The sequence below is a fragment of the Diadema setosum genome, chromosome 8, assembly GCF_964275005.1.
Source record: "Diadema setosum chromosome 8, eeDiaSeto1, whole genome shotgun sequence".
NCBI lineage: Eukaryota > Metazoa > Echinodermata > Echinoidea > Diadematoida > Diadematidae > Diadema > Diadema setosum.
The window spans coordinates 1,904,689-2,031,903 of NC_092692.1; the positions used below are offsets into that span (position 1 = coordinate 1,904,689).

Consider the following 127,215-nt stretch of genomic DNA (forward strand, 5'->3'; position numbering starts at 1 on the left):
ATAAGATATACATAAGAATAAAAATATACATTCAAATAAGGGAGAAAGAGGAATGAATAAAAAAACCCCAAATAAACAAACAAAAATCTTCACCCAATCCAATGCTTGAAGCAACTGGCTGTGTGCAGGCGACACATCCTTTGGTACTAAGAACCGGTGAGCGTCTAGACCCAAAGATCATATATTGGCTGGCCTCGCTGCTTGCTGTGGCCATCCTGCTTCTGATCTGCTGCCGTTGACAGGATACAAGTCTACCTCAAGCTGGGCTCCAAACCTTTATCATTGATCTATAGTTTCTGAAGGATCACAGGAAAGGATGAGGAAGACATTGGTATCACAGAACAAACCGAGATATTATATGTTCAATGAGCAACACTCACCAGTACTGTATAAGTGGATATTTTCGTGTGACTAATTTTTCGTGCTCGGCCGGTTAAGAAGAGTTAGGCGTGTTTTTAATTCTGCGCAATCAAGACATTAAAGGGAAGATAAACCCCAAGAACAATGTGGATTGAGTGAAAGCAGCAACAATAGTAGAACACATCAGTGAAAGTTTGAAGAAAATCGGACAATCGATGCAAAAGTTATGAATTTTTAAAGTTTTGGTGTTGGAACCGATGGATGAGGAGACTACTAGAGGTTATGACGTACGAGTGGACTACAATATCAAGAAAATATAAAGAAAATACTACAAAAATCCATTTTTCATGAAAATTACAAATTCCATCAACTTGATATTGACATATGTTAAGGGTAGCAATTATTCCCCCTGCTTTCTGAAAGCGGTTGGTCCACTGCTCTTTCATAATTCTAGAAAAGTGAATTTTTGTTGAATATCCTTTATATTTTCTTTGTATTGTTGTCCACTCATACGTCATATCCTCTAGTAGTCTCCTCATCCAGCGGTTCCAACACCAAAACTTTAAAAATTCATAACTTTTGCATCGATTGTCCGATTTTTCTCAAACTTTTACTGATGTGTTCTACTAATGTTGCTGCTTTCACTCAATCCACATTGCTCTTTGGGTTTACCTTCCCTTTAACTACTTGAACCTTATGGAGAGCAACTATTCACATGCTTTTATTTTCGAGCTAGCGTGAAATGTGCGAAAATTTCAACACCGTGACAATTTCCGCTTTTACAGTATTTACAATCCAACTGATGAAGGTATCTGACTCCGAGCCCCAATTACTAGCAGAACTACTGTTGGAAAATCTACAATTACAAGTCATATTTATATAGCAACATTCTAGGTCAAAATTCCATTAGAATCTGTTACTTAGAAACCACATTTAGAAGCCTATTCATGATTTGACTATCTGGTATGATTTTTAATGGTCCTGTCCATCATCAATCTGATAAACCATCAAACACAATTAGGCAATCACTGGGGGGACTGTAAAATTTGGCTGTTTTTCATGGGTCTCATGGTCAAATATGGAGAAGTGTTGTACCATTAGTTGAATAGAAACTACCATCACAGAGAATTCCTAATAATTCAATAGATTTTGACTGATGGCATCTAATGGTGAAGCAGCTGAACCATGAAACCACCATGGATTGGTAAGTCTTTACTATACTTGTCTGAAGTAGTTTATATCAGCTAGTAGACCCCCCCCCTTTTTTTTTTGTGAAGCCACTAGTGTGTGTGTGTGTGTGTGTGTGATTGGGGGGGGGGGGGGCTGCAGTCCTCCCCCTTTTCTGTGGTCTCCATCATGTCAACAATCGCTGTAATACAAACTTTCACCTAAATCTAATTATATAAATTTTGATTTGTACATTTTTTTTGTTGTACTCTGCTACACATCCCTTTGTTGGTCATTTAAATGGCAATCCTGGGCTTTAAGGAGGCTAAATCATTTTTGGCTTCTAACTTCAGCACAGTCACAATATGTACAGACTATTAGACTAAGGAAAGTAGCCCTCCAAAACCCAGGATTGCTGTACGTTTTAATGAACTCTTGCAAATATCAAACGGTCCATTAGCCTAATGGTTTCTACTGGTTCTCCAATGGTTTAGTGCTTCTCTTTCCAATACGTTGAGTCCATCCCACTACTCCTGTCTAAAAGTCTAAGATGATTTTCAAATGATCCATAAATCAGAGACTCCAACCCCAAGCCCCTCCTGATTTGGAGATTCTCCCGCCTGAACCCCCTAGCAAACTGGGAGACTCCAAATTGATGTGCTCGAAGTTCCCTGTGGCCAGCGTTCGTGATCGATGCTCAGCTCTCATGCTATCTAAGGCTTATTTTTCAACATACAATGACACTAAGTAAGAAATCATTTAAAGCAGGAGACACAGAGCCATCAGGGCAGGAGGAATTAAGTCTCAAGCGGGAGAATGGGAGATTTTGCAAAAATGGGCTTTCGGCGGGAGATCTCCAGTCGAAAGTGGGAGAGTTGGAGTCTCTGATAAATTTTGATCCCGTCTCTCACACACATTTGAGAGCCACAGTCAAAAACCTCAAAGTAAATTTATTATTAGGCCTACTATTAATAGGATCTATAGACAGGTATAACTGGTAGGCCTAAATTTTAAAAAGATATCTGAACGATGCTGCTTTATACATATGTAACGTTAAATAAACTAACGTTAGTAATACAGACACAGTCACAGACCCTAACAAAAGGGTGTTCAATTGCCAATAATGGGTAATCAAATTCACGTACCCAGTTTGCTTTTGACAATGTTTTTGATGGGTTCGTGTTTGTCGACATTCGGGTTTGAATATAGTTAGCCTATTACAATGTTGGGCGCCCAATGTTGTACCGGCCCCTCACAGCTCACAGGACTTCTTCCTCCAGTCATATAGATCTGAGTTTATAAAGCCAGTCTGGTACCATGGTACGGTCCGCCTTTCCTCTTGAACAGTCTTGCTTCTACTAGTAAATTTACATGTAGAGTCTACTTACGATTCAATGCATGCAGGGGCTGAAAATTCGACGATAAGTTCACGTTACTTGCTGCAACTTTTGTGTACCGGTACCTGAAGAAGCGGATTCCGCAAAAACTTAGAGCAGCTCTATCTCCTGCTACATGTTGATGTGGCGGCGGTACAGCTGGTAAGAGGATCGGCGATACGTTCTGCCGCCAGCCAGGGATAGTGGGTACGGTAGGCTCGATTAGCAGCTATCCAGCGCCTGTGCAGGGACAGCGCAACGCATTGTCAAGCTGGACCCGCCTCCTCAGACTGCATAAAAACTCGCGACCACCTGATCATGATTATGTAATCTCTCATCACGTGATTATTACGATCTTTAGCCTGCATGTTGGGAGGAGTGGACTTCCCTGAGCAACCTTTGGGAAAACTGCGTAGTTATCAGTTCTACTAACTTGATCTACAGATAACAAATGAAAATATGAAATAAACCGGAAGAAGAAGATGGATGACTTGTTTGCTTTGTTTTGTTTCGTTTTGTTACGGTTTTGTTTTGTTTTGTTTTCTGGGGGGAGCGGATTGTGGTACCAGCCTCCCCCTTTTTATTATATAAAATTCCGCGGCTAAATGCTATGAAAGAGATGGTCTATTTTGATTGAGACGGGGTTTCGGGTTAATTTTTGTGAGATATGTATTCATATGAAAAACCTCTTCAGATATTGAGATTTTTTTTTTTTTATGGAATATTAGAGAGCATACAATTATATTCTCAAGAGAGGAATTTAAAGCTTATTTGATGAAAATTGGTTTTGAAACGGCTATTAATATCCAAAAACAAAGTATATAGTCCTAATAAAAGATACATTTTCTTTGGACCACTTTGTTTTACATTATTCAGTGTATATCACAACCATTTCAAACCGATTTTCCGTCAAAAAAGGGGAATTTTATTGTACATACAACTTTTTCACTGTCACCTAATCTTCTTACACTGTCACCTACTGACGCACACCCATCCCAGTTTAGCTTTATGGACACGCTGCTATCGGGATTCAAGGTTCAAGGTTCAATTCTTTTTCAGAATTACCTGTCATAAAGACGCAAAAAGTTAAGATTTTAATTATCCACATCTCATACCACAGGGGCCTATAGGTCCTATAGTATACCACCATACAAAAAGTAGGGCCTATACTCGGAAATCTTTATACTATAGTTACCAATGAAATCAAGGGGATATCTCGATATTCTAATAGGGTCTGATGTGCAATGCAAAAAGAAAAAAAAAAAAAGAATGGCCAGAGTTGACTTTGGGGTAGACACCCCGGAACGTAGACTGACTATATACAGTCGACTTATGGACCACAAGGACAGGTGGAAACTTCAAAGATGCACTGACTTGTCTACAGAGCACTTAATGGGGAAAGCTCCTGAATACCTGACCCTCTTGTTTATGAAAGCAAGTGATAGGCCTATACTCATAATTATGATACTAGATCTGCTGTTTCGGAGGGACTGTTGACAGTCTAGAGCCAATGAAACAAAGACTGGAAACAAGCCTTCTTACACATCGAAGCTATAACAGCTTGCCAAAAAAACATCAGGTATATAATAAATGCATGCTGAATTCAGCACAATTCTGGAGAGCGCCTATTTTTGTTCAATAATGATTAGTTAGTATGAATTATTTTTTTTTTTCTCAGAGGAGGGAGGTATAGAGTCATATATCAGTTATCAGAAATAGTGAAATTACTTATACCCTACACGTCTTGCATGCAGTCATGTATAATTAGATATGTAGTGTTTCATTCTGCATAAAGTTATGTGTAATGATTGTTTTTGTTGATAGTTTTGATGTTTATGAATACACATGTGTGCATTGTTCATATGCAAGGCCTCCATTAACAGTGTTCAACTTACTGATGGAACCACTCGGTGAAAACAAGACTAGTAAATGAATAAATAAATTGAAAATAGAACGAAATCTATCAAACGATTCTCCCTGAATATCCTGGAAATAACATTTTACTTGATGATTAACTTTGAATATATAAAAAGACCTACTGCTCTGATGGCACTAATTTGCACTGAATTACTTTCTCATATATCGGTTTTAGCTATCTATCTCATTATGATTTATCTATTCATACAGTTATATCTATCACCTTTATGACCGGTGACCTATACCTATACCTATATACCTATCTATATAAATCTCTCTCTCTATCTATCTAACTAACTGTCTGTCTATCTATCTATATCTGTCTCTTTCTCTCTCTCTCCCTCTCTCTCTCTCTCTGTTTATATATATATATATATATATATCATTCTATCTGTCTATCATTCTATCTATCTTTCTCTCTATCTATATCTGTCTATATCCATCTGTGAATCTATCTTCCTCCCTCTAACCCATATCTATCTATCTATCTATCTATCTATCTATTTATCTATCAATCTATCTATCTTTCTATCTATCCATCTCTCTCTCTCTCTCTCTCTCTATATATATATATATCTATCTACTGTGTATCTATCTATCTATCTATCTATCTATCTATCTATCTATCTATCTACCTATCTATCTATATCTATCATAACAAAGATGACCTCTTTTCTTTTCTTCCTGCCGTATTTCTTTCTTTCTGTCTGTCTGTCTGTCTGTCTGTCTGTTTAGTCACTATAACCACACTAGGCCAGGCTTATCCTACGTTGCTATGATATTCGACTGCTATAAGTATTCCAACCAGCACCAAGAAACACCTTAGGTTCAACCGAGATTCAACTTCCAAACTGCATTCTAATGAAAACAAGCGCACCAAATTACCTCTATCTATACCCTTGAAGTATCACAATAAAAGGAGATACAAATGTCTGTGATATGGGCGGTATTTCCTATTCCTCCTCTTCAAACCGATTTCCTCTGAGTTTCCTCTAAATAAAGGAGAAAGAAAAAGACCCCCTCCCCCACCCGGGCAAAATGCGCGCGCGCACACAACAAAAAGAAAAAATACCTGTATATACATGCTCGTTTACATCATACAAAATCAAAATGACCAGGGAATCAACGGACCAAAGAGCCTTCGGTGCACAACTCGTGATCTCAAATATTTGATATCTTAGTTAATATCATTCAGCAGTTTCACATAACTAATCACATTTCTAATATTGTGCTGTACATGGGAAACACGAAACACACTGAAAAGTAACTACTCCTGTGGATACGCTAAACAGCTCAGTTTTCAAAAGCATTGCCTCTCACTCCTCTCTCAATTTTCCTCTTTACCTTCACCATACTTAATGCTTTGCGCATGCGCATTAAGGGAAATTCCAATGTAAAGGTCGAGTAGCAAAAAGGTTGTCTTGGTGAAGTGACGCTGGACCATCGAACTTTGTGAGGTTTACAGAATAATTTGAAATTCTTTACAGCCTGAGACTTCTTGATCACTTGAAATGGCTGGTCAAAACATCAAGGATGGAGAATATACTTCAGCAATATACACGATGGTGAGTAGAAAATGGAAACGAACGAGATAAAAGGGAAAGCAGCTCAGGTAGTCAAACAATGGTGTGTAGCAGAGCACTCAACACCGCAGACAGAGCCGCGGCCGGAGTGCTGCTGTACCTGCACTACGTAGCGCAGAAGCAGCGCTAGGCAGATCCACCCACTTCATGCACTTGCCCTGTTCAAACCCAACCGAAGGGCCTAGGCCTACTGGTATATTAAAGTTGAGGCAAAGTTGAAACTATTGGTTCACTTTAAATCGATATATGTGCCGATTTGATAAACGGACGTTACACTAACAAGCCAAGGCTTTGGTGATATTGTCGTGTGCCTTCTTGCTCTGCCCTGCCTGCCCCGCCCTGCCTGCCCCCTGCCCTGGCTGGCCTGGCACGCACGATTGCTTCTTTTTGAGCCCGACACTATTAAAGACAGACCACTTGTTGATTAAATACCTTGTATCTTAGAAAATATCCCTCAGTTTCACCTTAATTTCATTCCACGTGAGGCAGAAAGTACCACAGATTCATATCCTGGGCTCAGATTGTTGATTTACTGTTAGGCCCTAACTGTTACGCTTAGATGAATTTTTTCACATTGCCATTCTCAATAAAAATATTCCAATTTAATACACAGTGATGAGGTTCTGAAATGATACTTAACAGTTCTTCCAAAGCAAAGCGAACAAAATCAATTTTTGTTGTAATTAGAACTGAAACCCTTGCAAATAGATTTTGAACGTTGTAACTTGTAGCCAGCCTCCGTGTATTGTCTAACTTAAGTATGGGAATGAATTAGGGCCTATGTGAATTAGTGTGATTTGCGTGTGTTGTGACAGTTGAACTTACTGGCTGGTGACTAGTGATAAGTGACTGAATACCGGTGCCTGACCGAATACTGGTGCCCTTACCCTAACACTGAAGTTTTTTGTTTCTGACTTAAACACGTGCACAAGTTTCACATCGCGTGTGATAGAATATTGCGTGCTTCTTCTGCAGTTCTGGTTGACAAATCATGAAACAAATCGCTGAATTCTGCTTTAGAGAAGTTACCTAAAAAATTGGCATAAAATATCTATTCAAAAACCATTGTATTTTATGCTTATTTCATGGGATTTTATTGTGTTTGTGGAAGAAAATTTTTAGTCCGGTCCCACAACCTGTCCGGTCCAACAACGCTTGGTGGTACCGTATGCGCGTAATTATCGATTATCGGCAACAAACACAAGAATCCACAAGTGACATTTTTTACTGTGTAACGGCGCAAGCTCATCATTTTAATCGACCGCCCGTTTTCCCATTGAAAAGCACATAAATGCAGTGAATGGGCAGCTCTATGTGTTAACAATAATCATGTGTAGAAAGCCCATGATTGGTACAGCGTCATGATTGTATTGGATCTACAGCATAGAAAATGTATCCAGTAGTAGTTTTTTTGACACACTGAAGGCGTGAAGCTAATAAATAATTCATAGCCTTGTAGTTGTAGACCCCCTTATCATGTTTGAAAGATGCAGCCTGTTACCTCTTAAATTTCACAGTAAACAGGGCAGCAAATACCAGTAAAGCTTCACAAAAAGTTTTTGATCTTCATGACCTCTTGCCAAACTTCAAATTTGTAGATTTTAAGCTGGAAATTTGCAGGCGAGTTAAGATGCGGTCCTTATTTTGGACCGCTATTTACCAGTTGTCGCACACTGAATGATGAATAGAACTCTAGAGTCTAGTCATCTTTTGTGCAAGTGAAATTGGTCATGATGTTCAGTCAACAGCAGCCAGATTACAAATGGGGGGTAGTGAGCTTACACTACAGAGATATTTACATGATACTCTCACTGTCAGCCTTGCCTCGAAATAATGCTGCACCATGATTGGTACAGCTACATGATTCTTATGGGTGATATTTAATGTTGACGCACGCAAATGAATGAAGTTGTATTAAAGCACATTGTATACAAATCATGTGTGTGCACCAATCAAGGATCCGCTGTACCAAACATGGCACCAAACAAGGTAACATAAAAACCATTTTTTGGGGGCAAAATTTCTTTTATAATCTTTATATCTTAAAATATGCATGTAGAATGTCATTATATTGACACACAATGTTCCAAAAGATACACTCAAGACTTCATCTATCTTGGAACTAGAGCACAAAAGCTGTCCAAACTTGGGCATGTTACTCTACTACCAATGAGGATTTTCTTCAATTTTTCTTCCTCCTGTTTCCTGAGGTTATTTACCTGTATCCCCCTAATTTCTCTTGATTTGTATTCTTGTTTGAATGTTCCAGCATATTGAGCCATGTCCCACACGTACTTTTGATTTTATATGCAAAAAAGCCATTGCTCGAGTGAGCTATTTTGTAAACAGACAAACCAATGCCGATGATCACTTAACCTCCTTCCTTGGCGGAGGTATGATAATGATAATACGAATAGAGAGAATCTTACAAAGAGTGGAGACTTTGGAGCATCGAAAACTTTCATTGATATGTATGGTAAAATATTTCTTGATGTCAAGTTCCCACATGTGGGTTAAATCCCCTAGGCGCAGTTATCAAATTTATGTTGTAGAATTGATGTAATTTTTATGCTTTTTTTCTTCAGATAAAGGAAGGGAAGTACATAGACGCTATTCACATCCTGTCTCAAGAACTACAAAATCATCCTCGGGTAAGTCTCAGCCATCATTTCAGGTGAAATAGTTGTGAACCACTTCTGTTTAGAGCCAAGTGCATTGTGCTACATTTTCATCCGGTTCCACGTTTTGTGCCCTTTTATAGTGCCTGATCCAAACCAGATCTAGGCTCTGGTAGTGACTTAATGTATTCACAGAGCGGATGTCCAAACCTGAAAGCATGAAAGGGTGACTTTGAAATCAGTATTGTTTTTGCAATGTATTCCTGTCTTTACTTTGTTCCTGTCTGACCTTGTCACTAGATCTTCATGGAGTATGCTTGTCATATTTTTTATATCCAGCAAACTTGTCATTGTTATTATTTCCAGTTTGGAATTTTTATCATTTGTATCATTCCTTCAGATATTTTCTTTTACACTATTTTCTTCATGCAAAATATTCCTTCATGAAGATGTTTCATCTATATTAGTACGAATGAATTCCGACATAGTAGTTTGATAGAGCAATCATTTGCGAACTCACAAAAGAAGGAAAAATAAAAACCCAGCATCAATATGATTATTGTCATTTGTCCCATAGTCCCGTGCTGCTCTCTCTCTTCTGGGATACTGCTATTTCCATGTGCAAGACTTTGCCAATGCAGCTGACTGCTATGAACAGCTAGTGCAGTTTCACCCAGAGGTGGATAACTACCGACTCTACTATGCCCAGGCTCTTTACCATGCCTGTGTCTACCCCGAAGCCATGAAAGCTACCTTTCAAGTCGAGAATCAGGAGTACCAGCCAAAGGTAAATACTGTCGGTGTCATATGAAATTGAAGTAGAATTGTTCCAGGATGAAGATTTGCTGATTTTTGATTTTCTTCTGGGTGACTTAAAAGCAGCTAATCAGGTGAAATCTGAACTAAAGTCAAAGAGCTGCAAAGTTTACTACTGTTTGAATTCATAGCATTACATCTATTTGCATCAGAAAGTAATTCAATCCTTCCATAACAGCACGCAATTCCACTGTACTGATTAAAAAAAAAAATGAATGTTGCGCGTGAACATTCTCTTCATATGTCATGCAAGACAGCAAATCACAGCAACTACTGGCTTTCATTTCTTGTGAGACAGAGACTGGACAGCAGTGTCTCCCTTAGGGGTAGCCAAGTGTTTATGACCGTGTCAGTTTGAGAGAAATGCATTTAAAATTGTTACTCATGAATCAATGATTTATCATTTTGTAGGTTTTAAATGGAGATAGCTCAAGTTAAAATTTATATAGAGGGAGTACCATATGGTTTTACAACTTTCACTCTGGGAAATGGACCTAATACAAATCTAATTTTAGGTTTAATTCATAAAGTAATGAAGATGGACATTATTGTGGTTCATACTTCTTCAAGCCACTGGGTTTTTCATGGTTTCCTCGATATTTGACTATTGTACAAAATGTTGGCTGTATTGCAGTTACGAAATCAATAAATCGAATTGAATTGAATTGATATTTTCCCAATTACCTAGACTTATATATGGATCTTGAAGTGAAAGGAATGTACGTAAATGCTTATCAAGGGAGATAGTGACGTGAAGTTTAGGAATTGTCATCATCCTTCCAGCATTGCATGCAGGGTGGTTGTGATTATTTATCATAAATTTTATACTAGTGCCACTGGTCATTTGTGTGAAATGTTGACCGCATGCAATTAAGGGTCAGTGCCCTTTGTCTCTTGTCTCAGATCACAAAACTGCAAGCTGCAATCAAGTATGGAGAGGAAGATTTACCAGGAGCCAAGGTTTGTTCATACTGGGAAAATGGATGCATGCTTACCTGACACCTAAACTGTAGTACATAAGAAACATTGTTCATACATTGTACGTAGCAGTATATTCAAACTTGCAGGCTTACTCTTGTCGTATGCATCACTCACCAGTATCTCAAATATGGTTTGATTAAAGATTTGTGTTAATTTGTGTGTACAGCTGGCATATTTTAGCGTGAGATGCAAAAAGAAAAGTCAATTTACAAGGAATGTTTCCTAATTTTCTGAGTAATAGTTGCTTAAACTTGATGTCATCACATACCTGATGGTACTAAATGAAACAGATTTTATGTAACTAAGTTTTCTTTGCCTGTAGGGTTTCATGCTACACATGTACATTGTATGAGACAGTCTTGAAGTATTGGACCGTGCCATATTCATATTGTCAAAAGAATGAAATTAAGCAGTATTCTTCTGTGTGTATGTAAGAGAAGATGTAGTAAAGAGTTTGTGATTGTATGAGTCATTTTTGTTGATAAAGTATAGTATAGCTGTAGCAATATTTATGCAGCACAGTCACAATATTTCATATATATGTGTGCCATAGTTATGTTACTTTGCCCTTTAAACTGTAAAGCTGCACTTAGTTCATTTCATGTAATATGAACATGAGCTGATAAATATCTGGCATCAGTTTGATATGTAAGTTAAGCGCTGGTATCCAGTATATTTTGTGTTTTTCCCCCACCATAGAGTCTTGTTGAGCAGTGTCCAAGTGATGATCCTGACACTGACGTAAACCTTGGCTGTCTACTCTTCAAGGAAGGTCGCTATGAGCAGGCCTGTCAGAAGTTTAACACTGCCATGCAGATATTGGGCTATAGGGCTGGTAAGTGTCTCAGCCACATTGTCTACATGTCATAAAAATCCATAAATACATAGATTTGAGGATGGCATTCTTGCTTGAAGAGCACATATGCACACTCGCACATGAAGAAACTAAAAACTTTTATGATTACATAAGGTTCGGTAAGAAGCATTGCTCTTTCCTGTACATCATGAATCTCCATTCCCTCTGTATGGACCAACTCGTGTTTAAAGGGGATGGCTAGTAACTGATTAATGGGAATCAGTGGGAATGCTGGGGGATGATTGTTCCAATCCTTGTGTGATTCATTTAAGAGTACATTATATTTCTATTGTTGTGTGAAAATCGTTTGCTTCAGAATGGTCTCATATTCAAGTAATGTGCAGTTTAATGTTTCCAGGTTATCATGCGTGTACAGTAACGGGGCATTAAACTGCACATTACTTGAATATGAGACCGTTCTGAAGCAAATAATTTTCACACAACCAAAGATATATAATGTACTCTTAAATGAATCCAACAAGAATTGGAACTATCATCCCCCAGCATTCCCACTGATTCCCACTGATCAGTTACTAGCCATCCCCTTTAAAATGGATAGCTAAGGCTTGGATAAACTATTCGTTGTTTTACTGCAGAGGTGAGCTGTGTGTGCCTGCTATTGACATGCTGCCGACAACATAGGAAACTTAGAGTAGTGTTCCACCAATACTTAGAAGCATTAAATGTACATGTGTTACTCATGTAAGACACACAGGTGCAGCAGATCCCTAGTATTTATAGACTGTTGAGTAATTAACCACACTGTTTTCTGTTGAAAAATCACTATATGCTTCAATACTTGGGCAGCTTTGTCAGCTCTGTATAATTACAGGGGAAAATAGAGAAATGCCACACCCACATTATCCTGTGTAAAATGCTCACTCATGTCACTCAACTTTTCTGTCTCATTCAGACTTAGCCTACAACATTGCACTGTGCTATTACAGCATGAAGCAGTATGCTCCAGCTCTACGCCACATCGCTGAGATTATAGAGCGTGGTATCAGAGAACATCCAGGTTGGTCTTTGCTTCTGGTCTTATTTAATAAAACTATACATGACAGTCTATCAATCTGTGGAATTATTTGTAAACCTATATTGAATGAGTGACCTAATATAGTAATTAGGCCGATGTGCATGAAGAAACTATTATTATCATCATTTTCATTTGAAAAAGATTTGTGTGGTATGATTATAATCATTATTATTATGAAAATGTGATATGTCATGAATAATGCTGTGCAAACTTTAAAATGGTTCATTCTTCATGCAAAGGCTTTTACATACCTGTGTACAAACCTCATTACAGTAAATTACTGAAGATGATGCAGTCCCAATACAAACCCCCCCAAAAAAAACAACAACAACAACAAAAAACAAACAAAAAAACCTCTCTTGACGTGATGCTAAAGAATGCAAAGCATCTTTGTCACCCTTACTACTTAACTTCCGCGACAATTCATTTTCAAACTGTCATTAGAATTGTGTGTTCTTCTTTTCATTCTTGTCTTCATGTTTATTTTATGTACACTTTCTGTGACCTGTTTTGGATGCAGAGTTGAGTGTCGGCATGACAACGGAAGGCATCGATGTACGCAGTGTTGGAAACACACTGGTCCTCCATGAAACGGCCCTAATAGAGGCCTTCAACCTCAAGGCAGCCATCGAGTACCAACTGAAGAACTGTGAGTAGAATGAAATTACCTCCAAACCAAAACACATTATCAGCTCAGAATGTCATTTCCAAATTTACATCATTCTTACTGAATATTATTCCCATTTTACATCATTCTTACAGAATATTATTCCCATGTTACATAAATCTTACAGAATATTATTCCCAGTCAGAGTACAATTTGATGGAATAGCATGTGTTAACCTTAGAGTTTCGATAGTAAGCATTCGTTATTTGTAGAGACTGGCTTGGGGGAATAAGACACAAAAAACGAAAAACCCAAAGCATGTTTGAGTAATTCCAAAATCTTTGATGGTGGAAACATAAATTTCAGTCGTGTAAGTCACCTGATGTGTGATCAGATGCAGCATAATATTGTTTGCATCATTTTGGTCACTTCCGTTTTTATAACAACTCTGAGGTTCAACAATTATTTTAGACTCGTTTCTTCTTATGTTGTTTTGCTATTCAAACGCATTACATTTAAAAAAAACTATCATCCTTGACTGAGTAGACTTCAACAGCTGTACTTTTTCTTCTTTCTTTATCTTCATTTCTTCACCCTCTTACCAATCTCTTGCATTGCATTTTTACTGAGTGTATGCTTGCGTATGTCTATGTGTATATTGTAACATAATTCTGTATTTTTTAATTTACTACTTATGACAGAAATTTCGATATACTTAATAAATGCTTAATTGCATTTTTGTTATTGATTGTTTAATTGCTGCAAAGGGGCCCCATAACAAGCACTAGTTGCTTACAAGGGGTCCCGGCCTTTGAATGTTATGTCTTTTATAATGTGCAATTTTTTATGTTGTATCATACAGTTGCCGAATAAATTGAAATTGAAATTGAAATTGAGCAATATACAATTACTCTGAGATTCAACAATTATTTTAGACTCATTTCTTCTTATATTGTTTTGCTAATCTTATTCTCTGTTACCAAAGTAAGTGAAATGTATGTTTGAAAATGAAATACATTTTGAACTCAATTGAAATGAATTGAGTTGAATAGTCTTAGATGCATTAACCCATTACCTCTCCATGTGAATTGGTCTCTCACAGTGGATGCGGCGCAAGAAGCCCTGACAGACATGCCTCCAAGAGCAGAAGAGGTAAGATCAGTCACCTTCATCACGTCATGATATCATGCCGTGAAAATAATGTGACTTCACCTCACCAATAACACATTCTGTCAGTCACGGAAGTGGGGGAATGTTGGTTTAATCCTACATGTGCCAAGGCACTTCTTATTTGGCAAGATTTTCCGTTAGCATTTGATTATACATTGCAAGCTTTACCTTGATGCAAGGAAAACATTGCACTCAGTCCTAGCAGTGCCTCCGTCCAAAAGGAAGACAATGCTTGTACATTAATGATTTTGTTAATTAGCTAATCACTATTCATTGACAGTAGCTAATGACTATTCATTGACAGTTGATTTACAGAGTTTTGTACCATTTGGTGGCATGGGCAAATCCGGTGGATGTGCCAGTAGGCAGATTGCTTACAGTAAGAGAAGTTCTGGAATCTTTACTGAAAACATTACCAGCACTTTTTGAAAATATTGTTGTGTACCAAGAATAATTTCTCACAGTGTGAATTCATGTATCTAGAGATTCATTTTCAACTGCTGTGAATGAAAAAAATATGGCAATGACTTATTCTCCAGGAATTGGATCCTGTGTCACTCCACAACCAAGCCTTGATGAACATGGAGGCACAGCCCACCCAGGGTTTTGAGAAGCTCCAGTTCTTATTACAGCAGAATCCCTTCCCACCGGAGACCTTTGGTAATCTTCTCCTACTCTATGTCAAATATGAGGTGAGTGTGACATTGGATCAATCCCAGAGAGCAATTCATGTTTGCTGATAAGAAGACATATTTTTCCCGACTAAAGCCCGCCGCACACTATACGACTCACAACTATGCGACTGACAGACTTTGGATCCTAAATAATCACAATAGCCTCAGAATAAGCACGCTTGTTTATTTCAGATCCAAAGTCTGTCAGTCGTATAGTCGTGAGTTGTATAGTGTGTGGCAGGCATAATTCTTTTTAGTAAAACTGGTGTCACCCATAATAGTTTATCAAAAGACAAAGACAATGATTAAGGAATTTTGCTGCCCAAAATGGAGCTCTTCATGCCTGAAAAGGGTTGTGAAAATGAGATATTGCAACAGCCTCCATACCTTCAAGTCTGAACTGAAGACTTACTCTTTTCCAGAAACTTTGTGAATGATGTGTGACACATTGTGGGAACCGGGTGCCTTTGAATGTTTCTACAGATAAGTGGTGCTCTATAAATGCTGTTTCATCATCATCATCATCATTCATCATCATATTGAAAACAATTCTGTACTTTTTGTGGTTAATTGTAATACTGTTTTAAATCTCTATTTGTGATAACCTGATGTGCATATAAATACTGACTTCTGTGCAATATTTCTCTTCCTGTGTCCATGCTGTAGTACTACGATCTTGCAGCTGATGTGTTAGCAGAGAATGCTCACCTGACCTTCAAGTACCTCACCCAGTATCTTTACGACTTCCTGGATGCAGTCATCACCATGCAGACGTCGCGGGAGGAGGCATACCGCAAGCTTGACGAGATGGCCACACGCCACACAGAGCAGCTTCGCAAGCTGACCAAACAGGTCCAGGAGGCACGCAACGTGCGAGATGACGATACGGTGAAGAAGGCAGTCATAGAGTATGACGAGGCTCTAGAGAGGTAGGCATTCTTTGATATGTTTCTCCTGAGGGGTAGATGATTATTAGTACATGTACAGTCCAACCTCTGTTATCCGGAAAGGTCGGGTCCGGCATCCATCTGGATAAGCAATTTGGCCGTATATTGGAGAAGCAATGTGTGAAGTTGTCAACCCAGTGATAGCTAAGTAGGTCGTGTACACTGCAATGGGGTGGGGGGGGGGGGGTAATCTCTACTAGCCTGCTTTAAATTATTGTCCCTTTTTCTAGAAAATTTAGCCCTATTTTAACTGGGGGGGGGGGGGTCAAATTGACCCCCTTCGACATTTCGCGCCATGATTCCGCAACGCACAAAGATTTTGCCGCGTCGATTCATGACTTTTTTCATTGAAGTCTCCCGCATATTTTGAGACCAAATTTGCGACATCCGGGTACACCGTTCTGAAGTTACGCAATGTTTTGCATATGCATGTCAACTCAAAAACAGCTCAAATTCATGATTTTGTGTGCAAATCCAATGCAAATTGGGTTTTTTTTTTTGTTTAATTGATATAAATTAGGTTATTTCAACTTTTGAACATTGAAATTAATCAATTCTAATATAGATAAGCTTGAAAAAGTGCCCGCAACAAATTTTGGCAAAAAAACAATAGAAAACAAAAGGTCGAAAAAACAACAAAATACATGAGAAATTAACAAAACATTAAAAAACAAAAGAAACTGATTCTGATTGCGCTATTTTTTTACAAGAAAATTGTTTGATGTGTCTTGAGCAATCCTTCATTCTTTTTGATGGACTTATAGGTGAAAATATGATTTCGTGTGTAAATTTGCATAGTTGATTTATTAAAAAATATAGAATCAACATTTTTCTATTGTATGACCATGTAATCTTGTAGTTGACATCCGGCTCTATGTTCAGGCAAAATTTTGCGGCGATCACGCGATCGACGGCCGAAATCTGAAGGGGGGGTCAGATTGACACACCCCCCCCCCCCCCCAAAAAAAAAAAAAAAAAAACTTGGTCTCAAATAGCCCAGTTAAAATAGGGCTAAACATTTAATATGAAATATCATATTTTTACTCTACCTGATATCATAAATAAGTCCGGAGAGTTTTATATGAGTTTTAATTGAGCTTGAAATCACTTCTGTTTTTGTTTTTTGTTTTTTGTCTTCACTGCGTGAACACGTCCAGATGATAGAGAAGTCGGGAAAAGAGATGGCCATGTAATCAAGGTCGGACTGTAGGTCTTTTCACAGAATATATGTATAGCATTTGGTAGAGTGACTATGCAAAATGAGACAGACCAATTACGTAATGACCCTCATTGTTTTGTCTGATTAGGTGCAGTCACCAAAATCATGAGTTTGATATTCACCATGTATCAACCATGAAATGCAATCACAGGAATGTGTGTTGTATTCTATCACAGTCATTGGAAATGGGCTGAAGGCTGAGCGCCCCCTCGAGGCCACATTAGTGAAATGTTCAAATGTTGCCTTGATCCCGCCCACAGGTACATCCCAGTACTGATGCAGCAAGCCAAGATATATTGGGACATGGAGAATTTTAGCCAAGTGGAGAAGATCTTCCGCAAGTCGGTGGAGTTCTGCAACGAGCATGACACCTGGAAGCTCAACGTAGCCCACGTTCTCTTCATGCAGGAGAACAAATACAAGGAGGCCATCGGCTTCTACGAACCCATCGTCAAAAAGAACTATGACAATGTGAGTGCATTCTCTGCATCTTCGGTTTGCACTGATAAATTTTTACAGTGAAACCCCCTTGTAACGAGGACCGTGGGACTGGCGATATTACCTCGTTATAACCGGTACCTCGTTATAACCGTTATAAACAAAGAAAAACATAAGCACGACATCGGAATATACCCATCAATGAAAGAAACTTAAGAACATCCTTTGCATTGTTATTACACAATTATGGATCATTATTATTGAGATAATAACGGGAAATTATTTGTGAATTAGACGAAAAAGTAGGGGTTGAAATGAGATAATTCTTTATTGTAATTCTGGTTTGTTAATTTTTCGTAACACCAGCGCAAATACAGTTAAACTCGCCTAAGTCGACGTCGCATATGTCGAATAATCGCGTAAGTCGATGATTTCAAAAAGTCCCGATTTTTCCCCATTGACGTACGTGTATTAATTCACTCACAAGTCGAATTTTGTAAGTCGAATACTCGCCTAAGTCGATGAAATTCCAAGAACACTTTCACGGAAAAACCACTGAATTCACTGTGCCTAAGTCGAATAAGATTTTATTGTGTAATAAATCACTGTCATTTATTATTCATTATTTATTACTCATCATTATTTTGTTTGTCAGATGAGTTTGAGGTGACCAAAAAAATGATCTAAAATCAAAATTCAAAGCGATCGCATGGGATCGTTTAACTCTCTTCGTATTTGGAGGTCCGCTCGTACAGCCCTGTCAGCTGTCGCGCTACGTACGTACAGCGTTCGTAAAGTACACATGCGTTCATTTACATGTACAGTATTGAGTTTGCAGTGTACATGTAGCTTGGCATTTGCAGCGCTGTGCAGTGGAGTGGTATAATGGATGAAGCTGCTGAGTTTTCAAAGCAGAAAGTAGGGGGAAAGTTACGGGCACGGGTAAATCGGAATTGCACCTCTACACGCATTTCAAGCCACGGTATGGTAAACTGGAATCAATCACTGCTCAAATATCGTTCATATTCACTTCCCCGAGGTTTAACAAGGGTGTAAAGTAATCGGACCTGTGCCAATACTAATGCACTGTCCATGCAAAGTTAGCCGCAGCCCTGCTGGGCGACCCGTGCTGCGGCACACCGCTCCAGCTCTCGGCTCCAGAGTAGACAACATACATGTTACTGTACATTAAACATACATGTATATGTACCTGTGGTGAAACTGTAAGTCGATTTTTTTTCGACTTACGCACAAGTCGAAAATCGCCTAAGTCGATGTGTTTTGCTCAGTCCCGAGAAGATCGACTTATGCGAGTTTAACTGTAGAGTAAAATACAGGCGTTGTTTACCATAACTTGCGAGGTATTTTTACGCTGTTGGTGCCCAGCGGGAATGCGATGATTTCATGAATCATTTCAGCTATAATCTTGTACAATATATGATCGTTGCGCTCGAAGGGATTAAAAATGCGTTCTTTATTTTCTTCCGAAAATCTGTTCGCGTTTTGTACATCCATTCTTGAAAAATATGCGACAAGATTGAATGTAGAAGGTTACGTTGTGATCCTTTTTACGCAAATCTGTACCTCATAGACCATTCTGAAAGAAAGAAAAATCTTCATTGTAAAATGCAGTGTTAAAATTGTGATAATGAACAAACCCAGATCTATTCAAACTAATAAATACGTTTGTTTCTTTTTCTGACTTAGGTTAACATGCGTTATTCGGCTATTTTTTGCGCTACTGTCACCTGGCGAGATTGTGATAATTTCAGAGTAACATATATGCGTTGAGAGGTATTTTACGCTGTTGGAGCCCAGCGGGAATTCGATAATTTCATGAATCATTTCGGCTGTAATTTTATACAATGTCGTTGCGTCCGAGGGGATTAAAAATGCGTTCTTTATTTTCTTTCGAAAATCTCTTCGCGTTTTGTACATTCTTGAACTGTTAAATGCGTTTGTTTCTTTTTCCGAACACCGATTAAGTAGGTTAACATGCCTTATTCAACTATTTTTACGCTACTGTCACCCGGCGAGATCGCGATGATTTCATTAATTATTTCGGCTTTAATCATACACACTCATATTTAAATTATCATTTCTTAAATGATAATGAACAAATCCAGATCTATTCAAATTAATAAATGCGTTTTGTTTCTTTTTTTGAACACTGATTAAGGAGGTTAACATGCGTTATTCAATTATTTTTACGATTCTGCCACCCGACAGGATCGCGATGATTTCATTAATTGTTTCGGCTTTAATCATCCACACTCATATTTGCTAAGCAGCAAAAGAACTGGAAGTCGGAACTAAAAATGGAAAGGGTATAATAATGAGTTGCACACGCATTCCAATTGTCCATTTTTGGCCACAAGTGTCGCTACATGAAAAGTTTTTGAATGCGTTATCTTTTTTCTTTTTTTTCTCGTTGCGGTGTGGTCTGCCCTAATATCACGCACGCCTATCTCGCGGAAAAGAAAATCGAATGATTATGTTTAATGATTTAGTAGGAACATCGGAAGGCATTCCTGTGTCTTATCGCGTGATTTAGAAGAAAACATAGAAGGAACGGTTCTCTGCAAAACGGAAAAAGACGTGGATAGCGCGAATTCGGTTTTCAGTGTTTCGTTTGTGGCGTGTTTGAAAGCGGCAATTTAGTCAAGAAACAGAACCTCGTCATATCCGATCAAATTGCTTATGTTTTTTTTTTATCATGATGCACCGAAATTGTCCTCGTTATAACCGGAATCTCGTTATAACTGAACTCGTTATAAACGATTCGTTCTGCCATAGGTTTACACGCAAAGGAAAACGGGACCGACGCGATCACCTCGTTATAAGCGGTTCCTCGTTATAACCGAACTCGTTATAACCGGGTTTCACTGTACTTGTTACAACGAAAAACTGTAATCAGGTGATGACAGTGCATAGCCAGCAATATGGCGATATATTGAGTGCGTTTTGAAGTGTCATAAATGCATGTATTTACGAGTACTGTGCTCTAACTGACCAACATTTAAGATTTTCATCTGCATTCATCATTGACTTTGTAGAGATTTTGATCAGCAAACAAGACTTTGTGATAGGAGTTCCTTATGACAAACTAATGCTCACTGTGATATACACTGTACCAATTAATACTTCTCAAAACACACAAATAGTATTCCCATCTGTTTAATGTTGATGATACCCTGTTTGAAAAATAGTCTAAAAAGTAATTCTGGATGTGTTTTTTGATATTGTTGTTATTTTTTCTTTTAATGCTCAGATCCTGAATGTCAGTGCCATTGTCTTAGCCAATGTGTGTGTGTCCTACATCATGACAAGCCACAATGAGGAGGTAAGTGTGTATCACTCTATTCACCTCACTACTGTATTTTCCCTCCAGCAATCCTCAACTCACTGTGGATGCAAACATTGGACAGCGCCCTCTTTAGAAGTTTGTTAGACATTGAGTAGAGAATCAACTTTTGCCACCTAAACCATGGTGGGGTCCTACTCTCTGTCCAGTTCTCTCAAACAATATCAGTTATAGCTAGAGAAGCACTCTTAGAGCACAAACCTCCACCAATACAAGTAGCTCATTTCCACCCATGCACACATGCTGAAAATCGTCCAATTCCCATTATAGATGCCTTTTGTTAATTACATCATTAGCTTCCAGCTGTGCGGCACCTCACCCAAGCAAAGCACGTGCTTTAGCGTGTATTCAAACCTCAAATATACACAGCTGGAACTCCAAAGTTCATTGACCCTATCTTCCAGAAGAATGAAAATCCTTCCAAAATCCATACAATTTCCTGAATCACTACCAATCTTTAATCATATGTTCCTTGTGTCATTATGAACTTTTCCTGCAAATTTCATCCGATCTGTTTTTTTTTTAAAAGTTATTTTGCACACAGACAAACAAGCAAACAAACACTTGTGAAAACATAACCTCCTTCCTTGGTAGAGGTAATCGCTGGATTTCATGTTTATCATTCTGTGTTCTTTGATATCTGGAAAGACTTGACCATGTGACAGTGTCAAAATAAGTTGCCTCCACTTAACATTGCAAAGGAGTAAAGCTCATGTAAGTCAGGTTTGTGTATGCAGTTTAAATGTTGTGCATAGATCATGATGGAAATCATATGTATTTCCATTGTAAAAACAAATATGTAAAATAGAGAATTCAATACAACTTTGAATTGAACAGGTTTTATTAAAAATCATGTCTGGCAGCCAAAGGCTGAATTGCACATGTTTTACAATCATAATTATTAAAACAGACAGATACAATACACTTTTGGAGCCTGTTCAGAGTTTCCAGAAACCATCACCACCACCATACAAGAAGCAGGATACTTGTGCCCAACACGTGCACAGACACAGAGATTCAGAAACCCAGAAACCCAACTTTAACACTGCACAATTCTGTCCTTTCTTCTTAATTAATCTTCTTTAGAGAAAGTAAATGGTAATAAGAAGGTTTTTAGGAACAAAGCAACTGGAAAAGTCAACAACTGGGTGTAGAACAAGTATCATGGACATAGAGGGAGGAAAAATAATAAAATCACGGCATCTGCATTACAAGTATAGTACTGTCTCCTTTGACTAGTCTCTGTGGAAGATTTTTGTAAAATCATTTTCTATGCTGGTTTGTCAGATCAGAATGTACATGGGAGCTGTTGGTGACATGATAGTCAGAATGGGTATTAGGCAAAAGATTCGCTGTGGAGAATACTTTTGCCACAAAACATGTAGCTTAACCAGAGAATGCAATGAATAAATAGAACGTCCACAGGCTGAGGAGAGTGAAGCTCACCCAACCAGGATTCAACATTGATTGACTTATTTGCTCATTCCTTCATTCTGGCCCTCAGGCAGAGGAGTTGATGAGGAAGATTGAAAAAGAAGAGGAACAGATAGCATACGATGAGCCCGACAAGAAGATCTACCACCTGTGCATCGTCAACCTTGTGATTGGAACGTTGTACTGTGCAAAGGGCAACTATGAATTTGGCATCTCAAGAGTCATCAAGAGTTTGGAGCCGTACCAGAAAAAGGTAGATTCTGATGGCACATTTTTCTTGATTCACCCCATCTCATATATAGAGAGGTACTGCTGATGAGTTATCCATAATATTTTACACTCTGCTTCAGCTTCAAATCATTCATCTACTTTGGGATTCCTTGCTTTCCTAACTGGCCTTCAATAAAATGCTCTTTGTTACTATACCTGCTGCCTATGAGACATAATAGGCATTTGTATTGTAAATGGCAACATTTTTAGATTGATGATTCTTATGGTATTCTTTCAGTATTATCTCACATAAGCCTAATCATGATGATAAGCCAAGTTGTAACTATTAGGATTTTGTGAAAGTTTCATAGAAATACTCACAAAACAAAGTGCCTACAAACTCTTTTTTTTTTTTGGGGGGGGGGGGGGGGTTGGCAGTGATACGTTTCAAACTAGCAAACTAACCTGTGTGTTTGCTGCATGTTAAAGCAGCAGTGCCAATTCAAGCAATCAATTCACATATCGTCGCTGGGGTGACAAGACCTTGTATCTGCAATTTTGGTGAAAATATCTTTTTGGTATTAATCAAATAATGGGTTAAGTGATGTCCTGTCCAAATCCTAACTGTCTTACTCCAAAAATGAAACCACCACGGCATGTCAAAGGAAGGGCTGTCCCATTTGATATAGTGCTTTGGCCGCCATGTTTTTTTTGTCTCTCCTGAACATTTGACATTTTGTAGATACGAGGTCTTGTCGCCTCAGCGACGATATGTGTATTGCCATGTCAATTGTTGTTCAGGTATTTTTCTTTCCAAAATGACATATGTGTGGCGCTCCGACAAAATGAGTCATAAGTCGCACGGGGACTTTTTCCGTAATGAGCCGAAAATGAAGGGGAAGCACTACTCGGGTCGAAAATTTTTTATGACGGATTTTGATTCCTTGACGTTTTATCTATTTGTACAGAAAATTTCAGCGTGTAAAAATGAGGACAAGTGTCCCAAATCACAGTTTTTCTGAGACAATTTTTTTTCGAACGCTCGCCTTTGCGCTGCGTTTCGCACCTATCGTTCTTGCCCGATTGAGACTCCGCCTCCGTTGCTAGGGCGTATGCTAATGAAGCATTGCTCTTGACCCCATTGAAGACAAAACAAAGCATGGTGCGCGCGGCGGCGTCGGCGGCGGCGAGGGCTTAATTACGCAATAACAGTGAGCTGACCAAGGCTATCGATTGCATGACCAGCGAGTTGCGTTTGATACATGCACCACATTTCATGAAGTGGTGATTGATGTGACGCACAAATGGCGCTGAAAAAATTCCAACGAATGATCACGCAAAATTTATGATACTTTATCAATGAGCTAATACATGATCACATATCGAACTTGAAACCTCTCTCTATGTGTGTGTGTACTTTTACAACTTTTATTGGCCTCATTAATGAATTCATTCAAATAATTATATATAACTGTCGTTCCCTGGTATGTGACTTGCTGTTTAAAGTTCATCTTTGGAGATATAGCATGGCATAAGTTGTCAATTATTCTCGTCTTTATAAAGTCGACAATTCGCATGATAATTTAAGCCAGATGTATGGGGATAGAGCCTTCTCTTCTGTTGCACCACGTCTGTGGAACTCGCTACCAGTTCAGCTTCGGAATTGCAGCAGCCTCAATACATTCAAGTCTGCACTGAAGACTCATCTTTTCCGGCATCTTTGTGAATGATGTGTGACACTTTTTAGGAGCTGGGCGCCTTTGAATGTTTCTAACAGATAAATGGCGCCATACAAATGCTGTTTCATCATCATCAAATGTGTGTAATGCGTAATTTTATTTCCCCGGTTAATAAAACTTATTGCCCTATTTTCTTATGATGGTTTGGGCCGCAACGGCATGAAGAAAAATCGGACGACAAACATTATCAATGCCCAAATAGCTCGTGTTCCCTTTGGAGGATATTCTGACTCTTGTCATTTGTGTATTAGAAGTAGGACCTATGAGAAAGTGACAGAAAGCTATGTCGCTACTCAAAAGTGTTTTTCTTCATTTTTTTTTGAAATCAGAATGTGTGTAATGATAGTTGTTTGTCGTGTCTTACGTGTAGCTGACATGTGAGAGGTCAAGTCTGCAAAGAATTTGGCTAACAGCTTTGCGAAGTAGCAGCGCTAATTGCCTATTGAATTGTGTATTCTGAGGAATTCCGAATGAAAGAACTCGGACGACACTGTTCACGCCTTGTATCCGAGTAAACCCGGCATCAACGAAGCCTTGAACAATGAAAGGTAACTTCCTGCTATCACGGGGTGGATAATCACGCAACCAGTACAATTCTTTTTTTCGCTATTGATAGCAGAATTAGTGACGTAACGGAGCGAAAGTGTTGGAGGATCGGCATTATGTCTGCTAATTTGTAAAAGATTTTTTTTTTTCAGTTCCCTTTTGTGTTCAGAACCACAGCCAGGGACGCCAACTTACTTTATCTTCTACAAGCTATCGTTACTATCTTAAAACGTGAATTTTATGAAAGGTTGAAAGTGATCGCGGAATCAGTTCTTCTGCGTGACACAAGGCTTTTATAATAGCATGCCAAGCTTAAATCGTTTACCTGTATAGAAAGGCGGGAATACACACTTAGCGCAATCATCCGGATTTGAGAGTGATACACTCTACTATTTTTTTTTTTCATCTTTCCCCCGACAAAGACCATGGTAATTCAAAACAAACAAGCAAACAAACAAACAAACAGACAAACAAGCAGTTGCATTATATCAGAACGTACAGAATTATTGTGGTTCATGCATAGGTCATCTTTTGATGTATAGTAGTCATTTGTTGTCGTTTTTATAGCGTGTCCTAATAAATGCCTTTAGCGAAAACCCAACATAACTTTTATCAAGGAGGGAAAGGAACTTAAATTTAAATATAACATAGTTTATAGAAATCAGACATGTAAATAAGGCAGTCATATACATCCGCATGGCCGATTGTAATCTCTTACTTTGACTATTAAACATGATCGCCTGCATTTACGTGCTTTTTCTAATTTCTTGAACTTTGCCTGATTTTCTCTTTTTTCTTTAAAGAATGGCTCGCAACGTTTAAAAATCGTAACGCAGTCCGCTTTCCCACAATTAAATGTTCCATTTGATTCGTCACTTATTGTTGGTCGGGTGACGACAAATGTTGGAAACTCGAGCGATGATACATGGCATTTTGTTTTGTTGGTTTTCGTCTCATTGCTCAAACGAATTTTGACTACGATTACAGAGGTATCATCTACGAGACTTATCTGATGGTTTTTAATACAGAAATGATCATCAATCAGCAAGGATTAATCAACAAGTCATGAATTCACTTTACCCATCATGTCTAATCGAACTACGACATTGTTGAGGTAACCGCGCCTTTTTATTTTCATAGTTCAAACTCATTCTTGGCATCATCCAAACAAATAATTCTTTATATAATTTCTCAAAATGCTCAAGAGATGGCCATAGTCAAAACTTTCTGCAAGAATTGCACACGGCAATCTTTACTGGCCTAAACAAGTTTTCTAGAGCTATCAGTTCCCCCTATGACGATGATTTCGTTTGCGTTTCGAACTTGTACCGAACTACTTTCAAAACAGCTATTTCCTTTATGGGTCGATTAATGAACCAGTCTTTTTGAATTCATAACCAACATTCGTAATCGTAACCATACAGTACCATAATACTGTCAATAACAGTTGGAAAATGTAAATGCTATAATAGCATGAAATAAATGAGTAACGATTATCTTCATACATTCTAATTCCTAAGTGATGCCGCTGCGATAATGACACATGGTTTGACTACTGCTTAAAGCAAATAAAAGGAAAAAGGAATGGGATATACTTCTAATGATGATACCACCCCGTACAATGCATTCCACTGTATTTGGTAACATTTGGTTACGTTTCTGTGCGCTTTACGTACGGAAAATAAAAGGCAGATTGATTCCATTAACATGCTAACACACAACGCATTCAAAATGTTTTTTGAAATACACCGTGTACAATGTAATGTTTTAGTATACGTTTTGAAACTTTGAATTTGCGAGTCCTTTGTAAAGTTATAAGGGTTGTTACATTATCAAGCAAAAATTAAAGTATATAGGGATTCGGATTTGCTCAGAAGACTAAAAATGCTTTATATGGCGATCGCTCGCAACAGAGACAATCCGTTTCAGTAGATATACAATGTAGTTCTGTTTTCATAAAATGAAAGAGAAACGTAAAGAAGTCAACTTTTTAACTTCATTTAGCTTTCTCACCAATTGAACTTGATTTGATCTGCCACGCATGATATCGCTGTATGTTCTATTAATTCTATCAAATTATTTGATTGGCGTGCTTGTTTTTTATGCGGACTATTACAGGTAAGTATAGTCACTAATTCATTGAAGTTCATAATATTTGTACGATTATGGCGTGTTAGTTGTTTTGTATTTTCATTTTTATGATAATATCACGTGTGTATCTGATTCTGACCACGAAAATATGGCGACTATCTAAATGCGGAGTATGTACTGTAAAACTAATGTCTCCTGCCAGTATAGACAAACTAATTTCTAGTCTATCCCCGCTTGAAATGGAATCTAAAAAAAACAAAAAAAACAAAAAAACGAAGTTCGACTTTCAGCAGATTTCAACCGTTTTGTATAGCGCCTGATACAATAATGATTGTATCTCATGGAAGAAAACTAGTCTCCTTGCCTGAATTTTAGCTGCTTCCTTTTCAAGCTTGCGGGAAAGAAATAGCTGAACATCAATCGCAATCATAAGTAGAGGCACATCCTTAAAAATAAACACAGGAGTACTGAGACATACTACTAAATAAAAACGGGCCTTTTATCACTATTGACAACACATGACATTGAAATGTTTGTTTGTTTGTTTGGTTGGGTTTTTTTTTTTTTGGGGGGGGGGTAATACAATTGATTATTCTGAAGGTTCGTTAATCATACAATGAAATATGGTTCGCTATTAGCTTAGGTTCGTTAAAAAACAAAAACAACAACACACACACATTAAATGCGATTCCTTTTCCGGTGTTTCCTTTACCCGAAAGTAATCAAGCAATCATTTATTTTAGTAAGGTTTGTGAATACAAAACGAAATGAGGAAGGCCTAACTATCAATTTAGAATGTATGTCATTATAATTATCTATACTCAACTTCACAAATGCAGAAAGATTGTAACTGTAAATGTGATGTTAAAAAAAAAAGATAAGCTTAAGCTACAAGTTAACGAGTCTTTATATGCTATGGTATTACAAAAGTGACCGAGAATAAGAAGTATATTCATGATACAGTCATAATTATAAACCCAACGTGAAGCTGTCAGGCCTACATCAACCTTTGCTTCTGATACGTATAGTACGTGCAACATTGGCAAGCTTGATAAGCGATAATTCTGTGGACGCAACACCTATAAAGGATATGTACCTAATATGGCGGGAATTCAGAATGTTACGGCTGTATACAGCTGCAGCAGAACAGACGCGAAAGCAGTCTTTAATGTTCTGCAACATTACGACCATGTGCGTAATTTAAGGGTTTTTAGTACACGCAAAGAATACGATCTCAAAAGACGACTATCGTTAATTAACTTCATTTTGAACCCCCGCCTACAATGGGTTCTCAGGTTCTATCTAGGTATTGGTACTTGCTAAACGCATCCTCTTTAGTTTCCATTGACAACAACTACATGGGAGGAGAATGGAAGCAATCAATGCCCTCGCTAAAAGACGCTTCTCGTAAGACGCATTGCGTGCCCACCTATGCTACAATAGGTACTCAGGTTCGATTTAGGTATTGGCACTTGCTAAACGCATCCTCTATAGTTTCCATTGACAACAACATGGGAGGAGAATGGAAGCGATCAACGCTCTCGCTATAGACGCTTTTCGTAATACGCATTGCGTGCCTTATTTCTTTCTACTGTTTCCTATTGTTTGTGAGTTAAAAACTTGCGGCAAACTACACCGCAGCCGACACACAACGCGTACCGACTCATTCATGCGGCGGCAGCGGCACGGACACAAACGCACCGAAGTTTACATATCGGACGACCGTATTGGTCAGAATCGTTAATGATAGACCTGTCCTGCGGTTGGTTAATTATCTTACACACCCAAGCTATCGCCTTATACGGTAGTGCGTGCGATGGAGCGTAAACGCCGTCGCTAAGCAGGACTGTTGTTTTGTTCCGTCCCGCGAAAGAAACAGGTTGTGAGCTTGAACCTACGCTGAACTTTGAGAGCGATTTTCTCCGTTATTTAGAAAAAGGACTGACATCGTAAGCGTAGTTAATATTCGTTTTTATGATCTACAGGGATGTCGAAATGAGTTGTATTACATATCAGTGTAAAGCTTAGAGTCTGTAGAATTCACATATAGGCATAACTACGATTTCATTTTTTGCGACTTTTGACTCATTCCGACGGAGCGCCACACATATTGCAGCTGTAATATCTGAAAGTTTATTCCATTTGTATAACTATTAGTTTATTTGAACCACATTTGTATGCATTTTCTTTTTAAAATAGAATCAGATCTGAAGTTCACTTGTCTCCTTTGGAAGTGATTCCATCAGTTGACATTCCCTCAGTACGCTATTCAATATGAGGCATAAAAGAGTTACTGGTATGTCAACAAAATTTTGAATGCCCTGAGAGCAGCATTATATTTCAATTACCAAAGAGAGGGTAAAACCGTGATTAGTCAACATTTTTGCTTCAGTGCTATCTACACATAAATCCAGCACAACATAACTGATGCTGAAATTTAAAACTGGCAACTGCCTCTCACACCCAAATTATTGATCCAAGCAGTTTTAGCCAATCCTATCTATGAGTAAAACTGTGTCTTGAGGGCAGTGTTAAAGGAGAAGTCCACCTTCATATACTTAAGGGTTGAGAGAATGCAGCAATATTAGTAGAACACATCAGTGAAAGTTTGGGGAAATCCGACAATCTCTTCCAAAGTTATGAAATTTTAAAGTATCTGCAGAGTCACTGCAGGATGAGAAGACTACTACAGAGTATGATGTCACATGCGTACAATGATATAAGGAAAATAAAAGGAGAATTTCACATAACCTTTCTTTTTGAATTAAGTGCACATTTCCTTGACTTATTACTGATGCATGTTAAGGGTAATATTATTCCCCCTGCCTTCTGAAAGGGAGAAGCCAAGTATTCTTTTGTTATGCAAGAAAAATGGAAATATGTTGAATTTTCTGTATTCTGTCTTTATATTGTTGTACACATGTGACATCATTAGCTATAGTAGTCTTTTCATCCAACCGTGACTGAGCAGAAATTTCAAAAATTCAAAACTTTTGAATGGATTAATTATTATCCAATTTTCCTCAAACTCTCACTGATGTGTTCTACTAATATTGCTGCATTCACTCAACCCACATGTCTATGAAGGTGAACTTGTCCTTTAAGGTGAAGAGTTTAAAGCCAGTGCATGTGAAGGAGAGACTGCTTTTCCTCGCGCAGTAATTTCCACTCATGTCTCATCTATCACAGCTTGGGACGGACACATGGTTCTATGCCAAGCGCTGCTTCCTGAGCCTCCTGGAGAACATGGCCAAACACATGATCATGTTACGGGACACAGTAGTGGAGGAATGCATCCACTTCCTGGAGCATTGTGAAGGTGGGTGTGGGTGGGGTGCCCATTTCTACCCTTGTGTAGGAGTCGTTGTCTGGTTGGTTGGTTGGATAGATGATCTGTTCTTACGTCTCACCTTCTCTTCATTGTAGTAGTTACATTGTGGAGAGAACTAATTCTTACCAGTTCAAAAGATAGTTGGCAAACATGGCCTTGGGATATAGACTGATGCTAAGGACATGATTTATGTGTTTCTGAGTCTAATAGTTGCCACAGTAACCATATCTAAAGGGAAACTTGTGGAGTGGTCTGTTCCTACTGTTTTGCAAAATGTAAGAGAAATGATGTATGAAATGGCACTTAGATGTCTGTGTTTGATATGATTGTCATGGTTACCACATTACAGGACAATGACAAATCTTTTATGTTAGGATAATGTGATGATGGCAACCTTGATTGGTGGGGATATTAATCATCTTAAGGGATATTTGTTGTTGGTGTAGAACAAAAATGACCTCACCATAACGTTGGAAGAAGCAGTGGGTGGCAGTCAGTCTCCAAAGAGGCATAATTGAACCAGTCATGCCTTAACATCATTGAATGCCACACATAGCTCCATAACAATTGATATGAAATGTCTCTTTTATGAACAGAGGTATGAGAGTTCAGAGTTCATTCTGATTTTAGTGTTGTTGTTTTTTATTTTAAACTCTTCTCAGACTTGCTGGCAGTTCAAATGCATTATATGTTCAGAGTTTATTGCACTTGAGACCTTTTTTTTTATTTTTTTTTATAAGTTCCAGAGTTTTTCTTTCATACAGTAAGTTTTAGATTTGTTTTATATTTTTTTTTTGTGCAAGTACTCTCACACTACTGTATGAGTTATTCTATTACATACCACATTATCAGTATGTATTTTCCTGTATTTTGGTGTTTATATGTGTCCTCTACATGTGTTTGTATTCTCTTACTCTCTATCCTATCTATTTCTAGTGTATGGGAGAGACGTTAAGGCTATAGTTGAGCAGCCGTTGGAAGAGGAGCCTCTTCACGAGGGAAAGAACACGGTGACCTACGAGGCTCGTCTCATCAAACATCTCTTCCAGGAGGTCGTCTAGGTTCCTGGGTCATCGCACTCTGACTGCAGGACTCAGTGGCCCGAATTCACGAAGGTGACACAATCTTTGTCCATGGTTTAAACCATGGATGAAGACCGTAGTTTTGTATGGGGTGCCAAATGTCGCATGGCTTATTTCGTTATGAAATGTTAACATTCGATCAGTCATTACGTTACGTTGCTGAAATGACCCGACAAAATGACTTATTTCGTAACAAAATAGGCCGTGCGGCCTTGGCGCCCCATACAAAACTTCGGTCTTTGTTCGTGGTTTAAACCATGGACAAAGATTGTACCACCTTCATGAATTCGAGCCTTTTGGTGTAGTCGCCTGGGATACTTCTTGGATATCACCTTGCTCTCTCGCTAGTGGAATCTTTCTTTACTCTGCAGCGCTGGACCAGCTGACTAAACTGTGGAAAGTGCACTTGCTGCTGCCAGATTGAACATCAATGAAAGATTGATTTATAAGTGATTTCTTGCTCACTGGTGCAGTATAGGATTGCTTGTATGGAATATGTGTTTGTGACTCAAACTTTGCAGACTTAGTTTGTGGGAGTCCTTGCTATTATCACTAAGTTATGTGGAGAGGACTATCTGGGCTTGTCGGGTGCAATTTGCAAATTTAAAAACACACGCAAATATCGACTCTGATCCCGACATGAATGTGACGTGCACGCATACATTTCTTTATTAAGTACTGCACTCCACAATCTCGAATTTAACCACTCGCGAAATTGTTGGGGAGGCCCAACTTGCAAAAAAACAAAAAAACAAAAACAGACTCACTAAATATATGGCGTTTACAGTACTCTTTCGGTTCTGAGGGATATGCGGGGATGAGTGTCTTAGGGATGAGTGTCTTGATGATGAATCTATCTTACACCAATGTCAATAAACAGTCTAGTCTCCTTATTTCAGACCTGATTCTCCTCCCAGTGATCAGACATTGGTCAATCATCTCACAGACAGTATTATTCATATGCATGGCATAACACCTATAGGATTTGACCCTTCAATTTTACTGTCAGAATATTCTCAAAGATGCATTTATTATGGTGTACAGCAGCATGCAGTACACTCATTGCCCATAGAGATTAGTGGCGGATCCAGAGGGGGGCCCACGGGGTGCGCACCCCCTCTTTATTTTTTTTTTTTAAAACAAAAGAAAGAAAATTAAAAAATGGGGGGGGGGGGCATGTGCGTCCCCTTTAATTTTGTAACGTTGCCTCCCCTTCACAGAATTCCTGGATCCGCCCCTGGAGATTGCAGTAATGTGGCAAGCATGGGACTGTAGTACGACTCATTTCACTTATATTGACCGAGATGGGCTTGGCCAAGGGTGAGAATGAGTTTAGGGATGTGGCTTCTCATACACAAACATTCAATACGATTGGCATTGGTTCGTCAAATGTTGTGAAAGGATGAAGATGATGGTGTATTTTATTCTTGATATGAGAACCAAAACAAGTGGATGTCACAGCATGAGGTTGAATTTTTTGAATTTCACTTGAATGCAATGATGCAAGAAATATTTGCTGCCTCTTGAATGCACTGTAAGGATATGGCAAGACAAGGCAATGGTTAGACCAGATTTATGGCAATGATCAGACCAGATTCAAGGCAAAATCTAATGACGGTCTGGGATGAAAGAGGTTGATGAAACACTGATGTTTTACTTTGTACATCATACCTAAAGTATACATGAAGGGTTTGTTCGCAAAAACCGATAAGTCCATATTTGCCAAATGGAGATATTTGCGATTAAAGGTCAAGAAAAATAAAGAGAATAATATGAAAATTTTTGCTTCTTTTGACCATAACTTCAAAAATGTACCTTTATACGTAGTGACCAATACATCATTTAAAATGTATTATTTTGTACTTTATAACAGAGACCGTACTTCAAAATCTTCAAAAATGGACTTATCGGTTTTTGCAAACAAACTCTTCACATGTCTTTGACACCATTCTGCCAGAGTTTGTGTGTCTTCATTTGTGTAGGCAGCAGCCAATCAACTGAAAGTATCGTAGCTGTTTCTGTGGTAACTGCACATAATATTTTGTACATTATTGCAATAATTGCAGTTACTAATGCAACAATCTCAAAATAAAAATTCTCACGGTAGGTTGTTTCCTGACTGTTTCCAGAGAACCTGAAATCATCACAACTTGCAATAATTGGAAACCTTTTCATTAACCTGGCACCTGGGTCTTGGATAAACCTACCCAGTTCTGGTGTACCCTCATTCCTATTTGCAAATTTGATTAAATCTAGTGGTGATAGCAAATTCTCCAACCGTTTACCACTCTGACAGTGTGATGTGTATAAAAAGTAGGAAGGTACAATTTGTATTGTCTAAATGCAGATAATTTTTTCTTCTTTTATTTGACAAACTTCTTTATTTCTATGTACAGTATCAATAAACAGTGGAATATTTATTTTTAGTCCAAATAAGGCTGGAAAAAACTTTTGTTTGCTTTTTTTTTTTTTTGTGTGCATAGATGTAAAAGCAGTGCTGTTGCATTTTGTATGTTAGGAACATTGCTGCCGAATGGCCACACACAAGTGGGGTAGTATGTGAGTTATTTGTATGGATGCTGCAATGCACAGTAAACTTTGCCAAACCTGGATGCTGCAATGCACAGTAAACTTAGCCAAACCTCCATGATTTAAGTGCTTGTGTGTGTGTGTGTGTGTGTGTGTGTGTGTGAATGTGTGTGTGTGTGAATGTGTGTGTGTGTGTGTGTGTGTGTGTGTGTGAATGTGTGTGTGTGTGAATGTGTGTGTGTGTGTGTGTATGTGTGTGTGTATAAACTCTGCTTGCACATCATAACCAGGTAATGGTTTAAACTTGATATAAACAGTTCCATGACGTATGCTCCTGCGACAGTTGCTCCCATGAAATATCTGCACGCTAAACCAAACATAAATTCTATCCACAAACATAACCCGAACCCTAATATTAATCTTCACATCAAACTAAACCTAAAACCATAATATCACAACCACAGAACTCTAGTGTAGAGTTCTGTGATCACAACCCTAATGATAACCCTAAGTCCTCAGAGAAAATAAAACCAGAGCGATTGTCACAGGAGCAAATGTCCTGTCACCGATACAGATGTATCCACCTGGCCCTAGAAAGTTTGTGCAGTAAGTCAGGTAGGCCCTACTTTGTTAGCTAAGTCACACGGTAAGTGAACGAGGACAAAAGAGACACAGAAAGATTTGTTCCAGTGGGGCCAAAGGGGAAAATAAAAGTCATATGGGATAATTTTACAATATTTGATCTCTTTACAACAAAGCTTCCATTGTAATGACGTAATTCCGTGGGTAGTGCCTTTTGTAATAAATATATTGTCCGTATCCTACAGTAAACAATCAGAAATAAGTTAGAACAACAACAAAATTTGCGTGATTAGCAGGGCAGAGTCCTGCTTGCCTTATCAACATGTATGACTACAAACTTACTCACCTGGGCTAAAAAAAAAAAAAAAGGCATTGTTCCCATTAACCCTTTTTGTGCCAGGGATTTAATACATTTTATTTGTAACGCGCTTAATACAATGTTTCTAAGCGCAAGGGGAAAAAGGTGATAAAAAAGGAAAAGAAAAATGAAAGATAATGAACATGTCAAAAATACAAATTACACGTACGTAAAGAAGAATAATCTATGACATACATCAGTATGTGCTAGTAAATGGGCGGTTACATCCTTAGTGCATTGACTGGGGGCAGGGCAGGGTAATCAATTATGGGAAAAGATGAGTTTTGAGAAGTGATTTTAATGGTTCTGTTGATGGGGCTTTTTGTGTATAATGCGTCCTCCGTAGCGTGTCTTGGTGCGAGGTACAGGCAGAAGTTGAATGTGAACAGTAGCTTGGGAGCGAAGACGTCGAGATCCAGAAGACAATATTGATGAGGGTCGGAGGGAGATGAGGTTCGGTGGATTGAGTGGGGCTTGGATGTGGATAGCTTTGTAGACACGCAGGAGGATTTTGAAGACAACGTGTTCCTGTACTGGCAACCAACGAAGCGACTGGGTAATTGGGGTAAAGTGTTCAGATGCCTTGGTACTTGGACAGTGCATGGTATAGTGCTATGGGCTTTTCTGTGCCAATTGTACTCAAAGCACACAGAGGGTTAAATAGTATCGCGCCTCCCTCGCTCTGTTGATTCACCAAGCTTCGGGGATTTTGATACCTATTATATTATCAAATTGGTCTCACCACAACTTGGGTTTTGCGGATGAGACCAACCAACCAACAAAAAATTATTGTATATTTGAGGTATTTCCAGTGGCGGCTTTGTGACAAAAAATGTACAAAAACAAGTGTTTATGTGGGCGTTATATGTATCTTAATTTTGCCTCGATTGTTTGGGGCTGGTGTTCGATGGCATGCTGCTTCTGTTCGTGAAAGTTCACATCATAGTATCAGCCTCGGCCAACATGAAAATAACCTCCCGCAGCGCGCATGCGATGGGTTCGGTTGGGGAGACAGGTCGCTGGCTTCACATCAAAGAGCGTACGTACGCTCTTTGCTTCAAATGACCCCAAAACACTGAATGGTATCTGCGATGTGTAATTAACTATATAGAGGGAAGTTCAGCTTTGTAATAGCAGTTCAGATTTTGAACGACGTACATCAATGGCAAATGAGCAATTACTGTTCAGCTGTTGTCATGGTAATTTATTTTTCGTCAAGTATATTTTGCACCCATGTCGTTTAAGCTCTGTCGTTTCACAACTATGATAGATTAGAGCGAACTTCTTATAATCAAAATATTGACATTTTCATTCGGTCTTGCTTAATTACCAGTGAGAGATTCTACCTTTCATTCCTCTCGTTTTCATTCTGGCTTCAGTCATTTCAAAACTTGAAGTTATCCCCGTTTTTTACAGACTGGATCAAACCAAGAGGGATAAACAGATCAAAACTGAGAGAGAAAAGGTAGAAATAGATGCTGAAACAAAAGTATTGGGTTGAATTCATCTTTACAATAGACTGATATACACCCCTCCCCGAAAAAAAGAAAAGAAAATCAAGGACCAGTTGATTTGGTTTGTGGAGCACCCCGACCTGCCTTTGATGTTCAGTTGTCAAATTGAGCTTGAAAAAAGTGAAATAACCTAGAAACTGTGTCAATATTGCTGGACAATAGTCAACAATGCAGAAAAGGGCTTTTGAGGGGCACTACTATAATCTGGTGCATGGTCTGAACCAGACCGATGTAATTTCATACGCCAGTCGGTTCTGGAAATTCACGTGTCTGTGTCTGTGTGCGAGTATTTGTGTGTGTGTGTGTGTGTGTGTGTGTGTGTGTGTGTGTGTGTGTGTGTGTGTGTGCGTGTGTGCATGTGTGCGTGCATATATCCGCACACGCGGATGTGTACCATCGGTATGTATGTCTGTGTGTTTGTCTGTACAGGGGAATCTTTCTATTTTTTTTTTCCTGAAATGTTCCCAATTCCTCTGTCTGAAATTACACATCAGGCTTTCTATGAATCGTGTGCTAGAAATTCTCGAATTAATGAGTGGACAGTGAAGTCGACATTGAAGTTTGACTTTACCTCCGACCAAAAGTGACAGAAGGGCCTAAATTTACTCGTCGTATGTATGTAGTCTGGGGCGGATCCAGGCATTCCGCAAAGAGGGGGCGCCTTTACAAAATTAAGGGGGGGGGGGGGAGGGCGCACGCCCCCTCGAGTTTTTCTTTTTGTTTCTTTTGTTTTAACTAAAAAAAAATAAGGGGACGGTGCGCCCCCTCTCAATCCACCTCTGGCAGTGTCACGTTTGAAGGAATTTTGTGAAACTTTTCTCATAGTGTGATTCTCTTATACTCATCAGATTTCAAAGTTTAACTTTAATTCCAGCTCTTTCTCTCTCTCCCGCCTCCCCCCCCCTCTCTCTCAAACATATTTTTACTCCTAAAGACGTAAAAATTTCCCATGTCTAAATGACATCAAATAATTATAAATACATTCATCAGCGTCACGTGGGATTGGTTATACAATATTGTATATACGAATAGAAATAAATATTGTGATATTTTTGGTAGATCGTAATGAATTTAAAGACTGAGTAACTTTCATTTATCATGGCGTCGCCTGAAACCAAGTGGACTGGATTTCGTTCTGTGCTTTGACCTTGACACTGACCCTTGTTTCGTCACCTTGTGTTTCAGTCAGTTAATCTCTGAACAGGTAAATACTCATAAACACTGTATCATCACTACAGTATCTCTTTTGACGATCTGAAACGATTATTTGACCATGAAAAGAAAATCGCAAAGGCCTGATAGTTTGACACAAAAGAAATGCATTGCGTAGTAAGAATTATAGATGAAATAACTAAGCTCAACAACAACCACAACCTACACATCTGGCTCTGAATGGTCTGTGTTGGGGTGAATTTGTTGTCAATCACCGTATCTGACCGCAGAAGTGTATACAATTTATTGTATACTGTAATTTATGACTGTAACCTATTAGCAAACACGAGATGATCCTTCACAATAGAGTTCAATTCACTTCAACCACAGACGTACCACGCCGCTGTGAATAACTACTCTGTACCGTGTAGTCTGCTCCTAGTTCAAACAAATGATACGGAGCATCGCACACAAAATATGCTGGAATTGCGCAAATAGATTAAAAAAAAAAAACCCTTTCTAATATTCCTTTCTTCCTCTTCTTTCATGGTATCTCTCGCGTGTCTGTTTGATGCCTTTCGCTCGATATTATAATCATCAGTCACCTTGACCGAATTACAAGGTTACTACAACTTCCATTTTTAGGTCGACTATGTAAACTGGTCCACCATTAAACTGGATTTCCACCCTTCCGTGGGGATATGAACTTTACTCGCTTTGGCTGTGATTGACCAATGTTTTTCGCAGCATTGCTCCAAAAATTATTTCAAATTCCTCTTTCCCGTACGCACAAAATTAAGAAAGAGGAAGAAAAGGAAGAATTATTCAGAAACAAAAGTAGAGAAAGGATGATTATAATACATTGCACATAAAAACGAAAATTCAAGAAGAAAGCAGGAGAGAGAGAGAAAAAAAAAGAACTTCATGAAAAAGAGAAAGCAGAAAAACGTAAAAAAAAAAGAAAAAAAGAAAAGAGAAACATGGGAATCAGCAAACGAAACTATGCGATCGCCTACGGATATGCACCCATCCATGATGATAAACAGGCTTGATTACAAATGAACCTGTTTGTATATACAGTTGGAAGTGCAACCACAAAAGATTTGATAAAATTTGATTTGAAGAAAAAAATATAATTGTGCAGTTATTTCGTTTACTTGCAATAAACATGTGCTAAGTGTACTTTTGAATACTTCCTGTGTAACATAACTTTTCTTACATGATTATGGTATAGTTGATGCTATGAAATCGTAAACGTGTGAAGTTTGTGTGTTACAGAAAATGAAGTACCTCAAGTGAGCAAAAAAAGAAAAAGAAATGTAAATTCGTCACCGAAATGACCTTGAAAATAAAACAAATGGAATGCAATGGCATGATTACAATAATGTTAACCTTGTATTGTTTGTTGTTATAAGCACCGCTGACGAATCTAGGTCATAAACACGATTATCCTTCGAATCCAAAGTAAATATGGTTTGTTAATTTTTTCTTCCGCCGAAACAATCTTCGTCAATCAAGTTTGACGAATGACCTCCCCTATTAGAATGAGTGTATCACATGTGTCACACTGATTGTTTAAGGCATAATTCCTGCAAAAGTAATGCCTGGGAAATCCAAATCATCAGAGGCGAGTGCACAGATCACTCTCTGCAAGTTAAATAACAGTCATTATGAGATCATTTTTTTTTTTTTTTTTGTAAGCCAGGGAGGAGTCAAGTCGAACTGGTGACGCCACGATGATTTTTGTTGTTGTTGTTGTTGTTGTTGATCTTCTTGTGTGACATAATCGGAGAAACTTGTACTTGTGTAGAGTGTTTAGATACTTACACTATAAGTCACTTTTCACATAATGATAATAATAATGATGATGATGATGATGATGATAATAATAATAATAATAATAATAATAATAATAATAATAACAAAAATAAAATTAACATTGAATAATAATATTATCATTATTATTATTATTTTTATTATTATTATTATTATTATCATTATTATTATTATTATTATTACTACTACTACTACTACTACTACTACTACTACTACTACTACTACTACTACTACTACTACTACTGTGATGCACTTCTACAGATCAACAACATCATATAACAACCCAACACTCCAACGCACAACTTCTGCACTGCTGGTCACTAAGTTCCAGGATTTATAATGTACTTAAATAGCTTATTTTGATGTTCCAACATTAACTGGGTCCATTTCCCAAAAGATTCTGTTAATCACGATGGTCCCCTTCATTTTCAATCACTTTCTTTAAACTCTAATGGACAAGATCCCTCTGTATAGTGTGCCTTCAATATAACATTGCTTTATATATTTTTACTTTATACGTTTCCACGATGCTCTACACTATAACGTGCACTGATTTTGGTTTTAACAGCACTTTGTAATATTTGTTTTAAATTTCTTGATACTGTATTGATGATAATCATGGATATATGGAATGTAGAAATAAAACTGAAGTGAACTGGAATCGCTAGGAATGTAGGAACAGCAATGAGGGAAGTGTGTGGGGATAATTGATTGTTTTCCTTTTTATTAGAATATTTCATATATTTCATATTTTAGTCTCTCAGTTTTTATGCTCTTCAGCCAAAGTGAATGCTGTGTTCCTTGGCCTTAACTGTAAGTACTACATCAGTATTATATATTTTTATAACTCTGTTTATACTGTTCAAGTGAAGTAGTGTTCCAATCTTAGTCTCCGGTGGGTTCCCTTGCAAACAGCAGTTGGTTTGTTTTCTTGCTTCAAAAACGTCCCTCCTTGGCTCCTGGAATTCTGGAAGGCGCGAATGTTTTTGTTTAAGCAGGTTCTTAAAGCAGACATGATCCGTTGCAGTCATTGTTCATGGCTATGATTCAAGGATCACAGCAATTCTTGTCCAACTGTTATGACAAAGCCCCAGCGTGGCAGGCGATATATTTTGTCGTTATGGTGCACGATTTGCCTGTGAACGTGTATCGAGGGGTGGTTTGAAATACCCTTTCTGTCTGTCTGTCTGTCTGTCTCTCCCAATCTATATCTCTCCCCTCTCTCTCTTCCCTTCTCTCTCTACCCCCTTTTCTATTCTCACCAATGCATTCCTCCCATTCATGCGCTTGAATTGTCTTAGAATGCCGAAGAGGTAAGCCTACTAGTACTACAAAAAAAAAAATTCGACCTTCATCTACCTGTGTATATACTCGTATATACTCGTTTAGAATTCTAATAATAGAAAGATATGCTCTCATTGAATAATTGCAATGATGAAGGAACAATAAGTATGTATAGCTTCATAGTGCCTATGGGTGAAAGCTAGAACTTCTTTCTCAACTACCTGATGTATATTCTTCCACTTCAGTATCTCTCAATAGAGCGACAAGAAACATAACTGAACTCGACCATTATACCTCATACAATCATAATCACATTCTGTAGTTCGATCAGTCATAGGCTTGTATACGAATGCATTGACCTGTAAGATTAGAAGGAAAAAAAAATCTCAGCACATTGTAGCTATGTTTTTCAGTTTTTGATAAGAGTTTTCAGTAAGTTGATGGATGGGGTCTCAATTTTCACATAGCATATCACTTTGCTACTGATGTGACGAGAATAGAAAACTAAAAAGCTATAGTTACCTATACTTGCTGGATATGTTTGTACTGTTTTTATGAATGGTGGGGAAAACGGGGTTCTGTTTAGATTGGGTGATAAGGAGAAGGGTCATAAAGTCCAATTTAAAATCAAACCAATGTTTTCTATTAACACACGCATGAAGGAATCACAACAAAATATCAGGCTAGACTTGAATCAGGTTGAATGACTGTTGGACAGTAAGTCATCAATGCTTGAATGTTAGTAAACCATCTAATATGGCACCCTTTGGGATCTCAAACTAGCCGTCCATAATAGCAGCGATTTGAATCAGTTGTCGTACGGACATTATTAATATAAGACAAAATATGACCATTTTCCTCCCTAGTCTGTTTGCAAACATCAACTCTCTGTGTCTTGGAGGGCGTGAATATCATTGTGCCCAATGAATCATGATGTCATGCATGGCCAACATACATCTAATAATCTAATGTGAACAAAATTAACATATGAGGAAGAAAGGCGAGTTTCATTGTCTATTAAAGCTATATGGCAAAGTCATGAGGCTTGCTCGACAACACACGGATGCTATTGGTATTTGAGAGCGTAATGACTTATGTATTAGTTAGCTTGGATATTTTATTACTATATACAGGTCCTCAAATAAAATACAATGATTTGATATATCAGTAAGCCGGCTCATTTAATTAATTTGAAGAGAATATCATACGTCATCTAAAATTTCACTAAACCTGTCACTTCATGGATATGCAGTTACAATGTGTCGACGTTTAAGAGTACCAGGAGCAGGATTAGTGGTTTAGTATCAAAGGGATCGCATAGTTTCGGTTGAGACCTAATTTCAGGTTTCTAACATTTTTTGGTGGGATAATGAGAAACCTCTTATAAAATATGAAAGAGCATGTAATTCTATGAGGAATTCAACGTTTATTTGATGAAAATTGGTTTTAAAGTGGCTGAGATATCCAAAAAAGAGCGATTCTGATAAAGTGTGGGGCCCACACTTTATTACGATCGCTTTGTTTTACTTTGTTTTTGGATGTCTCAGTCATTCCAAACTCGATTTTCATCAAATAAACCTTGAATTCATCTTAAAATGGTATTTTCTGTACTATATCATAAATGTTTTCTTGGTATCTCTCAAAAAGTTAAAAGCCCAAATCTCATCTCCACCAATACTGTACCATCTCTTTAAAGGGGAATAGGTGTCTGATCAACAGACTCTAATGATATGTTTAAAAAGGAAGAAAAGGTATTTATGCATGGTGATGCCGTACAATCGACAATAGAAATGGAATGTACCTGCTCACTCTAATGAATGAAATAAAGTTTCATAGATGAATGGAATCATGGATATGTTGTCATGAACAACTAGAATATTTGACTGTTCAAATAATAAACAATCAGCAAACAAGTATCCCTACATAACTATATTATGATATGGATGAAGAACAAATTAATGATCTGATAAATAAACGCAAATGTGATTGAAAGGACTGAACCTATTGCCGAAAGCGAAACTTTTACTATACATACATTGGTTATTTTGCATGAGTTTGATAATCATCAATTTTTATTTTTTTTTTTGATTACAAAACCTGTTATAAGGTGTGCTTACCTCCACACCCCAGCCGTTGCCGCATCACAGCCCGCGCTCAGCGTGGGATACGCTAAGGTGCCGCTTTTCACTCGCATTTCAGCCAAACCCCCACCAATGCCATTCAGCATCAATGAACCAGTCGACTGTAAACAGAGACATTCTTTCACCCATATCGTTATAGTGATCGGCTGTTCTGTCTCCGCCAATACCATCCTGTGTGGAATAACACTATAGCGTGTGCACATCGTGGTTGGCAAAAATTCCTTCGAAACAAAGGAAAAATATTTGCTGAAAATGGGCTTTGACAGTGATAGTGAAGACGAATAGTATTCGTAACACAGTCCAACCTATAGATACATTCATAAGAGTGGTTAAATAATCCTCATGAATGATTATATTGAAGAACCCAAATTTTGTATTTTAGTTCAACTGTCATACTCTACAGGAAAACCGTCTAGCTGTATTATGATACGATATCATCACAAATTTTGTTTGTAGACCAGTGTGCTGTGTTAAGAGCTGTAAGTGAAGCCGACTTTGAGAGATGCATAACTGATACCACTTCTATACTGTATGAAGTCAAACAGAATCCAACATTTTGTCCATAAGAGCATGGCGGCAGAACACGATCTTGAAAATGTCTCTCCGTACTATGTGCTTTCTCGTATCCATTATGTTATATAGCGTATATTGGCTATATATGGTTATGAGCCATAAACTTGATTTACCGTCTTCATTAAAAGGCTTTAGTATTCAATGATTTTGTGACGAAACAGATCATCCAAGAAATCAATCCATTTCAGAATGCTAGTTTCAACGAAACGACTGAACATTTTACTATTAAGTGCAATGATTCAGTAAAACGCACTAGCTGCAGTTTAGGAAACACTCACTCAAACTCAGGGCAGATTGACTGGGTCTGTTACCATTTGCTGCGATAAAAACAACAATGACTGAAAGTAAGACTAGTTTAATCTTCCTTCATAATAAGCCGAGTGCTGCATAGAGTCTTGCTTCTGTAAAGTAGACCTATACTAAATTAAATTTCATAGTGTGATGCTCTCAAGCAAAGTACGAGTAAGGCACAGGACATCGACCTATTCGGTTTTAAAACACTATGCCATGTGTCGGCCGTCTACAACAGTCTGCTGGGGCTTCTAAAGTAAGAAGAAAACATGAACATGATTCATTGGGTAATGTGCGTTGCTATGCCAATGCAAAAATCAACTTTGATATGTATTATTGTTAGGCATATTGTTATACTGAGCCCCCCCCCCCAGGAATGGCTAATATCGATATTAAAAACGTCGCCCAAACCGAACCGGTCTTGAACAAAATGGGCTTGGTACTAGATTTGTTCATTCACCTGTTGGTTCTTGTGGCGTTGTAAACATCCATCAACCAATGGAAAGGGCTGTTCATTTTCGTCTTTAAAATGTGCCGCATCCATGGGAAATTTCGACATACATATTAAACGACATGATGTTTGCACAATGCGTGGGGGCAAGTCTGTTTACCTTTTGCAAGGAAGTATGAGTGAATGGTTTGAATGTGAAATGAAATGTGTGACATTGAAGGAGGGAAGGTATTTAATACCGTGCAATGTCGACTTATTGTGACGTATATGCCACTCCTCTGTAAGATATTAACCCATATCTTTTATTCCAACCTTCCCATGTCCCCCCCCCCCATATGCGCACAGAATAAGTACTGTGAGCTTAATAATTTTATAGTACATTACATACACAGACGTGGGCAAACGCTAGTGTTGTTTTTGTTGTTGTTTCTTACTTCTAAGTCTCTTTGCATATATCCTCGTTAAGCTGCGTGTTATATTGAGCATTGAGTGCATATTAACCTAGTTTTTTTGCACTGCACTGTCTATGTGTGTGATATGTTAATTTCCGTCTTCTTATGTATGTGCATTTGTATATTTTATTGTCTTTTATTTTCATATTTTTCTTAGTCTGACGTCTATTTCCTTTCTACCGAGGGACCTGTTTTTATATAAGCTTATTACCTTTTCAGTCAGTTTCTCTCTCTCTCTCTCTCTAAAAAAAAAAAGAAATAGTAAGAGATAGTTAATTGCTTGTGACACTTTATTTTCTGTTTTGGTCCCCCTCTCCCGAATTATGTTAATTGTATTATCTAAAGTCATCTATTAGGCTGTATTTGCTTACTTCAAAATGTGGTAATCTCTACTTCTGTCTTGATTTAAACAGTATTTTGTACATCATAACCAGTTATGTTCCAAACTTCAATGAGGTCATTCTGTGTCACGTTTATAAGTTATGATTGGAAATAAATGTAAATTCAATTCAGTGCAATTCATTTCAATTCATTAAAAGCGATTGAGTTCATACCGTATGTCCCCCAAAAATCACAACGGTACCTTCCGCAACGATAACTTTAAAAGTAGTGAATCAATCCAAATACAACCTCAGGGTACGAAACTATAACTCATTGCCCACATCTTACAGAAAACCCCATTCGATTTGCTTCGGTGGTCAGAGAGAAATGAGGATTTTTGTAGAGTGTCTTGAATCCCTTCCCTCCAAGTTCTGTCTATTGTGTTCACACATTAATGTGCAGTTCCAAGAGCATCCAAGTGCTAAACTTGGAAGAATCAGACTCATGACATGCTTTACATCAATCCACATTTCTTTGTGACCGCTTAACCAAATTGAATGGGATGTTCTGCAAAATAGAGCTAAGATGTTATATTATAAGACCCGGAAGTAGCATTTAGACGGTTTAATCATATTGGGTGTTATCAATGCAAAAATCCGATTGTATTTATTTTTTTGACAGACTGTACAGTGTTTTGCTCGTACGCTTGACGGAGTGCTATCTTTACCTATCTTAGCACAGACGTCTGCAAACTATAACAACTGTCGCAAGGGAAATGAAACCGAAACTTACATATAGATTGTTTGGGAATGCATCAATAGTAGTAGAACTCATCAAAGAAGTTTTGAGGAACTCTGATTTGAGAATCTTTTCAAAAGTTATGAATTCTTTACAGATTCGGTGCCGCCATGGCTGGCAGAGAAGGCTACAACACTTTGTGATGTCACGTACGGAAAACGATATACAGAAAATCATTACATATAAAATTTAACGTTTTTCACTTTTCCAGCCTAATAAAAGAGATTTACTTTTTTCATGAAGCAGGGGCAATAACTACCATAACATTGTGTCAGTAACAAGTAACATAATGTACTTTACATAAAAAAGATAATTTTGTGGAATTCTCTTTACTTACCTGTCGTTTTCTTAACGTGAAGTCGCAAAATTTTGTAGTCTTCTCATCCAGCGATGGCGACTCCGAAACCTTTAAAATTCATAACTTTTCAGCGATTTGTCTCATTTTCTTCACATTTTGAGTTTGCCGCATTCATTCGATCCACGTGTACTAGTAAACAAGGTCATGATTAATAATTTTATAGTAAATATCCGATGTGGAGTTCCCCATGGCTCAATGCTTTACCTCTACTATCTTTGATGATATAATAAATTCATGGTCGATTTTTAACGTGATTCGTGCGGATGACATAATACTGTTTTAGTCTTTGTATATAAATCTACATAATCTTACTCAGATATTAAATTCAGAATACAGAAAGAAAAATCATCCAGGTTAAAGTAATGAATTATATCTGAATAAAATACTGGTAAAGAATTTCATGAAGGCTATTCTTAATCTACACACTTCGATATCAGTCAGCAGCTTGAATATGCTATAAAGATTGTTGGCTGATTGCATTAGATGAAAATGACTGCACTAAACTTTAAAGAGTAATGATTAACAATCATTATTTAAGCTGGAATTGTCAGGCGCCAAATATTTCGCGAGGTTTTTACTTTCGCAAATTTCGCGAGTCGGGTGCTATTCGCGAATCTAAAAACGGGTGAAAATATCAACTCTCATCCCGACATGAATGTGACGTACATGCATACATTTCTCCATTTGGAACTGTACTCCACAATCGCGAGTGTAACCACTCGCGAAATTGTCGGGAAGTCCCAACGCGCGAAAATTAGACTCGCTAGATGATAATTGTGGCGTAAGTATACATTATGGGAAACTTTGCAGCTTATACTCACAAACGTATGGATACTTGTGGAGCATTAACGGCCATAATGGGTGTGGATTATGTGTTCGTGAGTGTGTATGGGTATAGGTTTGTGTGTGTTTGGATAAATCTTTCTCAAATGAACGAATCATTATGATCAAGCGGCATTATATCAAATGATTGAAATAGTGTGCGCTGTTATTTTGTGTGTATATAATTATATGCATTATTGTTGTTTCTTTGTTAATATAAATTATCTATAGCTTTCAATGAAATTCTGCTAAAAGGTACGCAAGAAGAGAAGGTTTATGGGTTTATCTTTGTGTGCGTGGTGTGTTCATGAGCTTGTATTCATGTGTGTGTGTGTGTGTGTGTGTGTGTCAGAGAGAGAGAGGTGTCATGGGATTGCAAACTTGGTTTCTTGCCTGTTTTCGTTTGTCTTTTTTTTTTGTTCTTATCAGGCCTTTAAGAGCATTATTGTGCAAAGAGATTATTAATCCCATCAGTAATAGCGTGTCGTTTTAGTGAAGTCGCTTCGGTGCAAGTCCCATTGATAATAACTCGATGCATTTACTGATAAAGTGTGACGTTTGGGCTTATAATGGCGGTGATTATTAGATTCTTTCCACTTTGACTCTTCATTATCATCAAGAGGTGTGTCCATTGATGTCTGAAGCATGAAGCTCTCGCCTATATTCACCCTGCTACTTTCAACAAATCTTGCCATATTTCCCTCTTTCTTCACCCAAATTTTGCTGATGACGGGTAGTTGTGCATTCTGACTGTGTAAATACCCCTATTGTAACTCTGCTTGCTGTACCCCATACGCAGAGATTCATCTGTAAAAGACGAAACAATGTTTTCGTCTAAATATGTCCGCCACCTACCACCTGTTATTAGGTCTGCTGCACAAAGAAATGGGCATTCGGCATTCCCACACACATTCCATGTGTCTGTAGTATGTGTGATAGCTGGTTTTGTCTGTATTTACCTCTATGGCCATTTCCCCACCCCTGCTCTAGTAGATCAACCCATCAAATACCGTGGAAATTTTTGCTGCATATATTCTTATATCATTATCATAGAATTAACACATTTTGTTTCACTACCTGGAGAGAAAACAGTGTTTCACAGTGTGTACACACAGTTGATTATGTGAAAATACTCGAATCCAACAGTGTATTTGGGATTTCACACTGGTATAGTTTTTCACAGCAGAGAGTTCACATTGTAATGTTCTGTTTCACACTGTGATCGATTATTCACAGTGTGCTGACATTGGTAAAACGCTCGAATTCTACCATGTGAAGAGATTTCACACTGTGTTCATAATGTGACCACAATGCGTTCACGCGGTGTTTCACGCTGTGTTTTACTCTGTGGGACACTGTGTTCTTTCAAGCAGGAATGAGAGGCAGTAAAACGATAAAATCTGCACAAAATTAGAAAGAATTTGCAAGAAGGATGCTGCTTTGAGAGAAAAATAGATAGGCACTTTAATCTTTTCAAATATGTATACCAAACCAAGAATCTACTGTAAGCAGATATTCAAAAAGCTTTTTTTTTTTTAAGGAAAAAAAAAACCCCAGCTTTATACTGCAATATTGTATTGATAAATTTTTGGTAATATTGTGTGATAATTCTTGTGGATGGCTGATTAGAGGGGAATAAAGTCTTTTTATTGCTTCCCTACCTTTCTTCTCTTTCTGGACCATATGGCATCTATGGTCCAGTGATTAACAAAGACAGGCAACGGCAGCAAGACAACACTTCACTGCGTAAGGCTTGAGAAAGTCCTCAGGAGCAGAACGAAAGCTTGCCCTCTACAATTCAAAGTTGGTTGAAGCTCAGTCATTTAATATATCATCATCCCCAGCCGATGAAAGTTTTTAGTATGATTACAATATTGATATAATTAGGATTCTAAATAATCGACAGCATATCATGAACAAAAGATGGAGAATACAAAATAAGAGAAAGGATGAAACTACACGGAGATTGTACTTCAAAGACCTGGGCTCCATTTCATAAAAAAAAAGTTGATATGATAGCAACTCTTGCTGGAATAGCAATTGTCATGGTAACGACAAGAATCCGGCTTCCTGATTTGCTGTTGCTGTGGGAAGTTGCCATTCCAGCAAGAGTTGCTATCCTTACATATTCTATGAAATGGGGCCCTGGTTTATTAACTCCGTTGTTGTTGTTATTTTAAAGATCGAAAGGAGAGAGAGAGAGAGAGAGAGAGAGAAATGGGGCCCTATACTATTAACTCCGCCTCAAATATATCTGGCCGCTCCTATTTCCTTGATGCTGTTCTCGTGTTGGTATTAGCCACACCCAAAAGCCACAATCAATCCCTTCATGACACATGAGGATTCTGTTCGTTCGCGCTCGGTTAAAACTTGTATTCATTATTTTGTTATTATGTAATCTTATTATTATTTTTGATATGCTAAAATGAAATTTGAGTTATATAAATGCTGATTTGTTTCTTTCGGTCCCTTGTAATGTAGACTGGAAAATAACGTATTGAGTGGCAGAAGACCTTAATAAACAGCACTCACTGATGAACTGATTCCCTATTCAGTTGCTACTACACTTCACTTCAACAACAACTACAACTCATGTACTCATGATTTGCTTTGCTTAATGAGTCCATACCAACGAATATCTACTCTCGCATATTTCCCTTAAAAGCGACTTTATTTCATCGAATCAATTTGTTATCCATATCAAATGCTTGCATACTTGTCTATAAATGTATGTAGGCCTAAATTAGAACCATAGAAATCATCGGACTTGTTTTCCATAAAGATAGGGGAAATTGACAGGATTCTGAATGGGAAAGCTACAACTTATGTGCTCATGGTTTGCTTTGCTTAATGAGTCCATACCAACGAATATCTACTCTCGCATATTTCCCTTAAAAGCGACTTTATTTCATCGAATCAATTTGTTATCCATATTAAATTTTTGCATACTTGTCTATAAATGAAGAGCTTGCTTCCAAAAAGCGCTAAAATCCATTATTTTCCATGGATTTAACGCCTTTTGGAAGCAAGCTCTTCAAATGTACATGTATGTAGGCCTAAATTAGGATCATAGAAATCATCGGACTTGTTTTCCAGATAGAGGAAGTTGAATGGATTCTGAATGGGAAAAATGAGGGAGTGAACACAAAGAAACATTCAGATTAGTCAGTGCCAACATTCCAACAATACTCCCCCTCCTGCATGACCTATTTCCCAGTCGTTTAGAAAATCCACCTACGACTTCGAAGACGCCTCGGGTCATGCGCCAAAATAATTCATGATAAAGCTGCTTTATTACAATACTAATGTGAGAAATGCTAGTTGATAAGGTGATAAAAACAACAACAACAACAACTACCCTTTGTAAATTGCATTTAGAAGTGGGTGTGTGAAGGCTCTGAGAAGAAAAGGAAGTGGTTAAATGCTGCCTGGCCAATATGAAATGCCAAACTCCTGTGTAATACTATGCCTACATACTCAATCATAATATCAATTTCTATATTACTTTGCCAAAATTTCGCTCTGATTGTCACAAGTCTAGACCAATAGTATCTTCTTTAATTGAAGATTATTTAATCAGATCAGCTTCTTCTATATATTAGTTTAAGAGATTGTTTAAACAAAATTGTTATTTGTAAGTAACACACCAAATTTATTTTGTGTTAGCTAATCATTCCTGCACAATAGCGATTTAATTGATATATCAGCATTCTGGTGAACTCTTATTGTAGAATAATCAATATACACTGAATTTTTTTATGTTACTTTGCAATGTTCAGTATATATCTTTGGAAAGTAGATATCTATTTATCTTCTGTATACGTTTTCCTATTTCATATACTATGTTCATTAAATTTTTTAGGGTTCCATGGAAGACCACTACTTATTGGTGAATGGGCTACCCTGACAAGAGATTAAGAATGAATGAATGAATAAATGAATAAATAGATAAGTAAATAGATAGATAGATAGATAAATAAAAAAGTAGAAATTACGCGGTGCGTAAAATATGTCCCCGCCGGAAGCAGCATTTAGTAGCAAAATGTACAATATCGGTAAAAAAATCAAGGTCAAAGGTCAAAGAAGTCAAAGGTCAAAATTCTGTGTAGAAGTTTTGAAGCCCTCACCTAGTAACATCACATAAAGCACACGGAATCGAAATCGGGTTAGAAATGGCGAAGGAGTAGCATTTTGTAGCAAAATGTACAATATAGGTCAAAAATCAAGGTCAAAGGTCACAACTGAAATTCTGTGTAGAAGTTTCAAAGCTCCCATGTAGTGCTATCATATAAAGCAAACAGAATCAAAATTGGCTCAAGTTTTGAAGTCCTCACCTACAGACTGTAGTGCCATCACATAAAGCAAACGGAAATGAAATTGGGTTAGAAATGGCAAAGGAGTAGCATTTTGTAGCAAAATGTACAATGCAGGTCAAAAATCAAGGTCAAAGGTCAAAGAAGTCAAAGGTCAAAATTCTGTGTAGAAGTTTTGAAGCCCTCACCTAGTGCCATCACATTAAGCAAACGGAATCGAAATCGGGTTAGAAATGGCGAAGGAGTAGCATTTTGTAGCCAATGTTCAATATAGGTCAAAAATCAAGGTCAAAGGTCAAAGAAGTCAAAGGTCAAAACTCTGTGTAGAAGTTTTGAAGCCCTCACCTAGTGCCATCACATAAAGCAAACGGAATCGAAATTGGGTTAGAAATGGCGGAGGAGTAGCATTTTGAAACAAAATGTACAATATAGGTCAAAGGTCAAGGTCAAAGGTCACAACTGAAATTCTGTGTAGAAGTTTCAAAGCTCCCATGTAGTGCTACCATATAAAGCAAACAGAATCAAAATTGGCTCATAAATGACAGAGAAGTAGCAAATTGAACATTTTGATCACACACGGACGCACAGACAGACGGACGGACGGACAGACAGACGGACGGACACACGGACACACACACGTACGGAGCCCGTTTCATAGTCCCCTGCTCGAACTCGTTCGGCGGGGACAATAAATGGATAAATAGATTAACAAGAAAATAAATAAATAAATTTTATTAATAAATAAATCAATCTATAAATAAATTAGTAAGTAATAGATAAAGAGATAAATAATTAGATAGATAAATACCTGCTTTCTCTTTGACAGGAGACTGAAAACATTATTTTGCCGCAGACGATATGACCTCTGGTTACAGTGGCTAATTTTCACCAAAGTAGACTCAGTCAATAGCTGTTGTTGAATGGAGACTATCAGCATTGTTAGGAATAAATCGGTCGCATTCTTGAATAGGTGACTGCAGCAGACTCTGCGGAGATTCAAGAACGGTGTTGTATTTCCTGTCGGACAATATGTTTAGGGTCATGCATTGCGCTCTTTTCTATCTGAAGCTGACTGGTCCTCCCTTTCAAAGGCACATAGTGCTGATGATGCTTGGAACAGTGTGAAAGACAACACTGGTGATGCCATGGACCTTTTCATACCGTCCAGAACTACCAAACACAAGTACTCGGATAAACCATGGTTCAATGGTAGATGTCATGATGCTGTCAAAAACCAAATAAAAAGCATGCAAACAGTGGCAAAAAAAAAAAAAACCGCACAAGTGAACTATGGATCTTATACATGAAATCCAAATCTGAATGCCAGCGCATCATACGCAGAGCTCGTATTCAGTTCTCGCACCACCTGGAGCAGGAAGTCAAGTATGCCAACAGTAAACAATGGTGGAAACTGGTGAAATCTGTAACTGATAGCAACAAAACATCCGCTGTTCCTCCATTGAAAAGTGACAATGGACAGATCTTCAGCGAGACTGTCGACAAAGCCGAGCTCCTGAACAACACCTTCGCTGCAAATGCTCATCTTGACGACAAGGGCAAAGTCCCTCCCAATCTGAACTTAAAAACTGATGAAACCATCTCTACCATCAGATTCTGGCCTAAGGTTGTTCTCAAGAAACTCCGTAATCTCGACACATCCAAGGCTACTGGCCCAGATGGCATCTCAGCCATGGTACTTAAGAACTGTGCGCCAGAGCTTGCACCTGTTCTTTCAAAGCTCTTCCAAATATCCTTGAACAGCAAATCCATGCCTTCAGAGTGGAAAACTGCTCATGTTGTAGCAGTGCCCAAGAAAGGGAACAAACAAGATCCATCCAACTACAGGCCCATATCCCTTCTTTCTATCATCTCGAAAGTAATGGAGAGCATTAGTGACCAAATTCGGAAACATCTTGAAAGACATCAACTTCTGAGCGATGCGCAATATGGGTTCCGGGGAGAACAGATCCACTGTTGACATGCTTTCATATATCACCCAATGGTGGAATGACTCCTTAGACTCTCAGCAGGAAGTCAGGTTCATAGCTTTAGACATCAAGAAAGCCTTTGACTGTGTTTGGCACCGTGGCCTTTTAATGAAATTGTCATCCTTTGGCATACATGGAGATATAATGGATGGATTTCATCATTCTTGGCCGATAGGCATCAGGCTGTTGTTCTAGATGGCTACACTTCAACATCCAAGACCCTATCTGCTGGTGTGCCACAGGGAAGTGTGCTCGGGCCCCTGCTCTTCCTTATGTACATTGACGACTTGACTTCCCTAGTGGAAAATGATCTTCACCTCTTTGCTGATGACTCAACTCTGCACATTGTTATAAAAAATTCTTGTGACAGAACCATCTGTGCTGAGAGCCTCCAGCGTGACTTGTTGACTATTGAGAATGGGCAACAGATTGGTGCGTCATCTTCAATGCAAGCAAGACGGAAGAGATGATCATCAGCAGGAAACGGAACCAGAACCACCCTCCTCTCTACTTCATGAATTCTGCCCTAAATCCAACCAGAAGTATCACCCTCCTTGGTGTTATCATCACCAACACTTCGACTTGGGCTCCTTATGTCACATGCCTTGCCAAAAAGGTTGCAAAGAGGCTCTACATTCTTAGCCGTTCAAGAGATCTCCTTCCATTCAAGGCAAGAGTCACCATCTACAAAGCATACATTAGGCCCTTAATGGAGTACGCATGACCGATATGGGCTGGAGCTGGTTCCACTGCACTTGGGCTACTGGACAGGCTACAGAGAAAAGCCCTTCGCCTCTTAAGAATTGATGACCCCATCAAAGTTGGAATTTATCCACTGGAGCACCGGAGAAATGTGGCATCTCTTTGTACTTTCTACCGTCACTTCTTCTTGAGACCGTCCGTTGAGCTATCTGGAATCCTTCTCCCATTGGTCTCCAATGTTCGATTGACACGCTCTTCTGCAACTGCTCACCCCTACAGAGTTACTGTACCAAAGTCGAACACGTATCTCCATCAGTCTTCTTACATACCAAGGACGACTCGGCTGTGGAACTCACTTCCCACCAACATATTTCCTCTAGCTCCAAATATGGACAGATTTAAGAATTGTGTTAATTCGTATTTAATCAGTTTGTTGTAAGAAATGATTTTTGTTATTTTGTATATGCATACAGTGTATAAGTTATTTTGATTATGGTTTACAATTTGGTAGTCGAGGGCCACCTCTCATCAAATTATGATGGTAACATCAGGCCCAAAAAACCAAATAAAAAAAAAATAATAATTTTGCCTTTATAATTAGGTTAATCTACATCAATGGAGATGTAATTTAAGGAAGAATACATTCCTAACTTATGTGAGCTTGTATGAGCCTCACCAAAACTCATTAAAACTAATGCGATAAATCAATTATTTCTGGACATTTGTAAATGCTTCAAAAGACCAAAGACCACTAATATTTACAATGCATTTCACCTAAACTTGAATATCCACATAAGTCATATCCAACTCGAAGTTCTACAGAGCACTGACTATCAGCTCGTATTCCCCCAAAGATTTTAGCCCAGAAATCTAACAGACACTACGGTCCACTATGTAGCCAGTAACCCGGTCAGATAGGCAGTGTGTTTCTCTTTTCTCTTTAAAGGCACATACGATATAGTATTGTTGAAAATATTTTTTTTTTCAGTTTTGGTCACTCCTAAACTAAGATAAGGTAAGCATGACCACGTCCTATAGAACATCGTACTATCTTTATTTATTTTTATCATTATTTATTATCTTTATTATTATCTATTTCCTATAACTCTCCATAAGCAAAATATTCCGAGGTGTTCTTCCATGGGAGATAGTTTATGGGTTTACCGACCGCTAAAAGAGACAATATTTTTAGCAAACGACATGACAGTGAAATAAATTCAGTTATATCAGATCTTTTCGATAGAATAGGCCTAGAAATCATTTTCCCCCTTTTTTTTTTAGATAGCTAAGTAATGAACTGCCAATGATTGGCAACGTGATTTTAGGAAATCTCAAAATATAGTATACCCTGGCATGCTAAAGCTTAACGACGCCCTAATTGGCTCTAGTGACTACTGACAATATTCAACTTGAAGGTATGCGTTACCTTGAAAGTACTTTGACAAAGAATTATTATGCTTTATAATATATTTGTAGGGATATTCTACCCAATGGTATTGAAATGTTGTGGGGATGATATAAGTTTTTTTTTTTTTTAATATTTTGACTGGTCTATTCTAACCGACTTTAATTACATCATACCATTGAGGATTGCTCCTGTGTTTCCTTGAAACCTACAAGATATCGTATGGTCGAGAAATGAGCAGAAATTATATTATTCATCTAAGGGGATTCTTCACGTTACAAACTGCTGGATTTCTTTCTTTTTTTGCGTTTCATTTATTTCATAAGCCCTATGAAACAATAAAAATTTCTGTATGCATTTATGTTTTATTTGGTTAATTGTTCATGCAATATGAAATAGGTTTGGTGACTATGAATTTCTTCCTGTTTTCTTAAGTGCATTGTACATTGCAACTGGGTTGCCCACAATCTACGAGCTTCGCTTTTCAGTGGGTTCCCCATCGCCATCCTCTGATTGATCCATTATCATAATGCTTATTTGCATTAGCCCCTTCTAAGGTGTAATGTATTCCCCTTTTTATTGACTACTTGTGTTGAAATTCTTTACTTTCACGTACACGGTGCATAAAAGTTATCGAGTAAAGTTGCGATGGACAGTGTATGATGGAGAAAAATAAAAATGAACTGAACTGAACTAAACGGGATTGTAGAATCAAACTTTTGGTGCACTTTAGACGGAATCTTGATGTACTCCACAGCTGAGTGTACAATGGCTCATTTTGATTCATCATCATTCATTGGTGACATCAGGGACGGAATACCGTTATCATAGAATCATCCAACCTTCTTTGCGATTGACGTCTGTTTAGGAAGAGGGTGTGGTTGACGGTGTCGAAGCCATACTTGAGTGGAGTAGGAGTAATGCAGTGGCAGATGGGGGGGGGGGGGTGGGCGCCCCCCTCTTTATTTTTGGTTAAAACAAAAGAAAAAAATGGGGAAGGGGTGGGGGTGCGTGCGCCCCCCTTTAATTTTGCAAAGGCGCCTTCCCTTTACGGAATTCCTGGATCCGTCCCTGGAACATGATGGTGACGACAGATGACAGTTATACTGTGCTATTGACGCAGGGTAGCCTCTTCAGTGTTGACTAGGATCTCCCATCCTCGTAGTGCCCTGTTTGTGTTATTATTACTACACCATTGTCAGCTACGGAGCTCAGGGGCACAGTGTGGGCAAAATATCTTCACCAAGGAAAATCAAACCAAGCAGGATTCGAACCCCAGAATTTCCATTTACTATCATAGAGCATTGCCCACTATACCACGCAGTGCTCGCCAGTGGAGGGGAGATCCCATTGAACTATAAAGAGTTTTAGGAGTGCTATAGACTGTCTTGTTTTCTCGCTTGGAACAGTCTACTGCAGCATATAAAAAAAGAAATCTTGGTAACTGGTTTCTGGAAAGTTTATGGTAAGAGAATGAACAATGAATGCTGATTTGTTTCAGACATTCAACTTGCCTAATACTCAGACGTCTGAACACCTACACATAATATTTAGATTATGCAAAAAATATGTGTGTGCGAGTGTGTGTGCGCGCGTGTGTATGTGCGTGCTTAAGATAGAGGGAGAGAGTACAAAAGAATATGAAATTTGTCCATGACTGAGTTGTTTGTCATTTTCTCGTTTTTGTCTACATGCACCACTTCTATTAAAGGGGCATAGTCCCGGTAGTATAGATGGCGCTGTCATCAAGAGTAAAGTGCGTAGGTGTTGCTAAGTAACGTTGCCTTTGTTGTCTTCTTTGCGCATCGCGCAGTCTGTAGTAATGCCAGGGTGCGTGCATATGTGCTTGTTATTATGACATCACAAAAGAAGTTTGCTTAAGCTGTCATCCTCAGCCGAATCACGAGCCGAACTGTGATCGGACCACTGACTACAGTGAATCGGACTTCTTCGGACTTGGGAAAGTGGGCCAAAGCGTAAGCGCCAAAGAGAAGTCGATAGCGTAGGTCTCTATAGGAAACTTGCGCCGTGCGCATGCGTACACATTTTAATTTATTTAATAAGTACTCCATTCAACGCGCCGTGCAATTTTGGTTCTATTTTTGCGTACAACTTGGTTCGATTTTTTTTGTTCTATTCCACGGTTCGAGAAATTGCTCGGTACTGCGTGTACTGTGTGTTGCATATTGAGGATCGCATGCAGCTAGCGCAGGTACGTGGGCGGTACATGCATGCGCGTACGTAGGCCTACGTAGTGCTAGTGTACGTGTATCATGAGCGCTAGTATAGCTGTGACCTGTATCTACACTGATTGCACAAGCCAGAAAGAGAATCGCAGTGGATCCACATGTAAGTATTTTCATACATAGACTTCTAGGCCTACTTAGACCAAAAAGATCTACTTGGACGTTGTATAAATCAAATAGTGTATGGTCTTTACTCGTGCAATGGAACGAGATTTCGCACTCGGTGAAAGATGAGCGCACTATTCAACTCGGCTTCGCCTCATTGAATAGAGCGCCTCTATCTTTCAATTTTTTCAAATCTCGTACCATTGCACTCGTGACCATTCACTATTTGTATACTATTCTATTGTTGAATTTAATGGGGACCTATCTATTGATAATTTTCCCCACAATGTGCGTATTCTTTATATAAAATCATGAGTTGTTAATGAGAATGGGTGGTTTGTTAGGTGAAATGAGGGATGTAGCGATATGTATTAAGTTCATGAATTCGTAATAATCTAAATTGGTTTGTTCTATAGTATTTGTAGTGGTATACATGTGGGTTTATATAACAGTAATTGAAAATATTATATAATGGTATACACGTATATATAAATCTGCCGATTCTCCCCGGCCCAGTATATGGGTTCATATTATAAAAATATATACGTGGGTTTATATTATATACTTGCGTAATAATATATTATATTATTGTGCATATTATATAAATTCGTACTGATGTATATATGTAGTTTGCATTTTATAAATGCGTAATAATATATATTCAAAACTCAAAATATTTCTGTGTTTGTTTTATAAGGCACCAAAACTGTCACCTAAAAAACTCCTATATTATCCCACTGTTGCATAATAGATTATTTTAAATAATCAAAAAGTAAAAAATGACTAAAACACCGGGACCATGCACCTTTTAATGCATTAAAGAGTTGACCAGCTTGAATGGCGCCCTCGATAACTGTTGCAGGTGATTGGTTACAATGAAATGAGTATTGTTCTCTTTTTGTGTGGGATGCGGGATTGGTATGCTTTGGTGTACGTAGCTTTCATCAACAGGATTCCAATCCCCCAAAGTCAACTCCATGTCAAGGTCTCTATTATCATTAAGTGATGGCAATTTTTTTCTCCTTTTATGTATTGTCACTAATATATAAGAAGAGATAAATACATAGAGAAAGAGAGAGAGAGAGAGAAAGAGAGCGAGAGAGAGAGAGAGAAAGAGAGGGAGAGAGAGAGAGAGAGAAGGAAGGGATGGGGGTGGGGTTATGATTCGGTTCAGATAGACGCTTGATCGTGCATGACGCTTTTATTGAGGTACTATCGAGCAGCGTCGAGAGCAAGGTGTGGTACCTTGAACTGGTTTTGTAAATCAGAAGCACGAGAACACACGACAGCATCAGACTGCCAACAGTGCTTCCACAGGCCAGTAAGGCCAAGCCCATTACCTTCTCCTAATTTGAAGTTCATTATCTTTGGAGTTCTGTACTGGAAAGTTTGTCCGCCATGGCTAGGTGGCTCCTAATCTTCGTAGCCCTTTGCTTCATCCATATTATTCAGGTTTCAGCCGTAGGGGGTGAGTTATTACTCTTCCTGACTTTTTACCCCATTCATTTCTCATTACTTGGTCCCGAACATGTATTGTGTTTTTCTTTTTACATTGTGTAGGTCTTACCCGATAATCGTCGCAGATTAACGAAGGTTCTGCATAACTGACTTAAAAAGTAGCAATGCAGAGGTATGAAAGAGCGAAACAATCTTAGTGTACATTATTCACTCTGTATATTCGCACTGTATATGCACATTATATAAACAACAAACTTGTATTTAAAGAATGAATTATTAAAATGAATGAAAAAATAAATAACGGCTGAAAAGGGACCTTATTTCTGACCTAGAATTAGAGTTAAATGCTTAGAAAATGCTTTATATGGCATCATGGTTTGGGTGTGTTTCTTGTTTTTGTTTTAACAACACTCAACGCATGTTCGACTCGGTCACATAAATTGATTCCGAATTCAAGTTACACTATTACAGAAATCCCAAGATATGTGCTTCCCTGAGTAGAGTAACTGGAACGTCACAAAAGAACATGACCAGCCTCAAATTAAGGAACAAGCTAGTTTATCTAAATAAAATAATGTGTAGATTGAGTGAGTGCAGCAATATCAGTAGAAAGATTAGTGAGTTTAGTAAAAGTTTGACGAAAATTGGATAATCGGATCAAAATTTATTAAGTTATAAAATGTATAAAGTTTCAATGCCGCCATCCCATGATGAGAACATTACATCAGTCTGTGACATTACTGCAGGGCAACAATATAAAGAAAAAGTTAACAGAACTCAACATAATTTTATGTTTCTAGCAAAATGAAAGTGCACTTTACTTACCTCTTTTGGAAAGCAGGGGGCACATACCATCCTTACCATGTGACAGTACCAATTCGAGAAAATGCGTACTTATGATTAAAAAAAAAATGTGGATTTCATTGTGTCAGGAAATATTCACATTAAACTGATGATGGTAAGAATAGATTTGTTGTCAATAAGCGTAGGATATTGTCCTGTCCCGTTGAGGTAATTCGTATTCCACAAACAGCTTCATGTTTCTACTGTTTATCTTCGAGTTAGGCTTATTGTACTTTCATTTCAATTCTTGACGTCTGAATAAAACATCTCCATTCTACTATGCAGGAAAACAATATGCAAATAACATCCCTGTGCAGTATTTAGCGGAGTGAGTGTCGCTGTAAAGATTGTGATGTACTTTACAAATCTCGAAGATTTTAAGAAGCTATCAATATCGTTCAATTGAAGCACATGTGGAGAAGAACGCAAAAAAAAAAAAAAAAAAATACCGACCCGTTGAAACGCCCATGGGAAGGTTTTTTTTTTTCTTCCAATGAATGTTTGTCATTCAAATTCATATTGTTATGTTGCTATTACTTCATTGGTTTATGATCCAAGGAACGTTTATGGGAGACATTCTCCTTTGCATAAGAGTAATGTACCACGCGCTGGCAGAATAAATAAACATGCATGGGATTAACGCTGTAAACTCCGCTCTTAATTTTGTTGCTATACTATGTGAGTGGTTATTGCAATTAGTGGTACGGAGAGGACTAAATTGGAACCGATCTAAAGAGAATATATCTTCTTAAAGGAAATCAAAACCTAAAGAGAAATGTGGATTGAGTGAAAGCAGCAACATTAGTAAAACACATTAGTGAAAGTTTGAGGAAAATCGGACAATCGATGCAAAAGCTATGAACTTTTAAGGTTTTGGTGTTGGAACCACTGGATAAGGAGACTGCTTGAGTTTATGACATCATGTGTGGACAACAATATAAAGAAAATGTAAAGAAAATTCAACATGCTTTCACTTTTCTTGCGTAATAAAAGAGCACTTGACTAACCGCTTCCAGAAAGCAGGGGAAATGATTACTACCCTTAGAATGATGACAGTTAAAAGTTGATGGAATGTGTAATTTTCATGAAAATGAAGTGGAATTTTCTTTATATTTTCTTTATATTGCTGTCCACAAATGACGTTATGAACTATAGTCTCCTTACCCAGTGATTGCGACACCAAAACTTTGGAAATTCATAACTTTTGCATCGATTGTCTGATTTTTCTCAAACTTTCACTGATGTGTGTAACTAATGTTGCTGCTTTCACTCAATCCACATTGCTCTTTGAGTTTTGGTTTCCTTTAACACATGTCGATTCGGGTCTTCTCACTGTCGTCATGGTAGTAGTGGAAACTTGCTACATGTTCGGAGAGATGCCAGTCCACTCATTGCCACATTCGTATTGCCATTAAGATGAGGAACATAACACTGTCAGTTAAAGATGTCCTGATTATAATTCACGTATTTGCAACTTCACGACGATTACTGAAATCCTCTCTGTGCAACTCGTATGATATGCTATCTCTTTAATCAGCTAAGCTGCAAATAATCAAGAGCATAAAACACCACTGTTTTATCCAAAACATGTAAAAGGAATGCATTGTACGCGTCTTGAAAAGCTTGCATTGGCTATTTTCATATTGGATACAATATTCTATCCATCACTTGGAAAGCACTCGATGGCTTTGCTCCCTCGTGTATTGAAGATCTTATTGTGCTGAGTGTTAGCCTCTGATCTGCTGAAATTTTATGTAACTTCGAGAACCAAGTCATCGTTTGGAGATGGGGCCTTCTCAGCGGTTGCACCATGTTTGTGGAATTAGTATGTCTGTCCCTGTAGGCCTATCCGTTTTTGTAAACATTCTCTCAAATCACATTCTTTCAAAGCTAACCTGGAAACTGCCGTTTTCACAAAAGCATGTAACACAAAGCCTACGAAAGTTTATAATGTTCGCAGATTTTACATGTTTGTATATTTTCATAAAACGCATAATCACACATTTTAGCAGATTGCATTTCTTCTCCAACTCCACAATGTGCCTCGAAATAGAATTACAGGCTAACTCTCTGTGAACCCCCCCCCCCCCAGCACCATGATGTGCAAGTCCTCACACTGAAATTTTCACATTGTCGACTGTGTGACCACATTGTGAATACACTGTGAGACACTGTTCTTTCCAACAGGCTCGGTATACCCGATGGATTTTGTGGACGCCCACTATTATGGTACCTTTATAGTTGCTGCAGTTGCTCCTTGTTTCCGTAGAAAGTGTTCAGAGTATAAAGTTCTAGATAATCATATCTCTTCCTTAAAATCGTATCATTGGTGTGAGAGGGGCCCACACTCTACACGCGCTGTTTTTTTTTAGTGGGTCCCTCCGGTGTTTTTTTTTTTTTTTTTTTTTTCACACAATGCATATTGACATTTATTTCACTTTCGTTACTCTGGCAACCATTGTAATGTACCCTTACTGTAAGTTTTGATTATTGTTTTCTTTGTATGAATTTACATGCATCATTTTTATCACTGAAGAGAGTGAAATTTGTGTTTATATATTATTTTATCGTGAAAAAAACCCCGAAATAAATATGACTTGAACTGAATTGACTGAGATTGAAAACGTTCAGTCACATAAGTGATAATGAAAACACTTGTTACGGACTACTTCGTCAGAAAAATAAGAAACCGAAAGAATATTCCAGTCGTTTCGTGCTGTGTGACATCATTTTTATCATGATTTAGTTTTATTCTGCTATTCATTGATTATATTATCGACGTACAGAAAAATAACAAATTCGCTTTCTTTTGAGCGATTTATTGTTCATTTTCATGTTATTGTTATGTAATGTTATGTAATGTCTGTGAACCTGTACCTTCTCTGTATTTTTCGTTTGTGTGTGCGTGTTTGTGTGTGTATTTGTATGCGTTTTTACATATTTTTTTGGATCAATTGTATTAAAACACTGGTCTATTGTTTCAGGGCAACACAAGTTACCTGTTAGTGTAACTTCTCGGGAAATGTCCTCATCGGATCTCTGCATAGCTGTCTTATTCCGTATAAATTCATGCTTGTGATTGATTTGAGCTGAATGGAATAGATGTATTTGAAATGTTTGATTCACTTGCAGAGATCTCAAAAGTATGTTCATCGCGGAATTTTTAATTGATTCTGAAATTGGCAGCACGTCTCAAGGCATAGAAATTCCTATTTCTATCTCAGAGTGCTCTCGTCTGGGTAAATCTTTTGAGGACAGGGTGATGACTTTTGCGGCAAACTTCTCTCTGGCAGCTTGGGGTTAAATTTATTCTTCCAATTTACTGTCAATAAAAGACTGCAACCAGAGCCATCTTGGCCCCATTTCATAAAAGATGCTAGGATAGCATATTAGTCTTGCTGGAATGCAAATTCCTACACCAACAGTCAATCAGGAAGCTGGATTCTTGTTGTTACCATGACAACTGCCATTTTAGCAAGAGTTGCTATCATAACATCATTTTTTTTTTGTTAATGGGACGCTGGTAGTAATATTATAGTGCGCCCTCTTCAATGTGAGTGAGGATAACGTACAAACGAAGAATTCACACCGCTGAACTCTATAGAGTTCAGTGCTTCACACCGTACTCTCTGGCACTCGAATAAAGTACTAGTACCATGTATTAGGGAGCTTTAGATTTTTACAACGCGGCCGAGAGAAAAACATTATGTTCTACGCATTCTCAAAATCGTTAATCAAAGTCGATTTTGCCTCGTCCGAGTTGTCCCGACGCGTCGCGACGAGCTGTGGGCCATTTTTGTGTCCGCTCAAAGTCATGGCGCAGAGAGCTACTTCATGCAATGATTACAGTGTATGGGGGCGCCATTTTACGTTGTATAGGCTGCGTCTTCGCGAAATCTAATCTACTTTGCAACACGACGCAGGGAGAGAGGAGAACGGAAAACGCAATCGTCGTCTAACGTCCGTACCCATCGCTAATCTAAAGCTCCTTATCATTTGCCAGAAGTTGTGCTTGGAGAATGAGTACTATATAGGCCTATACACAGGTTGTGTACTGTTTGCCGCAACTTCATCTTTCATATCTTCCTCAATTTAATCTTCCAGACTTTTTTTCTTACTTTTAACTGATGTTTTTTTTTCTTCTGAGGGGCCCACATCCTACAAGCTTTGTCTTGTTATTGGGTCCCTCCATTTTTCGAATTATACACATTGTTTACTTACTTCATATCACTTGAGTTTTATGATAATGTATAATTATAGTAAGGTGCTGCAATCATTGTACATTCCTTTCATCCTACATAGTTTTACGCACCCTATATTCTGTTACCAAAAAAGTACGATCGTGTCAAAAAATGGATTAAAATTGAAATTGAAATTGAAATTGAATTGTAAATGAAAAATTATCTACGATATAAGGTCCCTTTGTAAATATTTTTTTTTCCAAACTTAAAGGGTTACCCTTTGAAAATAAAACGGAACGAATAAAAATAAACACTGGGCCTCTAAAACGCAAGTAGCACTTAACCATTGTATTATGAACTTTGATATTTTGTGTTCTCTGAGCGCCTATTGGGACAAAACCTCCTAGCACTGTACACACTGTCAACTTCCCCAGTTCTTAAATATTGGGCAATGCTGATGATATTTGTATTTAATTTGTCTGTTTGTTTTTTCTTGGTCTTTTGATTTTGTTGATGTTTCATCATTTCAACTTCAAACTACTCAATATTGATTACCAGGAGCACAACGTAAGATAATTTCAAGTGTGTACACTCCGTAAGAGAGAGAGAGAGAGAGAGAGAGAGAGAGAGAGAGAGACAGAGAGAGAGAGAGAGAGAGACAAACAGAGAGAGACAGAGAGAGTTTGAGTTTGAGTTTGAGTTTATTTATTTTACCACGGTAAAAAGCTTGCTATCAGCTAAAAGCTATTTTTCAGCAAGGCCGTGAAATGATAACAAAAACATAGAAATCATACAATGAAGAGAAATACAAAAAAGCCATAATAATTACATACGAATGCAAAAAAAAAAAGAAAAGTGAAAAAAGTCACAAAGTATGCAAAGTGTAACATAAAAATTATATACAATAAACACAAGAAATCAAAACGAGAATTGAGGAAAAGAATTATACAGAAATACACAAAGGTTTGAAGAAATTGACAATCATAATATCACATTGCAAACAGATTTAAACGTTTGAAAATAACAGACGAGCTTCTAACGAAAAGGGGGGGGGGGGCAAATGAATTGACACACCTGTTCTGTGAGCAAATATTTGATTATACAAAATTAACACTTGGATATAAGTTGAATATAAATTGTTTCAATCATACAAATCTTTTCTTTATTTCTGTTATAAATAATTTGATGTCATTAATTGTCCTGAGACTCAAAGGGAGATCGTTAAAGAGCTTAGAAGCTGAATATAGTGCGCTTTTTCTTAAAAAAAAAATTGGTTCGTGGTTTTGGGAGAAGAACAGTGGTGTTATCGTTTCGTAGATTGTAATAAGACTGAGATCTAAACTGAATCCTGGAAGACAGTGAATCAGGGGCGAGGTTATGGAGCAATTTAAAGATGATTGTCAAAGCCTGAATCTCCCGTCGATTTTTCAATGGTTTAACATCGGTAGTACTATACAGAGTTTCTCTATTGAAGCGACCATCAACTCCCAGGATTAGGCGGAGACACCTGTTTTGTAAAGTTTGAAGCTTTGCAAGTTGGGAAGCATGACCATTCATCCAAACCATACTACAATAGTCCAGCTGTGGCTGAATCAATGTTTGGTAAAGTATCAATGAGGTTCACTGGTCGAGGTATTGACGGACACGTTTTACCGCGTGAAACGTTTTCAAAGTCTTTTTCTTCACTTCTTCTATTTGGGGTGTCCACGTTAAACTGCTGTCAAGGATAACGCCAAGATATTTGCACTTGGAAACTCTTTGCATTTTACTGTTTTGAATGGAAAGATGCACATTTTCAAACTTGCGTAACAATCCCTTTGAACCGACCAACATAAAATGACATTTTTCTATATTAAGGAGGAAATGATTATCTAAGAACCATTTTGACATCGACTTTAAATCATCATTCATAACCTTTTCTAATACTCTTGGGTCTTTCGCGGCAAAATATAAACAAGTGTCGTCCGCGAAGAGAGAAGGAAAGAGAGAAAGTGAAGATGTAAACATTGTCAGCTTGCGTGTTGTCGATTGCCGGTTCGCACCTGTTTGTTTGTAATACCTTTACCCTTTTGCGAATGCTTGGGTTACGCAATAATGCGATGTGCATAATGCGTTTGCTTGTGTTGATGTGTTCCAACTGCAATGTATGCGCCTCAGCGTTTTCCAAAAGGTGTACGCTGTGTAATGTTAGTTATTTCATAAGCAAATTGTGTGTGATATTGATATGTTGTGTCACTGTGTAAGCTACTTCAAATCGCCTCGTCAGCTTCCATCAACTACTGTCCATGGTAGTTGTTTTGATACTATTCATAGATAGATAGATAAATAGATAAATAAATAGATAGAAGAACAGATAAATGAATAAATGAGTAAATAAATGAGTGAATTAATTCGAATGAACGTATGAATGTATGAATGAATGAATAAATGGACAAATAAATAGATAAATGAATAAATTAATAATTAGATAGATGAATAAATGACAAAATAAATAAATGTTGCGTTTGTTCTTTTTTGGTTGTATTTTCAGAGTGTGCAACCTCCGCCTGTGACACTACGAACGCAAATTGTGTGGACGAAGGCGACTATGGATATGCAACATGTCAGTGCATCGGGCAATATGCTGGACGTAACTGCAACCGGTCCGTCGACAGTAAGTCTTCAAAGAATGATTTCAGATTTATGACTTATTGTAATCTTTATAATTATCTATGTTGAATATTGTTTCGGCAAGTGCTGCCATCTACATATACACTTCAGCTGTTCAGCCCAAACACAAACCGTCAAAAAGATGGTTCTAGTTAATGTTCAATTAAAGAATATGTCTCTTGCCATGGTGATGTAATTATCCTTTTATACGGGTGCCGAAAATTAAACAAGCATTTTGAAATAAAGAAAAGCCACAAAAAAAAAAGGATGACATTCGTGTTTATTCGCTTGGTATGAAGCCTGTGGTGTTATGTTTTGATTTAGCCAATTCCTTACTCTTCATTAAGCACTTCAATACTTACCTTTAGTGTAACATGTTTATATATTATATATATAATTATATTTATATAAAAGAAGGAGTCTCGAATACGCCATCTGTAGTTCAAACAAGACGGTTTTTATTCACAAAATTTATACATATATATATATATATATATATATATATATATATATATATATATATAAATATATATAACTTTCTCTTTTTGCTCAAAGTTTTCACTATTTATTATTTGTTTCTGGTCAGTTTTCCCTTTTTCTGTTTTTTTTCAATATATATTACAAAAAAAAAAATAAAAAGCTTCATCGCTTCGGCGATCCTTCGCATTTATTTCAAAGTTGATTTAGGCCTACATCCTTTGGGTTTATGTCAGGTTAATCACATGTTGATGGGTGTGTGTGTGACACACATACACACACTATAGCTTCTGACCACACGAGCAAAGAGAATTAAGGGTTTGGGACGAACACAGAACTAGGGCTTTCAATAGCTCAGATATTGGTTGGCATCCACCTGTCTCTGTCTCGCGGGACAATGGCATACACCCTGCATAAAACACCAGTTTATTTCTTGCTGGAACATTTCCTGCTTTGACTATAAAATAGGCCAACTCTTGAATAGCAGTCTCTGCTACACTTGATGCAAATGAAAGAGGTGGGCATATATACATATATATGAAATACAAAAATTTCGGGCTCCCTTCCATTTATCAAATGATTATGAATCTGAGAGAAAATTGTTGATATAATTGTTGAAAATATGTATGCATAAGAGTATGTGCACATTATGATATTGTAGCAGAAAGCTTGTCAGAAGTAGCTTGAAGCGAAACAACAACAAAATAACCTATCGGAAAAATCTCCGCTCAACATGCTTAAGATTAACTTCGGGGTTAATTGATTGTAACTGAAGGAAAACACTGGTACAGCTCAAAGAATGAGTGCGGGTTTCTCTGTTCGCATTTTTATCATAAGTACATTGAATAATTGTGGTGAATATTGCAGACACTGATCTGTATGTAAGTTTGTTACTGAGAAACCAGTGGTTGCGGGATACTCATGTCATTCAGTGAATCAATTTTGAAAGAGGGCGCTGTAAATTGTATAATATTCCAAATTGGAACCAAAGAGGTTTTTCTATTAATACATGTAGTGGATAGTGAGTATCACCTCTTTAGCTGAAGCACACCTATAGATGGTTCACATTTATTTTTTCCGATGTTCGCATATTACAATGACTGATAGTGACATTTGATATCGATAGGACAGCTGATACAGTAATTTCGCCAATACATTAATTCTTTCGCACAGAAAACTTCTTACTTTTTTTTATAAATTATTAATGTTCACATGATTTTGTTTGTAGATGGAAAAATGAATTAAATGAAAAAAAATGAAATGAAATGAAAATGGAACTTGTGTGGGGAGAACTAGTACTAGTATTATTAAATAAGATAATTTGTAGTAAAAAGACGTAGTGTGTTGTACCATATTCATGTATATTCATATTATGTTTGAGAATATTGCTGGGAAAAATGTTATGCCATACAGAGAATAAATAAATCAGATCGAACCGAATAAAAAGAAGTTATCTCTTGTTGAAACCTTACAGTCTTTTTGCTTTGTCTTTCTTGATTTCAGTACAGGTTTGTGAAAGCGGTCATATCTACGAACAGAATGCTCTGGTTCAAAGTGATGGGTACCCAGCCGAGCTCCCCCACAGGTTCTCGTGCTTTTTCCTGGTGCGAATGCACGGTGTCACAACGATCAATTTGACAGTCATAGATTTTAGTTTGGAAAAGTCAAAAGATTTCTTCATTGTGGGGTTTGATTATTATCCAAACTTCAATTCTCCAAATAGAACTGAGTATCACAACGGAACAGCGCTGGAATCTCAAGTTATCAACTCTAATCAGTTCTGGGTTCTAATAGAGACAGATAGAAACGTCCCAAGTGATGGCTACAGCTTCATGTTGAGTGGAGGTAAGGAATAATTATCTTTTTTTCGCATATGAAATAGACAGAGTGCAGAGGGTTTTTTTTTTGTCCCTTATAGACCCGGTTGTATGGGGATACCTTGAAGTTGGAATTAGGCTAGCTCGGCTCGGATGTATTCGAGATTCCCCATAATGAATTGTATGCAGGTTTATCACTCAGCTCTATTAACCCTATAAAGCCCAAGCTATTTTGACCCCTACCAGGCCCAAGGGGGGCACATTGTGCCCCCCTATATAACTTCTTTATTATATGATGTATGACCGTCATATTTGGCACATGGGTAGAGCAACATGTACTCTACATGACCCAACATTTGAAATTTCTCAAGGTCATCCACTGAGGGCGCTGTTTACCAAAATATAAAGAAATACATAGGAAATACGCTAGAATCATGTTTTTTCTGTTTATTTCTTTATCCCCAGTATATATCTTTTTTTTTAAATATCAATCATTTTCATATTTACCACAAAGAAAAAGCAAGTCAGCCTTCACTGTTTGTTATGGTTGAAATTTCTCAAGGTCATCACATGGGGGCACTATTCATTACAATATAAAGAAATATATAAAACCTATAATGTATTGCTTGGAATGAATACATATATTGGTATTGCATTTCATATTTCCAAAATATTGTAATTTTGAGTTTGCAGATTGATAACATGATAAACAAATGATATTACAGGTACAGCTTGTGTGAAAATAACACAAAATAAAAGGGTAGTCTTTGGAAAATGCTGTATTTTCAATTATTTCTATTATATCTATTGTTTGATGCCTATGTCGTATAGAAAATAAAGGAAATAATAAGAAAACCATTTCAGGGTAATTCACAACCATAATTCCTTCACCCTTTGGTTCTTCAGCAAATTACAGCCAAGAAAAACCCCATTTCATCCATAATTATACTGTTAACTGAAATTGGAACAGAAAATCATGCACAATCTGACGAACATGGTTGTCAGTTTATGGTTGCCATGGCAACCAGCAATATCGGACATAGCTAAATTATATATCAAAATGTGCGCAATAAGATTTTAGGAAAAGTCACCAAATTTGGTTGAAATCGGGTAAAGGGTATAGGAGCGGCAAACGAAAATATGGTAGGGGGGCACAATGTGCCCCCCCCCCCCCTTGGGCTTTATAGGGTTAAGTACACACACATTCGAAGAATTTTATACCAGGGAGATGAGACGACCGTTACAAACACCTACGGTTCGAGCGGTTGCGTGTATTCGCTGACACGTAGCTGACAGGTGCTATTCGTGGTTTTGGAATGTACCCGTGTGAGCAGCGAATGAAGATGGATTCTAACAGACTATCCATAGTTCCTCATGGTACCGCGTCTCCAAAGGAAGTCCTATTTACCTTTGGGACCAGTGATTGAAAAAGAATGTTCAAGATATCACATTTGATGCTTATGTATAGATCACTTGTATCAGAAAACATCGTACCAGATAAAACAGTCTTATGCAGGAAATCCTGATATACAAGAAAATATCACTGCTTCTCTCAATAAACCATTATAACTGCCATAACTGTAGACGGATTATAGTGAAACATAGTATTTCGTTATAGCTATTGTTCACTTTGTGTATATTTAACAATACTTATCATAGATTATATTGAAACAGAGCACGATGTCAGAATTCCTTTGCAATTTCACAATTGCCTTGTGACACCATCTCCCAAATAGTTTACTATTTTATGAGATATAATGATACTTTTTTTTTTCGAATAGTGTTTTCCTCGTCGAACATTTCAACATTCTGAAATATTACACTTTGCATTCAGACTATCTGGGTAAGACTATGTGCAGAAAAGACTCCAGAATAATGCTCTTGGAGGCACCGGCCAATTGTTTTAATCAGAAATTCGAAATTAGGCAGAGTATATTTGTTTTATATTTGGGATCGACAACTTGAATAAAAGGAGGGGAAACATAAGGCGGGAAGTGATGTGGTATATATGCAATGCTGCATGACGTGGAAGGATCCTACAGTGACCGTACAAAACTTGGCACGATGTCACGATTGCTTTGTGACGTTTAAGAAAGCGACCGTACTAGCGCAGCGCTCTTTACATTTCACAAAATATGCGTACAAAAAAAAAATCGTCTTTGCTTTGTGATGTCACAATTAATTTGTGACAGCGTTTCATAAACACTGACGTCTTTGTTCAAACATCCCAAATATTAGGAGGATACCTTGGAGTATCAAAAAGGCTAACATTCTGGAAAACGTCTTGAAATAGTTGAAAACTCATGTATTCACGTGAAAGTTCTTTAAACAAATTAGAAAAGAATAAACTCTTTATCCAAAACATGATCATGTATACTGTACATATGCTGTATTGAAATAAGGCAACTTTTTGAACGCATATCATTCTATGGTCTCTCTCTTATAGATTTGTCCGAATACGTGATCATGTTACCAATTTATGATTACCTTCGTTGATAGGGAAGACATGATATGTTTGCTTTATTCTAGATGGAGACGACTGTTTGTCAGAAAGCGTTCCTTGCATGAATGGTGGCACCTGCATTGATCTGTGGCAGAACTATACTTGCATGTGTCCACCTGGATACACTGGCGACAGATGCGAAGTGGGTAAGTTATACTTCTCGTGTTTGCAATCGCAGATATATGAAATATGTTTAGAGCTTAGTCTTCAAAACGTTGTTAAACTTTTCTTTATCTTGGGGGGGGGGACTTGGCATTGAAATAGTAACTCTAGATAGATTCGAAACGATACACTCGTTGTTGTTTGGCATTATAAAGAGCACAATAAAATATCGAATGTGTTAGGGAATACGCCGAAGGGTTCACCAATATCAAAGCAATTTGGGAGCCCCAGATATTTACCTCAATTCATTTGTTGGCTCATGAGCGAATAGAATTATTAAGTTATGAAGGAAGAGGGTTGGAAAAGAAGACATCAAATTTGATGAAATTCCCCTCCAAGCAGTCTTCGGGGAAGTGATAATCTGACCTGTTTTAAGGCAGCTTTTTTTTTTTCTTGCCATTGGCACGACAGGCATAATATGCCTTTGTATGCCGTGCTTTCTGGTCGATAGGCAGATTGTGACTAAACTGTGTTAGACAAAAAATGATGATGAGTTGTCTTATTATTACACACTAAGGAACACAATTGTTTTAGTTTATACTATGTTTGATATTGAGCTGCATTCTCAGGTCTGAACACTATCGATTCGGCTACGCATAGAACACTGTTTTTTAAAGACTAAACAAACTGCATGGTGCAGATTATTCGTCGAAAAAACCGTGTTTAGAAATGAGCCCAGACAATCTGTTTCCATCCCCTTCAATTTCCTTCGTTTCAAATGTACCCCAGATGTTGACTTCTGCCGCTCAGATCCGTGTCTTAATGGAGGAACCTGTATCAGCGAAATTGGCGGATACACCTGTAATTGCACAGCTAGCTTTACCGGCACTAGATGTGAAACAGGCAAGAGGAAACTTTACTCTAACTTTCTTCTTTTTTTCTCTCTGAATGATAATTATTAGCTTATCAAACAAAACATTCTTTAAAGTAATCACAGATGAAAATACATGGCAATGGCAGTTGGTTTCGTTGATCATACATTTATATTTTGATGTGTGTTGTTTGTTTTAACTTGTCAAGAGATAAATATATGAGATAATGAATGGAATGTTGGACTGCATAGCCGAAAATGTGACGAAATGATACTGACAATATTCCATAGTGTGTTCCGTATACATGATATGAAAACCTACTCTGTAAAATCACGTGCACATCTTTAAAAAAAAAAAAAATATCGAGGCAGTTCGTGTAAAACCGCCAAGGAATAATAATGCCTATGTTGCCAGAGTTGGCATAATCATTCTTTCTGGCATAACTTTACACGTTTCAGCATCTAGCATTATGCATGGCATAATTATGGCTGTTTTTAGCATAATTCTGGCATAATAATATTGCTACAGAAAGGAAATCTCCAGGCGTCTTTTGTACTGTGGTCTTTCTTGGTTGGTTTGTTAGTTTGGAGGTAATTTTTAGACGAAATTGACAATGAAAAGTTGTGAAGACGTGTTTTTTGTGTAGTTTTTTTATTCATTTTGGCGATTGAGCGCCACAGTTCAGTTAGGAACATAGAATTTGTAGAAAAAAATGGGAGGACGTTTGGGCACCACAATGAGATTGGAAACCATAATGCGATTGGATACCACAATGCAATGTTATTTTCGTTTTGTTTTGTTTTGTTTTTGCTTGTCAGCTAATGAGGCACCACAATTGGTTGACTTGAAGTGACATATTTTCATGGCAATTTAGTATAATTTTATGCCGCTTCAAGCGCAATCCCATGTTTTTCGCTGGTCACACTGATATAATGCAGCCAAGTGGTTTCCATTCCTGCTGTGTATACAGGGTGGCCCAAAAAGAACGGAACGGCTACGATCTTTAATTTCAGCAATATCGTTGCAAATATGCCATCATGTCGCATATTATTAGAAAGGCCATTCTTTTTCCAATAGAATGACACCAAGCTCTTTAATTTCAGTTAATGCGTTACGATTTTAGGCCCATTTTTGTCAACCCTTGCAATTTTCAAAATGTGATCATTTTGCACTCTCAGAGATACAGAAACCAGTGAGAATTCGGCTTACCGTAGAACCAGTAGCATTCGTAATGTGCGGAATGTGGGGCGGGCGGACAGTGTTATTGTCGTCAGGTACAAGTCGTCTCATTCACAATGGTAACGGACAATGACAGCCACATTCCACACAGTGTGAACATTACTGCTTCTATGGCAAGCCGAATTCTCGCTGATTTCGGTGTCTCTGAGAGTGCAAAATGATCACATTTTGAAAATTGCAAGGGTTGACAAAAATGGTCCTAAAATCGTAACGCATTAACTGAAATTAAAGAGCTTGGTGTCATTCTCTTGGAAAAAGAATGGCCTTTCCAATAGTATGCAAAATAATGACACATTTGCAAAGATATTGCTGAAGTTAAAGATCTTAAGCGTTCCGTTCTTTCTGGGTCACCCTGTATAGGACCCTTACATTACTTATGAGCATCTTCCATGCTATATACAGGTATTGTGCTGGTTTCTTCTTCAACTATCTTCGTGAATTCATCGATTTTCTCAATCATCGAGGGAGAATCAACGCAGTCACTTGGGTTCAGATTCACATTCTCGCCCTCTGCCCTGGCTACGTACTCCGTCGGAGGTGCCAGTACATCCGATCTGTGGGGCTTTGCGGTCTTCTTCAGTGGTAACCCGACGGGCGCGTTTCCCATTGGAGGTACCCCGAATCTGGACACACTGACGGTGACTCAGCGACAGACGCTCTGGAGCCCTCCAAACAGTACAACCATAGTAGACATCCAGGCTCCAGACTTGGCTGGAAGTACTGTTTACACCTGCGATGACATGCAGTATTTATGCGCACGACTGACACAAGGAACCAGCCCGTCTCCTGCCTATGTCCTTCAAGGTGTCCCAACCAACGACTCGCTGCTTGCATGTACCGAAGTCCCATGCAGAGGTTTGTAGTGTCTTCGGTGTATAGCTTTCTCGAGGAGTCAGCTTGTTTGGCTCTGTTGTTAATGAGAACACGCTTCATTTGTTCTATCAAATTTGGTTCTTTCATTTCATAAACAATAAATGTAAATGATATGGAGGAAATCCACGCATCCTGATTGATGTCTTAAAGGGAATTAACAAGCGTTTAAAGCGTTTCACCCCAGTGTTTATCATGACTGATCGTTCAGCTTTCACTGTATGGGATATTCCCGATAAACTCACATTATCTGCCAACTCGAATTCACTGCTCTTCGCAAATATGCTCTATTGAACAAATATACTGTATTAAACGAAGTTACCTCGTTCTCCACAATGTCATAATTTTATCTTATTTAAACGTCTGAACTATATGATGGCGCTGTTGCCCCTCTTGCTTACAATTCGTAATCACTGAAAGATGTGAGAAGTGGAAACGTAACATCGCCATCAAAAGAAAGAAAGAGGGTGAGATTTAACTTTGATACTTATGTTGGACAGAAACTTATGAAGCATTGCTTCAACATGATGTCTAAGTTTCACAATGGCGTGAAAACTGAGGTGCAAGTAATAGTGATTCGTTGGACTATCTGCCAACAGGTGTTGAGATTACAAACTCGGAACTCTCTGTCACCTCTCCCGGAGCTCTACGCGAAGGAGCGGCGGGACAGACCGTGTCCTTTAACTTTACTCTTACTGCTGGCAACGCGGGAAGCCGTTTGACCGGAACCAACCTCTGGCAGTTTACCGCCTTTGGAAGTCAAACCGCGGACGGGAGCTCAGTGAGTACAGGCACATACAACGTTCCTCTGACCCCAGGGCAGGGCAGTACTGGCATTGCTTCTGGAGGAACAGCCATCTTTGACAATCTAGGTTTCGAGATCGATCTTTCTGGTGATGTGAACTGCGCTGATGTGCCTTATATTTGCGTGACAGCATCCCGGGGAGACTCAGCAAGTCCCGCCTTCACCCTCTCCGGTGTCCCAAGCGACGACGTTCTGACGTCATGTCAACCCGTGACGTGTAGAGGTAACTAATAGTATCTTTTTTTTTCTTTTTTTTCGGGGGGGGGGGGGGGCTTCACCGTACCAACAAGGACCTTGTCTGCACGTTGCTGATTGGAAACAAATACAGTGTACTTAATTTCATCAGACATCTTTTATATACTTATATATATATATATATATATATATATATATATATAAACATTTTGCGAGGAAAAAAAATATGAATACACTCAACTGTGAAGTGCGTTTCATTTTGAAAGGATAGGCTACGTTTCGAGATTTAGACCAGAGTGTAGACCATCATAAGTACTTCTTTTATTGCGTGCTAAGAAGTATGTTTAGTCGTGGTAGTTTTAGAATTTAATGTTGATGTCATTATTGCAAATTTTCAGAACACCTGCCTCCGAAAAAGCTGAATTGCTGTGTCTTAAAACAGTCATCAGTCCCATCTGATCTAAGAATTGATAACGAATATTGCTGATAGAAACAAAATATTCCATTTCATAAAACACCTCTTTGGCATTTTAGATCGTCTACCAAATTGAGTACGGTGAAAGGTTGTAAAGTAAATTCATATACAAAAGGGATATGTTTCTAGAATCAAACCAACGTAATTTGTATCAAGCACACATATACAGGGATATGTTTCTACTATCAAGCCAACTTAATATTAAGCACAAATCTTTTCCATTTTCAATTTCCTGGCAAACTGAGTACACTTTAAAGCTGAAAAGTACATAGATATCAAGGGATATGTTTGAAGAATGAACGAAGAATGAATTTAAGCGAATATTAAAGTAATGTGCTTCTATCTTTGTACGCAGCACTAATTTTGTGGTATGCATAGAAACATGTGCAGTCATGCTAGTTTTCAAAATCTCAACACTGATAGTATTCTTACAAAAAGGCCAGAACTTCTACGAAATAGCTTCATCGCTGTGTATGAAATCAGCAGGACGAGTAACCAGTGTCATTTTATCACAAGAGTGATGTCTTAAGGGAATTCATCCTTGTCTCTTCCTATTAGTACTGATTGCAGTTGTATGATTTTTTCTTCCATCGTCATGCTGGTCTGACACTTAGTGACTATTAACACAGGGGATTTTAAGGGTTTACATTCTGTATCATAAAACATGATTCTATGATATAATAAAGCTTCGAAAAAAACCCTCTGGTATCCGAGCAGACCCCATCATTACATCACAATTAGAAAAGGAGATTCCTTCTAGTTCTTAGTTTTTCTTTCATCGTTCTCAAAGCAGCATTTTGCAGAGACCATTATTTTCATACTTACATCACCCTCAAAGGAAGAACTGTTTAGTTTTGCCCTATGCGTTGCAAGTAATTCTAAATAATAATTATTGTGCAGGAGTTGAGCTGGACAACACCGCCCTCAACGTCACTGGATTCGTCCTTGAGGGAGAGGAGAACAACGTTAATCTTTATCTCACTTTGTCGGCCAACGCCGGTGGAGGTAGCGCGGTTGGGAGTGGTCTGTGGTCGGTTACCGGCTTTGCCAGCAACTACGCTAATGGCAGCGGAGTTCGCTTCGGTGAAAACACTATCAATTTGACCCCATCTCAGGCCAATACCACTCTTAATTACGGACAGACAGCCACAATTGACGGCCTGATATTCAACCTTGATCTCCAGAGTGGACCGGTGTGTTCTCAGTTCCGTTATATCTGCGTTGAGATTGAGAAGGGCTCTACCCCATCCCCTGACTTCGATCTTACTCCTGCTCAGTCAGTCTCTTGTTATGAGGTTGAATGTAGAGGTAGGTGTTTGAAGAGTTCACGGGCAGAATTGTGTGGACAACGACAAAAACTTGTAACTTTTTTTCAAGAACTTTGCATAACATGTGCCCATCACGAGCCCGACACTCAGGAGTCATACAGCCCATGAGTCCGACACTAGGAAAGAGAGGTCAATGAGTCCTACACTGGGCAAACAAGGCACACGGGTCCGACATTCGATTGCATCACGGGGCTGAATGAACGTAGTTTCTGTGGACCTTGTTTACCTACTGGTGGACTCCTTGGCCTTATTTTCCTATAATGTCGAGTTCATGTTATGACTCGTGGGCTGTGTGAGTCATGGACGATTTTTAAATGTCGAAATGGTGGTTCTTCTGACTCGTCGATGTCGGACTCATGGGATGACCCCAACATAACTGCATCCCGACTGTTTTTCTCTTTTATTTGTATGGTTATCATTGTTTGCCTTGCCGTAGATTAGACTTCATGGCACTGTGCTGCTGTTGCTCTCGTTGCCGAAGATTTCGCAATTAATGAAATACATATCCGAGAAGTAAAAACAAACAAGCATACAATCGCTAACAAAGGAAATAAGGAAGGTACTTATTCTGGTTCCAATGTTTTGCTACCTTTCTTTGATAGGAACTTGTGACGCATTGCTGCAGCGTGATATCTTGATTTCGAAACACATTGAAAATTGAGGCGCAAGTAACAGTTGTTCAATACTCCGCTTTGATTCTCGTTAAACAGGTGTTGAGATAACTAATTCAGCGATTTCCGTCACCGATCCGGGAGCTCTGCGAGAGGGAGTGGCAGGACAGACCGTGTCCTTCAATCTTAACCTCACTGCTGGCAACGCTGGTAGCGTGAGCGGAACCAACCTCTGGCGGTTTACGGCCTTTGGAAGTCAAACGGCGGACGGGAGCTCAGTGAGTACAGACACATACAACGTTCCTCTGACCCCAGGGCAGGGCAGTACTGGCATTGCTTCTGGTGGAACAGCCATCTTTGACAATCTAGGTTTCGAGATCGATCTTTCTGGTGATGTGAACTGCGCTGATGTGCCTTATATTTGCGTGACAGCGTCCCGGGGAGACTCAGCAAGTCCCGCCTTCACCCTCTCCGGTGTCCCAAGCGACGACGTTCTGACGTCATGTCAACCCGTGACGTGTAGAGGTAACTAATAGTATTTTTATTATTATATTATTATTATTATTACCAGCAAGGACCAGGTCTGCACGATTTTGATAGGAAACAAATGATATACTTGATTCGACATCTATTTGCACTTTAAACCTGGGAGGACAAAAAAAAAATGTGCACGCACACTTTGTAAAGTGTATTTGACATACATATTGGGCAAACATGCTTCGAGAATCCGACCGGAGTTTATTGGTAGCAAACATTCCGATAAAGTAAAAATGGATTATCAATGCATACTGTATAATTGCATGCCAAGAAGTATGTGCAGTCATGCTAGATTGAAAATCAACACTGATGCCATTGCAAAAGGACAAAATACTTTCGAAAAAGCTGAATTGCTGTGTCTGAAATGAAATCAACAGGTCAATTGTAATCAGCCCCATCTGCTCAACTAGGGTTTGTATCTTAAAGAGATATCGTCTTGATGACTTCTTTTTAGTTATGATGAAAGTTTTTATGCAGATTTCTTACATCGTGATATTGATCTGCTACGTAATAATTATTATAATAATTGTTATCTTTAAGAGGATAATTTTCTATCCACTAGGCGACCATCCTATCAAATTATTGTATATCATGTAAAAAAAAATGGCGTGCAAGCTCTATTTGTGAAACCCTCTTTAAATAGTACACTGTATTTAACAGGGCAAACCATTACAATGACACAGCAGTTCGCAATGACGACGATTGGAGTGTTAGATCACTTTGAAAGGAAGATTTGTTTAGTTTTGTCATGTCCATTGTGAGTAATTCTAAATCTCTTTATTGTGCAGGGGTTGAGCTGGACAGCTCCATGGTCACCGTCGTCGGATCCGTCCGCCAGGGAGAGAGCACCAACGTCACTCTCCTCGTCCTTTTGGAGGCTAACGCCGGTGGAGGTAGCGCGGTTGGGAGTGGTCTGTGGTCGGTTACCGGCTTTGCCAGCAACTACGCTAATGGCAGCGGAGTTCGCTTCGGTGAAAACACTATCAATTTGACCCCATCTCAGGCCAATACCACTCTTAATTACGGACAGACAGCCACAATTGACGGCCTGATATTCAACCTTGATCTCCAGAGTGGACCGGTGTGTTCTCAGTTCCGTTATATCTGCGTTGAGATTGAGAAGGGCTCTACCCCATCCCCTGACTTCGATCTCACTCCTGCTCAGTCAGTCTCTTGTTATGAGGTTGAATGTAGAGGTAGGTGTTTGAAGAGTTCACGGGAAAAATTGTGTGGACAACGAAAACACCCCCTTGCACATTTTTTGTTTTTGTTTTCAATAACTTGGTATAACATGTGCCCATCACGAGACCGACACCCAGGAGTCATACAGCCCATGAGTCCGACACTGGATAAAAGAGGGCAAGTAGTCCTACGCTAGGCAAACAAGGTACACGAGTCCGACACTCGATTGCATCACGGGCTCTGAATGTACGCAGTGTCGGTCCTGTGGACCTTGTTTGTCTGCTGGTGGACTCCTGGGCCTTATTTACCTATGGTCGTGATAGTATCGAGTTCATATTTTATCCCGTGGGCTGTGTGAATCATTGGCGTTTTTTACAATGTTGAAATCGTGGTCTTTCTGACTCGTGGGTGTCCGGCTCATGTTATGACTCCAACATAACTGCCTCCTGACTTTTTTTCTGTTTTATTTGTTATGGTTCACATTGTTTGCATTGCCAGAGATTCAACTTCATAGCACTGTTTCAACTGTACAAATAAACTACAAGTATTTTAATGTAAGTTTCAACAATCGCAATAACCATAGCAACGATCGAAAAGCTGATAGCTGAGAGACGTTGTACTAACAAAGAAAATGTTGATCATTCTGAGTGTTCAGAATTCTCCCAAGGACATGTCTGCAAAGGATTTTGGAATTTGTTCATCATTTTTAGATGAGATGTTCTCATAAATATTAATTGACCGCAGTCATATCTTTGAGGTGAGTGATATTTTCTTCCCATTTATGCTCGGTTTTCTTTTCTCCGTCTTGACACGATAGCAATATATCATGGCAACACTGCCGAGACGCACTATCCAGCCGTTTCTCACTACATATTGGAGATTCCTTAAAGGGAAGGTAAACCCAAAGAGCAATGTGGATTGAGTGAAAGCAGCAACACTGTAAAAACATGGGTGTTAGATTTAACACCACGGGTGTTAAATCTAACACCGATCAAACTTCAATAAAGGACCACACCCACAGGTGTTAAAAATGCACTGTGATGGTGTTGAAAAGTGTTCACCTGACACTTCGTGGTGTTAATTTGACACTGTACCAGGTGTTATTTTGACACTGTACTGGTGTTAATTAAAAAATGACACCACATGGTGTTGATTTGATACTTGTTGGTGTTAATATCAATGGTTTAACACCCGTCCAGCTTCAATAAGGGACCGCACCAGCTGGTGTTACTTTGGTGTAAAATTATTTTCACATTTTTTCAAAAATCTAGTATTTCAACGTAAAATTCTTGATCGTCTTGTTTAAATTAAAAATCAACAAGAAGTGCACTTACTAAGAAACTCTTCAAAAAACAGTTTAAAATTTGGAAATGACACCCGGGGGTGTTAATTTAACACCATAAATGAGCACCGAAAATTTAACACCAGCTCGGTGTTCACTATTTAACACCGGACTTTTTGCAGTGAACATTAGTAGAACACATCAGTGAAAGTTTGAGAAAAATCGGACAATCGATGCAAAAGTTATGAATTTTTAAAGTTTTGGTGTTGGAACCGCTGGATGAGGAGACTACTAGAGGATATGACGTATGAGTGGACAACAATACAAAGAAAATATAAAGGATATTCAACAAAAATTCACTTTTCTAGAATTATGAAAGAGCAGTGGACCAACCGCTTTCAGAAAGCAGGGGGAATAATTGCTACCCTTAACATATGTCAATATCAAGTTGATGGAATTTGTAATTTTCATGAAAAATGGATTTTTGTAGTATTTTCTTTATATTTTCTTGATATTGTAGTCCACTCATACGTCATAACCTCTAGTAGTCTCCTCATCCAGCGGTTCCAACACCAAAACTTTAAAAATTCATAACTTCTGCATCGATTGTCCGATTTTCTTCAAACTTTCACTGATGTGTTCTACTAATGTTGCTGCTTGCACTCAATCCACATTGTTCTTGGGGTTTACTTCCCTTTAACAATGCAATTCCATACCATACAATACCATACAATACCATACACTACAATACCACACCATACCATACCATACCATACCATACCATACCATACCATACCATACAATACAATACAACACAATACAGCACAATACAATACAGTACAATACAATATAATACAATACGATACAGTACAATACAATGCAATGCAATACAATACAATGCAATACAATACAATACAATACAATACAATACAATACACTACAACACAATATAAAAAGATACAGTACAATACAGTGCGATATTTGTGTCATTTGTAATTCTCATCAACAACTCGATCATCTTCATATTAATCACTTTTTCATCCCGTGTTTTGATGCAGGTAATATCATATCGTGGCGAAACACATCAGGCTATAAACTAACTTGCTCCCTACCCTTTGTAAAAGGCTGTACGAAAAGTAACATCGTTGTTTTTAAGGATCGAAGAAATAAAAGCTTCATTTGTCTGATTTTCAATATTCATAGCAAATGATTGTGCTGTTGTTGCTCTCCTTGCCGAAGATTTTGTAATTAATGAAAGACATGTGAGAATATAAAAAAGCATATAATCGCAAGAAAAAAAAAAACGAAAGAAGGAAGGGACTTACTCTGCATGGTTCCAATGTTTTGCTACCTTTGTTTGATAGGAACTTGTGACGCATTTTTGCGACATGATATCTTGATTTCGAAACACAGTGAAAATTGAGGCGCAAGTAACAGTTGTTCAATACTCCGCTTTGATTCTCGTTAAACAGGTGTTGAGATAACTAATTCAGCGATTTCCGTCACCGATCCGGGAGCTCTGCGAGAAGGAGTGGCGGGACAGACCGTGTCCTTCAATCTTAACCTCACTGCTGGCAACGCTGGTAGCGTGAGCGGAACCAACCTCTGGCGGTTTACGGCCTTTGGAAGTCAAACGGCGGACGGGAGCTCAGTGAGTACAGACACATACAACGTTCCTCTGACCCCAGGGCAGGGCAGTACCGGCATTGCTTCTGGTGGAACAGCCTTCTTTGACAATCTAGGTTTCGAGATCGATCTTTCTGGTGATGTGAACTGCGCTGATGTGCCTTACATTTGCGTGACAGCGTCCCGGGGCGAGTCAGCGAATCCCGACTTCACCCTCTCCGGTGTCCCAAGCGACGACGTTCTGACGTCATGTCAACCCGTGACGTGTAGAGGTAACTAATAGTATTTTTTTTTTGGCTTCGCTGTGCCAGCAAGGACCAGGTCTGCCCAATTTTGATAGGAAACAAATAACGTATTTGATTCGACATCTATTTGCACTTTAAACCTGGGAGGACAAAAAAAAAAATGTGCAAGCACACTTTGTAAAGTACATTTGACATACATATTGGACAAACATGCTTCGAGAATCCGACCGGAGTATATTGGTAGCAAACATTCAGAGAAAGTAAAAATAATGTATCAATGCACACTGTATAATTGCATGCCGAGAAGTACGTGCAGCCATGCAAGTTTGAAAACCAATACTGATTTCATTGCAAAAGGACAAAATACTTTCGAAAAAGCTGAATTGCTGTGTCTGAAATCAACAGGTCCATTGTAATCAGTCCCATCTGCTCAACTAGGGTTTGTATCTTAAAGAGATATCGTCTTGATGACTTGTTGTTAGTTATGATGAAAGTTTCAGTTTGTTTTCTCACATCGTGATATCGATTTGCTGCGTAATGAATAATTATAATATACTTATCATTATACATAAGAGAGTTATATTTTCATCCAAAGGCGACCATTTTCTAACATTGTTGTATCATTATCACGTAATAAAGAGCTTAAGCTCTCTATATGAAATCCTCTTAGTATTTAACAGGCCACACCATTGCAATGAGGCAAGGAGATCCTTTTTTATAGCCTTTATCCATATTGAATTGCTATTTGTAAAGCAGTGCGCAATGACCACGATTGGAAGGAATCTAAGATCATTTTGAAAGGAAGAATTGTGTATTTTTGTCCTGGCTACTGTGAATAATTCTAAATCTCATTATTGTGCAGGAGTTGAGCTGGACAGCTCCATGGTCACCGTCGTCGGATTCGTCCGAGAGGGAGAGAGCACCAACGTCACTCTCCTCGTCCTCTTGGAGGCTAACGCCGGTGGAGGTAGTGCGGTTGGGAGTGATCTGTGGTCGCTTACTGGCTTTGCCAGCAACTACGCTAACGGCAGCGGAGTTCGCTTCGGTGAAAACACTATCAATTTGACCCCATCTCAGGCCAATACCACTCTTAATTACGGAATGACAGCCACAATTGACGGCCTGATATTCAACCTTGATCTCCAGAGTGGACCGTTGTGTTCTCAGTTCCGTTATATCTGCGTTGAGATTGAGAAGGGCTCTACCCCATCCCCTGACTTCGATCTTACTCCTGCTCAGTCAGTCTCTTGCTATGAGGTGGAATGTAGAGGTAGGTGTCAGACGAGTTCACAGCTAAATCTTTGTGGACAACGACAAAGCTTTCCACCATATTGCTCCCCTATACCATGACATAACCGCCTCTAACTTTACCTACACCTAAAGGACACTGTGTCAACAAAGATCTTACATCTACTTTAAATTACATCAATTAGGATAGTGATTTAAAAAAAAACCAACCGCTATAACTGAGAGTAATTGTCCTGGCTATTGCAAAAAGAAATGTAATTCTTTTCGTCTTTTTTCGGGGGTGGCATGACAAAGGTGGATTTAACATTTTGTCTAAAGTTTTTTGGATGACACATTCTTATCACCATTTGTTTGAAATCACAATTTTGTGATAATTTGTGATTGTTAGATTACTGTTTTCTACTACTACTATGTACTGCTACTACTACCATCATCATCATCATCATTATTATCATTTATCATCTTTTTCATATCATTAACTTTGTAAAAAAATATCATAAATGCTATTATTATTAGATTATATCCATATGAAATCTTTCAACACAATGGTAAAATACAATGGACAAAGTGTATTTGAGATAACGCAAATAAAAACAAAAACGAAGAAACAACAACAAAAAAAATCTTTTCCAAGTGGAAAGGCTTCCGTGGGCGCAGAAAGGGACATCAATGACCAGGGATCAGTTCCATGAAAGTCTTATGAGAGACTTTTTAAGACATAATTATGTGAGACTTCATGAAATGAATTCTACTTCTCTTTGAAAGTCTCTCATAGCTACATGAATTATGAGCGACATCAGCCATTCTGAGATTTATGTAAGACTTTCATGTGATGACTTCATGAAACGGATCCCAGGACCACAGGTCTTCAGTCCCATTATTATCCCTCAAATCAGTAGTGCACATCAACTAACAGATTTAGATCGACACTAAGTAAGTATATTATACTGGTTGCATAGTTTAACAGAGAGTATTCCATTATTCAGCACCTAATTTTGATTGTACTTGAATTGCAGGAGTCAACATCGCTTCCCTGAACACCACGCTGAACACTGATGAAGTTTTCCACGGTCAATCACAGAGCGTGTCCTTCAACGTCCAAGCCTCGGCCGACCCGGACTATGGCAGTGTGTCGGGCACAGGCCTCTGGGTGGTTACCGCTTGGGTCAGCGACTCATCGGACGGTGCCAATCCCATTGCAACATCCAACATCAGTCTTTCCGCATCACAGGCTGACCAATCAGCTGAATCCGGAGGAACAATAACTTTTAGCAACCTTGCATTCCCCCTTAACCTTAATACCACTCCCGAATGCGCCGATTTCAGTTTCTTCTGTGTTCAGCTCCAGCGAGACTCTGGCTCTTCCGTAGACTTCTCGCTGGAAGGAGACCTTGTTAGATGTGTGCCAATCACATGCACAGGTAGCTTTTGCCATTGCCATTATTATTCATCAGCCTAAAACCAGCATAATCGTTCCTCTGCTTTAGCCATCATGAGCATAATTTAAAAATAACTTGTGAAAGAATATTTATATGATGCTAAGGAGACGTTCCACGCCTAACCTGGGAGTTTGGTAAAATGCTGGAAACTGGAAAGATATGAAGAAAACGACAAATTTTGAAATAGTTTGCTCAATCTCACCAACAAGCATGTAAAGAAGAGTAAGACAATCAGCGTGAAAAATATATATTTTGAAGAACAATACAATTGGAGTTAGATATGCTTATCCATCGGAAAAGCTACCAAAATTATTGAATGAACGTGAAGTCGGATAAAGCGGGCTGAAGACCAAAAAAGATAAAATAATTTTTAAGAAGTATTTAGGGGAATAGGTCAAATCCTTTGTCACCCAGCATTACTCTTTTTACTAGTAAACTCTTTATATCGCTCTAACCGTGAATCTAATTAACCTGGCATTCCGTGTATTCTTTTCTTGCAATGCTGCACCATGATCCAGGACTCTGGATGGCTTTATTCTTCTTATGAACAACTTTTTAGAATAGTTGTCACAAATGTTGGGACCTAATAAAAGGTCGTAAAATATTCGTTTGTATTTCTAACCAAAAAAAGGGAAGTTTCTAATCATGTTTAGGTATCTGATTGGCCAAGGTGATGGAGGTGTAGTGCTGCTTTTTTTTCGTTTATCGTTAAACCTTTTTCGCATCCTTAAAGGTAATAATACTGCATATGATGTAACATTTCCATATAGAAACAAGAAAAAAATACAAATGTAGGGTTTATTTTCCTCTCAGCAAAAATGATTGGTAATTTCATTTCTCATGGTATTTTTTTTTCTACATGGTAGAGGTAAGCTTCACAGTAATGGCAAAATGTACCCCAGCATGTTTTACGTTATGTAAAGATATTTATGTGTTTTCTGAATCAGTCCTACATTTCGACATTGACACGAAAACATACGAAGCAAAGCTTCAATGAAAGCTATGGAAATTTCTCGCCCTTTCAAACTTAGCCAGTCACAATCAGTATAGCCCGGAATTCCATAGAATTATTGTCTCACTAGTTAATTATGATTGCATTGAATACTTAGCCTATTGTTTTTCGATAAGTAGTAAACTTGCATAGGATAGACGGAGAAATGTACCAATGCGCCTGGTATTTTCGTATTCGTGTCCGTCTGTTCCTCCCATGTTTCGTCCAAGATGTGAATGAGTGTTCTAGCGCCCCCTGTCGCAATGGTGCAACGTGTACTGACATCGTCAACGGATATACATGCCAATGTGCGGATGGTTTCGAAGGCCGTCACTGTGAAATCGGTAAGTTCTGGTAACCAAATCAACATGATGATACAGGCTCTGAAACTCAAGTCATAATTTTCTGCCACCACAGCGCAAGAAGATGAAACAGATTTGATATACATCTACCAAGAATCATTCTGATATTTTCTTGTTTCAAATTTGCTCCTATTTTTTTCGTTTCTTTGTGATGAGTTTTGGTGATGTGATATTTAGAAATTTACTATATAGATTGTGAAACGCTCTTGCATAATCATTATATTTTAGGTGGTAGAAGCTTGACGGTGGATCACGTATTCTTTCCTGGGTTTATATGTGTCCCTAAAAAGGGGCCTACCCAGTCCCGACGTTTTGGCAAGCATGTTCTTGCCGCTTTCAAGAGAATTCTTGCGATCAAGAAAACTCAAGTATGTGCTTGCCATTTATTTGTTATGATTGTTATCATGTATGTCAATATGTATTTGCTTACTAGGTCCTAATGAAAACAGTTGTTGATTACTGACGGGAGAACACTGTATAAATGAAACGAAATAAGTAAATGAATGAATAAATAAATAAATAAATAAATAAATAGATAGATAAATAGATGAATAAATAAATACGTAAATAAATGAATGAATAAATAAGTAAATGAACAAATTCATAAATAAATAGATAAATAGATAGATAAGTAAGTAAATAAATAAATAAACTAGACTTGGAATTTGTCAAGACTGACAAATTAGGTGATCCGATTTTTTTTTTAATCAATGATTCGAGTCCTGATCGCAATAGACATGACCATATACGTTTCATCTGTGTTTAGAGACATTGGCCGTGTGATGTTTGGATTCTCATTTAGAAAAGAGAGTCAGGTCTGCCATCTTTGGTACCAAATTCTGTATACACTATAACGAAGATACAGAATGAAGTATTTTGACCATTGACCCAACTTTGCACAGCCAAGATGGCATCTGAGCAAAAAGTGGTTATTTTGTGAAATGATTCTTGTAACATGGTCTTTACGTGTGCAAAATATGGGAAAGATAGGACATGTATTCACCAAGATACAGGTTGAAACATTTATGACCTTTGACCCTAATTTACATACCCAAGATGGTGTCTGATCAAGTAGTTGTTATTTTATGAAATAATGTACGTGACATGAACTAAACATGTGCAAAATATGGGGATGAAAGGGGCTGTTTTTCTCGAGTTATTGCAAAGAAAGTTGCAGAAAGAAAGAAATATCTCAATACATCGAAGATAAGTTTGATTTCAACCAAGTTTTTTGACGTGATCTCGGCGTCGTATGAAAAATTGGAGAGTAACAGTGACGATAGCCCATAGTCTCAGCTACAACATATTAAAATCTGGGAGAAATTCACCGAAGAGTAAGTGAACTAGTGCTCGATAAAGACCGCCATGTCAATTTTCATTTCCAGAAAAATTCCCTCCCATAGAGATAACACGTAAACTGGTTAAATTTGACAAGGTTACATTTTATCCATTTTCACGAGGTGAAGACATCATCCGATTAAATCTTTGATGGAATAGAACTTAAAGAGTATTAAATTGGCTACAACATACTAAAATCTGGAAGAAATTCACCGAAGGGTAAGTGAACTAGTCGTAGATAAAGACAATCATGTCAATTTTCACATCTAGAAAAATTCCCTCCCATAGAGATAACACGTCATAATGAAGATAAAGAAAGAAGTACATATGACCTTTGACCCTACTTTGCACAGACAAGATGGCGTCTGAGCAAAAAGTGGTTATTTTGTGAAATGATTCTTGTAACATGGTCTTTACGTATGCAAAATATGGGAAAGATAAGACATGTATTCACCAAGATACAGGATGAAACATTTTTGACCTTTGACCCTAATTTACATACCCAAGAAGGTGCCCGATCAAGTAGTTGTTATTTTATGAAATAATGTACGTGACATAAACTAAACATGTGCAAAATATTGGGCTGATAGAGCTTGTTTTTCTTGAGTTATTGCAAAGAAAGTTGCAGAAAGAAAGGAATATGAAAAAAAAATGGAAGATAAGCTTTAATTTCAACCAGGTTTTTGGGCATGATGCCGACTCCGTATGAAAAAACGAAGGGCACACTAACGATAGCCCAAAGTCTCAGCTACAACATACTAAAATATGGGAGAAATTCACCGAAGCATAAGTGAGCTAGTGCTCGATAAAGATAGTCATGTCAGTTTTCATTTCCAGAAAAACTGCACTCCCATAGAGATAACACGTAAACTGGTCAAATTTAACAATGTTACATTTAATCCCTTTTTACGAGGTGATGCCGTCATCCAATCAAATTGTTGTAATTATATATCTGAAAGACCATTTAATAAGCTACAACATATTGAAATTTGGACGAAAATCAACTAAAGAATAAGTGAGATATGCTTGAATGAACTTGAAATTTGATGACGTCATTTTGAAAATTTACTTTTTTTACTTTATTAAGAAATTTGATACCTTTTAATCATTTCTTCAGCATTGCCAACCCATGAAATGACATGTACAACTCATCAGCTTTCAGAATATGTAAAGAAAATGGGGGGTCACCGTCCATCCTGACGAGTAAAATCGGATTTAAAATTGGAAGTTTTTTGGCATTGTTGCGCTGTATATCGCCATTGACGCGCGCGCGGAATTTCAACTTTGACGGACCCGTATGACGTCATTTTGAGTGGGATTGACTTGAAACTTGGTAGAAATATTCCTTGACATTTCAGACATGCGATCAAAGTGAAAAAACGGGAAATTTTCATTGCATATGAGCTGTGCGTGCGTATATGCGCGCGCGTACGCGTCCGTCCGATTTTTTCAATTTTTCAAAAAATGCTCCAAATGGTCTGAAACGTGTGCAAAAAGATTTTGAGCTCGATTGGAGCATACAAATATTTCAACGCGCGCGTACGCGCACGTTTTAATAATAAATATGAATTTTGATAATATGAGTAGAATGCGCTTGACTTGAAATATATGTGACGTAAATTTCATTGAAAATTTCTATTCCATTAATGAGATATGAATGAAAATGTGTTTTCATATAATGACGTCATCGTGACGTCACGGTCGACTGATCACTATGATACATTAGATCAGTCATCTTTGTGGCATGATACATACATGGTATGATTTTGAAATTGATAGGCAGAGGACTTTCTGAGCTAACCTCTGCACAACTTTTGAGGAGAAATAAAGAAACAAACTAGAGATTGTAATTTGTCATCACTGACAAATTAAGGTGATCCGATTTTTTTTTAATCAATGATTCGAGTCCTGATCGCAGTAGGCATGACCATACAAGTTTCATCTGTGTTTAGAGACATTGGCCGTGTGATGTTTGCATTCTCATTTAGCAAAGGGAGTCATATCTGCCATGTTAGGTACCAAATTCTGTATACACTATAAGGAAGACACAGCAACAAGCACATATGACCTTTGACCCACCTTTGCACTCCCAAGATTGCATCTGATGAAATAGTGGTTATTTTGTGAAATGATTCTCGCGATATCGTCTGTACGTGTGAAAAATATGGGAAAGATAGGACAGGTATTCACCAAGATACAAGATGAAACATTTATGACCTTTGACCCTAATTTACATACCCAAGATGTTGTCCGATCTAGTAGTTGTTATTTTATGAAATAATGTACGTGACATGAACTAAACATGTGCAAAATATGGGGGTGATAGGGCATGTTTTTCTTGAGTTATTGCAAAGAAAGTTGCAGAAAGAAGAAATATCTCAATACATAGAAGATAAGCTTTAATTTCAAGCAAGTTTTTTATCGTAATCTCGACATCGTATGAAGAAACGAAGGTCAACTGAACGATAGCGCAAAGTCTCAGCTACCACATATTAAAATCTGGGAGAAATTCACCGAAGGGTAAGTGAGCTAGTGCTCGATAAAGACAATCACGTCAATTTTCACATTTAAAAAAATTCCCTCCCGTAGAGATAACACGTCATAACGAAGATACAAAAAGAAGTACATATGACCTTTGACCTCAATTTGCACAGACAAGATGGCATCTGAGTAAAAAGTAGTTACCTTGTGAAATGATCCTTGTAACATGGTCTTTGCGTGTGCAAAATATGGGAAAGATAGGACATGTATTCACTAAGATACAGGATGAAACACTTATGACCTTTGACCCTAATTTACATACCCAAGATGGTGTCCGATCAAGTAGTTGTTATTTTATGAAATGATTTACGTGACATGAACTAAACATGTGCAAAATATGGAAGTGATAAAGGCCGTTTTTCTTGAGTTATTGCAAAGAAAGTTGCAGAAAGAAAGAAATATCTCAATACATCGAAGATAAGCCTGAATTTCAACCAAAATTTTTGACGTGATCCCGACATCATATGAAAAAACAAAGGGCACACTTACGGTAGCGTAAAGTCTCAGCTACAACATATTAAAATCTGGGAGAAATTTACCGAAGGGTAAGTGAGCTAGTGCTCGATAAAGATAGTCATGTCAATTTTCATTTCCAGAAAAACTGCACTCCCATAGAGATAACACGTAAACTGGTCAAATTTGACAAGATTACTTTCAATCCATTTTTACGAGGTGATACCGTCATCCAATCAAAATGTTGTAATTTTATGTTTAAAAGAACATTAAATAAGCTACATCATACTGAAATCTGGGTGAAAATTGACAAAGGACTAGTGAGATGCGCTCGAATAAACTTGAAATTTGATGACGTCATTTTGAAAATTTACTTTTTTTACTTTATTAAGAAATTTGATATCTTTTAATCATTTTGTCAGTATTGCCACCCCATGAAATGACATGTACAACTCATCAGCTTTCAAAATATGTACAGAAAATGGGGGGGTCACCGTCCATCCTGACGAGTAAAATCAGATTTAAAATTGGCAGTTTTTTGGCATAGTTGCACTGTATATCGCCATTGACGCGCGCGCGGAATTTCAACTTTGACAGGCCCGTATGACGTCATATTGAGTCGGATTGACTTGAAACTTGGTATAAATATTCCTTTACATTTCAGACATCGGATCAAAGTGAAAAAACTGGAAATTTCAATTGCATATGAGCTGTGCGTGCGTATATGCGCGCGCGCGTACGCGTCCGTCCAATTTTTTTAATTTTTCAAAAAATGTTCCAAATGGTCTGAAACGTGTGCAAAAAAAATTTGAGCTCGATTGGAGCATACAAATATTTCAACGCGCGCGTACGCGCACGTTTTAAGAGAAAATTGAATTTTGAGAACATGAGTAGAATGCGCATAATTTGAAATATATGTGACGTAAATTTCATTGAAAAATTCTATTCCATTAATGAGATATGATTGAGAATGTGTTTTCATATAATGACGTCATAGTGACGTCACGGTCAACTGATCACAATGATGCATTAGATTTGTTGTCTTTAGGACATGATGCATATATGGTATAATTTTGAAATTGATAGGCAGAGGACTTTCTGAGCTAACCTCTGCACAACTTTTGGGGAGAAATAAAGAAATAAAGAAGAAGAATAAAGAATCAGTACAGATACAGAAGGTGATCCGAGAGGATACTCGGATCACCTAATAAAGAAGAAGATTAAAGAATCAGTACAGATACAGAAGGTGATCCGAGAGGATACTCGGATCACCTAATAATAGATAAATAAATACACAATACAGACTTAGAACACAATTATTTTCTCGTAGCATCACTTAAAATGAGTAGGGATAAATCCTATTTTTCCTGTTTCTCTGTTTCTTTCATATCAAGACATAAATGAATGCGCAAGCTCTCCGTGCCAGAATGGAGGTACATGCAACGATGAAGTAAACGGCTATTCTTGCGACTGTCCAGCGGGGTACACAGATGCAGAATGTCAAACCGGTAAGAGAAGAAAAGCCTTTACCGTACAAAACAATGTACTTCACAATCTATCTCTCCATAATATGCAAATTTGCAGAAAGCCATACGCATTAATCAAGGGATGAATCAGCAGTACACATGGCAGATTTCAGCCGACATGTTTGTGAATTACAGATCAGCAGTTGCGATCTCACAAATTTCATTTGTGAGAGGGAGATAAATTGAAGAAAAGTCAAAACCCAACTTTCAATCTCAATTTAATATTCGCTGGCAATAAAAAAAAAAGAAGAAATAATGTTATGAAAAAAGCAAGGCTCGATAAATTCAAAGCATCTTTTCTCTATGCACTTTCGATTTTGGGGATAGGTTGGGAAAGTCCACGTGCATATGCATATGTATTTACCTTATAAATGCAATTATGTCGTTACTCATCATCACATGTATCTTGTTGATGTATACGCTTATCGAATTTACTACAAATTTGTTTTGTTTATGCATTGAATATAATTTCTCCTGTTTATTTAATGGAAATGAAAATAAAGTTGAACTTGAACTTGAACGTGTAATGAGTTGTACTTCATTTAAGGCTCTGATTCTTTTCTGTCAAAATCCGCCTTTAACTAAAAATGCACGTGTGGCAACTTTTTGGTGTCTTTAATGATGCAGAGTCTAATCTTAAGAAAGACAAAAATAAAATACGGAGTTAATCGATTAGTGTTACCTGTTTCTCTGTCTCTGTCACATTCAGACATAAATGAATGCGCGAGCTCTCCATGCCAGAATGGAGGTACATGCAACGATGAAGTAAACGGCTATTCTTGTGACTGTCCTGCGGGGTACACAGATGCAGAATGTCAGACTGGTAAGACAAGGAAAACCGATGTCGCTCAAAATAATGTACTGTACCCTGCAATCTACCTCTCTATGTACTGATTTTGAAGAATAAAAAAAAAAAAAACCCAATACACATAGATAATGGCATGGAACAGCAGTAGATCGTTTTGGATTTCAAAGCTAGACGTTTTCGTGTAGAAAACATTTGAGATGACAAGAACAAGATAAGAATCTTTGTTGTAATTTGGTCAGAAATTCATTGAAAATAAAATAAGCCCGAAACTAACTGACGGATTTAATTCAAGTGATGGACAAGGGTACATTCTCGCATAAGAACAATGTTCTCAATTGCTTAACACTCTTGTATGACTCGAACTTTTTACTCTAGAGCAATGGTCACGTTACTTCAACAAGTTACATTGTTGTGATATTACGACTAGGAACTGGTCGAGGAAAGCTGTTGGTTATGTACTCTTCAAGAGATTTGTATTAGCTGCATGATTTAACATGCAGCACGGACCGAAACCGAGACCGAATTATCATAAAACTGTTCTGAAATGAAAACAAAATAAAAACGAACTTAGTCGATTGTTGTTTTTCTGTTTCTCTGTCTCTTTCACATTCAGACATAAATGAATGCGCAAGCTCTCCATGCCAGAATGGAGGTACATGCAACGATGAAGTAAACGGCTATTCTTGCGACTGTCCAGCGGGGTACACAGGTGTAGAATGTCAAACCGGTAAGAGAAGAAAAGCCTTTACCGTACAAAACAATGTACTTCACAATCTATCTCTCTATTGTATTAATTTGCAAAGAACCATGCACATTAATGACAGTGTACATGGCAGACTGCAAAGCTAAAAGCTCTTATGTAAAAATAATTTCATTTGCTATGAAATAGAAAAAAAAAATCTCTGCTTGATTTGGTGTTGAGACATAATGTGAAAATCAGTTTGTAGTAAACACAAGAAGTCGTAAAACTACTGGATGATTTCAATCAACGATGGAGATTAGGGCTCATATCTATTAAAAATGCGAAATTTCTGATATGCCCTTCCAACCTCGAGTCTTCTTAGAAGCATATATTTGTGGCCGTCGGAGAAAAGGGCTCACGACCTGCTTTTGTAGGCGGACATGACATAAGTGAAATGGGTCGATGTTGTCAATCCTTAATTTTTAGCATCCTTTCGAAAGAGCCATTCTTCTTCTACTTTTTGGTAAAGGTTGGGACCAGAAACTGGGAAATGGGAATCAATAGAAGTCTTGCGCAGAATGTACTTGTGAAGTGTATGTCACTCCATCTTAATCTGATAATCCCTTTATAGTGATGACTAGAAGTTTTACATCATCCTTTTTTGTCTCATTCATTGGAAAAAGCAAGGCCTGATAAGAATTAAGTGCTTGCATAGACATTCAACTTGAAAGCCCCTTCTCTTGAAACACTTTGACAGAATTTCCACTTTCCATTATTTAGATGGGTTAGGAAAGTCCGTGTATAATGAGCTATACATCATTTTTTTTTTTTTATAAATCTTAGAGTTCTTTATTTGAAATTTGCCTTCAACTAAAAGTTTATGAGCGGCGACTTTTTAGTAGTTTTGCGATGCAGAGTCTAATCTAAACAAAAACGAAGTACATTTAGGGTGTTGTCATTTTTTCCGTCTCTGTCACCTTCAGACATAAATGAATGCGCAAGCTCTCCATGCCAGAATGGAGGTACTTGCAACGATGAAGTAAACGGCTATTCTTGTAACTGTCCTGCGGGATACACAGATACAGAATGTCAGATCGGTAAGAGAAGGAAATCCAATGTCTGCAGATCTACTTTACTATATATCTCTCAACATCAGATTTGGAAATGAACAATAAAAATACAACATTGATAAATTACAGTATACGTTACCGATTTTAAAGCGAAGCTTCTCATGTAGAAATGTTTACCAGAAGAAAAAAAGAATCTCCTTTGTAATTTCGAACGAAATATCATGTGATGGATACAGTACTAAGCTTACTTCGGAATCTCATGGTAGAGAAACTTGAATCTGTTTAAATAGGCCCTTGGGAATGAAATATGTTTTAAGTGTGGTTTTGTTTCTTTTTCAATTCTACTAAAAAATACAGTAAACTTACATAATCTGAGAGGTTTGTTAAAATTGCAGCCTGAATAAAAAGGCTTCGCAAACAAACTTATTATCTTTTTGTTGACCGATAACTACCGTGGTGCACATACAACAGAAACGCGTTTAATGAATCTTTCCTATATTACAATAAACTGACAACAAGAACAGAGATTGGAACTGGGGAAGGATTTATCAGCTAAATCATCAACCAATACATTGTTTCTACCTCTCCTTGTAAAGACGGGAAAACTTGAAAATTGTGAATCGATGCCATTAGTGCTTATAACCTACATTTCATGAGTGGCTTCTAGGAATAGAAATTTGGTGAAAACACAGAAGGTATTTCAAAATATTTCCTTACTTCTATTAAAGTTGACATCTTTATTTTGGTTCCTGTTTTCACTGTGTGCTAGATATCAATGAATGCACGTCTTCCCCGTGTCAGAATGGTGCCACGTGCAGCGACCTCGTGAATATGTACACATGTACATGCGTCGCAGGGTATACGGGCTATGACTGTGATATGAGTACGTTTATCTCCGAAGCTGCTTCCGTTTTTCTATAGGACATTTTTATACAGCTATCTTTGTTATTTCTTTGCATCTGCCACTCAGACCAATATTTGACATACGCTGTCGACATTTACATCTGAATGAACATCTACGCATTTGGCGAATGTCTCGACATATAGATCAATGTCAGAAAATTTCTTGAAATTTCGGTTTGGCAATTCTTTTAGAAGAGTAAATTTTAAACGCAATTGCAATCAGCTTTAAGTTTGTTACCAAGATCTGAACAGTGAATGTATACCCATCTGATCTGCCTACGTCTTGCCACATTGAAAGGATAAGGGTATTGAATTGCAAGATTTGTATATTTAACATGTGCTGTTACATGATGATGAGAAGTATTTTCTTTTTAAACCATGTACTTAGGCACACAGGGATCTGGAAAAAAATGTTGCACGTTTCGAAATTAATGCATATTCGCTTGACCTGAACTCTTTTGTGTGTTTGGCACATGCATTCTAGAACCAGTCTCATGTTTTATTCTTTATCATTGGTATCCAGATATCAACGAATGCTCAGGTGTAACATGCCAAAACGGAGGGACTTGTGTGGACGGCATAAACAGATTTGAGTGTGTGTGTGAGCCCGGATTCACAGGGACTTACTGCGAAATGAGTAAGTGATGTCAGAGACACCTCATTGATAGATCTGAAAATGTTAATCTCAAGTTTAAACTCATATGCCCGAATTTACAAAGGAGGTACAATTTAAACCATGGTTTAAACAATGTAGAATTTGTTTGAAGCGCATGGCCTATTTCATCAATCAGTCATTTCGTCCACGACATGGTCATTTCGTAAACGAAATGAACATTTCGTCAACGAAGAACTATCACAGATTGTCGGGAGATAGCTCTGTAGTCTTGTTGATGTAGACACTTATCTAGAAGTTAGGAGATCGTTGCTTGCCCATGTTTTATTTTTTATCATGGCTACTACTAAAACACTGAATTATCGGTATTTATCTACTCGATGAGGGGAAATTTGTCAATTAGCTACAATGATGTACAACTTGTTTTCTCCCGGCATTGTTAATCAACGATAATTAATTGTTAGTTATGATTTCCTAGTTGGCGGAGATAAAGACCTTAGTGATGATATGACTCGCGTAGAACCATGCAAGGCAATCAACATCCTTTGACTTTTGAACGTAAATATATAACTACGAATAAAATTGCATGCATTTGTTGTTGCTTTACTGGGCAAGGATCAGCGATACTTGCCGACTTTCATGATTAAGATGCGTATGCAGAAACTATTCATGTATGTGTATTTCAGTTTTAATATTCGGTCAATTCTTGCTGCTTTGACGTGGCGTTTTCATTCAGATATTGACGAATGCAGCAGTTCCCCGTGTATGAACGGAGCCACCTGTATGGATGAGATTAATGCGTACTCTTGTGAATGCCTTCCGGGATACGATGGACCCCTCTGTCAGAACGGTTAGACGCTGTTTCAGTGTTGTTAAAGGACAGGTTCACCTTCATGAATGAATGCAGCAATATTAGTGGAAAACATAAATGAAAGTTTGAGGAAAATCTGACAATCTTTCCAAAACCTATGAATTGTTGGATTGTAGTGCTGCCGTTACCACTGATTACTTGATAAGAACGCAACTATAATGTGCGCTGTCACAAATACGCAGAATTGTGGGATATAAAGAAATATATAGACAATTTAACATTTTTCCACACATTCCCCCCACTTGTTACTAATTCATGAAAAAGGGTGATATCATTCCCACTGCCTTCTGAAATAGGCAAGTCATGTGCTCTTTTGTCATGCGAAAAGTATGAAAATTATGTTGAATGGGTGTATGGGTATATAGTATTCGTTGCTTTCATCTCATGATGATGATGCTTATATACAAACATAACTTCTTCCTATCCCCAAAAAGTAACTACTGCTCTTTAAAGAATTTGGGAAATATTTACATCCTTGCATGGACAGATGATCGAGCATAAGTTTACGTAAGTTTCTCCCTTCCCTTGCCCCTCAACGAGACATCAATGCAAGATCAGAAATCCTTCAATTTATTGCATATGTAGGGACCGTACTGACTATAATGAAAGTTAATCGCTATGTCTGCTTATGTTCTTCCGGATATACGGGCATCAATCTTATTACTAGTAATTACGATTTCCTAAAAGGCATTTACAGACTACGCACAGCGTTAAGTATAACGAATCACAGACAATCATTTCAACTGGCAAGTCGTGAAAGCGTTAAGTGTCACGCTCTTCCAAAGTTAATAAAAGATGAACACACTGTATAAGAAATGTTCCAAATGTGAGAATAAAGGACAAAAAAAAAAAAACATTTCAAAATTGTTCATTTTCTAGTGAAATCTTTACACAAGATCTGTTCATGCGATCGATTTTAAGTCGGTCATTGATATCATTCAAGACACAGGTGACACCTTCTAACAAATCTGTCATGGAAAGTGAATAATGTAACGAAGGCCGATAATAAAGTGTTCCTAAATATTGTATTTTATGGCAGATATTGATGAGTGTCTCCCCGACCCGTGTCAAAATGGCGGCACCTGCAATGACTTAGTAAACGGCTACACCTGTACCTGTATTCCGGGATACACCGGCGATAACTGTGAAATAGGTAAGATAAGTTTGCGTGTAGCGAATATTTGACAAAGGTTATTAAGGATGTTGGGATGTCAGCGTAGACGGAAAATGTTGTGTAAAGTAAGTTAGAAAACACGGGCATTTGCTGGAAGTGAAAATATTTCCCCTTCTTACCTGGGATTACCGTGTTTGTGCCAGATATGTGAACAGATTCACATGACGCTGACTGATTGACATGAATTTTTATGCTGTCCGAAAACTTTACGAATTTTTGTTTCGACATCTTTCCATTCTTTTGACGCACGAGAATAATTTTGGACCGTCATTTCATTTGTATCTGGACTTTCTACGAAGATCTCAAAGGAGTAAAAGGCAATTGCATTGGCTGCCATCAAATTGACTTCAAGATTTTAATCATCTCTTTCACCTGTCAATAGGCTTTATGCTGTATGTCGAAGTTTGGTCGCTTTTCATCTTGTCTTATTCCCTCTTCTCTCTCTTATGTGTTTTCCCTTTATTTCTTGGTTTTCCTTTATCCGATGTGCATGGAAACAATGATCTATTATTTTTGTGATATGCGCTGTACAAATATCGTTTATTGTTATTACCTGATGCCTACACCTAGCCATATTGATAAAGAGACGTTGACCTACGTAACTAAAATAAAATAAAAAAAAGGAAAATAATAGTAGATAAACAAAATACATGAGGTTACATCATGTGAGGTTTATTACATAGAGGAAGTAAAGTAAACGAAACGCACGGTGCCTAACTCTAAGTTACACGATATGAAATTTTCTATGTGGTACATGCATTTTTGATCATGTCTAATGTTTTGTCTTTGTGTTTGGTTTCCAGACATTAACGAATGCGCAAGTGTCGTGTGCCAAAATGGCGGGGTCTGTGTGGAACTCATAATCAACTCCTTTGTGTGCTCTTGCGCACCCGGATTTAGTGGAACATTTTGTGAATTCAGTAAGTGATGTCGAAGACATCTCGCAGGTAGATCTGAATGATTTAATCTCAAATCTAAGTAGAAAGCAAACTAAGAGTTAAATCCATATCTCTGTGACATGAATTTTAAGGTCTTTAATTTTGAAACAGCGATATGTTCGCATGATCTGTGAAACATCAGAGATCATTATGTTCTTTTGTTAAACCTAAGGCATAAGACTAATAAAAAAAATACAGGACTCGTGGGATGATTTCATAATGAGTGTCTTGAAACAACTTTTCCTGACTTACGTAGAAATGACGTTTATTGAGGGATGTTTCATGGCCTGGTTTGTGAAAGCTCAAAGGCCTACTGTGTCTGTATTCCATTATTTCTCGAAAAAAATTGATGAACTATAGCCTACCATCGCCAATTCTAAACAAGATGTGCCAACTGTTTTGATTTAATTCAGTTCATTTTTTCTGCATTTCGTTTTCAATACAATGTATAACAAACTTTGACAATATGTCATAAATGAATTGTTCCGACGCATTGTGGAGTATTAACTATAGGGAGAAATATATACAACAATGTAAAACTGATTGTAAATTGTACTGTACAATGCTATACAATTGGACTAGGAAGATGGCATGAGATACACTTATTTAGTATAATGATATGAAATGAAATTAAAATACAAGTCTGTATCGCCATTCACGACATAGTGAATACTTAATAGAAAATAAATCTATAGTTAATAGTCACTTGTTTTGATGCTCATGGTAATGTCATGTTGCTGTGACTCCAGGACCCTGTTTCATAAAGCTGTTCGTAATGTTACGCATGACATTACAAACGACTGAAATATCAAGCGCCAAACTGTGTACCCATTGTTTTTCCTTTAACAGAGTACCACAGTTTGTCAAAATTTCATTTACATTGGGGCAAAAATACACTTTCAACTTAAAACGTGTGTTAATATGTAGAAAAATCATTGTCAGCTGCAAATTTCAACTTTAGCTATTGAAATTAACAATGTATATGAGGAAACCCACTTGGCTTGCCATATTTAAGTCGTTCGTAAAGTCGTGCGTAACAGCTTTGTGAAAACAGTGCCCAGGAGCAGTAAATCAGTCTCATGAAACTTCGTTTCTATGATCTGCACAGATGTTGATGACTGCGAGAGCGATCCGTGTCAGAATGGTGCCACGTGTAATGATGGCATTAATAGCTACACGTGCGATTGCGCCCCCGGTTTTGAGGGTGATCAATGCGAAATCGGTAAGTACATAATCAGTGCATTTCGATGCCTTCACATGGCATCCAACCACTGAACTCAGTTCAGTGGGTGATTTCAAGTTCGGTGCTAGTGCTAGTGCTTTCTCGGCACTAGCACCGGCGAATAAACCGAACATGAAATCACGTCGGTGTGGGGAGTTGACCTGAAAATTATGACGTATTTCCGGTTGCTGGTGCTGGATGCTGGGCTAGGTGTTAAAAGTCGTCAGCTGAACTGAGCTCCGCCATTTGTGTTAGCGATTTACCTGCTTTTTCGCCATTGACTAACACGAGCCCAGAGATGATAATTTTCGTCATTTCAAGTTCGCGGCTCATGTTAGCGTTGTTATGCGAAATCCACATTCAGGTCCATAAGTAGATATTCGTTTTACGTGCAAAGTCTACGCTAATGCAATGCTCGCCCACGTAAAAGAACACTCTCGACATGGATATATGTATCTTAGCCTAAGAGCAAAATTAACATAATTGTATATTAAAGAAATGATAAAATTTGTGGCATTTTAATCAGTTATGTATCTAAATCTAAGCAGTCATGATGGATACATCTTTTTAATATGTTAACTTTAACTATGCGCCATCACTTTTTTTTCGTCGCGCTATTTTCCCGCGGAGCTCGCGGTGCTGTGATTCCAACACCATGCACTGGAGATCGATAATGTTGATCGGTATCGCCCTTAATCTGACCGTCGGTGTTGGAGCTAGATTTAAGGCTGTTATTTTGGGATCTAGCACTAGCTCTAGCACTAGCACTAGCACCGAACTTGAAATCACCCAGTGTATCCAAACCAAATCCAAACCCATGGAATGGGAGCGCGCGCACGCGTGCCTGCGTGTGTTGGGGTGGAACAAGCAAAGAAGTTAATTGGTTTCTTCCCGTAATGTGGATGTCCGAGTTTCTGTTCTTTGTGATAACTTGCATGGTCAGGTGCATATAGAATGAATTAAAATAAATCAAGTCTTACATAATTATATAGAGTGCACTTATAAGAACACGGTTATGACGAAATTTTGGTTACAACAAAGTAAAAATTCATCCCGCAACCTTATCCAATCCATGTATTTTTATTGTTTATTTGTTTGGTTACAACGAACTTTCGATATAACGAAAGAGAACTGCATGTCCCAAGGACTTCGTTGTAACGGGAGTCCACTTAAGCTGATACAGTTCCATTATGAACACTTTTAATTGATTGAAATGACTAATCTGCATTTTACGGATAGAAAATGTTATATCTTTCTTGCCAGCTGGCAGGTTACAACAAATCCTAGATGCTGTTAATCAAACGAAGTTGACATTTAAGGCTTCAATTTGATACAGAGCCATGCGTCCTCACTTATGCAATACCCTGAAATGAGTCGAACGTGGACCAGAATTTCGACTGCAACAAAGAATTGATCGAAAAGAGTGTCATGACATAATGATGAACGGCGAAGCTCTTTTAATGTCAACTGCACTACAGATTTCGTTGTGCCTACACACACACACAAAAAAAATGAAAACTCCATTTCTTTTTCCCCCTCAGAACAAGATAACTATCACTCATGATAATGTAAATAATCGCACTAGAAAACCAATGAAGGATAAAGAATTAATTTTTTACCCTAACAACTTAACAGGGCTGCACACTTACCCATTTTTTTTTTCTACTGGTCCGAGCGGTCTGTCCAACCAGTAGGTACCTAGTTTTTCCATATTTTACTGGTCCATTCCAGAAAAAGTTACTGGTCCGACAGTGATTTTTACAGGTCACGGACCAGTGGACCAGTGCTAGTGTGCAGCATTGCTTATGTGGTATTTGACATTGCAATATATTTGATTATTCCTAATTTCCTTCTTTCGCCAGACATTAACGAGTGTGCCTCCGACCCCTGCCTCAATGACGGAAACTGTACGGACGGCATCAACATGTTCACCTGCCAGTGCACCGCCGAGTGGACGGGTGCGCGCTGCGAAATAAGTACGTCCACAGAATGACGTCGCTCCAGTCAAAACATTGATGAGATGTAACAACAATGCGGTTAATTGTTTTTGAAGAATTGACCAGGAAATTTGAAAAGAACTATATTTGAGCACAGCTATTCAGACACTTTTAGTTCCAAAATTAATAACAGTTTCTTTGCTGTAAAAAAAAAAAGAACAAAACCATAAAAATATTTGTTGGACTTGTTGGAAAGTATGAAAGTTACTATTGGGCTTATCATCCTGGTAAGCACATGACACTTAACATGAAACTGATGAAATATTTCAGCACTTTTTTATCCTGCGTCAGATCTCTTGCAAAACTCTTTATATAATGAAGAAAAACTAAACACCATTTCTTATTATGTTCTTCATTGTGTTTCTTGACATTCCTGGGTGATATTTCAAAGAAACATTCCTGTAGGTTCTGACTGCGAGTCGTACTAGATTAGCCATTCTGGTAACCCTTTGTTAATCATAATGCTTCTATTAGTGTAAAAACCAAACGTTACAGCCAAGGATGGTATCAATACCAACACACTGAGCATCTCGTGAAAAGTTTCAACATTTTTTTGTTTTGCTTTGTTTAATCCGGCCTTCAAAGGTCTCAACGCCTGTCGAAGTGACCCTTGCCAGTATGGCGGGACTTGCCAAAACGTTGGAACTACCTATAGGTGCTATTGCGTTCCGGGATATACTGGTCAAAACTGTGAAATTGGTGAGTCACCATAACATCTTAACTCGTGCCTTTCAATTTTGTTATATCTTAAACATGTTCTACAGCTCTTTTCTGACTATTCAAATTTCTCACGACGCCTGATGATGAAAAAGAATAGCAGTCATGTGTATCATATGAGGCTTCTTACTACTTTTGAAGTCTCTCTCTCTTACTCAGTAACAATGCAAATTTATAAGAGAAAAACTGAGTAAATATATTACAATTCCACTGAGATTCGAACCCGAGATCTCCGAATTCCTAGCCGGTCGCTCTACCGACTGAGCAACAGAACGCTCTACTTTTGCAGTATTGGTCAAAGAAAATTCTCAATGCTCGTGTGGTCAGAAGTTATTGTATGTATAGTGTGTGACGCACATACGCCAACAACCTCACACATATACATTAAAGTTACATAAAAAGAATGTAAATCTACTTGGGGATAAATGCGAGGATCACCGCAGTGATTCAGTTTTTGAATAAACGGAAACAAAGGGAAACTGACCAGAAATGTATGCAATTCATAAGTGAAAAAGTGGGCAAAGAAAACGGGATTCCAAGAGAAATTCCATCTCCACAATTTTTTCACTTATGAATTACAAACATTTCTGGTCTGTTTCTATTTGCGTTTAAGTAATATTTATCACACAAACGGACGTTTAGTTTAGCATGATTTAGCATTTTCCAACGATTCTATAGGCTTTAATTAACCCAAAAGCTTGTAAATATATTCAAAGGTTTGATTACATTACAAGAATCAAAACGTTTGACAATCCATGAAATGTCTCTGTACATAAACATATGTATAAAATATTATTTGTATATAAATACGTGTCTGCGTGGGTGCGTGTAACAAAAATTGCTGAAATTATAAGACGGCCAAATCAGATCAAAATCAAATCAAATCAAATCAAAGCAAATCAAATCAAATCAAATCAAGTCGAATCAAACCAAATCAAATCAAATCAAATCAAATCAAGCCAAATCATATCAAATCAAATCAAATCAAATCAAATCAAATCAAATCAAATCCTTTCTTATCCTGTCTTAGATATCAACGAATGTTCCAGTCTACCATGCCAGAATGGAGGGAGATGTATGGACGGCCCAAACATGTACTCGTGCCATTGTCTAGAAGGATTTACAGGGCTGAACTGCGAAGAGGGTATGGAATGAGAAACCTTGGTATAAACAGACTGATGAACATGAGTAGAGAGAGTAGCACGCATGTGTATAGTTTTCAGTTGTGTTTAGGATCAAAGCCAAAAGTAGCTGACTTAGATAACTTATGTAGGCACAAGTGCTTATCACTCCACATGGACACATGCGTTTAATAGTGTTTGGCTATGAAAGTCGAACTATTCAGCAGTAGTAGAAAACTACACGTTCAGGTCTGATCATGTGTCTCTTGTGTAGGCGACGTGACCCGTATACATGGTATAACGCAATAGATCAAGTCGTTTTCTCTTTCTCTGTACCCTTTTGAAAAGAAAGACTCCGATCAACGTGATCTATTGAGATGTCGTAAATTTTAGTATTTCATTCATGCGATATAGGCTTATTAACTGTTCCAAAAATGTCCAGAATAAGAGTGGACGTGGCGCTTGTAGAATTCAGAGAACAGGAACAGCAACCTTGATTTGTTTAAGCCTTTCTACCAGTGAAGAAACTTGAAGCAATTGCTTATCACACCTACTTTATATAGTGTAACCTTACCAAATCTTTCTCAGGTGCTGTGAAGGGTAGACATTCTGACAGATATATTCATTAAACCACACTGTACTTCTTACTATGCATTTTTTTTTTTTTAACGTCAAGTTGGATTTTGTGATCTGGATGGAGAATGGTATAACGAGTGTAACGATCGAATCACACTCAGCCGAACCTCCACGGGGATGCTTCTTGGAATGCACCACAGCAACGCGGAGTTAATCACTGGATACTCAGGTTAGAAATAATTGTCCGCCTGAATTTTCCTAGACCCGATGTAAATATTACGTGGAAACAAAAAGAAAAAAAAAAATGTTGTGGGGGTGCTGTGGCATAGTGGATATAAAGACTCCCGATTCCCAATTGCCAGGAGGATCCGAGTTCGATTCCCACCCGGTGCTTACGTCCTTGGACAAGATGTTTTTACCTTCCATGTTCCTCTCGACCCAGGTGTATAAATGGGTACCTGCCAACGCTAGGATAATGACAATGGCAGATACAGCAATGACAACACCGAAGAGGCTAGCCTGGATGAATAAGACCTTACTATTATTATTATTTTTATTATTATCATCATTATTATTGATATTATCATTATCATTACTATAATAATGATTATTATTTATATCATTATTATTATTACTATTGCTATTATGGTTATTATTATCATTATTATCATTGTTATTGTTATTATTATTATTATTATTATTATTATTATTATTATTATTATTATTATTATTATTATTATTATTATTATTGTAATCATGGCCTATCATGGCAGCAATTGGAATTCATTGTACTCATTTTAACCATAACAATCTGTTCCATAAAACTGAGGTACCAAGTTAAGGGTGTTTGTGTTAAATTTGATTTATTTGTGTGAAACACTCGTCTAACACCGAAACCGAATAAAATGCATTCTTTTTTTGGCTCACAGGGGCAGACGTCTTAGTTGGGTTCGCCGACACAAGCTGCCACTTTCCTACCTTTGGCTACGTGGTCAGTCGAGACGACGGTGAATCGACCACCTCGTGGACGGGCCAGTGCCACCTGTGTGACGGGGAGGAAGTCCTTTACACCACGTGGACCAACACGCAGAGTGTCAACACTTGCTCTGAAATCAAGAAAGCTACGCTGTGAGTTTATTCTTCATTTCATTTCATTTCATTTATTTCCACTTAAATAAATAAATAGATAAATAGATAAATGAATAGGTAAATAAATCAATATATGAATAAAAAAATAAACAAGAACAACCAGCAATCAGTAAAGTTAGGGAGTTTGGCTGAAATAAGAAGGACATTTAGAATTTGATGAAACACAAGATTTGATTTCCTACAGTAACAAATACGGAAGCTTTTATACACAAATCTTTTTGGCTTTTTATAAAAAGTATTACTGTACTCCTAGCTGCACAGGTTGGTCAGTGACGTAACAAAGAGCGTAGTTACGCGCACGCACGACCCATCATGCTTTGATCTTTTCATTGTAACTTCAAAGAAGATTTTATTTTAGAAGCGTTTACCTGGTTATTGTTGTATTTTTATGCCTCCGCCACGAAGTGGTGCCGGAGGCATTATGTTTTCGGGTTGTCCGTCCGTCCGTCCGTCCGTCCGTCCGTCCGTAATGAATTTTGTGGACAAGGTAACTATCAAAGCCTGTTGAGGTATCCTAATGAAACTTGGCATGTATGTGTATTAGGGGGTGAAGTTGTGCCTATCAACTTTTGGGTGCACATGCTCAAGGTCAAAGGTCAAAAGGTCAAGGTCAAATACATAAAATTTCACTATTTCCACCATATCTATTAAATGCCTGAAGATATTTTCTTGAAACTTAGTGTATACATGTATTACCCAATTAAGATTCTCTGTCGAAAGTTTGGGTCATGAGGTCAAAGGTCAAAGGTCAAAAGGTCAGGGTCAAATACATAAAATTTCACTATTTCCACCATATCTATTGAATGCCTGAAGATATTTTCTTGAAACTTAGTGTATACATGTATTACCCAATTAAGATTCTCTGGTGAAAGTTTGGGTCATGAGGTCAAAGGTCAAAGGTCAAAAGGTCAAGTAAAAATATTAAAACTTCTTTTTTTTCTCCATACCTTGGAAAATTGTTCAAGGTATCTTCATGGAACATAGTATATACATATACTGACTGGAAGTGATTATCTAGAGAATGTAGGGTTCATGGGGTCAAAGGTCAGGGGTCAAAGGTCAAGTGCAACACTTCAAAATTTTACTTTTTCCCTCCTATCATGCAATGCCAGCAGGGTTATTTTTTTTACACTTGGTGTATGCATACATGTGTAACCTAATAGAAATTCTCTGGAAAGTTTTTTTTTTCTTCTTTTTTTTGCCTCAAAGGTCGAAAGGTCAAAGATCAAGTGAAAGTGCTGAACTAACTTTTTCCTCCATATCTCGGAAGTGGCTCAAGTTATCTTGAAACTTAGTACATATTATGCATGTTCTACCTGAAAGTGATTATCTTATGAATTTTAGGGTCAAGGGCCAGATGAAAATGATAACAATTTACTATTCAATTCAGAAATTGCACTTTTTCTCCACACCTGTACCTTGAAAATTACTCAATGCCTAAATGTATGAATGGGTCAAAGTCGAGTTAAAGTCCTTAAATCCCTAGATACATGCTCTCCTATTCATCCAATTAAACCTAGGTCAAGGAAGGTGAACATTCAACACATTTGTGACAAACTTGTCATTTCAATATTTTGCCAATTTTGTGAAAATGTAATCACACATTGTCCACATGTACTATCTAGACCTATTGGGAAAATCATGCATTATGGCGGAGGCATACCAGTCGCCAAAGCGACATTTCTAGTCTTTTTTTTATATTCTTATTTATATTCTTTTTATATACTTGCATGTAACATTGCAACTCTTTTCTCTTGTTTTTTCTCTGCATCCGATCTGTGATGGTATATGACAAAGTTGGTTTATTAAACTTTCCATGTGTTTTTACTCGTTTGTTTATTTTCTTTAAAAAAAAAATATCATTTCGGGTCATATTTGTGCCTATTTCAACCTATCGTTCGCAAGCCCTGAAATCTGTAGCAATAGTTCACTTGTTCCAAATGAAAAAGATGGAAGAGGGAATTTAATTATCTTTCTGTTGCTCGTCTCACTTTTCTGCAGGGTTGGACAAGACAAGTGGACACGATACCGGCAGAGTCAGGCTCCCCGCGTGGATCCTTAACTGTCTAACCACTTTTCCTCACATCAGTGTATATGAATACACTTTTGCAATGACTTTTACAATTTTATCTGTAATGATCCTCAAATTGACATAACTGTACTTATTAAATTCAATTCAATTCAATAGTTTATTTATTTCCATCATCAAAAAGAAAAGAAAAAGTTGACATGATCCAAAGTGATACTTAATATCGAGTAGCTTCATAAATCATTGTCTTCCTCTAAAACCATGTATACTAATTCATAGGACGTACAAGAACCCTGAGACATACACTGTGATTCATTTGAGAAAGTCTCATTTTAAATGATGTTAATATTTTTCATAACGTTTGGATATCAGCAGCTGACAACTTCAGGCTTGCGCGAGATGAACAGTGATTTTTCTTGCCACGACTGTTTGCCCAGTACTCTTGAAATTTAGTTAGAGTTGTGCATGTCTGACTTCTGTATCATGTCGTATGTTTTATAAGGGAAAGTGAACCAGTATACCACAATCAGTGGTGTGAGATGAACGATTTAGTACGGACAAAATGGCAGAAGTGGCTATCATTGTACGTAAGTGGATGCCGAAGAAAATTTACACTTTCACTTTCATGGACTTTTTTTCAGATATGTCACAGTTTGGCATAAATAAAAGTTTGACGTAAATCTAATTTTCACACAGTCACCAATCTATGTGCAAAGAGGAATGAAGCAATCTTCCGATGTATATCCAGGCTCTGTATTTATAAACAAGTCAAGATTACCATGTTTTATGGAATGATACGAAAATATTGGAATTGATATGGATGTTAAGCTCAGGCGTTTTTGTTTTTTATTTTTGTACATTTGTATATTTCAACTTTGATTATAACCAGATTTAATTCTACTTGATGTCTTTCAGGAATGATAGATGAAAATAACTGCAATTAGTACAAGTAGCTGAAACGGGCACAGTCGCTTATTTTCAACACTGCTGCATAAGACATTTATACTTGGAAATAGAACAGGTTGGTTTATGATACACGCGATGTTGGGTTTCTTTCGCTTGATATTTCTTTTCTCTCTCTCTCTTTCTCTCTCTCTCTCTCTCTCTCTCTCTCTCTTTGAAATACGTCTCTTCGTTTGTTCTCAGTGTATGTGTGGTGCGAGTTAGTCTTAACAGTATTCATGGCATTATTTACTTGTTCACGTGAAAATGATTTCGCAAGAGCCTGTTTCGCTCAGGGCATATAAAATTTAAGTTTTTCTCCATCTCCAACAGAATCATATATAGCACATACATGCAGTGTGAATAAAAGAAAAGAGATGTAAACATAGATATACCGGTAAAATATCAAAAAGTATGGTACGTTGTACGTTTGGTGGGAATTAAAGGAGTGAAACATATTATTTCAGTGTTACCATATCATGGAACAATAAAAGTCTTCCTATGTACTGTCATGGCCTGTGCTAATTTAGTCGTTATATTCTGCCCGTGTTCCCATTGTGTGATGTGAACATTTAACTGGTTAAGTTATAATGAACGTTGTTGTTTTTAGCATGAGTTTTTTTTTTTCTAATGGCGATGAAAGATGAGAGAAAGACCAGGAGAGAGTTTATGTTTGTTTGTGTGTGTCTGTAATGTCCCTTTATTCTAAGAAATAATGAAACGCCATTAAAGTTATAAATGGTTAGCATTTGGTGCTGACGTGGGTGTATACGCTTCATAATGTCCGCTTAAGAGATAATTGTGTTGCAATGCCGATTCGAGTCGGCCTGAGCATTAATCAGAATCCAAGATCAGGCTTGGCATAAGGCCATCCAGATAAAAACAACCTTGTTTTTATTCCCGCTGGGAGCCGTTCGTGGAGGGTTCAAGCTTTTAAACGAATGGATCCTTCGGAGCTTCATAACTTCATAAGTCGTATCAAAGACACCAAAGTAAACCCGGCAAAAATTCGTTAAAACATACGAAGGAAAGCTTGATAAAAACATATTAGTTGCAGGTGCGTAGATTAAATTTCTCTGCAAAGTGCATCCCATCTGAATAGGCTTTGCCCCAGCATAGATTCGCCAGGCCCAGGCATGCACCTTTAGTGGAGAAAATGCAGTTTGCCCTTAAGAAAATTTAAGCGGAATTTTCACACCCCCATCCTATAAATGATAAAGACTATAATGATAATCAAATGAAACAAAATATTCTGATATCAACACATGAAACACATTCTTTAATCTTTATCTGCTCCCTGTTGAGGTACACCTCTGAAAGAAAGCAAAAAAAAAAAATCCTCTAAATCATCTTTATTTATATTCCACCTGTGACATCATCCTCCTGTAAGACTTGAGCTGAACAATAGACACAGTCATGTCCCTTACAATTCAATGATATTACTACATGCACTTACGATACCATCACATGTTCTTTTTTTCTTTCTTTTTTCTGCAAATGAGGAAGCTCTGTCAATGTTCCGTACAATGTGCTCATATTTTCCCTATGCACACGCAAACACATATCTACACATTATAATGCGTACTATACTATACATTATATATGTATATAGGCGTATATAGGTGTATATATAATTATATATATATATATATATATATATATATATATATATATATGTATATATAATTATATATATATATATATAGGCATATATACGCCTAAAATGCTCTGCTTTACAACATCGAGTATTAACATCAATCCACAACAAACTATACCCAACGAATAATTTCGTTCCAAATCCCGCTGAGAACAGATTATATCAAATGCCTTCGAGAAGATTGAAAGTGTCATAAAAAGGATGAGATGGAGAGCTCATCTTTTTTTTTCCCTCTGAGCGAAAGATTGCACAGGTCAAAGGGAAATTGAAAATGATTTATTTGAAACTAGGGAGAAATTCAGATTCAAATCGAAACGCTTATACATACATATATACATATATATCATGAAATATAATAATTTCAGTCCACGTGTTGGTTCCAGTACAAACAAAAGATGAAAAGAACAGATTAAAGCATTGGGGACAAGATAACATGGTTGACTCTATGATGCAAGGAAAATGTGGTATGATTTATAGTTGTTGGACGCTAATAATGCATTTATCTCACCTTTTTAATCTTTTGTTTATATATGTTTTACTCATTCCATTAAAATTACTTTTCACATTTCTCAATGAAAAGTACATCAAATATAGCAAAATAAAATAATACATGGTATCCAGCTAGGGTGCATGATATATTATGATGTAACGTGACAAACTGCACGAAACTCTCAAGTTGTTTTGATTGCTATTATGCATTAGATCGTTTATTTGCGAGAGCAAATCTCGAACAAACCCCAGAAAAACCCTGAAATACAAACAGACAGAAAAATACACATTCCATGAATTATCAAATACAATAGTCATCATACAATGTGCCAACCTACAAGCAATACAACACTGAATGTAAGTATAGAGCAAGTAGCTCAGACATACCGTCACTACATAGTTGTATTACTAACTGTTGCCCAACGAACAGAATGATCTTCTTATCGTATGCTTGATAATAACCATGGTGCTTATGACAAGCAATGCGTTGCGCATCTGCTCCAAGGGCAAACCATCAGTCCCTTCACGAACACACCAAATACTAAAGTTAAACCGCACAAAATACTTCAACTTGTGAAATACACCACCAAGGTATGAAAGTATGTACAAATCATGTAACCTAATCCGTATCATATATACACGTGAAGACGGAATGCTAGTCTAATATGAACGTACCTATAATATTATTCATATTAACATGTTAACACGCCAGAGTGCTTATATGTATCACACTGACAGTATGTGTGAAATGAGAAACATACTAGCTCAAAATGAAATAGAACAGAATCTAATAGAAAATAGAAATAGAATAGAATAGAATAGAATAGAACAGTATAAACTCATGTATACTGATAAATTGTTGCAAGACACTCCCTGCACATGCACTAGAAAACCAACAATACATTTAAATTATTCTTTATGCCGCAGTACTGGTAACTGACAAAACTATGCAATCTTCGATATAAAACTGGCTAAGCTGAAACAAACATTAACCATGAGGGCATGAACTGGCCTCAACAAAAAGGGAAATGAATTGATGCAATGCCATGAGTTCTGCAAACGGTAAAATATCATCCGACACATAATTTACCTGTCCAACTGATATAAACTATATAAAGAATTTGCTGTTAATCAGCACAGTATTGTCAGGAATATATCTATTTCATTGTGCGTGTAAAACCATCCACGAAGATTTAATGGTAACTCGTTCATTTACTGGTCTATAACTGAATGGAACATATTTATGAATGACATCCAACCTGGGCAAAATATCGCCAAACACCAGCGTAATCGATTACACTAGTCTGTCGGATCACTCTAACTTATATACACTACTTCATACACTAGCATTTACGCTACACATCTAATAACGCATCGGTTAACCATACGGTGAAATGACAATCAGTCATCATGGTCATGATAGTAGATTCCTTATGAAACAGACGTATCATTACTTGTGAAGCTCTTACAAAGCCCTCTCAAACTTTAACTTGGACAGTAGATTATCGTTTTCTTCTTGAGGAATGTTACCAAAGCATAACAGAAAAGACTTACCCCTAGAAGGTGAGCATGGTACCATCTAACGAGTAACAAGATGCGCCAGACTCCTAACTAAGTTGTATGACAAGTTGTGTGACGAAGAAGTCACTGACCGGCAGGCTTGTCCACTACCAAACTCTCCTCATGGCAGCAAGGCTGAGAATGAGAATCTCACAGTCCAAGCCAAGGCTGACCATCTGAGTCATGACTCACCTTTTGTTTCATTGTCAAGTTTATACACATATAAACTTCCTGCCCTGCCTTCTAATGAATAGGGAAGGGCAGGGGCGGATCCAGGAATTCCGTAAAGAGGGGGCGTGTTTACAAAAATAAAGGGGGGGGGGGGCGCACGCACCCCTCCCCCCATTTTTTCTTTTTATTTCTTTTGTTTCAACAAAAAATAAAGGGGGGGGGGCGTGCGCCGGTTGCTGTCCTCCCTGGATCCGCCCCTGAAGGGTAAGGATTACACCTAACAAAGACCTATTGACCGATTCGGGTTCGTTGAGGGCAGCAGTCATTTTACGGCACAGGGCGCAGCCATAGTGGGTGTATCAGCCGACCCCCCCCCCCCCTGCTCTCCCCCACCCCCGGGCAACATGTTTATCACGCACTTGTAACAAAGGTTCGCGCACTAAGCAAGCATACGCGCACTCAGTACGAGACGCCTATTGGCTAAAGCAGTTTTTCATTCTGCGCGCGTGCTAATGTAGGGAGAGGGGTGGGGGAGTGCGGAGGGGGGGGGGGGGTCGGCTGATACACCCACTATGGCTGCGCCCATGCCAAAAATACACATAGCGCGTCACAGAATCGGTCAATAAAACGTTCTGCCCTTCCCTGTGAATAGGGAAGGGTGAGACTTTGTATACACAAGGCTCTGTGTAGTATGTACACTAAAAGGGAGTATATACTGTACATGTGCTTGGTAGTACATGGTAGAGGTATGAAGTGGTAGTATACAATATAGTGTTATACAGTGTGTGATAAAGGAGGAGAAATATACACAGTGTACCTCAATCATTACTAGCTGTTACATATAGAATATTATCATTGCAAACATATCATAGAACATAGTGTCATAGAACATATAGTCAACCTATGAAAGTTTGAATGTAAGTATAAATTCTAAAGAAATACTACAATTTATCTTTTAGTGATGGTGAATTCTGTACTCTCATTGGTCAATCAACCACAGAATGCATCCCGTATTCCGTGATATGACGTCATGATACTGTATTACACAGCCAGCTGCGCGTGTACCAAAGACGCTTATAGGAAAGTGCGCGCTAATCCTGTACAAAACAAATGGACAGCGCGCGGTCCTCAAGCGTATTGCGCACATAACCTGAGACCACTAGACGCTTGATAAACAACAGCAACTTATATCTATCTGGCTCACACTGCACTGCAGTATCTTATGGCGTGCACGTGTAGGCCTACGTATGTATGCGCGCATCGCATGCATGCGCTATATGCAGCGCAGATCAGCTCGCGAAACGTAGGCCTAAGTCAACATGGTCATGGCTGACAGCCGGCGATTTCAACATCATTCACGAGGGGAAATCAGCGAGAAGAAGGTTAGCACTTACACTAAAAGATAAAATCGTTACCCCCTGCTTGTTCTTACGAAATACGGGAAATATCTACGGTCTGGTGCCATATTCCATTCGGCCTTCGGCCTCATGGAATGTGGCACCAGACCGTAGATATTTGCCCGTACTACGTGAACAAGCAGGGGATACATTATACAGATAGTGCATGCTCTATGATGCACTATACTGGATTAGAGAACGACAAATACTAAATTATCCCGAGTGCTGTTTTGTTTCACCGAGGCCGCAGGCCGAGGTGAATAGAACTGCACGAGGGATAATTAGGTGATCGGAGTATCCTCTCGGATCACCTTCTGTATCTGTACGGATTCTTTCTTCTTCTTCTTTCTTTATTTCTGGACAAAAGTTGTGTATCTACGTACTCAGAAAGTACTCAGAGTATCAACTTCAAACTCATACCATATATGTATCATGTCCCAAAGACGACAAATTTTATAAAATCATAGTGATCAGTCGACCGTGACGTCACTATGACGTCATTATATGAAAACACATTTTCACTCCTATCTCATTAATGGAATGGAATTTTTCAATGAATTTTTTCAATGAAATCACATATAGTCCAAGTCAAGCGCATTCTACTCATATATCAAAATTCATATTTTCTCTTAAAACGTGCGCGTACGCGCGCGTTGAAATATTTGTATGCTCAAATCGAGCTCATATTTTTTTTTGCACACGTTTCAGACCAATCGGAGCATTTTTTGAAAAATTGAAAAAATTGGACGGACGCGTACGCGCGCGCACATATACGCACGCACAGCTCTTATGCAATAGAAATTTTCCATTTTTTTACACTTATCGGATGCCTGAAATGTCAAGGAATATTTCTACCAAGTTTCAAGTCAATCCGATTCAATATGACGTCACACGGGCCCGTCAAAGTTGAAATTCCGCGCGCGCGTCAATGGCGATATACAGTGCAACAATGCCAAAAAACCGCCAATTTTGAATCCGATTTTACTCGTCAAGATGGACGGTGACCCCCCTTTTTTTTACATATTCTGAAAGCTGATGAGTTGTACATGTCATTTCATGGGTTGGCGATGCTGGAAAAATGATGAAAAGATATCAAATTTTTTAATAAACTAAAAAAAGTAAATTTTCAAAATGACGTCATCGAATTTTAAGTTCACTCAAGCATATCTCACTTATTCTTTTGTTGATTTTCATCCAAATTTCAATATGTTGTAGCTTATTAAATGGTCTTTCAGTCATATAATAACAACATTTTGATTGGATGACGGCATCACCTCTTAAAAAGGGATTAAAAGTAACATTGTCAAATTTGACCAGTTTACGTGTTATCTCTATGGGAGTGCAGTTTTTCTGGAAATTAAAACTGACATGACTATCTTTATCGAGCACTAGCTCACTTATGCTTCGGTGAATATCTCCCAGATTTTAATATGTTGTAGCTGAGACCTTGGGCTATCGTAAGTGTACCCTTTGTTTTTTCATACGGAGTCGGCATCACGTCCAAAAACTTGGTTGAAATTAAAGCTTATCTTCAATGTATTGAAATATGTCTTTGTTTCTGCAACATTCTTTGTAATAACTCAAGAAAAACATACCCTATCACCACCATATTTTGCACATGTTTAGTTCATGTCACATACATTATTTCAAAAAATAACAACTACTTGATCAGACACCATCTTGGCTATGTAAATTAGGGTCAAAGGTCATAAATGTTTTATCCTGTATCTTACTGAATACATGTCCTATCTTTACCATATTTTGCACACGTAAAGACCATGTTACAAGGATCATTTCACAAAATAACAACTTTTTGCTCAGATGCCATCTTGTCTGTGCAAAGTGGGGTCAAAGGTCATATGTACTTCTTCCTGTATCTTCGTTATGACGTGTTATCTCTATGGGAGGGAATTTTTCTAGATGTGAAAATTGACATGATTGTCTTTATCGACGACTAGCTCACTTACCCTTCGGTGAATTTCTTCCAGATTTTAGTATGTTGTAGCCAATTTAATACTCTTTAAGTTTTGTTCATCAACGATTTAATCGGATGATGTCTTCACCTCGTGAAAATGGATATAATGTAACTTTGTCAAATTTAACCAGTTTACGTGTTATCTCTATGGGAGGGAATTTTTCTGGAAACAAAAATTGACATGACGGTCTTTATCGAGCACTAGCTCACTTACTCTTCGGTGAATTTCTCCCAGATTTTAATATGTTGTAGCTGAGACTTTGGGCTATCGTTATATTTGCTCCATCCTTTCATTCGACGCCAAGATCACGTCAAAAAACTTGGTTGAAATCAAACTTATCTTCGATGTATTGAGATATTTCTTTCTTTCTGCAACTTTCTCTGCAATAACTCAGGAAAAACAGCCCCTATCATCCCCATATTTTGCACATGTTTAGTTCATATCACGTACATTATTTCATAAAATAACAACTACTTAATCAGACACCATCTTGGGTATGTAAATGAGGGTCAAAGGTCATAAATGTTTCAACCTGTATCTTGGTGAATACATGTCCTATCTTTCCCATATTTCGCACACGCAAAGACCATGTTACAAGAATCATTTCACCAAATTACCACTTTTTGCTCAGATGCCATCTTGGCTGTGCAAAGTTGGGTCAATGGTCAAATGTACTTCATTCTGTATCTTCGTTATAGTGTATACCGAATTTGGTACCAAAGATGGCAGACCTGACTCTCTTTTCTAAATGAGAATCCAAATATCACACGGCCAATGTCTCTAAACAAGGATGAAACCTATATGGTCACGCCTATTGCGATCAGGACTCGAATCATTGATTTAAAAAAAAAAATCGGATCACCTAATTTGTCAGTCTTGACAAATTCCGAGTCTAGTTTAGTATTTGGAGTTCTATAGTCCAGTACTGGTGCATCAATAGAACATGCACTAATTGTTATAGTAAATAGGTTCCTCGATCTACATGCATTTCCGTAGGTCTAGGCCCTAATTTAGATCTAACAAGACTCACCGTACCGCCGGCACTGCACTTGTTGTACGCAGAATTAACCGCACCTACCGTAGTTTACGTACACAGCGTGCGATTCGCTAGTACAGCCGTGTATGCGTATTGCACATCACAGAGCAGACTCGCTTTACTATAAACTCCTACATTCAGAGCTCAACACGCGCATACGTTGAAATGCTTGGCCTTGTCTTACTACGTCCCTCGGCGGCCCTCCGTAGGCCTTGCGCGAATCTCTTCGTACATAAAGCGTAGGCACGCACTGTCACAAGCGTTATAGTGGCACGGTCGTGCCACTATAACAAAATTTTTACACAATCACGTGATGCTATCCAACCAATCACAACGCAAATTTCACTCTACCTATTTACTATAATAATATACGTGCATGCTACTCTGTAACTACATGAGTGCACAGCCAATCAGCTGTCAGCATAAATTCAGTTGTAACTGAGGTAACAACAGGAATTAACATGCAGTATTGGGGCATAATTGCTCAATATAACATGAAGTTAGACCACGAGTTCTGAAAGCAACGATTTTCTAAACTGGGCTGAATAAGTGTGTTGAGTGCGCGAGTCTCCATGTGATGGTGTTTGTGTGTGTGTGTGTGTGTGTGTGTATACAAAAACAAACCAAGTTGGGTTACGTAAGCAGATATGATTAAACCAGAACGATCGCAAAACTTTGTATCCAATGTGTTATGCAACTGTCCGAACAAACACAAATTACTGTATCACGGCGCCCTGATGTAGAATATTAAACAATTCTGTTTGTTTGTTTGTTTTATGCTCGAACGATCATAAAAGTTTACAATCAATGTGCTGTGCCCATTGTGTCCTGACAAAAATAAAAATTGTGAATCGAATGCGAGAATAATTAAGAAAATCGGGCCCCTCCGATTTCAATTACATGAATCTTTCATTCTTTAATACAGTTTTTAGTATTTTCCTGCATTCGCAGTGGCTATATTACAGCTAGGTATAATAGGGCTTAACAAATAACTAAAATGAGTTCATATCATGCTCAAATATTTATTGTAGAAAAAAAAAAAGCTGTGGGTAAGAATAAATTTGTATGCACTTAAACTATAACACATTAAATCCAAAGTCTGTTGTGAGCTACTTCAAGAGATCTTTTCATCTTTTCAGATCGGTTCATAGCAATTCAAAGGAGGGTAAAGTATTGGTGGAAATGAGGTTTGGGCTTTTAACAACTGAACTTTTTGAGGGATACCAAGAAAACATTTCATATGAAATTGTATAGAGCATACCATTCTAACAGGAATTCAAAGTTTCTTTGATGAAACTCGGTTTAGGAATGGCTGAGACATCAAAAAACCAAGTAAAACCAAGCGAGCGTAATAAAAGGTGGGTCCCAACTTTTATTAAGATCGCTCTATTTTGGATATCTCAGCCAATTCAAAATAGATTTTCATCAAACAAACTTTGAATTCCTCTTAGAATTACATGCTCTTTCGAATTTTCATAAGAGGTTTCTCATTATCTCACAAAATAGTTAGGTCTCTGTCAAAACTATACGATCCCTTTCACATGATTGTGTAGCTTCTGACCATCCGAGCATTATTGAGAATTTAGGGTTTCTGGGACGAACACTGAACTAGGGCTTTTTTTTCTATATAGCTCAGTCGGTAGAGCACCGGGCTAGCATCCAGAATCCCATTTTCTTTCCTCAATTTGTCACTAACTAACTTGTCAAAATCAATTATTTCATAAAGTGCGATCACCGCATCTGGACTTACTGCAGAAATTGCCACTATTTCAAACGAGCTGATGGAGCGTCCAAGGTCGACTAGAAACCTTTCTCGGAATTAAAACATTAAGTCCAGACGCAGTGACTTAATTTTGTGCCGAAATTGAACATAACGTGGATGAATAAATCCTTACATTACTAAATTAATTAAATTTTTATTGCAACAATGTAGGCTCGATACTAACTTTGTTACTTTGACGGACCCGTTGGGGACACAACATTCATTTCTTTTTCTTTTGGTGGCGAGAAAAAAAAATACAAAATCCTAAATAAGACATCGAAAGATATTCAATAAACACATACAATTATATAAAAATTGTCAGGTATGATGAAGTGCTTCGAATGCCACGTACTATGACTTAGAAGTAAGTGAGAAAACATAAAAAATGGAATAATTTATAGAAAAACATTGAAAAAACACAAACCATGATGACTACATGACATTGACAGTTATGGTAGGGGCGTCAATACAAGGCATACTGGGACGAATTTCACTATAAGGCTACTATATCTAATAGTGAATTCAAACATTAAAAAAATGTTTTTGCACGACACCATATATTCATGAAAATGACTATATTCAACGTAGAGGTTATACTTCTATTTTTCAGATAGATAAAATTTGACCGTGAGAAAAACAATTTATCCAAATTATGCCGTGAATAATATAGACTGCGTTTGATTGCCATGAAGATGAGCAGCGATCTAGCATCCCTGGTTGCGGCAACTAGTTGAAATGCATGCAATAATCAAGCACTGACCGGCAATTTATTCTCCCCTTTTCTGGATGAGCAAAATGGCATGAAAACAATGTACACACTCACAATTTTTGTGGTCATATTGTGCCACTAAAGCATATCATTTCTTAAATAATGGTGGCTCGATGTCTACTTCTGCTGGTCCCGGCCCACCGGTCAAGCCTGGTATCATATCCAAATAGAAGATTTCCACATAGGCTTTATAAAACAATTCTCGAAACAATTATTCATCAGAGATGATAAACTCGTTTATAGCTATTATGATGATTACAACATATCATCACTTTTATATGATATTATACTGTTAAGTATTTCTTATATTTATTTGGACACCAGTTTACACAGTAACCAACAAACTTCTTCACGATTTTTTTTTTTGATTATGCTTCCACAGTGTATTTGATTTCTAAACACAATAATGTGCGTTCCTCTAGTTATAAGCCCCTTGATAAGGAAATTGTCAAAGTACACTGAATATTACAGGGAGATCTAGGGGGTTGTTACAAGTTACAGGGCCTGATTTCCCTTCGTTAATAACTTGTTTTGATCGTTTACAGCAGTATGTCCTGGCAGCTGTTATTCGAGAAGCAAATGTAACAAAAGCAAAGAAATAAAAGCAACGAAAGACGGTTTGTCGAAATCTAACCTTTCAGCTGCCTCACTCCCCAGGATGTTCAAGGGGGGATCGGTAAAAATTGTTGGCTTTGTAACACCATCCAGCCTCTGTGAAGCTTCGCACATCAACGACGCGTTCCGAAACTTTGGTATTTCCTCGGTTTCAGATGATAATTCTACAGATAATACAATATCCATTACAAGGGGTTGATAGATGCTCTCTACGACACATGATAAGATGATTTCTCGATTGACGAAACAATTTACATCAATTTCTACGTGACCTTTCTCACCGGGTTGAGTGAAGAGGCTATCATTAAGCAGCAGGCTGGAGGAGAACCACGTGATGTTAGGCTTTGGTTGTGATGTCACCGGACACATAACAGACACAATTAAACTGTCATTGATATATGCACACACCTGCGATGCCTGAATAAATGGTGGACAAGGGAAAGATTCTTGAATAAGATCTGTTACAAGACGCCCTTCGTTTATCTCTGGAACAGCACAGACGCCATTTTGAAATGTTAAATGATCATCAAGGCCGAGAAGCCAACGTTGGTTACAATCACAGACGAGTGGGTTATCATCTGCATTCAATGTAAGATAAAACAACGGCATATTCCAAGCACTTGTTGGGACGATGTCCTGACTCAGATGACGTAAAATGTTACTTGTTAAGTCCAAATATTTAAGACGCGAAAATATGCTGAAATGTGTATCGTAATGTTGGACCATTAATGTACCTATTTCGTTACCCGTCAGAATGAGTGTTTCAAGCGGATGACTGTTGACTATTCTTGAACATCTGGAAATAAAAACAATGCGATTGTAGGATAAGTCAAGTTGGCGAAGGTGTCGGTAAAAATACAAGATTCGATCACAGGCAAAGTTCGTCAGCAAATTCCCGTTGAGGTTCAGATTGAAAACATTTGGAGCAAAGACAGGTGGAATTTTCTTTAGTCTACTTAATGAGTACTCTAGACTTTGGAGGTTTGGTGCATGTAAAATTTTGTCCTCGTCAGGAAAAGGGAAGTCTGAAGTTAATGCTATTTTTTTCAAAGTGGCATGTTTGACAAGTCCGCCGGCTAATATTTGTTTGAGTATGCTGTCCTCGATGATCACTTCTGTCAACGAAAGATGGATTAAGTAAGGTATCTTACAGTGACTCTCATTGAATGCTTTGACAGACCCTCTAGTAATTCTTAGAGACGTTCTTGGCACCAAGGCAGCGAACTCACTGCAGGTAAGCTCCACAGACGGCGGCAATGAGAGTTCTACGATCTCTGCTCGTTTCAGAATATGCAATTTTTTGGGTGAAAGATGTGCTGCTCGGTTACCGTCGAGGCACAAATTGCTTAATGGCAACGTTTCTAGTACGTCTAAGTCAATATTACCGATATGCATACCGCATAGATTGAAATTACGAAGATCTGGACAAAGTTGGGGAAGATTTCTGGGGATCTGCTGGAGCTTGCTACCACTCAGATCAAGCGATGTCAATAGTGATAGAGGAAGGCTAAACTCAAATTCTGAAATACGGGTGTTCTTGAGGTTCAGTTCAGCAACTTGTACAGTATTGAAAAAGGCCGAGGGATCGATATAAATAAGGGGATTGTTGCTGAGATCTATAAGTCCTAGTCGAGGTGAGAAAGGGAATGCGTAAACTGCTGCAATACGGTTGAAAGCTAGAACCAATACTTCAAGGCTATACACTACACCAAAGGTGTCCCAATCAACAAATGCCAATTTATTCCCACTAACATACAGTCTCAGGAGGAACCGTGTATCTGTAAATGGGAACCAACGCTCTAAATTATTGTTAGAAAGATGAAGGACCTCTGCCCAAGGAGGAAATATTAATTCGTCAGTGGACGATATTCTGTTCTGCTGTAAGTTAATAGTACGCAGATTCGGAGTCTGAAAGTGCCCAGTTAAACATGATATTCTATTTTCTGCTAGGCTTATGTATTCCAGATTCGGGAGATTTTCAAACATCGAAGCTTGTACTGATGTAATTTTGTTTCCTACCAGATCGATGTTCCTGAGCATTTTCAGTCCAGCGACAAGAGGAACAACGCGAAGTTTGCTGTCCGCTACCCGAAGAACTGACAATGCCGACAGGTTTGTGACATGCTGGAGGCTTTCCACCTGCGATGAGTACATGAAGATTGCACTAAGAAAGGAGTGGTTGGTAAACGAAATCATTTTTTCTGCACTGTTTACGACATCAATTGTTCTAAGAGCGTTGACGTTTTCCAGAGTTGACACAATTTTGAAATCTTCGTTTTTCCCATTAACAGAAAGATGACCGAGCCTTCTAAGGCCAGACGAGATAGAGGGAATGCTTGGTAGGTACAAAGATCGCAAGTTGGGAAATCCATCGGAAGAGTAGAGTTCAGTCAATCGATTTCCTATGAGAGATAAATATGTCATGTTACTTGAGAAGGCATCAGGGGAAATCCAGGAAATCTGATTATGTTGTAAACGCACTATACTCAAGGACGGTAGCGAAAACGTTCCAGACACTATGCGTTTAAGTCGGTTCTCACCAAGATCGATCCTTTGCAGATTAAGAAGACCACTGAAGGACGATTTGTCCGCTTTTTCAATCAAATTCGCACCTAAAATGATGGAACGAAGACTAATTGGAAACTGGTCTGCTGTAAAACGCTTGATCCGGTTAAATGAAAGGACAAGTTGCTCAAGTCTGGGGACATCTTGTCGTAAGTGTTGTCCAACATCCGAAATAGCGTTTCTTGACAATTCAAGGGATCTTAGTGAGGTATTGTTGCTGAACAAAGGAATCGCTGTCAACAAGTTCCAGGAAAGCGTTATAATTTGGAGCTCTCTCATATCAATGAACATGTTTGTTGTAACATTCCTCAGATGATTTCGGTTCAGCGCGAGAAACTTCGTTGACGTGAGTCCTTCAAGCAAGTCAGGAGAAAGTCTCTCCTGTATTTGATCAATATTGACAACTGTTCTTGAAGTCTTATCCTCAAGACAAGATGAACACTTCGGGACGTTGAATACACTATCGCACGTAACACTTTGCCCACCGGAATAGCAAGTACATTTGTCACAGATGCTCCGCTGCGCAGGTACCAATGACATATAACCAGATAGCGCAAACAGAGTCAGAAGGAATGTGGCAGAATACGGCCAGCTCTGCATTCTGTTTTCACAAGTTATCTGCATTTTCATTCCTGAAAAAGAAAATAGAAATAATTATACGAAATGTTATTAATCAATGGATGCAAGATGATAGAATGATAAATAACATATATAGGTCAACAAAATTTCGAATATGCAGAGTTTCACTTACTTTTGCTTGTAGTAGATTGCTAGGTTCTTATGAGATCAAAGGGTATTGATGGAGTCACAACTGGCCCATTCCCTTTGAATCCATGCTTGATGCCTCAACTCTCAAAGGAAAATTATATCTTCATGATGGTAATTACTTTTCGGTATCCCTATTATAGCAAATGAACAGTATTATGATAATGGTAACGGCAAGAGGATGTGCGAATACAAATAGTGCAAGGATTGCTTGAATGGAAATCAAAATTACTAACTGATGTATTAATCTATAGGGATTGGGGAATATTATCAGTTTCATTTGTCGGCAGTAATCGAAAAAAGTGATAAAGTCGACTTTCCAAGAGGGTATACAGTTTCAAACACTTTCTCACCACACGGCTCAATTTTACACTTTTGTGCATATTTCTGGACTTGATCGATTTTTGTTTTATACGCTTTATCAAAAGGTGAAATTTCATTTCATTAAATAAATGATAACAATGAATGATAACAATGAAAATATACCCGACATTAGATTAGCGTTAAAAAAGTGAGTCTTCAGATTTCTCAGAAACATGGCGGTGTCGTTCTCCGAATTCTTTCCAGCGTCCATTGAATACCGGTAGCTGTTTACAGGAAGTTGAAACTCCTAAAATTGCTAGACTAATTCGAGGAGGTTCGACATGGAGTTCTAACTGCCTGTAACTTTACATGATCGACCGATGTTTCATGTTGGAAATGACATTATTTACGTTGCACTTAGTCTCTTCTTGACAGTCCTTAGTTGAAAATGTATATATAGCTGTCTTAACAATCTTAACAATGTCTAACTACTACGGAAGCAGACTTAGAGAACCATGGTCCTTCTATAAGCCCCCGCCCACAAGACCCCTCCTCATTTCCCCCAAATACTATAGTAGTCGAAATTGTACTATGTGTGGTGTCATAACGATTTCGGTATCCAATAAGCGACTTTCATAAGGATCGTTAGTGTATTACCTATTTCAACCTTTCATCACAGCTGAGTGAATTCCTCGACAATATGAATAAAAAGTATCTGTAGCATAAGCAATTCATCATTTTTTTTTTATTTCGAACAAAACAAAATCATGAAGGAAAGATTGCATAAATGCACATACCTTGACAATGAAATCATGGGTTGATTTCTAAAAGGATGTGAAGACGTTGTTTCTTTCCGGTTGCTTAAAAAACAGAAAGATAGATCAAAGGTGAGTTTGTTTTCAGCAGTTCTCCGTTTCCCAGTTCAAGACGCAGGAAAACGCACATTAAACATGTTTGACAGCAAAAAATGGTGCAAAATGATGCCGGATAAGAAGGCAGTTTGCGTATATTCAGGTGTATATATATCTCACCATCAATGGTTTATATGTCGTCCGAAGGACTAACCATGTTATGCTGATGAATGCAAATGAACCCCATCATAGTATGATTATTAAAATGCAGATTTAACACACAGGCGAAAGGTCATTAGCAGTAAATCCTCCTGATCATCATCAACGATGCATCTTGCCGCCGTGTTCGAGGTCATCCACAGATCCTCGTCACATCTTTAAAAACACTCCGAAAAACACACCAGACTACTAGATAAGCTGTTATTTTCACGAATTTCGCGAATCTCAGTTGGACCGCGAATTTAACACACGCGAACATGTCACCATACGCTAAGATAGTAGTGCGCTTATGTAGGCCTTTGTGTCAATTAGCGAAAACAACATCTCGCGAAAATGTCTGTGACCTCATTCGCGAAAATATCTGTTTTCAGCAGTTCTCCGTTTCCCAGTTCAAGACGCAGGAAAACCCACATTAAACATGTTTGACAGCCAAAAATGGTGCAAAATGATGCCGGATAAGAAGACAGTTTGCGTATATTCAGGTGTATATATATATATATATATATATATATATCTCACCATCAATGGTTTATATGTCGTCCGAAGGACTAACCATCTTATGCTGATGAATGCAAATGAACCCCATCATAGTATGATTATTAAAATGCAGATTTAACACACAGGCGAAAGGTCATCTAGCAGTAAATCCTCCTGATCATCATCAACGATGCATCTTGCCGCCGTGTTCGAGGTCATCCACAGATCCTCGTCACATCTTTAAAAACACTCCGTAAAACACTCCAGACTACTAGATAAGCTATTATTTTCACGAATTTCGCGAATCTCAGTTGGACCGCGAATTTAACACACGCGAAAATGTCACCATACGCTAAGATAGAAGTGCGCTTAGGTAGGCCTCTGTGTCAATTCGCAAAAATAACATCTCGCGAAAATGTCTGTGACCTCATTCGCGAAAATATCTGTTTTCAGCAGTTCTCCGTTTCCCAGTTCAAGACGCAGGAAAACGCACATTAAACATGTTTGACAGCCAAAAATGGTGCAAAATGATGCCGGATAAGAAGACAGTTTGCGTATATTCAGGTGTATATATATCTCACCATCAATGGTTTATAATGTCGTCCGAAGGACTTACCATGTTATGCTGATGAATGCAAATGAACCCCATCATAGTATGATTATTAAAATGCAGATTTAACACACAGGCGAAAGGTCATTAGCAGTAAATCCTCCTGATCATCATCAACGATGCATCTTGCCGCCGTGTTCGAGGTCATCCACAGATCCTCGTCACATCTTTAAAAACACTCCGAAAAACACACCAGACTACTA

General features: G+C 38.0%; 3 protein-coding genes across 3 annotated transcripts in view; 2 read left to right on the forward strand and 1 right to left on the reverse strand.

Annotated features, from left to right (window-relative positions):
* Nucleotides 1-214, reverse strand: part of LOC140231698 (glutathione hydrolase-like YwrD proenzyme) — an 11,731-nt gene extending 11,517 nt beyond the window's left edge. Inside the window, exon 1 of the mRNA XM_072311852.1 lies at nucleotides 94-214. Coding sequence (XP_072167953.1) covers nucleotides 94-214 — 121 coding nt within the window. The remainder of the gene's footprint in view (nucleotides 1-93) is intronic.
* Nucleotides 215-6,236: 6,022 nt separating this feature from the next.
* LOC140232321 (intraflagellar transport protein 70A-like) lies at nucleotides 6,237-34,142 on the forward strand. The gene is made up of 15 exons (XM_072312451.1): nucleotides 6,237-6,385; nucleotides 8,989-9,054; nucleotides 9,599-9,808; nucleotides 10,741-10,797; nucleotides 11,518-11,653; nucleotides 12,588-12,692; nucleotides 13,231-13,359; nucleotides 14,420-14,469; nucleotides 15,027-15,179; nucleotides 15,828-16,090; nucleotides 17,588-17,798; nucleotides 21,037-21,108; nucleotides 22,634-22,816; nucleotides 30,339-30,468; nucleotides 31,417-34,142. The coding sequence occupies exons 1-15, from the start codon at nucleotides 6,332-6,334 to the stop codon at nucleotides 31,539-31,541; spliced, it is 1,944 nt and encodes a 647-aa protein (XP_072168552.1). The 5' UTR covers nucleotides 6,237-6,331; the 3' UTR covers nucleotides 31,542-34,142.
* Nucleotides 34,143-52,640: 18,498 nt separating this feature from the next.
* LOC140231699 (uncharacterized) lies at nucleotides 52,641-108,881 on the forward strand. The gene is made up of 29 exons (XM_072311853.1): nucleotides 52,641-53,182; nucleotides 53,696-53,757; nucleotides 66,796-66,918; nucleotides 68,895-69,236; nucleotides 71,738-71,857; nucleotides 72,603-72,716; nucleotides 74,327-74,779; nucleotides 75,394-75,822; nucleotides 77,170-77,577; nucleotides 78,308-78,733; nucleotides 79,534-79,941; nucleotides 82,682-83,107; nucleotides 83,943-84,350; nucleotides 85,345-85,749; nucleotides 86,989-87,102; nucleotides 92,847-92,960; nucleotides 93,688-93,801; nucleotides 94,400-94,513; nucleotides 95,452-95,565; nucleotides 96,308-96,421; nucleotides 97,791-97,904; nucleotides 98,965-99,078; nucleotides 101,146-101,259; nucleotides 103,122-103,235; nucleotides 103,842-103,955; nucleotides 105,004-105,117; nucleotides 105,771-105,899; nucleotides 106,600-106,798; nucleotides 108,821-108,881. The coding sequence occupies exons 1-29, from the start codon at nucleotides 52,641-52,643 to the stop codon at nucleotides 108,879-108,881; spliced, it is 6,423 nt and encodes a 2,140-aa protein (XP_072167954.1).
* Nucleotides 108,882-127,215: the final 18,334 nt, after the last annotated feature.

Bases quoted from the DNA above. Each gene is read 5' to 3' on its own strand.
- LOC140231699 (XM_072311853.1), top strand. From the start codon at position 52,641: ATGAAATCCAAATCTGAATGCCAGCGCATCATACGCAGAGCTCGTATT. The intron at 72,717-74,326 runs GCAAGAGGAAAC...TGCTATATACAG, and splicing joins CGGCACTAGATGTGAAACAG to GTATTGTGCTGGTTTCTTCT. The intron at 84,351-85,344 runs GTAGGTGTCAGA...CTTGAATTGCAG, and splicing joins CTATGAGGTGGAATGTAGAG to GAGTCAACATCGCTTCCCTG.
- LOC140232321 (XM_072312451.1), top strand. From the start codon at position 6,332: ATGGCTGGTCAAAACATCAAGGATGGAGAATATACTTCAGCAATATAC. The intron at 9,055-9,598 runs GTAAGTCTCAGC...TTTGTCCCATAG, and splicing joins AACTACAAAATCATCCTCGG to TCCCGTGCTGCTCTCTCTCT. The intron at 10,798-11,517 runs GTTTGTTCATAC...CCCCCACCATAG, and splicing joins AAGATTTACCAGGAGCCAAG to AGTCTTGTTGAGCAGTGTCC.